Below are 142,528 nucleotides of genomic sequence, written 5' to 3' on the forward strand. Positions count from 1 at the left end.
ATTTTAAGCCTTTTCCTGACTTGGAAGTGTAATTCTGTCTCCCATTGGAGTAGTTCAGGCATCACTGAGTGAACGCTGGGGGTGATGTGCAGGGGAGGTCCTTTCTCTGCCTTGACTTCTGAAAATTGCAGCCTGAGTGACTTATTCTGAGGGCATTTTAATCTTCAGGGTTTTTCTATTTCAGGAAGCAAAGGGAAGCATAAGTGAGAAAAGTAAAACTTTCAAACCCTTAGAAGAAGTATAATATCACTATGGCATTGGGGTAGGTGCAGAGTAGAAATAGCAATTCAGTTTTTTTCCCCTATATAAATTACGAGAATTTTTGAATTTGTTCTCCAGTGCCCTACTTCTAGGTGTCTATTCCTGACTTTTTAATAGATTCCTTCAGCCTGTTTGCTTTCTCTCCCTATGTGCTTAATGCACACGGTCTTATGTGCTATAGCTTTGTTGACTTAAGTCTAAAAGTCGTTAATAAAATACTTTTAAAAAAATTCCTGCTAAAGTAAGTTTCCTACACTGTCCTTCAGAATTGCTTTGCCTCTTCTTGAGTCTTTTCTCCTCACCTGTGTCTTAGGATCGCTCTGTGCTCCTCACCTGTCAGGATCTTTTCCAGAATCCCACTGCATTTTTGCAGAGAAATGACGTTCTTATCCCACTGAGTTCCTATCTATGGAAATAGAACGTCTTGCCCTTTATTTAGGTCTTTATCAAATACCTTTCATTAAAGTGTTATATTTGATTCACAACTAAAATCTCCTTTTTGACTCATTCCACTCAAATGCAAATATTTTTCCTACTCAAGTGAGAACTTCAGTATGCATCTGGATTTCTTCCCTTTTTTGTGGGGGGAGAGGGGGCCATGCTGCACCAGTTCCCCAACCAGGGATCAAACCTGTGCTCTTTCCAATGGAAGCCCAGGGTCCTAACTGGACCACCAAAGGGTCCCCTGAATTTTTTTTCTTACTAATTTGTGATAGGTAGGTAGGTAGGTAGGTAGGTAGACAGATGTAGATATTTATATAGATATGTGAAAGATGATGTATATCACTATTTTTAACTATAAAAAGGAGGAGGGGGTAGCAGAGAATGAGAGAGATAGATAGCGTCACCGACTCAGTGGACATGAATTTGAGCAAACTGAGGGAGACAGTGAAGGACAGAGGAGCCGAGTGAGCTGCAGCTTATGGGGTCACAAAGAGTCAGACCCAACTTAGCAACTGAACAACAACAACAAATGTCTAATTATATAAATGTGTTATAATTTATTTAAGAAAACTCCTCTTGGTAGACTTGTATGTTGTTTAGTATTTGTTGTAGCCAAAAAGTGCTGCAGGGAATATCTGTCTTTATACGTCATTGTGCCCTTGAGAGAATATAGCTATAGGGTGATTTTCACAAAGAGAAATTTCTGGTGAAAGAGTTGTCTTCCACCCTCTGTTGCCCCCTTCTCAGGCCCTCAAGCTTTCGTAGTATCAGGGTCTTTTTCCAGTGAGTCAGCTCTTCATATCAGGTGGCCATAGTATTGGAGCTTCAGCTTTAGTCTTTCCAATGAATATCCAGGGTAGATTTCCTTTAGGATTGAATGGTTTGATCTCCTTGCTGTCAAAGGGACTCTCAAGAGTCTTCTCCATCATGACAGTCTGAAGCAATTCTTTGGTGCTCAGCCTTCTTTATGGTCCAATTCTCACATCCATAGATGACTACTGGAAAAACCATAGCTTTGACTATATAGACCTTTGTGGGCAAAGTGATGTGCATTTAACATTTGTATAAATGATTCCAAAGTACTTTCCAAGAGGTAAAAAATATATATAGTACCACATAGCCCCCAGAGCATACAAATACTTGATCCCTTTAAATTCACAGATCTTACTATCTTTGAGTTTTATCAAACTGTTACATTTGATAATGTCCCATTGTTATTTTAATATACCTTTTCTAAACCATTAATCCTGGTCCTTTTTCATAGTTATATCTATATTTGTAAAGTTTTTATAAGTATTATTATTATTAAAGACATTAGCCAAGAGGAATCTCAACAACATTTTGGGTTTTCTAAAACAACTACTTAAGACATCCAGAGTTAAACCAAGTTCAATGAAGAGGTGACATGCATCAGGATGAATGTCAGGGAACGTACCTGGAAGCAGAAATGAAATAAGATCTGCCAAATTAACCCGAATTTCTGAATGGGTCATTTTAAACAGACAAAAAGAACACAGCTGAAGTCAGTGTGTGACCAATGTCAAAATTAAGACCCACAATGATAAAACTATGGAACCTTAGGGTTGAAAGTCAACTGGGAGGAAATCAGGGCCTCTTTCTCTTTACAGATGGGCCCATTTTTACAAACCCAACAAAAGATGAAATGCTTTACACACTCTTTGGATGAAATGTTCAGTGATTGGCAAACAAGTGACATGGAATAAACATTTATTGAGTGAAAAAGTGAAAGACTGCTAGGATTGCAGTCCAGGTTTAACTCTGAGGCTCTTCCCCTGGTTGCGTGCTATCAGCACTGGATTCTGTTGACATTTTATCCCTTTCAGTCATGCCAACACTGGAGACACTTTGCATTTCCAGCAGTCTCACTTGACTGCTGTTTATGATGGATTCAGAAATAAAGGATTTGCAAAAGAATGCATTTTGTCAATGACACGCAATCCTGGAAAACAACAAAGTCTGTTAAACCACTGCCTGTTTTTCTTCTGGAGGTAAAATAACTTTGATATCTTGGTATTCATTTGCTAGGACTTCATCACAAAGTACCACAAACTGGGTGGCTTAGCACAACAAAAACTTACTGTTTCGTAGTCCTGGAGGCCAGAACTCAGGGCTCAGGGTATTGGCAGATTGGTTCATCCTGAGTTTGTGAGGGCCAATCTGTTCTATTACCTCTTCCCCCGCCTTCTGGTGTTGTCAAAATCCTTGGGCACCTTGGCTTGTAGAAGCATCACTGCCTTAATCTTCTTCATCATCACCCTGATCTTTGCCTTTATCTTCCTCAACACCCCAGTCTTTGCCATCATCTTCATTATCACTCCAATCTCAGTCTTTATCTTCATCATCATCACTTGCATCTTTGCCTTCATCTTCATCCATCACCCCCATCTTTGCCTTCAGTTTCATGTGATATTCTGTGTCTGTCTCAGTGTGGCCAACTGTCCCCCCATGATAAGGACACCAGTCATACTGAATTGTCATTTTAACTTGATTACCTCTGCACAGACAGTTTTTCTGAATGAGGTCACATTCTAAGGTTTTTTTAGGACATCAGCATATCTTTATGGGGAGAATGCAATTCTACACCTGACACTCCAGTGTTAACTTGATTGTCTTTCTAAATCCCAGTCATACTTTCCTGAGAATGCTCATTAGTCTAACACAATGTTTCATTGTAACAAAGGATATTGCATAGACAATTTTTGATCTTTCTTTTCTACATGGCAGTGATTTGTGTTAATGTAAATTGAGATTACATATGAATACTAACATTGGTGCATCTCAAAGTAATGATTTATAAATTCTTAGCATGTATGTGCAGGTCAGCTATCAAGGAGGTTTATCCTGTGGGAACATTCTACTAAGTGGCAATTACTGGGTTTATGTAGCATTTATTCTTCAGAGATAAAAATACTAGAACCTTCAGTGCCTCAGTTTCCTGCACAATCACTACAGGGTTAACAATGCCCAGCTGTGTTCCCCAAGATCACAGAGAAGTCGTGATGACTCGGGGACATTCATCAGCCAGATTCTCATCAGAGGGAAGGTATTTGCACAGAGAGTGTTCATGTCGCAGCGTCTCACCATCACCCTTGCTTGTCCTGGACCCATGGTGTCCCCTCTGAACAAAGAGGTGCTGTATTTAACTGCAGAATCCTCTGTGCTGCGGAGAGGTTTCTGTAGACTTTGCTGACTATTTTCTAGGATGCTGGAAAAGCATCATGTGTTCAGACCAACTGCACCTGTCTATTTAGTGTTCTTTCTTTAGAGCTTAGAAGAAGAGGCCATGGGATTTGAGTCCCTCTGAAGTAGTGGGTGGGCAGGGGATAGGGTTGGGAGGAAAGAGGAAGTTGAGAGAAGGGAGGAAGCCAAAGCCTTGAGAAACTGAGGCCAGACTTGGGTCCTGCCTTCTTCCAAGTGCCCCCGGTTTCCCACCAGCCTGCAGCCACCTACTTGGCCCATACACTCATGCTCTGCCCTCTTGGGGCCAGTCCCTGAGGTTCCAGAAGGCTACCTGTGTAGTCTCTACAGGCACAAATGCAGGTGGGGAGCTTCCCTGAAGTTTACTGGGACATTTTTTTTGTAGTTTTTTAAAAACCTTTTAATTTTATATTGGATAGCACGACACACCTGGATAGCATGTTAAAAAGTAGAGACATTACTTTGCTGACAAGGTCTGTATAGTTAAAGCTATGGTCTTTCCAGTAGTTACATATAGATATGAGAGTTGGATCATAAAGAAAGCTGAGCGCTGAATAATTAATTCTTTTGAACTGTGGTGATGGAGAAGACTCTTGAGAGTCCCATGGACTGCAAGATCAAACCAGTCAATCCTAAAGGAAATCAGTCCTGAATATTCATTGGAAGGACTGGTGCTGAAGCTGAAGCTTCAATAGTTCGGCCTCCTGATGCGAACAGTCAACTCACTGGAAAAGACTCTGATGCTGAGAAAGATTGAGGGCAAGAGGAGAAGGGAATGACAGACGATAAGATCGTTTGATGGCATCACCAACTCAATGGACATGAATTTGAGCAAGCTCTGGAAGATGGTGAAGGATAGGGAAGCCTGGCATGCTGCAGTCCATGGTGTTGCAAACAGTTGGACAATACTGAGCGACTGAAAAACAACAATTTTATATTGGTGCTGATTAACAATGTTGTGATAGGTTTCAGGTGGACAGCAGAGGAACTCAGCCAAACAAATACATGCATCCATTCTGGCTGGGGACATTCTTGTTGGGACCATTCCTAAAAGCGTGACATCATGGAATCCTGACCCTGGAAAGCAGGCGATGCCAGCCTCGGACTCCATCCACGAAGCCACACAACCGGGGGCTAAAGCACCCGACAGGTGAAGCCCTATTCGGTCCACTGCCCTAGAGCTGCTGATGGACGCCTGAGCTGGCAGACTGCCGGCGCCCAAACGTCTGTCCCAAAGACCAGCGTTACCTGTGGCCTGAGGACCAGGCAAGTCACCTGGCTTAGGATAAGTCCGCATCTCCCGCGCACAGCCCTTCTCTCTCCCCGCCCAGGCCCCACCCGCCGTGCGCAGGTCCCGCCCCCTCCCCCGCCAGCCTATCGGAGAGACCGTCGCTCCGCGCGTTGGCCAATTGGGAGGCAGCCGGCTGGTCCCGCCCCGCGGCGTGCGTTGGGTTGCACGGGGTCACGCCGGCGGCGAGCTAGTCAGGCGGCATGTGGCGCGGCGGCTGGAGAGCTCAGAGCGCGCTCCGGAGGCTGAGCAGCGGGTGAGGGGGCGGGCCTGGGGGCCGGGAGCGAGGGGAAGGTGACGCGGGGAGAAGGCGGGGCGGCGGGGCTCCCCCACCAGGGACCCTTCGCGCGGGGCTCCTGCTCTGAAAGCCCGGCCCCCAGCCGGGGCGCCCTTCACAGGCCGCCGTGCGAGGAAGGCAGAGCGGGCCCCGTGGTGACCTTCTTCTTGGAGGGAGGGAGCCCCTGTCCGGTTACCGAGGCTGGGGAGCTGCGGCCAGCGAAAGCGGGGTGAAACCAGCCAGGACCCAGCGCGAACCGGTGGTCGGGCCTCTGAGGCGGAGACCCTGTGAAGTGGGCTGACACGAACGACACGAGGGGGCGGCGGGCAGGGCTCTCGCTGGGTGTTTACTCCTTTCCCCGCGGTTGTGGGCGGGGTCTTGAGCATCTTTGCGGCCTTGAGAGTGGGGCCTCCGGGGTAGAGGGCTGTTCGCTCTGGCGTGTCCGACTCTTCGCGGGCCCTGAACCGCAGCCCGCCGGGCTCCTCTGTCCACGGGGTTCTCCAGGCGAGAACACTGGGGTGGGTTGCCATGCCCTCCTCCAGGGGATCTTTCCGACCCAGGGATCGAACCCGGGTCTTCTGCATTGGCAGGTGGATTCTTCCCTGTCTGAGCCTCCAACTTCGTGTTTAATGAGTGGATTTATGGGAAAAGAATGCATTTAGTTTCAAACCGAATCAGCATCATTCCTTTTGACTTTGTAAAATGTAACTTTTTACTTTTTTTTTTTCCTTTTTTTCCCCATTTATTTTTATTAGTTGGAGGCTGATTACTTTACAATATTGTAGTGGTTTTTGCCATACATTGACATGAATCAGCCATGGATTTACATGTATTCCCTGTCCCGATCCCCCTCCCACCTCCCTCTCCACCCAGTCCCTCTGGGTCTTCCCAGTGCACCAGCCCCGAGCACTTGTCTCGTGCATCCAACCTGGGCTGGTGATCTGTTTCACCCTTGATAATATACAGGTTTTCATGCTGTTCTCTCGAAACATCCCACCCTCGCCTTCTCCCACAGAGTCCAAAAGTCTGTTCTGTACATCTGTAACTTTTTACTTTCTAAAGAAACATAAATTGTTTAGTTTCATGCTGATTCAGAGAATTATTTTATGGTGGAGTTTAGCTGCTGTTTGCCCAGGGTAGGAAACGGGGGTATCTGTCTTTGGGCTGTCTTTAGTGGGTATTTGGATTAAACTCTTCTGTCCCATAATTCTAGAATTGGCTAAATCCAGGACGGAAATGTTGGTTGTTCATAGGATAGACCCATACTATTGCATGATGTTGAATGAGTCAGTGTTTGCAGCGCATACTTTCTATAAAGAATATTTTTGTGAGATTTAACGTTAATGTAGAAAATACTATAAATTGTGTCCCTGTTACCCAGGTTAAGCTTACCCTTTACCCATCTTAACTCTCCCTCTCTCTTAAATGAAATTGCTCTTCTGGTTTACAGAAGTAACTTTGCTTTCCCCTGTATTTTTACCATCTCTGTATAGTCTTGCAGTACGGTGTTACTTGGTTGGATGGCACCTTTTTTGCTTCAGTATCATGTGCCCACATCTTTGATACATGTAGTTGTCGTCCATTCATTCTTAAGGCTAAGTTTATCAACTGAATAGTTCAATTTATCTGTTCTCTGTTACTGGACATTTGGGCTGCTGGGTTTGGGGCCCTTGGGAATGGTGTACACGTTGTTGTGTGTTTGTGCACCAGGGAGTGAGTGCAGGTCACAGGGCACATACGTTGAGGGGAATGAACTGCTCATCTAATAAGGACAGGGCTGTTCTGAAGTCTTCCTTCACTGTGCACACCCAGTGGCCATGTGAGCCCCTGACAACACTAAATTGTTAATTCTCACTAATTTGGCAGGTGGTGGGATGAAACTTTATTGTAGTCTGAGCTCATTGGGATACCATGATCTTGACAAGAGAATTGTATTTTTTCCCCAGAATCAAGGGAATTTGGTGACATGATTGTATTACAGTTACTTATGGACAAGTAGAAATAAAAGGTTTTCAACATTAAGTGTTTGATAGTACGAGGCTTAGGTGAGTTGAGATAAAATTGAAAGGACTTAAATGGAAACTGATTTTCTGAAATGTGTTTAGAAGATACAGGTTTTCATTTTTCTTAGAATTCTTTGTCACATGGCAATGTTTTTGTTATGTTGCTGAATTATGTTAGCCAGTCTTCCAGCAGATCATCTGACTCCTTTCCTTAAATGTAACAGTGCCCACCTCGGAGCCTGGAGGTGGGGGAGCACCAAGGCCTGTGAGCGAGCGCTGCAGTACCGCGTTGGAGAGAGAATCCATGGCTTCACCGTCAGCCAGGTGGGCCTGGGGGGGCCTCCTGTGTCAGCTCAGAGCAGAGATGTGGTGGGTGGGCTTGTTCATCTGTGTCCCCAGCCCTGGCTTCCTTCAGTTTCACAGCAGATGCGCAAAGGAGCAGAGTTTGCAAGTGAAAGGGTTTCCTGACTCTCAGATGAAATCAGACCCCCTAACCCCTTCCCTGAGTGCCTGAGGTCTCACTTCTTTGCAGAGCTTAGGCAGAAAATAAACACAGTTTTGTTTCTGCATTCCTGATGACCTGTGTTAAGAGCCCCACATCTACTCAGGTCAAGTTCCTACCATCAACCAAGTTTGTTCCAAAGTTGGGCAAAATCTTTCTGGTTTTGAGCCATTTGGGTTTCAGGATTATACAAAAGAGATTGTGTGGGCCTATAGGTACTTAGTTTATGTTAAAATATCTTGTTTTGTTTGGCTTAAACTTTTTTTTTCTTTAATGCTGTAATTGACAACGATGTACATGATACAGTTGACTGGATGTTGGTTTCACACTGTACTTTACACTAATAAAAACAGAGGCAGGCAGCTCACAGTCGGAAGGACTCGGGTGTGCAACAGGAAGATGCAGGAGGGTCTGCTGGGCACAAGCAGGGTGGGGATGGATTTGTGGAGAAGTAAAGGACAGCCACCATCTGTCTCCAGGAACAGGGGCAGGGCGTATTCAGGGCAGGGTCTCTGAACCACTTAAAGGAATTCATGGTTGTGGGGCCCCTAAAGAAGTCTCAAGAGACTTGGGATTTCTGTATAGTTCTGGTTAATAATACCTTCTTCAGAGGCATGATTCTTTTCCTGTATGTTTCAAGTTTTGTGGAAACTTAGTTTATAATAAACCATGGTCCTTTTTGAGAAATAATTACTGTGAGAGCCGTTTGTGAGGTAAACTGGTTTTATTTTATTTTTACTTTTAATTAACTTATTTTTGGCTGCACTGGATTTTTGCTGCTGTGTATGGGCTTTCTCCTGCCAATGCAGGTTGGACTTGAGAGACGCCGGTTCCATCCCTGGGTTGGTAAGATCCCCTGGAGGAGGGCGCGGCAACCCACTCCAGTATTCTTGCCTGGAGAATCCCATGGATAGGGAGCCTGGCAGGCTGCAGTTCATGGAGTTGCAAAGAGTTGGACACGACTGAAGGGACTTAGCACACATGCACGGGCATTCTCTAGTTGTGGCGAGCATGGGCTACTCTAGTTGAAATGTGCAGTACTCTTATTTTGGTGGCTTCTCTTGTTGCAGAGGACAGGCTGAGGGTATGAGGGCTTCAGTAGTTGCAGCACTCGGACTCAGTGGTTGTGGCTTCCAGGCTTTAGAGCACAGGCTTTAGTAGTTGTGTCACATGCGTTTAGTTGCCCCGTGGAATCTGAACCAGGGATCGAACCCATGTCCCCTTTCTTGGCAGGCAGGTTCTAAACCACAGGACCACTAGCGAAGTCCAGAGGTAGACTGGCTTTAAATATTAGGTTGGTGCAAACATAATTGCAGTTTGGGACCATGAAATTTAAATCATTATAACTAGGCTCAAATACATCTTTATATATTAAAATGGGAACCATTACAATAAACACATTTTTGCCAACAAGGCGTAAGTTTGTTTATTCCTGTCACATAAAAATCCGTGCTTCAGGATTCATTGAACTCTTGGGAAGCATTTTCTGCATCCTGTTGGTTGTGGAAGCATTTTCCTTGCGAAAGATTTGTCGAGATGCTTGAAGAAGTGGTTATCAGTTGGTGAGAGGTCGGGTGAGTATGATGTAAGAGGCATAACTTTGTAGCCCAGTGTCTTCAACTTTTGAAGCATTGGTTGTGCACCTTGCGGTCGGGCATTGTGACAGGGAAGAATTGGGCTTTCTGTTGACCACTGCCTGCTGCAGGCGTTGCAGTTTTCAGTGTATCTCATTGATTTGCTGAGCTTGCTTCTCCGATGTCATGATTTTGCTGGGATTTAGAAAGCTGTAGTAGGTCAGACGCACAGCAGACCGCCAAACAATGACCATGACCTTTTTTTGGTGCAAGTTTGGCTTTGGGAAGTGCTTTGGAGTTTCTTCTCTATTCAACCACTGAGCTGGTTGTCTTATAAAATCCACTTTTCGTCACATGTCACATTCTGATTGAGAAACGATTCGTCATGTGGACTAAGAGAAGATGACACTTCAAGGATTTTTTTTTGATTTGCAGTCAGCTCATGAGGCACCCACTTATCAAGGTTTTTCACTTTTCTGATTTGCTTCAAGTGCTTAATGACTATAGAATGGTCAACATTGAGTTCTTTGGCAACTTCTTATGTAGTTGTAAAAGGATCAGCTTTGATGATTGCTCTCAGTTGGTCATTGTCAACTTCCAGTGACCGGCCACTATGCTCCTCATCTTCAAGGCTCTCATCTCCTTTGCAAAACTTCTTCAGCCTCCATTGCGCTGTGTACATTCACTGGTGGTTCCTGGGCCAGATGCATTGTTGATGTTGTGAGTGGTCTTGGCTGCTTTACGCCCATTTTGAACTAGAATAAGAAAATCGCTCAGATTTGCTTTTTGTCTAACATCATTTTCATAGTCTAAATATAAAATACACAGTAAGTAATAAGTCATTCGCAAAAAACATGAAGCAAGAAATGCACATTAAAATGATGTATGACATAACCACATTTAAGACTGTGTTCTAAAAAAAAAAAATGTGTTCTAATAACAAGTGGTGAAGTTCGACATTGCAAAACCGCGATTATTTTTGCACCAACCTAATACACTGATCCCATCTGACAGAAGTACAGTTGTGAACTATGAGGTGTAAACAGTTTCATTGCTGTAACTTATGTGGGCATCAGTAGGCCACTTCAAGCACATAGTTTTTGTAGCAGGGCCCCCAGAGCAGGCTGAGGACAGCAGAACTTTCACCTCTGCCCTGCTTGGAAGTTGCACCAGTAAAGACAGGTGCCTGTCACACCCAGTGGTGGTCATGGTGACAAGGTGCTGAGGTTACAGTAGGGCCTTGAAGCAGTTGCTTCAGTACCAAGGACAGTGGAAGTTACTCAGTGCTCACAGACAAGACCTCCCCCAGGGGGTGAGGAAGAGTTCGCTGTTTTTAAATAGTAGAGTAGTTCTTTTCATTTATTTGATTGTCCTGAGTCTGCTTTGCATGGGCTTTCTCTATTTGTGTTGAGCAGAGCTCCTCTTCATTGTGGTGGGTTCCAGGCGAGTCCACTCTCTTCCAGGGCAGCCCGGTGCGACACAAGGAGTCTGACTCCAGGCTCTGTGATCTTGGCAAATTGTCCCACTAACCCCAGGCTCAGTTTTCATCTGTAAGTGGGGTGGGATACCTCCCTCCCGGGGTTGCCTGTGGCACACTCGGGAGATGCTAGCAGACAGTGGGCGCTCAGGAGGGACGGTGGTGCTGTCCTCAGCCCCAGGTCTTGCCTTCCTGGCCTGTGGACTCTGGACTTGGAGGTTCCTGCCAGGTCCTCCAGGTCCCACAGATGCAGCGTCCCCATGCTGCACACCTTTCCAGCCGAGTCGAGTTCCCCCATTTCCTCATTGTTTCAGGTGACACCTGTCCCTGAGCTTTCTCTGACAGCCGTGAAGCTCAGCCATGACGGCACGGGAGCACAGTACTTGCACCTGGCCCGCGAGGATGGAAACAACTTGTTCAGGTGTGTTTGCATCCTGGGCTCACGGTCTGGATGCTCTGCAGGGGCGTCTGCTGCACCTGCAGCGGTTCAGCAGGAATGGAGAGGAGGGGCATCTCCCCCTCGGCTCCCGCAGGTCAGGCGGGGACCCGGCTGGCCGAGGGGCTCTGACCGTGCGGCTATGTCCCCAGTGTGCAGTTCCGCACCACCCCCACCGACAGCAGCGGTGCCCCCCACATCCTGGAGCACACGGTCCTGTGCGGCTCTCAGAGGTACCCCTGCCGAGACCCTTTCTTCAAGATGCTGAACCGGTCGCTGTCCACATTCATGAACGCCTTCACGGGTGAGACACGGGCCCGGCCAGGGCTGCCTGGTCTCAGTTGCGGGGGTGGCAGTTCTGAGGCTGGGGTCGAGTTGCCAATCTCTGTTTGGAGGCTGTTGATGCTTAATCCCTTAGGAAAACCACACTGGGGTTGATTATAAAACCTGGGATTTTAGGGAAAATGCATCTGAATTTTTTCTGGAAAAGGTGACGGCTGTTTTCTTTGGGGAATAATGCTGTAAAGGTCGGTTAGCAGGGCTGGTGTCTGGGTTGTGGCTGCAGGAAGCAGGGGGTATGGGCTGGTGGCAGGCACCCTGTGGATAATCCCAGCCCCCGCCCCCCAGCCGGTGCTACTGTCTCTGTGCCCCTGACAGCGTGGACCTGCTGTGAGGCTGAAACAGACAGTGCTGGCATGAACCTGGGGGAACTGCTGTGTTTAAAACCCTCCTCTTCTTTGTGTCTAGCTAGTGATTACACCCTGTACCCATTTTCCACACAAAACCCCAAGGACTTCCAGAACCTCCTGTCTGTGTATTTGGACGCAGCCTTTTTTCCATGCTTGCGGGAACTGGACTTCTGGTATGTAGAGATTGGTTCATTGATCTTTAGTTCAGCAATAGAGTCACTGTCACCATTTAATCGTCTGTCACTCTTCAGGCAGGAAGGATGGCGACTAGAACATGAGGACCCAAATGACCCCCAGACGCCCTTGGTCTTTAAAGGTGTCGTCTTCAATGAAATGAAGGGAGCATTTGTGAGTGTTTCCCTCTCTTGTGCTGTGTTAAATTATCCTACTGTATAAAATGTTGGAGTAGAAACAGTATTTGCAGATGGCTGGCATCTTGTTATGTCACTTAATATCCTCACTGTGAGAACCTGCATTAGTGTGGACAGTGCGGTGAGCTGGCACTGCTGGGCGATGAGCTAGACGGCAGTTCTCAGGGGAGTGTGGGGACCACGGTGACCTCTGGTCTTTGGGGCTCAGCCAGATGAAAACCGTGTTCCTGACAACCCTGAGACCTTGGTTTTCCGATCTTTCCTGCCCCGGTGTAGGGTGGGTTCACAGATAGAGTGTCTCTCAAGTTACGGTAAAGACAACCACACACAATGAATGTTGTAGGAAGGCAGGTCACAGGGAGTTTTTGTTTCCCGACACTGTACTCTGGAGTTCAAGTGTGCCGTAGCACCATGTCTAAAAAAACAATGTACACATCTTAATTAACATTTCATGGCTGAAAGGAGCATCTGGGTGGGTTCTTGGGGGGTGTCAGCAGGGGGACTCCCAGGACGCGGCTACTTTGTTGAATCGTGTGAACAGTGTGTGTGCTGGTTTTCATATACATGTGTATTTTTACTTGAAGACAGATAACGAGAGGATATTCTCACAGCACCTTCAGAACCGCCTGCTTCCTGACCACACATACTCAGTGGTCTCCGGAGGGGACCCCCTGTGCATCCCTGACCTCACGTGGGAGCAGCTCAGACAGTTCCACGCCATGCACTACCACCCCAGCAACGCCAGGTGATGCTGCCTGGAAAGCCTGGTGCTGGGTTGCTTTCCCCCAGTGTCCTGCTTCTCTTGAGTTGGGTTTGGGAGGTGTCCTTCACGACCACGGGCAGTGGATGGGAGCCTGCTGTGTGTGGACGCGCCCTCAGACCCACAAGGCAAGGCCCCTGGCTGCCATCTCTGCAGCTCAGCCTTAGGCTGATGGTATAAGAGGAGGCTGTGGTTTAGGGCTGACGCAGTCCTGGAGAGGTGCCCCCAGAGAGATAGCTGTGTCATTCAATCTCTGATCAATTGCTATTTCAGGTATGATTGATAATAAAACGCTGACAGTTTGCAAGAACTTTCCTGGTGCCTCAGTGGTAAAGAATCCACCTGCAGGGCGGGAGATGTGGGTTTGTTCCCTGGGTCAGGAAGACCCCCTGAACAAGGAAATGGCAACCCACTCCAGGATGCTTTCTTGGGAAATCCCATGGATAGAGGAGCCTACAGTAGATAGGTGGGCTACAGTCCATGGGGTTGCAAAGAGTCAGACATGACTTAGTGACTAAACAACAGTAGTTTACAAATACTTTAGGCAGTCATGTAAAGCCATTTGCAAAACTATTTTAAGTGTAAAATTTAAAAAATTTAATTATGAAAACTCCTAATCATTCAGGAGAGTGTAGGGAGTAGATCAGTGAACCCTATGTGCTCAGCCTGTAGCTTTGTCCTCTGGGTGTGTACATAGACACGTGTAGACACACATAGACACGTAGACATGTGTAGAAACAGGCAACTAGATATGTATAGGTACAGATATGTATACATGTATAGACATACACGGATACACATAGATGTTTACAAGCATGTTCTCTTACGTGAGATAATACTGTTTTCACATTTAACAGAATAAATGATTGAATAAAACCACCTATGCCTTAACCGAGATTGATTTCCAATTGTCCCTGAGATGTTTGATCAGTCGAGGCCCACAGGCAGCCTTTCCTTGCTGTGTCCCTTAAGCACCCTTTCTGGTGGGACGGTGCCCCCTCATGGACCATAATGACCTCATGAAAATATTTTCATATGTGTATACATTTAAGACCATGTGATCACCAAATGAAATTTAAAAATGTTTTAGTGCTCAAATTGTCCTCACAGTGGCCTCAGGAAGTTCTTTTGACAGTCATTCTTGACATCTTGACATCTTCAGTGACTTCTGATTTCTGCCCTGGCCCCAGAGGCAGGCCTCCTGCTCCAGACCCGTGGTTGTTCCTCCAGTGGTCCTGGGGCTGAACCAGCTGGGTGTGCGGGGACCAGTGTGCACAGCCGGGTTCTCCTCACTGCTGGCTTTGCACTTTCTCAGCTCTCAGATGAAGGCTGGTGGGATCTCTAGGATACTAGCTCCCAGGCCCTTAATCGTAGCTCAGACTGTGTTCTGCTAAAAAGATGAGTTATGCACTATGCTGTTTACCCCAGTGAGTAACGTTTTGTCCTAAAAACATGGGTGATCTGAGATTTGTGACCCAGATTTGATGTTTGTGACATTTTAAATTTTGTTGTTAGTCTTAGATGGATTATTGTGGTGCTGTAGCTTAGATTTTAAGTATTTTAAGGTGTAGTTTATTTGGTTTTTGTAACACATTTATAGTAGATTCAAAATTAAGAGCAGTTTTTGCCCAATTTTATTTAATCCTTTTTATACAATCTGTGCTTTGTTTGAACCACACCTTAAGAAAAGAGCAGAAGTCTCTCTATTCAGTGTTGTGGTTAAACAAGTGTTCCTGTGTGAAGTTGACATCAGTGTGGGGACTGGCGTGTTCTGGCCGTTAGATCCTGCACACCCTCTGGTTCAGTCAAAGCCTGATGTAGACTAAGGTGCTCTCTCAAACTTCAGGTTCTTCACTTACGGTAACTTTCCACTGGAGCAGCATCTGAAGCAAATTCACGAAGAGGCCCTGAGTAAATTTCAGAGAATTGAGCCACGGACGTCAGTGCCAGCCCAGAAGCCCTGGGATGAGCCGGTGAGATCTGGGTCTGAGTCATAGATCAGCAGGCCTGTGAGCATGTGACATGCAGGTGGGGTGCGTGTTCCTAGGGTTTCCAGCGCCGCGGGCCTGCCGTGGGTGTGAGGGTTCTCTGGCTGGAAGAGTAGTGATCCGTGCGTAAGCACAGTTGCCCTGATGAGAAGCACAAGGGATGTCCTGTATGTCGGGTGCCCTTGCCCATCTGCATCCGTTGACGCACACCTGTGCCCTTGCAGAGGGAGTTCCAGATCACGTGCGCCCCGGACTCGCTGACTGAGGGCCCCTCAAGGCAGACGACCATCAGCGTCAGCTTCCTCCTGCCAGAGTGAGTGTGTGAGGTTCACGCCGCCCACCCTGTGTGGACACACCCCTGGGAGCACGTGGGTGGGGGCATTTGGGCCTCAGTGGTATTATTAGATGTGGGGTGTCTTTAACAGCGTCGGGACGGATTGGGTTTAGTATAGGGGTCACAGTGTCTGCACGTGAGAAGAGCCCTGTGAACTCTGACCTTGAGAAGCTTTGCTCACACAAGACTGACCCCAGCGTCCTGGCCTGAGGGGTGTGGGCAGGGAGGGCTCCTGCCACGCTGTCACGGTCTGCTGATGGTGTGAGACCCCCGAGGCCCCACAGTGTAAGAGCTTTGCAAGTCAAGAAATGCTCTTTTGCCCACATAACTATTAAAATAGAGGTTGAAATGTAAGGATTTCTAGTAGAATTTCAGCTGTTTTGGAAAATAAAAGTGTTTATTGTGGTTTTAGTAGTTTTTTTCCCCAGTTATTATAGTTTTTTTTTTCCTAATTTTATTAGTTAGAGGCTAATTATTTTACAGTATTGTAGTGGTTTTTTCCATAGATTGACATTTTAGTAGTTTTGAAAACATTTCCACGGGCCAACCATTTCCCTCTTTCCCACCCTCTTTATAAATCAAGCATCACCGACACGTTTGAAGCCTTCACGCTGAGTCTTCTGTCTTCACTCCTGATAAGTGGCCCCAACGCCCCCTTCTACAAAGCCCTCATTGAATCCGGACTTGGCACCGACTTCTCCCCTGACGTTGGGTGCGTGTCACTGTCAGATCAGATCATTACTCAGCAGTGAGGGGCCTTCTGACACCTAATAGTGTCTGGACACATTTTGGGCTGGTCCCTGCAGGGCAGGGGTTACTGGCCACTCGTGTTGGGGGGGGGGGGTCACTGGTATAGGCAGCTCCGCACCCCGTGGTTAAGGGAGGGCCCCCTTCCTGCCCCAGCTGTGCTTCCAGCACAAGCTCTGGATGTCCCCTGCAGTGGGCAATTGGCAAAAAAAACCCCAACAAGGTAACTCTTCCAAGAGTGGCATGCTGGTGCCTGCTTGAAAAGTCAGGCCCTTAGAAGTCCTTGGAAATCATAGCATTTGGTAAATCTCTCTAGATTTGTTCTGCTCTGGAATTTTAATTGTGGTGGTTTTTGGAAAAACTACAAGGACGTGAGTGTGAGTGTGAGCCATCGTATCTGAGCAGCGGGTACCTGAAGAGCTGCCCTCCTGGCTTCTCCTGGTCGAGTCCTGTAGAGGCTCTGATCTCAGTGAAGCGTCTCCTCAACCAGCGATGGAGGGGCATGCAGATTCTGATGTGTCACTTGCTTTCGTACCAGGTACAATGGCTGCACGCGGGAGGCCTACTTCAGCGTGGGCCTGCAGGGCATCGCAGAGAAGGACATCCAGACGGTCCGGGACATCGTGGACCGGACGCTCGATGATGTCATCGAGTACGTGCAGCATCTGCAAGGCTGGGCTGGGTCCTTGCTCCCAGACACAGGCTCACATCACATGCACTCATGGCAGCTGTTTGAATGTCACCTTTGTGGCCTTGTTGTTCAGACACATGGATTTTTCAGTGTCTGAGTTCTTGATGTTTCTGTAGGAAAGGATTTGAAGAGGATCGCATTGAAGCGTTACTTCATAAAATTGAAATACAGATGAAGCACCAGTCTGTCAGCTTTGGACTCACCCTGACATCTGTGCGTATTTTTAAACTCCTCAGTCTCTCTTTTTTGTTAGTTCGTGGTTTTTTTAAAATTTATTTATTTTTGGCTGTGCTGGGTCTTCATTGCCGTGCAGGCTTTTCTCTAGTTGTGGTGTGCAAGCTTCTCATTGTGGTCGCTTCTCTTGTTGCAGAGCATGGGCTCTAGGTGCGTGGCCTTCAGTAGCTGCAGCGTGTGGCTCAGAATTGTGAGGCTCAGGCTTAGTTGCTTCACGGCATGTGGGATCCTCCCTGATCCGGGATCAAACCTGTGTCTCCTGCATTGGCAGGCAGATTCTTATCCGCTGAGTCACCAGGGAAGCCCAGTTAGTGGTCCTTGAAAATCCAGACTGTTATTCACAGCACCTTTCATTAGAACTGGGGAAGTTATGGTGTTTGGATCTGATATAAAATTACTGTTTAGTTTTGTAATACATTGTTCGTGTTTTTGTTTGCTTCTTTAGCTTTCTGATGTCTTATTTTTTAATAGATTTAGAGAGTGCTTTAAATGGATAGAGATTTATTATGACTTCATAATTACGTTTTTCATAAAGTAGTTTTTAAATCTGTGCTCTCTAATTTGTTAGGGGAAAAAAAATCATGAGTTTAGTTCTTCTAGCCAAAAAATGATTTAATTTTCTTCATGAGCAGTCATCTGTGGTATTTTTAAGTCTAGAAGCTGAGTCCTGATGAAAAGGCAGGCTTGGATGTTTGCTGGGCAGACACAGGGTTTGCAGGTTACTGTGGCTCTTAGTGACTCCCCTACCTGCCCCCCTAATAGTACATTGCTTCCTGCTGGAACCACGACGGGGACCCCATAGAGCTCCTGAAGCTCGGAAGTCAGGTGGCTCAGTTCCGAAAGTGCCTGGAGGAAAATCCAAGGTTTTTGCAAGAAAAAGTAAAACAGTATTTTAAGGTAAGAAAGTTGAGAATTTATGTCTGTAATTTTGAAGTTGAATTTTATAATAATGAAGGGAACATTAGGAATATACTCTGCATTGTATAAGTTGATTTTTGACAGTTGGGAATTTAATTTTTTAATTGTTGATTAAAAATGTAAATGGTCATATTAGCTTTAAAAATTGTGTTTTCCAGATATTCATGCAGGTGGGTTTTTGTGTATGAATGTGTGGGGGGTTGTTTAACGGAGCACCTGCCTGTATTGCTTTGGTGAGGAGGGCGCTTCTTGGCTTGTGGGATATTGGCTTCCTGACCATGGATTGAACCTGGACCCCAGGGGGTCGCCCTGTATATTTGTTCTGTTTTGCTAATAGATTGTATAGATCATGAGAAGAGTGGCCCAAGTGTGTGAATGTTCTGGTTATTTTTACCAAGGACTCTTTGGTGCTCATTAGTCTCCACAGACTTGTGGGCTTTTGTGCTTTGTGTGTGTTCCCTGGTGGACTGTCACTGATGGAGGGGAATGTCATATCCCCCGTTGCCCTGGGTGGATGGAGGTGGGGAGGACTGTCCTGCGGTGATGAGGTCGTGGTCTTGGGCACCCGCACTGGGGGTGGGGCCCATGCTGTGGCCGTTCGTCCTGCATCTCTGATCACAAGCCATTTTGCACACGGTGCTTGATGTGCTGTGGTCCTCCCGTTCTGTTGTGTTGCACTTGAGCTTTCTGTGGGCGTGTGTGTCTAGTGGCTGCAGTAAGTCAAGGGGCCCAGTGTCACCTGAGTCATGTTAGATGTCCTCATGGTTTATAAAATACTGAGTGGAGAGTTTAGTTTTGGTTTGAGAAGTTAGTAGTATGATGAAGACTTGGTAAAAAACTATTTTATTCTGTTATCTTCAACTTAGACTGAAGCCAAAGGTTTATTATGGTATTAAAAGGTGCAGGTGGTTTCTTTGTACAACCAAGGTGTAGAGGCACCATTGAAGGTCGATGCGTTTGTAGTCAAGACATAGGAACTACAGTGACTATGCTCCAGGTGATAAGAGCTTGGCATGTAGACCACATGGTCCCTGCAGAGCAGGTGGCCTCAAGGATTGCTTGTGGCTCCCGGGCTCTGCGTGCACAGCCTCGTGGGGCAAGTTCTGTTGTCATCACCGTGAGAAATGGGAAAATAGAACTGTGGGGCTAAGCGCACCCTGCTGGAGGCCGGCTCAATGCTGGCTTCCATAAGACCGTGTTTTTAATTGACTTTTCTCTTGCTCTGGTTGTTGCAGAATAATCAGCACAAGCTGACTTTATCCATGAAACCAGACGACAAGTATTCCGAGAAGCAGGCACAGATGGAAACAGAAAAACTGCAGCAAAAGGTCACTTCTCTTTCCCCGGAAGACAAGCAGCAGATCTATGAGAAAGGTCAGGTCTGGCAGCTGCCCCACCCTCACCCAGCCCCACTGAGCTTCCAGCACTAAGGAGGCAGCTGGTTTCAGCCAGCAGGTCTCTGCTGGCTGCCTGCAGAGTTCTGTGTTAACCCCAGCAAGACTGACCTTCTCCTTAGAAACTACACTCTGTGATTCTGGGAGAGAGGTGGCTTCGCAGGGTTTATGCATTTATACACTTCACAGACGCCTTCTCCTTACCGAGGCTGCATAGGCCACTGGGTGTGTGCTGCGTGGCAGTCTGCAGCTGACTGCATACGAGTCCTGGGGATGGAGTGCGCTGTGGGCTCAAGGGTGGCAGGTCTCGGGGGGATGCAAGCCTTGCCTTCTTCACAGAGCCCCCGTGGGTGCCTGTGGTGCAGGCGCTGTGAACACAGAAACGGGTCTGTGGTTTCATAAGTGGTAAACCTGCACCGCCTGTAAAGCCCAGCGGTCCTGCTCCTGAGTGTTCACCCAAGGGAAGTGAAAGCGTCTGTCCACACGAGACTTGACATGCCCCACATGTGTCCACACAGAGAGGTAACTGAGGTGTCCACATGGTGGGATTCTGCTCAGCCATAACAAGGCCAGAACACTGGGACATGCAGGGTCCGTGAGTCTCACAGGCCGTGAGGCCAGAGCGGGTCGGGCTGCCTTCTGGGGCGGTGGCACCTGCCGTTGATGGTGGTGTGCTGCTCACGTTGCGCGTTTGTCAGAGCCACTGGGTTCTGTACGACAGTTGCAGGTTGTAGCGTATGACGTTTACATATGTACACAGTACACAGGAATACATACACATCCGCCACCCCCCTCCACCCCCACCCCTGAAAAGTTGGCTGGAATTACACAAAGAATTTATCAGGCATGTCTGCAGGTGGAGTTGACTCTAGCGTGACTTGATCATGCTGAGTTTGAGGTGATTTGATTTTGTAAAGACAGAGTTAATGTCGATGTGTAACCTGTTTAATCTCTGAATTCTTTACATATGCAGAGAGTTACTTTAAGTTCTTCCATAAATTTGTTCTTAATTAAAGTGTAAATGAAGCATAGTTGATTTACAATGTTGTATTAGTTTCTGGTGTACAGCAGAGTGGTTCTGTTTCTTTTTCAGATTCTTTTCCATTGTAGTTTATCACAGACTATTGAATATAGTTCCCTGTGCTATTACAGTAGGTCCTTGTTGGTTATGTACTTTAGTAGTGTGTATATGTTCATTCCAGTCTCCTAACTTATCCCTCCCCACCTCCCTTTGCCCTTTGGTAACCATAAGTTTATTATTTTTTTAAATAATTTTATTTATTTTTGACTGTGCTGGATCTTCGTCGCCGCAAGGGCTTTTCTCCAGTTGCAGCAAGCGGGGGCTGCTCTCTAGTTGTGCTCTGACTTCTCATTGTGGTGGCGTCTCTTGTTGCAGAGCACGGGCTCCGGGGTGCGTGAACTTAGTCGTTGGGGCCCTCAGGCACTGGAGCACAGGCTCAGCTGCTCTGTGGCGTGTGGGATCTTCCCTCATCAGGGATCAAACCCATGTCTTCTGCATTGGCAGGTGGACTCTTTACCACTGAGCCACCAGGAAAGCCGCCTAATTTTTTCTTTTAACTGAGTAACTGACATAACATCATATTAGTTCCAGATATATAACATAATGATTTGATGTATTTATATGTTGTGAGATGATTACCACAGTTCGTCCAGTTAATCTCTATTGTTGCTCAGTCGTTTCCAGCTCTTTGTGAGCCCATAAACTGCGGCACACCAGGCTTCCCTGTCCCTCACCATCTCCCCGAGTTTGCCCAAGTTCGTGTTCATTGAATTGGTGATGCCATCCAACCATCTCCTCATCTTCTGCCTCCTCCTTCTGCCTTCAGTGTTTCCCAGCATCAGGGTCTTTTCCAATGAGTTGGCTCTTCACATCAGGAGGCCAAACTGTTGGAGCTTCAGCTTCAACATCAGTCCTACCAATGAATATTCAGGACTGATTTCCTTTAGGATTGATTGGTTGGATCTCCTTGCAGTCCAAGGGACTCTCAAGAGTCTTCTCCAACACAGTAGTTCAAAGGCATCAATTCTTCAGTGCTCAGCCTTCTTTATGGTTCAACTCTCACATCCATATGTGACTACTGGAAAAACCATAGATTTGACTATATGGACCTTTGTTGGCATAGTGATGTTTTTGCTTTTTAATAACACTGTCTAGGTTTATCATAGCTTTCTTTCCAAGAAGCAATCCTCTTCTGATTTCTTGGCTGCAGTCACCATCCACAGTGATTTTGGAGCCCAGGAAGAGGAAATCTGACACTGTTTCCACCTTTTCCCCTTCTATTTGCCATGAAGTGATGGGACCAGATGCCATGATCTTAGCTTTCTTTAAATACTCAGTTTTAAGGCAGCTTTTTCACTCTACTCTTTCACCCTCAATCAAGAGGCTCTTTAGCTCCTCTTCCCTTTCTGCCATTAGAGTGGTATCATCTGCATATCTGAGGTTGTTGATATTTCTCCGAGCAGTCTTGATTCCAGCTTGTGCCTCATCCATTCTGGCATTAGGCATAATGTATTCTGCATAGAAGTTAAATAAACAGGGTGATGATATACAGCCTTGTCATGCTTGTTTCTCAATTTTGAACCAGTCATTTGTTCCATATAAGGTTCTAACTGTTGCTTCTTGACCTGCATACAGGTTTCTTAGGAGACAGGTTAGGTGGTCTAGTATTCATATCTCTTTAAGAGTTTTCCAGTTTTTTATGACACACACAGTCAAAGGCTGTGGATCGGTGGATGGTGGGAGAAATGGATAAAAGAGGTCAAAGCTACCCCTCAGTGAAACAGAAGTAGATGTTTTTCTGGAATTCCCTTGGTCTCTCTGTGATCCAGCAAATGCTAGCAATTTGATCTGTGGTTCCTCTGCCTTTTCTAAACTAGCTTGAACGTCTGAAAGTTCTCGGTTCATGTAGTGCTAAAGCCTAGCTTGAACGATTTTGAGCATAACTTTACTAGCATGGGAAGTGAGTGCAATTGTCCAGTAGTTGGAACATTCTTCAGTACTACCCTTCTTGGGAACTGGGTTGAAGATTGACCTTTTCGAGTCCTGTGGCCACTGCTGGGTTTTCCAAATTTGCTGTGCAAATTTGTAAGTGAGTGCAGCACTTTTATAAGCATCATCTTTTAGGATTTGAAACAGCTCAACTGGAATTCCATCACCTCCAATAGCTTTGTTCGTAGTGATACTTCCTCAGGCCCACTTGACTTCACATTCCAGGATGTCTGGCTCTGGGTGAGCGATCACACCATCGTGGTTATCTGGGTCATGAAGATCTTCTTTTGTATGGTTCTTCTGTGTTTTATTTCCACCTCTTCTTGATCTCTTCTGCTTCTTCTAGTTCTTTACCGTTTCTGTCCTTTATTGTGGGCACAATAATAGACACACAGTAATCTCTATTATCATACCTAGAATTCTTGTGATGAGAACTTTTAAATTCCCTTAGCAATTTTCAAATCTAAATTCATTATTACTAGCTTCAGTGCCATATATGCCATATATGATGTGCCTGGAACTTACAGCTGCAGGCTTGTAGCTCTGACCCTTTTCATCCGTTTCTCCCACCACCCACCCCTGACAGCCACAGTCTATTCTCTGTTTATATGAGCTTGCTTTTTTGTGTTTTTATTGTTTAGATTCCACGTATCAGTGAGATCATAGATATTTGTCTGACGTACTTCACTGAGTGTAATACTCTCAAGCTTCATCCACATTGTTGCAAATGGAAATTTTTCCTTCTATCTTATGACTGAGTGTGGTATTCTGAGGTGTGTGGTGTGGAGTGGTGTGGTGGTGTGTGTGTGTGTGTGCATTTTGACCCATTCATCATCGGTGGGCATTAAGGTTGTCGTTTCCACATCCTAACTATTATAAATAGTGCTGTGCTGCCATGGACACTGGGGTGTGTGTCTCCTTTGCAGTTAGTGTTTTATTTTCTTCAGATAGATAACCAGGAGCAGGGTTGCTGGGACATATGGTAGTTCTGGTTTTACTACTTTGAGGCGCCACCACACTGTTTCCCGTAGTGGCTGCACCAAGCCCCTTTTCCACACACAGTGCACAAGGGTCCCTTTCCTTCTCAGACTCGCCAGCAGTTGCTGCATCTCTTGTTTGCCCTTCTGACAGCTGTGAGGTGACAGCTCGTGCATTTTGATTTGCATTTCCCTGGTGAGTGGTTTCGGGCACTTTTTCCTGTACCTGTTGGCTATCTTTGTCTTTGGAAAAATGCGTGTTCAGTCCTCAGCCCATTTTTAATTGGATGGTTTTTGCTACTGAGTTCTTTGGATATTTTGGATATCTTACCAGGTAACATTAGATTTGCAAATTCTTTCCTGCTGTGTAGGCAGCCTCTTCATGTTGACAGAGTGTCCTTTGCTGTCAGGTTTTTAGTTTGATGTGGTCCATCCATTTTCCAAGCTGTTTGTGGCACAGAAGGTAATTCCATACCCAAGCACAGAGATGTGTGTTCCCTTAGTTATCAGGTGCCTGGCCTGGCTGTGGGGGTGTCTTGTGTTAAGAAAACTTGTATGTTCCAGCCCATGCCTGCCTGTGAAGGGATGGTGGCCCTGGTTACAGGATCACAGCAGAGTGGTCTGGAGACATAGGAAACAGCCTATTGCATTTACCATTGCATCAGGCCAGTAGTCTTGAGTGTGGACTCAGTGCAAAGAATCTGTGAATCAGGGTCCAGTCTGCAGATAAGCACCAGTGAGAAGTGGGAATGGAAGGTTAGTTTGTTGGAAAAGTCAGTCTTCCAGTTTGGGGCTTGCGTCATGTGTACCGTGTGCAGGGGCATGGCTGGGCCACCGGGGCCTGTGGTGGAGCAGGTGACCGCGGCCTCTGCCCTGTGCTCTCCAGGACAGAGGGCGCAAGGGAGCTTTCTCAGGATGCGAGGACATGTCTGAGGCATAGCAGTTGGGGTGCTTCACTTGACGGGGGAAACGGCCGGGTAGGGGCCTTGAAGGTGTGGGGGCTCCAAGAAGTACGTGGAGCTGGCTCCCTGGGCCTGCGTGGGGCCAGGTGGGGACCCGGTGCTGGAGACTCAGGGTGGGGGTGAGGTGACTCAGGCTGACAGGACTTCACCCTGTGACACCCCCTCCCCATGGGCTGCCTGGTCTGAGCAGGGACTCCAGGAGAGGGTGTCCGTCCGTCCCCCATCACCCCTCCATCACATCAGTGTAAGATCGGGCCCTGAAAGTGTGTTCACCCATTTCTTTATTTGTGAACTTTATGTGATCACACAGCATATTGCCAAGATGAGTGAAAATGAAATACAAGTAAACGAGTACAGAGTTAGTGCACTTCAACCCACAAGCTCAGTCTGTGGTATAAAACGGGGGTGGGAACTGCTTGCACAAACTCCCTTCCCCCGGCAAACCTATCCTCTGAAATCACTGAGGATGAGCTGGGGAGACGACTGCTGCTGGGTGCTTACTGTGCTGCTGTCTCTGGTTCTGGCAACCTCCGACCCCAGCGTTGCGGAGCTCCCTGCACCCAGGGGAGACTACAGAAACTCATGGACAGGAGAGGGACTGAGCAGGGCCTTCTAAGGGCCAGCCTGGATGCTCACTGCCACCGCCCCCCCCCCCATAGGTTTGGAACTACAGGCTCAGCAGAGTCGACCTCCGGACGTGTCGTGTCTGCCGGCGCTCAGGGTGTCGGACATTGAGCCCCACATCCCGGTCACGGAGCTGGAGGTGGTGCAGGCAGGTCAGTGGCGGGTCCTGGTGTTCCTGAGAGGAGAGTCACCAGTGGACATCCTCAGAGGACGTCTGAGCCCATTTCTAGTCCTGGGTCCGGCATTGCTGAGCACCCTGCTTCTGGGTTCCACCATGTATGTTCACATGGCTCTCAAGGACACAGTGTCCTCCGGGTCCCTCCGCCGTCTCCACAGCCCAGTCGGGCAGGGGTCCAGAGGCCCACAGCGCTGGGTGTTGCCTTGTGGGATGCAGGGGGTCGCTGCTGCTCCCTGTTGCTCACTTCCCCTGGACGCAGGGCCCTCGCCTGTGGTGCTGATGCTGCTCCCCGTGGCCGTGACACGACAGCCCCTCCTGCCCGAGCAGGTCTGACCCCAGCGCTGGCCTTCATGGTACCCATGTCTAGTCAGAGTTCTGGCTGTGCACTAGCACCCCTGACTCATGATGTGTCTGTTCTTATTCGCGTGTGAGTGTCAGCAAAGCCCCTCTTCTGGCCCAGGCTTCTGGGAAGCCGGGTCAGCGTCCCCCTCAGGTCTGGTTTATCAGTGAAGTTCATTGAGTCAGTGTCGTGATTCATCATCAGTAGTGCCCAGCTCTGCTGCAGGTCAGGCACTGTGCTCGGGATGTGAAAATGAGAACACAGGGTAGTGCCCGAGGGGTCTGGGGGGTGAGTGGCATGTGGGGTGGGTGTGGTGAGGTTATGTGGGCGTGTGTTGTGGGAGGGGCCACCAGCATCCCCCCATGCCCAGGATTTGAATTCAAGTGGCGGTGCTGGACCGCAGGTGGTCAGACACCCCAAGAGTGTCCCTGCTCTGCGCTTGTTCCTCACAAAGCAACTCAAGACTTCCAGGTTTTGCCATAACAAAAGTATAGCAGGGAAAGTTGTCTGAATGATGTACAGCAAATGAATAGCATTTTTTTGCTAATATAATATAAAATTTAAAACTCCATCCTTGAAAAGCTTTAGTGTTTTAAAAATATTACACGATGGTTACATGGTTAAAACTTTGCTGGTAAGAATATGAAGAAGTACCCTTGTTCCCGCAGCTGGGGACACGCCAGTCCAGTATTGCGCACAGCCCACCAATGGCGTGGTCTACTTCAGAGCCTTCTGCAGCCTCAACGCCCTGCCCGTGGAGCTGCGGCCCTACGTGCCACTCTTCTGCAGCGTCCTCACCAAGTAAGGGGCTGGATGGGGCAGACGCGCGCCTCTAGAGCTCGGCACGTCTTCCCTGGTTACTCGGGGGTGTTCACTGTGTGTCCTGTTTCAGGGCATCAGTGTCACCTGTCATTGAGCGGTTTTATTTTTCAAATCTCTTAGTGTTGTTACAGAAAGGTGGGTGATGTATTTGTTGAGAATTTTCTTTCTGGACATCATACTTTCTTACTATAATGTAGTACATTAAAATACATTTATAAACTGTGAACATAATACACAGCTATCTCAACTAGATTCTTTTTAAGATAATGAAGAGAATAATGCTTCTCATCAGAAGCTTTAAGCTTTAGACGTGACATGTAGGGCTGGGGTCACCTGCAGAACCTGTCCACTGCTCCCTGCCCTTCATTAGTACGGCTCCCGCCGCCTGCCTTCCATGGCAGAGGGTTCCTGGAGAGCCCGGTTGTCACCTTGACTTCAGTTAGTTATTCATTTACTTGGGACAGTTAGTTATTGCACTCAGGGCAGCGATGAGGGTGTTCCCTCCCAAGGTGTCATCCATGTTGAAGTGACTTCTTGAGAGTACAGAGAAGCTTGTTTTTCAGGTCCCCCCACCCCCAAGACTGCCTGTACCTGAGGGGCTACAGAGCTTGGGGTTGGGGAGTCCAGCTGCTGGGCAGGCATTGCTGTGGGAGGGGGGCCCAGTCAGGGAACTCCCTGCCCAGAGGACCCTCCGCCCTGTGACTCCGAGCTCTGCCTGCACAGGCTGGGCTGCGGCAGCCTCGACTACCGGGAGCTGGCCCAGCAGGTGGAGCTGAAGACAGGTGGCCTGGCTGCCGCCCCCCAGGTGCTCCCCGACGACTCACACCTCAACACCTACGAGCAGGTGACTATTTCCTCAGGTGCAGGCTGGTGGGGGTTGGTTTTCCCCGTGTCTTTTTTTCTTTTTCAGAAGGTCAGAATTCTTTCTTCCCTCCTGTTTTAGGGTGTGCTCTTCTCCTCTTTTTGCCTCGATAGAAACCTAGCAGACATGATGCATCTGTGGAGTGAGATACTGAACAAGTAAGTGTTTGCAAAGACATGACCTCAGACATACCAGAGACCCAGTCCTGTGAGCACTTTGCCCTATTGTGATTGGTTGCAGGCCTGGTCCTGTGGTCCCTGGTGGAGTCTCGACACTTTCCTCCCCTGAGAACTTGCCCTCGGCAGGTTTCCCACTGGGGAAGGGGGTGTGGCTGGGTCCCAGGGCTCATCATGGCTTTCTCCTCTGCAGCCCCCGCCTTGAAGAGGAGGAACACTTCCGTGTGCTGGTGAGGATGGCCGCCCAGGAGCTGTCCAATGGGGTCCCTGACTCGGGCCACCTCTATGCGTCCATCAGGGCAGGCAGTACGCTGGCACCTGCAGGGGACCTGCAGGAGACCTTCGGGGGGATGGACCAGGTGAGATTGCTCAGGCTGGCTGGCTCTCCAGGGCTCTTAACAGATTGGCCACCATGAACTGGCCAGGTTTCGCAGGTAGGGGGGCGGAAAATATTCTCTCTCACCTTATTTTCTCAAGCCCACAGCTCCCTGCCCTCGAGCTGGGCAAGTGCGAATCCCACACGTGCACAGAACCACACACACACCCCCATGTCCCTGTGTCTGGACGTCTGGTCAGGCTTTCCTTGTGGGCTCTCTGATTCAGGTGCTGCTGATGAAGAGAATTGCGGAGATGACTGACCTGCAGCCCGTCCTGGGGAAGCTCTTGCGTATCTGGAAACACCTGCTGAGCTGTGACAGCCTGAGGTAGGGCCGCACTGGCCTCCAAGCTGCACTTACCTCCTTGTTGCTGAGTGTGGTGTGGAGAGGCTTTTCAGAGGGAGCGCTTGGGGGCGGCCATAGCTTGCATCCTAGAGCCCAGGTCTTCTCAGTGTTTGTCAGACACTTTTTTATGATAGTGTCTGATTCAGTGGAGGTTGGAGGAACCACAGAGAAATGTTTTCTGAGAGGGTGGAGAACTACCACCACCCTCTGACTACTTAACAGTGCTACTTGAATGAAGGTTTATCCTCCTCTGGACAGTGTGTGTTCTGAGACCATGGTCCTGAAGGCACTATGGGCGGGTCTGTTCTCTGCACCTCCTGTCCTCAGGGACACAGAGCTCTGAGCCGGCAGAGAGCAGGGTCAGGCTTTTCCATACCTGGAAAGCATGCGGTGAAAGAAGACGGCTGTGATGTTTGGCTTTTGGTTTATTCAGCTTTTGTTTGTACATTTACATGTATATGTTTTTACAGTTTGGTAATCTTTTCACAGTAATGGTTCTGTGCACACGCTGTTTTAAACAGATGTTCTGTGAACGCGACTGCCCAGCAGATGTCGCAGGTGGCGGGAGTGTTGGAGGCCTTCCTGAGAAGCCTCAGCCAGAGTGAGAAGCAGCAGAGGCCCGTGTGCCCGCACGTGGTGGAGGTGAGGCTGGGGGCCCGCCCTGCAGCCCAAGAAAAGGGGACTTCTGCTCCCCGAGCTTCACGATGGAAGAACACTCGGGCCGCAGAGCCTATCCTGCCTGGACCCTAAGCGTCCAGGCTGTTTCCAGAATGTACCTGACCTGCTCACGTGCGTTTTGGGGTTTACTCATTCCTCTGGGAAATGTTTCACTTCCAGAAACCTGCACCCAAGGCATCCAGCAGGAGCTGCCCAGTCATAAGGAGGCTGGTGACGGTGAGTCTCTTCCTCTCGCACCCTGCCCACTTTGCCGCATGGCCAGCCTGTCTGAGACCACCAGGTGCTGCCTGTGTGGATGCCTCATGTTCAGTCCACCTCTGTTCAAACATCACTGCTATATCAGGATCACGTCACCTCCCAACCCACCCCCCACCCCCTCACTGATTACCCCAGGAAAGGCAAAGGCGCTTATCCTGGGAAAGTGACCAGATGGGGCCACATGCTCAGGGCCCTGGAAGGGAGTAGAGTGAGGTGACCCAGGGGGTCTGGGTGGGCTGGGATGTGTCACCTCCACCCTGCAGAGGTTGTGTGGGACAAGGTTGCCAGTGCTGTTAGCTGTGGATGGGGTTGCTGCTGCTGCCCAGGGCATCATGGTCAGGGCTCTGGGTCCTCGAGGTTCCTGGCCACACGGTACTGACACAGCCTGGCCTTTGCCCCAGGACCCCACCTTTGAGCCCTGCCAGATGAAGACGCACTTCCTGCTCCCGTTCCCCGTGAACTACGTTGCCGAGTGCATCAGGACCGCCCCGTATGCAGCCCGGGACCACGCCAGGTGCGTGGGGCTGGGCCCTCAGGAGCAGGACTGTGTGTGGCTCTGTTGAGTAGCAAGATGTGGGTTTAGAAACAGATAAGAACCAGTTTCCCTGGGTGTGGGGACTTAACTTCCCATACATCACAGAAATAGAAGTTCCTGAAAAAAGATTTGTGGGTGGGTGGATTCCTTAGCCCCCCTCCCCACCCCCTGTCCCTGCCAGGTAGCAGAGCTGTCTGTGGGCCCCCACCTCTCCCAGGAGCTCAGGCTGACCTTCCACACGTGCCCCCTGCCATAGAGAAGACCCAGGGCAGGGCGGCGCGCTGTCATTGCTCACGGTGGACGTCGTGGGGACGCGGGGGCCTGGCAGACTTTCCCTGTTGGAGCATGTTTTCTAAGGGAGGGTCGCACTCATGGTGGAGGCCATGTACCTAAGACACCCGGGTACTGAGGCAGGGCAGGAGGGAGTAGGCCCGCCCCATCCTTCCCGTCACCCAGGCCTCACCTTGCTCACATTTTTCTTGCCCTCATGGATCACGCTGTTACGTTCATTCCTGCCCTGCTAGCTGTGCTGTTGTTAATGTGCATCTTTTTATCTTTTCAGCCTCAAGATCCTGGCACGGTTGATGACTGCTAAATTCTTACACACGGAAATTCGAGAAAAAGGTGGAGCTTATGGTGGAGGTGCCCGGCTCAGCTATGGTGGGATGTTCACGCTGTACTCGTACAGGTGAATCTGAGCGCGCTACACACAGGGCCAGCTTCAGAAAGACGTTCCCCTGTTCTCACCACACCAGCAGTGGGGACAGACAATCCTGGGAACCCTGGGTCTCCAACAGCTCTGGGGTTGGAGACCAGGGTACGTGGGAGATGACCTGGACACTCTCGGGGCCGGGCTGGGTCCCCAGGGCCATAGCCTCTCCTGCCTGCTCACGTCTCCGTCCTATGGCCCCGCTGCCCCAGGGCAGGACTGCCACCTCCGAAGCAGGGGCTTCCCTCTGCTCCTCACGGGCTGGACGTGGTCATAGTCATGCAGGGGCTATGGGTCTCCAGAGGGTCAGAAACAAGGCGTTTTTCACAGATGCTTTGGGGACCACATGCCTGTGTGAGTGAGGAGCTTGGAGGATTCTGTGTTCAGGGAGGATGCCAGAGATCAGCCTCCACAGGGGCCATTGTTACGTCTGGGGTGTCTGATGTGGGTCTTCTGTTCCCTCTGGCCAGTCCCTGTCTTGGTGGCAGAGGTAGTTAGCAGGGTGACAGGGTGGGTCTCCAGGGACAGCGTTGGTGGCTTGTGCGGCCACTCGTCAGTGTCCAGAGCACTGGGCCGTCTGTACCATGTGAAAACAGCCTCTGATGACCCCAAAGTGTGGACCAGTGCGTCATACTTGGTTGTCCCTTGTTGGTAAACGTCAGTGTCTGACCCCTCTGACCCCTCGGGTCTCTAGGGATCCACGTTCCACGGAAACACTGCAGTCCTTTATAAAGGCCATCGACTGGGCCAAGGCCGGGAGGTTCACCCAGCAAGACATCGACGAGGCAAAGCTCTCGGTCTTCTCTGCCGTGGATGCTCCAGTGGCACCTTCAGATAAAGGTGCGTAGTGTAGCAGACACACCTGGAGCCACGGTGCCTGAACTCATCCTCCCAAAATTGTGCTTCCCCTTTTGCCCAACGTCTCAACTGAGTCAGGAGGAGTGGACATGAGGGGCAGTGCTGAGACCTGTGGTGGAAGCAGGGCGTGAAAGCTGGGAGGGGCTGCGTGTCCCAACAACCACCCCATCCCATCCCCTGTACTCGCTCTCAGGCCTGGACCACTTCCTGTATGGCCTCTCGGACGAGATGAAGCAGATACACCGTGAGCAGCTCTTCGCCGTCGGCCATGAAGACCTGGTCAACGTGAGCAACAGGTGAGTGGGAGCCGGGTGCTTAGTGTCCAGTCCCTGTGACCCCATGGCACCTGAGTGACCGCTCCCCTACTGCCTCCAGGTACCTGGACACCGGGAGAAGCGCACACGGCGTGGCTCTGCTTGGGCCAGACAACGCAAGCATCGCTAAGGACCCGTCGTGGGTCATAAGACAGCGGTGACTAGACAACGTGAGCATCGCCAAGCAGCTGTTGTGGTCATAAGACAGCGGTGACCCTGCCTCCTGATGCTGAGTGCCCTGCTTTCCTCAGCTTTTAAGTTATTTTTTTAACAAAACTCTTGATCATGTGTATATATTATTTATATATCAAATATATATGATCATATATACATGATATCATTTGATATCATTCTTAAAATTTTGCCTAAGGTCTTGTCTGGCAAGTCAAATGAAAACTCTGTCTTGAAGAAGGAAATCGTGTTCACGAAGAAATAACGGAAATCATCACTCACCAAACACCACAGACGCACAGAGTATATATAGTCTGAGACTTTCTGAAGCTTTAAGTGCTGTTTTACCTTACTGTCCTAGTGCATGCCTTTTAAAACTAAAAGGTGACTCTGACCTACCTGTGCGTTAGCCATTATTTTAAATGACTGTTTTCTAAAGTAGTTTTTAGGGACTTTATGGAGAAACGCATGAGGTGTCCCGAGGCTGCCCTCCACTCACTGGCTGCGGGGCAACTGTGTCCAGTCAGGCTCTGCTCCGAAGGGCACTGACTCTCCCCCATCCCCCTCCTCCTCCTCTGGGCACACAGGGCTGGGGCAGGGGCCCCTTCTCTGCAGACTCTGGGGCGCATCCCCCACTCCCCCTTGGGAGCATCACCTTCCCTGGTCCAGGGCCATCTGTGCGCTGGGCATCACCCACGTGTTGCAGGTCAGAGCACTGCCTATTTCCTCCAGTGACTTTGCCTTACCTGTGGTCAGGTCAGATTCCCTAGGAAACACCTGCCTGTTGCTGCCAATAGAACCCTAAGAGCTGCCCGCACACCCCGAGGTTCAACTCCCATGTAAAATAAAGACACTGGGCACGGTGGTTGGAGTTGTAGCAAACATTTAATTCTGCGGGATCCGCAGGTTGTCAAGCAGGAGACAGGACAGCACAGGCGGCCCGTGCACCAGGGCCTGGGGTCAGGCTTCATGTGGACGACGCTCGCGTAAAGTGCTCATAAATAACTGGACCATGACAGCAAGCGGGCAGCAGCTAGATGGCGGCCGGCTCCTCGGGGCCCCGGGGCTGCACAGGCTCCAGCTGGCTGGCGTCTGACACCTCGAAGCTGACCTTGTACTTGGCCAGGATCTTCATGAGGGGCCGCAGCTTCAACCACCACTGCTCCTTGGGGATCCGGTGCCTGCGGGGGGGGCGGGGACCAGGCTGAGCGGGGGTGGGGCCCACCCGGAGGGCCTCCCCCCTGTCCCTGACCTCAGGCGCTTACTCGAAGTCTGTCTGCTTCTTCAGTTCCGCCACGGGCTGGAAGAGCAGTTTTCTCTTGCTGATTCCCAGCACACACACAGAGTCGTCACTTAAAAATTTTTTTCCTATGAAAGGTAGAAAGACGATGTAAGAAAACGAGAGATGAGGTCTAGGTATTGGCACAAATAACCAAGGTCTGGAGAGCAGGGGGCACGGAGAGCTGTAGGCACTGCAGGGAAGAGGGTCAATTGTGTATTTTCTTGCCCAGATTCAAACAAAAGCAGGTCTGTAAATACGGAAGACATGCAGCCTTCAGCTCTGCCTACAGCAGAAGCGCAGCCAGGACACAGGCAGAGGTTTATCAAACATCCAAGATCAGGACTCTGAGAAGCGCTCTCCCCAGGGAACCCCCAGGCTTATCGGCTGCTAGAACAAGCCTGTCCTCTGCACAGAGGGGAACAGGGGGGATGCAGCCTATGGGTGTTGGGGGTACATGCCAAGGAGGCAAGGTGAATGTAACATGAGCAAATCAGCTAAAGAAAATTCAAGGGACCATCCATCTCATTCAATGCAAAAGTGTGTCCTAGCTGTCACAGCTGAAACAATCCTTAGCGAACATCAGAGCATCCAGTATCCACCAAAGACCGTCAGCAAATAAGTTGGAGAAAGACTTCACTTAAATATTAGTGAGATTCTGAGTCATGAAGCACAGAAGTGTTCCCTGTGTTATCCAGGAGACAAGACAGGAGTTCTGTCACTACGTCTGTTGGGGTTTCTCTGGAGGAAACTCATCCACAAAAAGTCAAGGAAAAAAAAAGATTTGCATACAGATGCTGTGTGTGTAAAAACCAAGAAAAGATGCATCCATGCAGATGCTGTGTGTGAGAAAACCAAGATAAGACACATCCATGCAGATGCTGTGAGAAAACCAAGAAAAGATGCATTTATGCATAATTACTACAATTTACATCAGTGTATAAAAATAAGTTGTATTTCTGTATGCCAGCAGTAAGAAATTATAATACTCTACAGTAATATATTTTTAAAATCACTAAGGAATAAACTTATAGTCAATAGCTTTATAAAAAATAATGCTTTAGTAACAAAGGGTTTAAATATATGGAGATTAAATTGTTCATGAATTAGAAGATAAATATTTTTAAAAAGTCAGTTCTTCCAAATTATTTGTTACTTATGTCATTTTTTATTTACATGTAATCCCCACCTCCAAAACTCCAACAAAACTGATAGACACAAAGAGTCAAGAATAGCTGAAGCTGGAAGAAAGCCCAGGTAGGACTACCTGGTGAGAGTAATCGTCAAGCTGGAATATTGGCAAGATTGCTAACTGCCAAAAAAGAACCAAACAATCCAGAAACAGTCCCTTAAGTTTCTGGGTTCCTGTTCTTGGATGGAGATTAATTGTACTGCATATTGAGGGGAATGGATTTTTCAGTGGCCAACACCCAAGTAATTATTCACATGGAAAAAAATTAGACCTTACATGTTATACCAGTTCAAGTGGGCTAAAAACCAAATGTGAAAGGTGAATATTTTAGTAACAAAAAGCTCAAACCTTCAAGGACAAAGTTAAAAGAACTGACTACATTGCTAAATTAAGAGCTCTTCATTAAAAGATAACCTTAACAGAAAATGACAGGGTTTGCCAAATGGGAGATACATGTTTGCAACCTGTGACTCATAGAATATAAAACATCGGCCCTTCTCCAACATACAATATCAAAAATTCTTAAAATGTTTTTAAATTCTAGGAAATAACACAACCCAAACAATCAGATGACATGAAGCAGTAACAGAATAAACAAGAGTGCTGGACCAGCAGGAAGGGCCTGGCATCTCCCTGCTGACCTGGAGGATTAGCCTCCGGCAGCCACAGGGGGACCGGACATCCACCATTACAGCAAAAGCTCAGAGGTGACACGGATGGGTGACCCCATGGAGGGTGGGGTCCCACCAGTGAGCATGTGGTGGGCGAGACTGTTCTGGAGAACTGGCCTAGCTGGGCCTGGGCAGTGACTGTGACCCCGGGGCCACTCGCTCAGGGCCAGGTGGGTCCCAGGCCATATCAGAGACCAGCTCCCCTCGTGTAAACCACAAAACCAGAGCCTTTGAAGGTTTAATCCTGCAAAGTCAGACCCTGAAGGAAGGATTGCAAGGCTGCTGCCCCGGGGAGGGGCTCAGAGGTGGAGGGAGGACCCACCGGGGAGGAAGCCAGCCAGGAGCCTCTCCATCCCTTGCCATCTTCCCCAAAAAGAGAGGCCACAAAGGAATAATGGAAGGTGCCAAGCGTTTTAGGTAAAAGCCAACTCGCTGTCAGCACAGCAGAGAAACAGGGAAGGTCACAGTGGGTCTGGGGCCCTCAGAGCAGGCAGTTTCTTCCTACATGAGCGGAGCGCCTCCTGCAGTAATTAGCATTCCGTTTCCTTAAGTACATTTATTCCTAGTTATAACCTGAGTCACAGGCAGCAGCCGCAGAAGTCACGTGCAGCCCAAGGCCAGATGGACACGGGGCAGAAACACGCCCGCACAGAGCACGGCCCTCCCAACCCACACCGCCAGCCACCAGTCGGTACCTTTCCCTGCAGACTCCCTCAGCTTCGAGCTGATCCACTGCATGGCTCTGGCGGAAATTTTGGTTCCAAAGTTTCTGTCAAACGGAGAAGGCGCCCCACCCTGTGGGTGGTCAGAGTTACATGAGAGTTAGACACCAGCACCTTCCTGGCTGTTAGCTTTTAAAATGGAACAGAAGTTACAATGACTAACAAAATTCACATCCTATTTCTAAGAAACTATAGTTTGTAAATACGAGTTTGGGGGTCTGTTTCTATCTCCTTGTATGTGGCTGGGACCCAACAAACCATAAGAAACCCTGTCACTCCTGCAGCCAAAACCCCCTGGTCAGGTGTCGCTGCTTCGGGAGGAGGCGGCTTTTAATCAACTAGACCCCTTATGTCAGCATCTTCATCAGGACCCCTTCAGCTTGTCTTGGGGAGGCCGTGGGGAAGAGTCACAGTTCTCTTAAGAAGCTGGTCCACTCTCTGGGCTCACTTTCTGGGCTCGCTTTCAGAAAGACCTACACACGCCCACCATACACACCATCGTGTAACTTCAGGATAGTCAGTGAGTTTATGGACCCTGAACTACAAGCTCCTGAGACAGGGACTGAGACGTGATGGGCAGGCCTGCTGTCAGGGGGACCAGGTCCCGTGACTCCACTCCCACCGCCTGCACTGTCTGGGGTGTGCTGACGTGCATACCCCAAGATTCTGTCCAAATCGCTCTGATTTCACGCAGGTCTTGAAGAATTGCCATGTCTGACACTCCAGTTTAAATGGGTATGAAGGCCTGATACTGAATCAAACTACTGAAAAAAAGTTAAGACCAACCTAGACAGCGTATTAAAAAGCAGAGACATTACTTTGCCAACAAAGGTCCATCTAGTCAAAGCTATGATTCTTCCAGTTGTCATGTATGGATGTGACAGCTGAACTCTAAAGAAAGCAGAGTGCCGAAGAATTGATGCTTTTGAACTGTGGTGCTGGAGAAGACTCTCGAGAGTCCCTTGTACTGCAAGGAGCTCCAACCAGTCCATCCTAAAGGAAATCAGTCCTGAATATTCATTGGAAGGTCTGATGCTGAAGCTGAAGCTCCAATACTTTGGCCACCTGATGTGAAGAACTGACTCATTGGAAAAGACCTTGATGCTGGGAAAGATTGAAGGCAGGAGGAGAAGAGGACGACAGAGGATGAGATGGTTGGATGGCATCACCGACTCAATGGACATGTGTTTGAGTAAGCTCCAGGAGTTAGTGATGGACTGGGAGGCCTGGCGTACTGCAGTCCATGGGGTGGCAAAGAGTCAGACATGACTGAGCGACTGAATTGACTGACTGAATCAAGTACTTAATTTGAACACATCTTTTCACTTAACTGGTGTCACTATGTATATGGAAGTGGACGGTTTTCTGACAAAGCCTATCTGCTCAACTGTCAGAACACAAAGTGTTCCTGAGGCTGATGATCGCCGGTATAATGACATAGTTCAGATGCTGATTTTAATCACTGTGGAACTGACTTAGGAATACACTTCCTTTTTACAAAACGGCTAACACAGGCCATCCAAGTGAGAAAAGGGGTGTGGCCATGCCCTGCCCACAGCCCACCTGCTGCATGTGGCCCAGCACATTCTTCCTGCAGTCAAACACGCCTTTGCCCTCCTCGGAGTAGAGCTGGTAGATGAAGTCGGTGGTGTAGTTCTCGCTGCAGTTCTCATTCCTGCAACACACAAGCCCAGGGTCGTCCTGCTCCAGCAACCATGCCACCCTCGCTCCTTATCACTGTGGCGGAATCATGACAGAAACCACTGAAAGAATCTTAGAAACTGACAACCAAGCAAAACTGGATCTCTAAAAATGGCCCTTGAGTCACTTAAACGCCAGCTAGTCTGAACGCAGAGCAGAGCGAGCCCGTGTGGAGGAGGAGTAGCCGCGTTCAGGGGCCACGGGCCGTTACCTGAGCACGAGCCCCCTCTGGATGCTGGTCTTCATCTTCTCCGTCAGGTGCTCCACGTTGGACTAGGAAAGTCAGGACACTGTGATTAGTCACCTGCTGTGTGCCGGGTACTGCCCCAAGTGTGGCCGGCGTGGCTGCTCTGAGCTGACCTCGTGGCAGAGGGGACAGTGGACAGTGACGTGTCAGTTAGTGACACCCACCGGGGACAGCGGCCCACGGAGACCGCAGCTGCGGCGAGGGGAGGGGGTCATGGCATCAGTGCACCGCTCGGTGTCCAGAGGTGACTGAGAGGTGAGCCGTCCCATGGACACGTCACTGTGTGCTCACCTAAGGCTGCTCCCCACGCCCCTGGCCAACACCTGCCCCTGCTATCTCAGAGGAACACGGCTGTCACCCGGCTTTACACAGAGACTCCTGACCCTGCCTAACAGGCACGTTCAGGCACGAGAATTTTCTAAGGAAGAACACAGCTTGAGAGAGGATGTGTGCAAGAAAAAGGGAGCGAGGACACACGAGCATAGGTTCCAAAGGAAGCCGGCTGCAGAAGAGCAGGCAGACTGAGTTTCCTGTTCTGATTATGGGGGCGACACTTCCCTCAGCTGCGTCTTGGCCGGGGCAAGCCTCCCCAGGGACACTGGGCAGCCCTCCCCACATTGTCCTCCCCGTGTCCTGGGCCACAGGGGACCAGGGGCTCCTCCGGGCGGGGGTCTGTCCTCCAGTGCTGCACAGTTTCCCCAGCTCAGACACACAGGGACCCCGAGCTCTGGCTGCCTGCACACCCGAGGCCTGGATGTGGTGGCCATGAGCCAGCAAGGCCCCAGGCTCCTAGCACGTCCATGTCCCCGCAGGTGCAGGGCCTCCAGGGAGGGCGTTAACTGCTTCCCAGGTGAGCGTGTAAGAGACAGTTACAAGCTTGGGGTACAAGCAGCAGGTACCCCGGAACCTGTTCCAGGGGTTGCCCTGTCCCCACCCATGGAGCTCACAGTGCCTCCCTGGTGTCTGCGACATAGGGGGGTGGGGTTTCCTGAGACCCCTGGACCTGTCGGGCAGTGACCCCTGGGGCCCTGCGTCCACTCACCTGCAGGTCCCGGATGTCAAAGGGCTCCTCGAAGATATAGGCAGCATCTGCGCCAGCCGCCAGTCCCCCCATGTTGGCCAGGTAGCCGCAGAAGCCGCCCATGGTCTCGATGATGAACACGCGCCGCTTGGTCCCACTGGCTGACTGCTTGATGCGGTCACATGTCTGCACAAGGGGACACAGTCAGGAGACGCGGACACTGCCCCGCGGCCGGCCCTGACCTCGGGCGGTGTGCTGAGCCCTGGGCCCTGGCCTCTCAGGGCTCGTCAGCAGGCATGTCCCTGCTCTGTTTTCTCCTGAAACGCTCCGGGACACATGGGGGGAAGAAGGCTTTGTGCACCCAAGTGTACCACCACCAGCAGAGAGACCTTTGCTCGAAGACTTTGCTTTAAATGTGGACAAGCACTGTGATGACAGAGGGGCCCCATTCCGTCACCCCTGATGACCCCTCCAGAGTCTGTGATGGATCACCACCCTCCCCCCAAACAGACTGATCTCATCCAAACCCAGAGTGCACTTCAGCAGCTGGGAAGCTCCAAGTTCTCTAGAAGCCCAGACAGGAAAAGAAACCACGTCAATGCGCCCATCTTGTCCTGGTGCTCAGGCCTGGGGATGCCTGGCTGGGTGGGGAGACCCACAGGGCTGCGGTGTCCACGGGTGCTTCATGCGGCATTTGAGCACTAAGACCTGCCTGCCTGGCCTCTGTCTCAGGAATTCAGGGTGGGGGATGCACAAGCCCCCTGGGCTGCAGGTCTCGTGGGCTCCCCTTCTGACCCAGAACAGCAGCTATCCCCACCAGCTGGCAAAGCCCCTCCTGTGAGGCCCACGCACCCAAGTCTCGGCCCCACCCGGACGTGCCTGCTGGCCTCGACAGCAGAGGTCCTGGTGACAGCCTCTCTGTCTAAGCATCAGTTCAGAACCTGTGCTCAACTGCCGTTTACTGGGGCTCTGTGCCCAGCTGAGACAGGAACCCTCCAGCACAGGGGGCTCTGCATCTGGTCCCCGCTGGGGGAGGACATGGGTCCCACTGTGCACAGCACAGGCCAGGCGGCAGGGTGCTGATGGGCAAGGGTCAGTGCCGATGGGTGCCAGGTGGGCAGGGATCAGAGATGCTGGTCTCTCGGAGCCTGGGTGACACCGGCCTGCTGAGGCCCCACTCGGATGGGGCTGGAAGGGACTGTGGGGGAAGCCCCACAGGAAGGGCGTCTCCTCCCCACCTCCCTGACGCGGGCTCCACTGGACTTTCATACCCCCAGCACCGGGTCCCTCTGCCCACCCCCTTGCTCTGCGTTCTGTCTCCTCCAACACCACACTGCTGCTGGTCACCTGGGTGCACCTCGGGGCTTTTGTCCTGGTAGGCAGGAGCAGGCTCACCGAGAGCCCCCCAGGGGAACAGCCCACCGAGAGTTGGCACAGGTGGGCTCCCCGAGACAGGCCTCGCGGAAACTGTGCTAACCTGAGCTGATGAGAAACAGGGCTCATTCACCCTGGAACATCCAACAGGTCCCCGTTCCGGTTCTTCTTGAGTGGGAAAGACAGACCCTGTGGGACCCCTGACGGGTCGTCTCCTTGAGCAAACGTGAAGATCTTACCTCCACAATCACGTTCAGGCACGTGTCACAGCCTATGCTCAGGTCTGTGCCTGGGACGTTGTTGCTAATGGTGGCAGGCACCATACAAACGGGGATGCAAAACTCAGGGTGGCTGTCGCGTTTCTTCGACAGCTCCAGCAAGCTCCGGAAAGCCTGAGCGGAGCGGGGGCAGGTCAGCAGGGAACCCACATCCATGACGGCCAATGGGGAGGAAGCTGCAGGGGAGAGACCTGGGGGGGCTCGAGGTGCAGGGGGAGACCACCAGGGGGGACTCTGGGTGCAGGGGAGACCAGCAGTGGGGACTCTGGGTGCAGGGGGAGACCAGCAGGGGGACTCGGGGTGCAGGGGAGACCAGCACTGGGGGACTCGGGGTGCAGGGGAGACCAGCAGGGGGACTTGAGGTGAACGGGGAGACCAGCAGTGGGGGACTCGGGTGCAGGGGGAGACCAGCAGGGGGACTCGGGGTGCAGGGGACCAGCAGGGGGACTCAGGGTGCAGGGGAGACCAGCAGTGGGGGACTCGGGGTGCAGGGGAGACCAGCAGGGGGACTCGGGGTGCAGGGGGAGACCAGCACTGGGGGACTCGGGTGCAGGGGAGACCAGCAGGGGGGACTCGGGTGCAGGGGAGACCAGCAGGGGGACTCGGGGTGCAGGGGGAGACCAGCACTGGGGGACTCGGGGTGCAGGGGACCAGCAGGGGGTACTCGGGGTGCAGGGGGAGACCAGCACTGGGGGACTCGGGGTGCAGGGGACCAGCAGGGGGGGCTTGGGGTGCAGGGGAGACCAGCAGGGGGACTCGGGGTGCAGGGGAGACCAGTACTGGGGGACTTGGGGTAGAGGGGGAGACCAGCAGGGGGGACTCGGGTGCAGGGGGAGACCACCAGGGGGGATTCGGGGTGCAGGGGGAAACCAGCAGGGGGTATTCGGGGTGCAGGGGAGACCAGAAGGGGGACTCGGGTGCAGGGGAGACCAGCAGGGGCGACTTGGGGTGCAGGGGAGACCAGCAGGCGGGACTCAAGGTGCAGGCGGAGACCAGTAGGGGGGACTCGGGGTGCAGGGGAGACCAGCAGGGGTACTTGGGGTGCAGGGGAGACTAGCACTGGGGGACTTGGGGTGCCGGGGGAGACCAGCAGGGGGGACTCAGGGTGCAGGGGACCAGCAGGGGGACTCGGGGTGCCAGGGAGACCAGCAGGGGGGACTCGGGGTGCAGGGGAGACCAGCAGGGGGGACTCGGGGTGCAGGGGAGACCAGCAGGGGGGACTCGGGTGCAGGCCCAGAGCACACAGGCTTGGGCAGGTGGGCAGCAGAGCAGGGCTAAGGCGGCGCAGGGTTAGTGGTGGACGAGCAGCCAGGCCTTTCTGGCATCAGGAGGAGATGTGGGCGGCCACTTGGTGGGACCTTAGGGGCCAGGCTGCCGGGACACCTCGGAGAGGTAGTGGGGAGGCGGACGCCCACAGAGCCCCCTCCGCCCCGGCTGTGTGACCCTCACAGAGAGCCCAGGGCGGGATTCGGGATCCCCGGGAAACCGTTGGGCTCCGATGTCAGAAAAGCGGGCTGCTCTCAAGCACACGACCAGGGCCCAGACCTCCCACCTCCGCGTTAGTGCAAGTAGCTTGTTAGTGTCCCAGTCCACCACCCACCCCTGAGGCCACAGTGCCCCATGGCCATGCTCACAGAACCCAGCCTCTGCCCCATCTTTATTGCTCCCACTTGGAGCCATTTCCAATGCCTTGTGAGGGGAAATTCCCGGCAGGATGATCCGGGCTTTCCGGAAAGCGTGGCTCTCTGCTGGCCCTGCCACTTCCATCCCCAGACTCCCAGACAGGATGGGTTCTGGGGGCTATGGCCCTAGGAGGTGTGGATGGTGGGCCCACACTGGGTGAGTCCAGGGAGCGGCCATGAAGAAGTTCAGGGGGTTGCTCACCAGCCCTGTGCCCCACCACCGTCCTCAACCACCCCCCACGCAGTCCAGCCCAGATCCCCACGGGGAATCTCCCCAGCCCCCATGCAGCTCAGGGCCACCGTGGGGCTGCCTGGATGCCTGCTGGATGGAGGGGTGGTGAGCCCTGTGGTTAGACGGGCTCCCAGGCTGTCTGCACCCCGCAGGATGCTTTCGGTGGGGGGCACCCAGCACAGGAGGTGGGCAGGACGCTGACACCTTGAAATCTGATGGCGGTTCTCCACCTGTACATTCTTCCCACCCTCTCTCTGACCCCCATCACTCCCTGCTTTTCCTCTGATCTCTGGAAAATGAGACGGACACTCAGAGCCAGAACTCTACCTAGGACATAAGCCCAGGGTCCTGGGGGCAATGCTGGGTGAGCCAGCCGCCTGGGCAGCATTGAGCTCATGTCAGCTGTGGCTCTGAAGGGGACCAGTGTGTGGCCCAGAGGAGGAGACACAGCCCCTGCTTTGGTTTCGGACTCTCTGAACTCGAGCCCTGAGGACCAGTGCTACCCCCAGGACCCTGGGACCTCGTGATGGAGTAAGTCCCCTGGGATCTGTTTCCAGGAACGCATCCATAAGCTCAGCACACAGACTGATGAGGAGGGGACGTGAGGACAAGGGTTAAGTGTCCAGAGGATGTGCCACCTGACGACACCAGGCCACCTCAGGGTTCACCCCCTCGGCCCCCTGGGATATTCCAGCTGAGGACCCCAGGCTGTGGGGTCATCCTGACATCACGGGGTCAGCAGCATCCAGGCTGATACTCACCAGACACCATGCCCCACCTCCCCACCCCCTGCCGCCCAGTTCTGACGGCCAGGGTGCCCCCAAATATCGCAGACTTTGGGGACAAAGTCACCACCAGACCACCCTGGCCTGTGAGTGGAAGAGTGCGGCTGGGACAGGAGGTGCCTGGGGCTGTCCCTGAGGCCAGGAGGTGGCAATGCCACCATCCAGACCCCAGATCCCGGGCCACAGAGGCCTGTCCTGAGAGCACGGCGGACCAGACAGACGAACAGACGCTGAGCTGGCTCTGGAAGCCCAAGAGCCTCCTGCTTCCCAGGGTGGCTCAGGAACAATGACCCTCGGGCCAGCACGGTCCTGCCTGCTGCCCCTTTCTTGAATGTGCCTGGCCCAGCCGAGGGCCAACCAAACCCAGGCCTCCTGAGAGACTGAACTGCACTGTGGCTCAACACACACAAGCTGAGGAGCCAGTTGGCCTCCCATCCCCCAGCTCCAGGACCCACTGATCAGGCCCAGCACAGGGTCATCCCAACCACCGCCTGACCACTGGGCACGAACTTAGCAGCAGAGCAGCAACCCCAATTTGTGGGGCGGCCCTGGCCCATCACCAACAGTGACCCCGGCTCCGAGAAGCTCCAGTAAAGAAAAGCCTGAGTGTTAAGGGCCATGTAATAAATCTCAAAACCCCTTGAAGGGAAGCAGGACCACGTGGAATTTCCCCAGATCTGTCCTAGTTTTCAGATTTTCAACAACCCACGTGTAGGGACTCTCTATCACTTGGAAAAGTAACTCTTCATAGCAGAGGAGCCTTGGATGAATAAGTGGGAGCACCCTGTCCTGCTGAGAGTGTGTGGAAGGTCACAGGGGACACACACCGATCCTGGTCAGGACCCACCAACGACCGCCCCCGGAGCTCCTGCCACCCCCGGGGTCTCATCAGGCGACAATCAGGACATGAACTCCGGCTGCTTCTACTGCAAGCGTGGCGAGAGCACTCAGACCCAGCTACGCGGGAGCAGTAATGACACACGACCTTTCAACTCAGACCTTGAGCAGCGAGCGGTCAGAGGCTGAGTTAGTCCCACGGCAGCAGAAGCACAGACGGCATCCCCGGGGGCACAAGGGGCGGGCACACGGGTGAGGAGGTCCAGCACGCGGACACCGGCCAAGGCCACGCCGGAAGGCTTTTTAGTACAGAAACTGCAGAAAGTTGAAGAGGTTCAGGAAAGCAAGGAACCAGCACCAAGCACTGCTTACCGCATACATCCTACTTTAAAAGCTTTTCTTTTATCTACCGGCACTGGAGACAGATTTGATGCCCATTGGTTTAAGGGAAAAAAGCTAGAAACACAGCCATGAGGCCTGTGTCTCCCAAGGAAAATAAAACCTGAGAATTTACCAGAAAATTCTAGACACTGAATTGGAAAAAAAAAAAAAGCTATGCATTCTGATCCTCACTGATCTTCAAACACCCAAGCGATTTCCCAAGTATGATTTAAATTTATGATAGTTAAAATGTATTTCTATGCTTTCTATGGACTTTAGGGGGATAAAAAAACATTCAGGTACCATCGGTATTCTTTTACATATGGTTTATCATCCCCAGTCCACAAACAGGAGAAGGAGGACAATTATTTGAAAGGATCCAGGTCAGTGAATGAACTCACAAAATCATCAGTCCAGCTCCTACCCTCAAACATCAAAGCACAGGCCCCTGGACCCAGGTTTCATCACAATAACACAATAACGTGTTATGGGCTTGGGGGAAATTTAGCTCAGCCAAAAAACAAAGGGGGTGGGTTTAATCAAATATCCACATCACTGTGACTCAAAACTAGCTGAACTACCGATGATGTTACCCTGGCTGCAGCGAAGGGAAACAGAGGTGAAAATCTTTGGGGGCCGAATTGTAGACTGTCAGGCTTTTTTTTTTTTTCTCTCTTTTTTGGCCGTGTCAGCATGCAGAACCATAGTTCCCCAATCAGGGATCAAACCTGCACCCACTGCCTCGGGAGCGTGGAGTCTTAGCCACTGGGCCGCCAGCAACATCCCTTTATTTTAAAAAAGAAAAACTTTTCAGCAGACCCCGGGACCAGCCTGTCTCGAGCACACGGTACATAAAAGTGGGCCAGCGCCCGGGTTAGTTCCACAGCCCCTGCCCTGCTGCCCACACTCACATCAGTGATGGTGTTGAGGGCGGTATCCGCCCCGATGCTGAAGTCGGAGCCGGGCACGTTGTTGGAGACGGTGGCAGGGACCATGACCATGGGGACACAGAACTCCTCGTGCTTCTCCCGGGCGGCCAACAGCTCCAGCAGCCCCAGGTAGGCCTGCAGGTGAGTGTGTGAGGTGGGGGGCGGGTGGGTGGTGGGTGGCCATGCATTGCTATCCGGGCGTCGGCCCAGGGCAAGACTAAGCTGCTCACGGGTGAGCGTCTGACTGTTTGAGGTTCTCATGTTTTCTTTAAAGGAAATGTCAAGGTCATCATAAGGCTGATTTTAAAAATGAAGGTAGACAATCCAACAGGTAGTTAAAAGATCTGGCCCCATAACTGCCTTCCTCTCTGAGTAACCAATGGGGTGCCAACTCGTGAGAGAGGGTCATCTCCACAGACCCAGCAGACGTGAGGACTCACTGAGCAGACAGCCCAGCCACGGGGTCGGGTGGGTGAGTGGCCCCGAGTCCTGCATCACCAGTGTTCAGTGGCATCTGGGCCCGTGGCTCCATGGCCCCCGGTCCCGACAAGGAGCCAAGGGCAGGGTGCTCACGGGACCCGGCGTGGGGTCCCCTCTCAAACCCGCAGCGCCGGCCAGCAGGGGAGCAGACGTACCTCGAATCCACCAATGATCAAGAGTGCGTTGATGCTGTGGGTTCGCATCTGCGCCGCGATGTCTTCCAGGTACTTCCCAGGGAGGGTGCTGGGGAGGTTCAAGGGGGCGAGCTCAGGCAGGACCCCCTCTGCGCCCCACCTTCTGAGGCCAAGCAGCATGGCACTCAGGGGCAGGGGGCGCCCTGGCTGGGGGACAGCGTGGCTGGGGAGCCACCCATGGTGGGCGCAGTCAGGAGTCAGGTCTCAAAAGAGGGTCTTATGGGAAGAAACTTTGCTGCTGCCTCACAGCTGGACCTCAGAAACCCCCACTGCCTGGTTAGGGACATGGTGAACCATGGAAGCTATCAAACGTTCACAGTGGTAATCATCTGGATGGAAACATCCAGTTTTCGAGTCACGTACAGAGTACACACAACTCATCCAGAGTAATCTCACTCAAAGTCACCTGCATGCACACATGCTCACCTTGTTCTGTTCCACCCTCTGTCCACACACGGCCGCAAGTGGAGGAGGCAAAGGATACTCGGCCATCGTGAGAGCCCGCCCGGCACCCACCCCAACCTTTCTGCTGTGGCCCCTGGGCATCATGGCTTCACTTGGGGTGGGCTTCGCTCGGGGAAGGTGTACAGAGGTCATAGGGCTGGGCGCTCACAGCACATGAGTGGATGTAGAGTCGACTAGAGGGTCCCCCAGCGTCTAAGGATCGTGAAAACATGCTGCCAGCCACTCCTCCAGCCCCGCCACCCCCAGAGCAGCCCCTGGGATGGGGGCGCTCATGAAACAGACGAGTTGGGGTATCACAGTCGGTCTGAAGAGGCCCAGGAGGCAGCCAGGGGGCCCCATGCCCTGCGTGGAGCTCTGCTGTCAGAACACCATCCCCGAGGGCGCTGGGGGAACAGGACCACAAGAACTCTGGACACCTAGGTCAGCTCCACAGAGCGCTGGTGGCAGGGTACCCAGCTTCAGAGCAGGGTAGAGACGGATGATTCTCTTGGATGACAGGCTACCACTTGTGTGGAATCCAACACCCCTTAGAGCCCAGGTACCCACTACTGTCCTTCCACATAACATGGGACATGCAGTGATGACTGCGCCCAGAGATGAGAGAGCAAACAGCCTCGTGTTAAATCAGCACCTTGGCGGGAACACCTCTGGGCCTCACTGTGCCCACAACAGGAGCAGCCACAGTTCAGAAACCTATGGTTTTGTGTGGAGCCCCTCGGGTCCTCCCTCGGGCAGTGGGGACCTGGTGGCTGGGCTCCCTGGACACTGAGCCATATCCAGCTCCTCTGCAGAGTGCAGTCACCACAGCTTATGCACCCACGTCTGCACTGCCCCACGCGGGATGAGGGCTTTCTGCCACCACTGGCTTCTACCGACGAGGGAAATAAGGGACCAGCGGGGAAGCCCTCCCAGGTCCTCTTCTTGGTGTCTCTTCAAGGCCACGTCTCATTTGCTCCCCACACCTGGCCTGGGTCCCTCCCAGAGTGTGGCCCGGACGCGAGCTGGTGCCAATCCCTTCCCTCCCGGATCCCAGACAGGACATGAATGACGCACAGTTCCTCTCCCCGGGATGCGGCACCCTGCTCCCTGAGAGCAGGTCAGTATCAAGACGGAAGAAGTACCGTTTTGTCCCAAGGATGGAGCCGCCTTGGCCCGTCCAGCCTCCGACATCTCCCCAGCCAATTTCCTTTATCTAAGGCGCAAACACAGAGAAGCAACTGAAGTGAACAAAAAAAGGGAAGGAGAAGGCTTTACAAACAGCTCAAAGTTTGCACCTCTGACAGGCGGCATGTCTGTAAGAATTTGCGGAACATGAAGAACACCTCCCCACTACCTCACGTGCACCTGCTCCCCTTCCCACCTAATGTCCTGGTTCTGGGACCCCAGAGACGCAGTCCCCACTGCCTCTGAGAAATCCAGAACCTGCCTTTCACTGAAGCCCTTCCCCGCGGGCACCCCCAGGACCCACCTGGCCTTTGGCGAAGCCCTCGAATCCATCATACACGGCGAACATCTTGTGCCCCTCGGAGATGCCCACGCGCACGGCAGCGCGCACGGCTGCATTCATGCCGGCGGCGGGCGCACCCACGTTCACGACGCCCACATTGCAGTTGCTCTGCAAGTCGGGGGCCGGGGCGGGGGGGTGCGGGTCACTGGCTAGGCGCACCCCCCAACCCCCTGGCACCGCTGCATCCCGAGTGCATGTGCAAGTGATGGGCTGGCGCGGGGACCCCGGGGCTGCAAGGTCTGGCTGGGCGGGGGTGGGAATGACGCACTGGAGCAGCAAGGGGTGGCCTCCGCAAAGCGGGAACCGAGCCGGGCAGGACGCGGGCCTCGTCCGAGGCAAAGGAGAGGATCAGGGTGGTGGGGGGTGGGTGCGGGGGGCAAGGTCTCCTACGTTTGGGATCTCGGAGTCCGGCAACTTGATGGCCAACCGCTTGTAGGTGTTGAGGTTGCTCTCAAAGCTCCTGGAATAAAAGGCCAGAGTCAGACCACAGGCTAGAGAGCAGGACAGAGTAGATGGGCTCTCCAGGGGAGAAGGGGCCCCAGACGATGCCTGTGCGGGGCAGGGGTGACTGTGGTTCCAGCTTCGTGTCTGGAGAGGAGCCCCAGGCTGTCCCAGTGACTGGGATGGACGCTGTGTGAAGGGCTGAGGGTGTTGCGTCCAGGACACAGCTAGTTTCTTTCCTGGAGTGCTAGCAGCCACATGTCAGGCTCTCTCTCATCTCAGCTTCTGAATGACCCCCACCTCACCATAAAACAAACACATTTCCCTCTAATTAGTCACCCAGACCATCCACCAGCAGAAGCAGTGCCTCCTGTCTCATTTCTGGCTTCTTATGTTGAGACAGAAGCAACGCGACCTGGGCATATGCTGAGAAACAGAGGCTTCGGGGAAACAGTTTTCAGAATAGTCACCTTCCTCGGAGTTGCACGGCGTCCTTAAATCTCCTCTCATCCATTGCCTTTTGTACCTCCTGGGTCTGTAAGGAAGAAAGAATGTGTCAGGACTCAGCGTGTCCCCGGATCTGGGCTGGGGACACAGAACCAGCTGGGCCCTTCCATCCCGGGTTTGTTCGGGTCCGACCTTGCAGCCAGCAGCTGGGGTCAGCGAGCCCACACCACCTGGCCACCACCCAGCCTGCTTCATAGAAAAGGATTAGAGGCACTGCCAGGGTAAGTAGGTCCTGAGATCTCAGGGATCCTGCCCCCTGAGAGCAAGGCCAGGAGGTGAGTCTTCCAGGCCAGACTCTGAATGACCCCCTTTGACTCTGGTGAGGAAAGAGCCAACAGAAACCACCTCACTCCCCAGGGAGCAGGGGCAGAGGGACAGGGTTGGAGGCAGGTGGTCTTGGAGCCAGAGCACTTGGGGTCCAGCAGCAATTCCCCCTTTCAGCCCTGGGATCCCAGGCAAGTCACCCCTCTCTCTGAACTTCAGTTTCCTCAGCCGTGTGGTGGTGACTACACTCCCAGCCCTTAGGAAGAGACCCAGTGAGCAGCAGCTGGTCAGGGAGGGGCCGGCTGTGGCCTTGCGACCATCAGGCTGAGATACCATGATGCATGGTCGTTCGAGGACAAGCCAGTGGTACCAGCCGCCACTGTCTCCAAACTGACAGAGACTGGACAGAAGAAGTGAATGTGCTCACGGTAAACCACTGCATGTTGTTCCATGTTCTGTTCTTCTGAGCCACAGCCTCACACTCCACACATGACACATGCACACACATGCATGACAGGTGCACACACTCATACAGCATACATGACATGTGCACACTCATACACACAGGCATGACGTGTATACATGCATGCACACACATGCATGACATGCACACAAACACATGCACTCATACACATGCATGATGTGCACACTCATACATACATATGCATGACGTGTACACAGACGTGTGTGCACGCACATTCCCACATGCACATGTGCACATGTCATGTGCACACTCATACACACAGGCATAGCGCATGTCCACAGACACATGCAGGACATATGTACACAAGCATGCACATACATACATGACACATGCACGCACACACGTGCACTCATACACATACATGGCATGTGCACACTCACACACACATACATGACATGTACACAGACACAAATGTGCACAAACATCCCCATGTGCACACACATGCATGGCATATGCACACACACATGCACATACATGCATGGCACATGCACACACTGACACATTGCACACACACTCACAGGCACACATGAATGATACATACTCAGACACAGATGCACACACGTGCACACACACAGGATTCACTTACTGCCACAGGCTTATGGAAAGTACGTTTCTAAGGTTTCTTTCAACAAGTCCCTTGACTTAATCACCTCTCTGTACACATTATAAAATACACACACCTCAGAGCCACTGAGAAGACCAAATAAATTGACAGTCATGAAGAGACTTTGAAAAATAAATGGTAAGTTTCTAATGCAACTCCACGGCTGCCTCACCTAGTGGACAGTTCACTGGGAAATGGGCCTGAGGAGGTGCTGCACATCGGGGTGTCACCTGAGGGAGGCCCCCCCCTACGTATCACATCACAGATGTGAGGGTCTCAGGGATGGGAGGGCAGGAGGGGCTGATCCTGGAGAGGCTGGATGGTGTCCCTCCTGCCCTGTGAAGACCCTGGTCCCTGCAGGGCTGTCTCCAGCCTCCCAGGAAGCACACGAGCGCCCAGAAGATGCCCTCCCATAGGATAGGCTAGACTTGCTGTGGAGGTGGCGCAGCGTGCTCATGTCACAGTACCAAGATGGGAGCCGACACCCCCATTCTGCCATTCATCCCCTCAGGATGGGGGTTCCTCGGGAAGATCATTCACTCCTGTGGTGAACCCAGCCCGTGCCCACACTCACCATCTGTACGCACTCCATCAGTGGCAGCCTCACCGCCTGGTTCCCGCTCAGTGACACCACACAAGCTGGGGTCTCGGGGCTGGCCTCCAGGAGGGCAACCACGGCCTCCACCCCCATGCGGCTGGCCTAGAAATGGCATTACGACGGTCAGAGCCAGCCCTCCGCCCACCTGCAGCCCAGCTTGCTGCCCTGGGCAGAGGCCTGCCTGGTCCAGACAAGACCAGCTGCATCCTCAGCATCCCCCTCGCTTCTCCTGCCCTGAGTCTCTGTTAGTCACTTAGTCCTTCCCCCTTACTTCTAACCCCTCTCCAACAAAGAGCTCAATTCCAGTTAGAACCAGCCAGAGGGGCTGGGGGCTCAGAGGCATGCAAAGCAGGAAACAGAGACTGCACTCTGGGTCTCTGTGGTCCCTGGGTCCATTTCTAGAAACCTGCACAAGAAAACTGCCTTTCCACCTTCTGGGTGTTGTCCCCCATGTTTGATGGGGTCTCCCAGTGGGTAGCTGGGGGCCAAGGAACCCTCCTGGTGAGCAGGTCTCCCAGGGACTTCAGGGAAAAGTCACTCAGCACTGTGGGCAGAGATGCCTTCACTGATGGTTCCTCCCAATCTTCGTAGCAACCTGGTCCCTTTGCGATCCCAGAAGCTTTCCTTGCCTTGGGACATGCCTGGCCAGCTCCAGCCTCACTCACCAGAATCCGGTCAAAGGCTGACGGCGTCCCTCCTCTCTGCACGTGTCCAAGGATGGTCACTCGCGTGTCATAGCCCAGCTGTGTGACCACGAGCTGAGGGGAAACAGGACACGGCTGGGCACGTCATCTCATCCAGGACAGGGGGCTGGGGACCGGGGAAGGGCTCCACCCTTTATGCACATCTATGTGCAAGAATGTCCTGGTTTCTAAATTTTACTTCCTCAACATTCAACAGCTTGCCAAAATCTTTTTTTTTTTTTAAAGAGAATGCTTTAACTGCAGGTAAAACCATTGTCTCTCCTACTTTGCCAGTGAACATAACTAAAACAGGTTTTTAAAGATACTGTTTCTAAAGCTTGTATTTAAAAGCATGGATACTTTATAAAAATGTAAACTTTTCCATGAATCACCTTAAATTTGTAAGGTTGTATTTGAAAAGCACAACACAGTAACTCCAGGCATCACCTCAGGCCAGGGTCATGAAAACCCAGCCGGGTGGCCAGGCCAGGTCTCCTGTCCCCTGTGGCCCTCATTTACTCTATAAAAATGTCAGGGCTGGGGCATGGGACTGCTACGGTCCGCCCCCCACCCTCTCCCCGGCCCTCATACTCCACAGTCCAATCTCAACTTCAGTTAGGTGGGAAAGAAGATCTTTGCTCTGATCGTACTCATTACTTCCGTAAATAACAGCAGACAACTGTCACAGATCTCTTGATATTTTAATCACCAGGTGAATAGCTGGTCAGGGGCACAGAAAAGGCCAAGATGCCAACTGGCAAAGCCATGCTGATAACATGTCTTCCCTGATGGGCAGCTTCTACCAGAGCCCGTGGGCGTCTCCCCAGCGCTACGTCCAGAACCTGCCTGGTTACCTGGGTGACCGAGAGCCCAGGCAATCCCTCCCAGGCCGGACAAGCCAGCGCCGGATGAGCAGCCCCGCAGCCACAGGAGCATGGGGCTGGCCCCCCACAGGGTGGAACAGCAGCCACTAAGGCCAGCAGAGCACTTCCTCCATGAGTAAGGCTCAGCTGATGCTCCAGCAGGAGAGAGGATGGCTGTGCTGACCCCCCGGAACCTGGAACCTTCTAACCCCGTCCAATCTCATGTCCTCTGTGTCTGTCAGGAGAGCCTGGGGACTTCAGGTATATTCCCAACAGTATTCCAGAGGCACGGGCTCCCTAGAAGTCAGGAGCTGTGAGATCCTCATGCCAGTGAAGCCACGGTCATCATGAAGGTGGTATTTTCAACCATCAAGAAGAACAGGAAACCTAACAGCACCCGGCTCCAAACCTCACCCTGCCCGAGTGTTGGAACCGCCCACTGTCAGGCAGGTACGGCGTGGAGCACACCCACCTCCTTGATCTGCTCCGAGGTGATAGGCTTGTTCTGGGTGTCGATGGCCCCTTCGGCCACAATGATGATGTTCAACCTTTTCTTCCGGGCACGGTTCTAGGAGATGGAAGAAGAAACCCTCTGATGCTTAAACCACTCTAAATGGGGGCCTCTGCCCAACTGACTGGGCTCTCCAGGAACACATGGTCACCCGGTTTCATCAGCAGCACTTCCTAAGGATACGAGCAGGTCCAGGCGCCCAGGGTGAACAGGCGGGACAGGCCTGCAGACACGGGAGGTCAAAAGCTCCCAGTGTCTCTGACCCGGACCCCTAGATGGTGATGAGCCCCGAGGCTGGGCTCCCAGGTCTTTCCTGCAGACGAGGCCTGCCGGCTACCCCACAAGACAGAGCTTCCTGTCATCTCCCTGGGAACCGGGCCCCAGCCTGGTCTTCACGAAGCAGAGAACCGCCCACGTCTCCAGGCCAGAAGCAAGGGACAGTGAGCTCACGGGTTACTTCAGTGCTCACGGTCACGCTGGGACCTGTGCAGCTGACTCCAGCCTCAAAGGGCTGATTCCTCCCAGCTGTACATGCATGCGTGCTAAGCTGCTCAGTCGTATCCAACTCTGTGACCCCATGGGCTAGAGCCTGCCAGGCTCCTCTGTCCATGGGATTCTCCAGGCAAGAATTCTGAAGTAGGTAGCTTATCCCTCCTCCAGGGGATCTTCCCAGCCAATACTATAATTCAAGAGCCAATGCAGACTTTAGAGTATTGCAAAAAATGTATCTTCGGATTGTAGCCTCCCCTTCTGCAGGGGATCTTCCCCACCTAGGGATCAACTTCCCAGCCAAGGGATGGCTTTACCAAGTCTCTTACACAGGTTTTTGAGTCAAAGTGTATTGGATTAGTTGCTGGAAATGCGCTCTTGGAACCCATCACCTTGAAGGCGAAGGCCATGTCTCATGGATCGTGGGTCCTGGTTGCATGCAGTGCTTATGTGCTTGCTGAATACAATGATAACTGGCCTCTGCCATAGGTTTCCATTTTTTGCCTACAGAACAGTAGTGAGATGGTCATGAAAATAAGAGGAGGGAAAGTCCACACATTGGGGTAGAGTTTCTATCCTGAAAGCCCCCTTGTTTTCTGCAACGCCTCGCAGAGGAAATCTGTCTGACACCAGGGATGGGATACGCATGTTGACAAGGACAGAATACGCATGTTGACAGTGATTCATGGTGTGAAACGAGCACAGTCCACAGATAAAAGAAAGGAAAGGCCTGAGCCAAACCCACAGCAAGGCCAGCTCCCTCTGGGGAGCGAGCTGCCGGGGCCTGGCCTGCAGAGAGCTGGGGGACTTAACTCACAGGCCCTTTTTCTGAGGGGACAGCAGCACCGTGTTCCCCAGACCCTGGCTCTCACGTGGCTTCCTCAAAGGATGGCTGAGCACCCGCTTGGCATGAGTGGCTCAAAAGCTCAGCTGCTTCTCCTTCACCTGTCTCTGCCACAGCGGGAGGTGGGTGGACAGGACACCCCCAGGTCACAGCCACAAGCCCGAAGCCACTCTGAGCAGAGATCCTCCAAGGGCTGAAAGCTCCGTCGACACGGAACATGCCCACGGCCACCACGCCACAGGCCAGACGGCGCGACCAGAGGCCGGCAGCCACAGGGGACAGAAGGCAAGTTACCTCTGAGAGCTTGACGCACATGTTTTCCTGCCAGCCTTCCTCCGGTGGGGACTCGGGAAGGAAGACCCAGTCGGCCCCGCAGGCCAGGGCGCTCACCAGGGCCAGGTACCTGCGGGCAGAGAGCGGGGATTTCACAAGGGGGTGGGACCGGGCGCCCCTGCCCAGGAGAGCCCCACAGATGGGACATGCCCCTCCCAGGATGCTCACGCTGGGGTGTGGGGCTCCCTGGGGACCTCCCCACCCCGACTGCAACCGTGTGACCATACCCGCAGTGTCTCCCCATCACCTCCAGGACGAAGGTCCGCTGGTGGCTGGAGAGAGACAGAGAAGCGTCCACTTAGCACAGCCGGGCAGACGGCAGGGCCCCAGCTGTCCCCCTCAGACGACCCACTCTGCACACAAGCAAACACTATGGCGAGTGTGTTTCAGGCTCTTCTGAGTGAAGGGGCTGCAGCAGTGAGCGCCCTGGTTGTGTCCTCGTGCCAGGCACGCTCACGCCACCAGGACATGCATATATGCTCTTCCCAGGATGAGGGCTCCACTGGGCAGAGTCAGACTTCTTCAGCCAGAACCACATCAGCTCGGGAGACGAGAGCAACAGAGTCAGGTCTGCACCCAGGACCACGGCCTTTCCACGAACGGGAAACTAACTGCCACCAGTAACCCTGGGACCCAAGCGGGGGTCAAGGTTTGTCTCTAGCCACGGTTCCCCGGGCGTGGCCCCAAGACGGTGGCAAGTGCCGGTCCACGACAGAGACACGTGTTCCACTGTCTCTCTCACTTGACTTTGGTGAAGGTGCTTTGGAAGCCTGAGGGAGCCAGGGAGGGTGTGATGGGAAAGGTTCAGCTCTGAGCCTACAACCCGGAACGTGGGGTCACTCCTTATCCATTGGCGGGAACCCCAGGTGAGGAAGGTGCAGGGCGGGGGCTCGCCCAGCTCTGACCAGGGCTGTGCAAACCCGGGGCTCTACGGTCCGCCACTCCTGCAGGGGAGCTTTGTGCAGGACTTGACGTAATGATGATTTATTTTTTTCATTTTTCTAAATTCTCTGCAATAAACGAGTTTCTTTTACAATCAGAAAGCAGTGACTCTTAAAATTGAAAATAAAGAGTAAACCACGAAAACCACTGATGGCACCAATATAAAACTGTTTCTAATATCAAGCGACAAGGCTTGTGGAACTTTCCAGAGCTGGCACTGAGGTCTACACAGCCCCCTCCTGCTGGTCCCCACGTCCCCCACCTCTGAGCGGTTGTCATGATGGCGTCCACCACCTCGATGATGCGGTGTAGGGCTGAGTCCGTGCCGATGGTCATGTCGGTGCCACAGAAATCGTTGTCGATGGAGCCCACCATCCCTACCACGTTGAGGTGCCCGTGCTTCTGCACCTGCTCTGTGGTGATCTTGCCTGTGTGGGGACAAGCCGCAGGCCCGGGATGACTTGGGGAAGTGCGTGCTCCTACACGCATCTCCCACCCACCGCGTCAAGTCCACGGGACCTAACCCTGCGTGCTGACAGACGTAAAAGCCAGATGGAGGTGGAGGGACACAGCGGGGAGCAGTCTCCTGACACACAGACAGGAGCACCAACCCAGGAACAGAAGCTGGAGGAGGGAAGAAGCGCACACAGAGACGGGTGGAAAAGATGCGACTTCTGTCTGACGTCTGTCTGAATATGGCGGGTCACCATGCCAGACCGTCCTCAAGGATATGGTACAACTGGTACCCTGACTCCTGACAGGCCTGAGGGGCCCCATTATTTGGTAGATGTACTTGGCGCTCTCAGGAAAGACCACCAGGGTTGGTAGAGCTGCTTAAATGGGACCACAAAGGTCAAGGTCAAGGTCAAGGCAGGGGCAGCGATGTTCCCCCCACCCAAGTCACCTCCATGCCCACCTGCCTCACAGCAGACATGGTGCAGAAGCATCACGAGGCCCTTGGTGCCGGCCTGAGAGCCACCCTCCATTCCCCAGACAGACTTCACGGAACATGTGGGTTGTCACTTTAGTTCAAGCTTACACCTTTCACAAGGTTGCTATTATTTACTTCAGTTGGCTTCCTCTGGTCATATTTTAAATTAAATTGGAATTATATAAAAACACATTTAAAAGATAAAAATCACAGGATATACAGGATTCTCGAAAATCCTTTCCTACACAGCTTCGGAAGGGATAAAGGACCAAGTCTTGTACCACGGCTGGAGGGACCCCAAGGGAGCTGGCGGGGGCAGCCGCAGGCATGTGACGGCTGGTGTGAGCGGGGCCACACTCATGGCCAGGTGGCTTCATCTTGAGCCCCTGACCCTCCTCTCTAAAGTGGGGATTGGCACAGAAGCTCTGGATGGTTGTCCCAAGCAGGCACAAAACCACCAGGGTCAAAGTGGAGCCATGCCTGGCACGTAGGATGTTGGAATAAACGTTATTCTTATAATCACTTTTGTTATTATCTGAGCCACAAATCTGAGTCCTGAGGTGGCGGCTTTGAGGTCTGCAGCACCGCCAGCAACAAACACCTGTGGTGTTCATGGGGCAGGATATCAGTGGTGGGAGCACTCTGACGGGGAGGGGTGGGCAGCAGAGACGCACCGTCTCGGGCCAGCTCTCCCAGCAGCCCGCTCCACTCTGTCTGGAAGATGTGGGCCCCGGTGAGGCTGCCGTCCCCGCCAATCACACACAGGCTGGTGATGCCCAGCTGAACCAAGTTACACGCGGCCTTCAGGCGGCCTTCCCGAGAACGGAAGTCCTTGCAGCGGGCACTGCCGATGATGGTCCCTCCCTGGAAGAGAAAAAAACCTGTTTATCTGTCTCTTCCCAACTGCACAGACCCCTGAACACGTGCGTGCTGGGAATAAACACAGGACTTGGCGTAGATTTCTCGCCGTTCGTCTTTTCAGTTGATCAACCGTGGAAATTTGGAGTCTTTCCATTTTTAGCTCCAAACTGGAATTCAATGGCTAAACGCAGGCCCACTCCCACGGCGGACACAGTAGGGCAGGAAAACAAGGACACAGCCATCAGCTAAACGCATGGAGCAGAGAGAAGTCCACAAGAGGATGACAGCCATCCCATGGGGAGGGGGACCCCGCACACTCTCTGAGCCTAAGGCGGGCCAGGGCCGGTCACAAGCCACGGCCAGAGAAACCCCGTGTCCAGCAGCCCCAGGTAACACGGCTCCCCTTCTTAGTCGGGCTCACCACAAGTGCCAGCGAAATAGAAATCTGAGTTCTGGCCATTCCCCACAGGAGCAACCAGAAAATTACTGCTTAGGGACACAATATCCAGAAGAAAGGACTGCTTGGCTCTAAATAATACCTGCCCTCAAAAAAATCCAGGGGTAACTTATCAAAAATAATTAAAAACAGGGCAAACTGTCAAAAAAATATGAGCTACATACAGTTTACAATGTTAAAACACATGAGGAATGGCTCAATATGGCAAATTATCAGAGATGAGAAGATAAAAATGACAATGAGGTATCAGCTCAGAGAAATGGAAAAGGACACTATCAAAAATCCACAGAAGTACACTGTGGGGGTAAGAACAGTGGACCCTTTAATGATGCTGGTGGATGTAGCTGGTGCCAGCAATATGGAAGTGCATTTAGAAGGCATTAATATAAACAAACAGCTACCCTGTGATCTGGCTGTTCCACTCATAAGAGCATATGAGGAGAAAACCAGACTCGGGAGAAAACCATGCACCCAGGCAGGCACGGGAGCAGTTTTACAACAGCAAAGACATGGGAATAAATAAACTGTGCCCAGATGAATGGATAAAAGCAAGTGATATATGTACACAATGGAATATGACTCAGCCATGAAAAAGAACAAAAGCATGCCATTTGCAGGAGGATGTACAGTCTCAGGATAATCATACTAAGTGAAGTAAGAATCAGAAAGACAAAACTCCAAGATACCACGACCTAGTGGAATCTAAAAATGGTGACAAATGAACTCCTTCAGAAAGCAGAACCAGCCTCACAGACTTAGATACCTATGGTTATCAAGAGGGAATGGTGGTGGGCAGGGAGAAACTAGCAGGTTGAGGTTATTTGATAAATAATGGTGTGTATATATTAATAAAAAAACCCAACTGGATAGCGCAGGAACCCTAAAAAACACTCAGTAATAACTGATATGGGAAGAGAACGAGAAAAACATATATATATATATATATGACTAAGTGCAAGTGAATCAAGTGGCTGTACACCTAAAAAACAAAACCACACAACATGGTAAATCACCTATATACTCCCATTCAAAACAAACAGTAAAAGAAGAAAGAAATGCTGGCTCTGTCCCCCTTGGGCCTTGGTGACCAGGGCTAGGGTCACACCCCTGGAGCTGGAACACTTGGGCCCCCAGGCCAGACCGTCCTGGGCCGAGGGAGCAGGAGGACGTGCCGGCCCACGAGCCCTCCCTGATGGACCCTCTGCACGAGCCAGTCTTGGATGTGGGGGGCGGTCCCTCCTGCAGAGTCCAGGCCTCCTGCCCCCACGGGAAGGGGCGGCCTCAGGGCTGCAGGAGCTCTGGACAGTCACCTGGGCTCCATGGCTCTGCTGGTGGGGTTCCCACCTCCAGCCTCCTTCCTGAGAGCCCCCTCACCCACGGATGACAGCACCCTCCCCAGACTGCTGCTGCAGGAATGCGGAGGTGTTCAGTTGACAAAGGGTAAGGGGGAGAAGTCAGGAGACACAAGCCCTGGGTGTTTCCTCTGACACGTCCACTCTAAGGGACGACCAGGAACAGGACTTTCCCTAAGGTCCGCTTCCCGAGAAACCAGAGCTGGGCATGGAGAAATGCTGCCGCCTTGTGACCGCTGTTTGTAACAACACCTTGAAAATAGGCGTTGCTGGCGTCTTCATGATCAAGAGTCATTGGGGCTGGAAATGAGACCTTTGCTTAATATATTTCCTGGAGAAAATCATCAGAAAAGATCACAACAGGGCCAGCTTCCAATAAGCCAATAAGCTGTTGCTGCTAAATCGCTTCAGTTGTGTCCGACTCTGTGCGACCCCATAGATGGTAGCCCACCAGGCTCCCCCGTCCCTGGGATTCTCCAGGGAAGAACACTGGAGTGGGTTGCCATTTCCTTCTCCTGGAGAAGGAGAAGAAAGCCAGTGATACTTACCCAAATAAAAAGAGCATGGTAAGATACTCCACATCACTGATTATTAGAGAAATGCAAATGAAAACTACTGAGGTACCATTCACACCTTTCAGGACTGCCATCATCAAAAAGATCTACAGAGAATAAATGTTGCAGAGGGCCTGGGGGATGGGGGTCTGCCTACACTCTTGGTGGGGTGTAAGCAGGTGCAGCCACTATGGAGAGCATTGTGGACATTTCTGAAGAAATGAGAAACAGAGTTCCCGTGTGATATGGCAATCCCGCACCTAGGTGTATTTGGAGAAAAAACAATAATTCACAAAGAGACACACACCCGATTTTCATTGCGGCAACCTAAATATCCATCTACAGAGGAATGGATAAAGATGTGGTACATAAATACAATGGAATATAGTCAGCCATAAGAAGCAATGAAATAATGTGATTTGCAGACAAGTGGATGGACCGAGAGATTGCATTACAGGGTGAGGTCAGGAAGAGAAAAACACATACAGTATTGCTTATACAAGGAATCTAGAAAAATGATACAGATGAACTTATTTGCAAGGCAAAAATAGTAAGAGGTGTGCTGAACAAACATGATTACGGTGAGGGAGAGGGAGATCAACTGGGAGTTGACCCATATACACTACTGATACCATGTTTAAAATAACTGCTAAGAACCTCCCGTATAACACAGAGAACTCTACTCAGGTGGCCTGAATGGGAAGGAAACCCAAAAAACAGGGCGTCCATGCATACATATTGGAACTGATTCACTTTGCACAGCAGAAACACAACATTGTAGAACAACTGTATGCCAATAAAAATTCTAAAAAACTCAAGACAAGTCACAGATTAATATTAACACATACATTTCAAAAGATCAAACCGCAAGTAAAACACTTTTCATGAAGTCCATTCTTTCCACGTAATCTCCTTATTTCTTAATTGACTTGGAGCCTTCACTGAGCTGCATTGTTCCTGGAATTTATTGGGCATGACATATTCGGGCAGGCTTCTTCTCAACTCTATGTAAGAGCTGTTTCGCCTGCAGTTCTAATTACCTCATCGTTGCACATGCCAAGGAAGTCAGCCCTGAGTCAGGGGAGATGCTGTGTCCCCGCTAAAGCCACAGCCCTCGGAGGCTGCTGGTCAGGGGCCTTCCCAGGCCACAGTCACTGATGCCAAACGGTGCCCCAAACCCAACAGGCAAAGAGACTCACCACTAAACATGCAGCACCAACAAACCAAAACTGTCTCAACACTGATCTGCTCTAAAAAAGAAAAGATCCCCCACAAGTACCACTAGCCATCAATCACAACTTGTTCTTGCAAGAATAATTCCTCAGTGTGCAAAGCTTTTTTTAAAAAAAATTAAATGGAAACTTAAGAATGTATTCTTTCCATGATGCCAGGCAGCACATTCACCTGTTTTAGGTGCTCCTGGAATACAAGCAGGAAAGGTTTCAGACCAGAGAGAACTCAAAGAACCGAGCCAGACAAGCGCAGCACATACCACTTGCAGGATGCTGGAGACGCTCTCCCAGTCGGCTTCCACAATGTTGCTGCCGCCATCCACCATGCCCTGGTAGCCCTGAGGAGGGAAGGACAGCATTACGAACAGGTTCAACCGAGTTGATACATTAACTGACCCATGTGTGATGTAAAACAGAAACACCAGGGACAATGGAGCCGAATTTCTACGAGCCCGAAGCTCAGGAGCCAGCGTGACACGAGTTATAGGGATGGTGCTAATGCTCTTCCCAGGCGCAGAACTGTGAGAGAGCCCCTCAAATGTCATCTCCAGTAACGAGAATGTCTGCCCAGACTAATCCAGGGTGCTGCAGAGACAGAAGCATTCTGCCTGTGGTCCACTGGCTCCGGAGAGATTGAAAAGGGATGGAATGACCCCAGCACCATTGGTGATTCCACACAAACTTGCTGAGAACACTGGTGTCAACCACACCAAGTACAGGAACACATCCACTCGGTAACCTGGGAGGGCCTCCCATCCGCCGGGTGACCCGCAACTCTCCAGGCACAAACAGGGTCTGAAGGCATAGCTGATGCCACCCACCCCCATCCGCCTCACCTTGGGGCTGGTGCCGGCTCACGACCCCGAGCAAGACCCTGAGCGGGTCTGGACAGCCATGAACATTTGGCCGGAAGACCAGAGACAGTGACCTTTCAACTCTAAACGCAGCCCATTTTCCCCACAGAATATATAAGATCAACAATGACGAAATGTTCACTTGCATCTCTGTCTACGTGACTCACTTTGCAGGGCATTTTACCCCTGAAAAGATAAAGGTATTGGCTGTTTAGGAAAGTTTATAACAATTATTGTTGTGGATTTCTATCCCCTGGAGAAGGGAATGGCAATCCACTCTAATATTTGTGCCTGGAGAATTCCACGGACAGAGGAGCCTGTGGGCCACAGTCCATGGGGTTGCAAAGAGTTGGACACGACTGAGCGACTAACACTTTCATTTCACTAGAGACAGTATAATTACATACATTATATATAGCACATTATATATCAATATTGTACATAAATACATATACACCTGCACATATGTGTCTAGTCTAGGGTTACACACATGACGATGCTTCCTCAGCCTCAGGACAGGCTGGGACAGGGGTACCCACAGCCCTGCCTTCACGCTGAAGAAGTGGCATTTACTCCAGACACATCTCGGGTCAACTCCAAGGATCACTTTTATCTTTTTGTCCCTATCTCCCTTCTTTCTTTCTGGAAACCACAGAGGGTGCACATTTTTAGCCTGCTCCATTGAAAGCCCTGAGCCCAGTGCAGCTGTCACCCTGGAAGGCGAAGGTGATAAGCTTGAGTGTGATGCGATCCAGGCCTCCTCGAGGAGAGGGAGTGCTTATCAGAGGTGCTATTTCAGTTGTATCCTGGTATGTCAGCTACCTGAGGCAGGCGCTGCCCTGCAGGGCACCCTGCTGCTCCAGGAATGGACGAAAAACCAGGCCCTCTCCCCTTCTAAGGGACTCCAGGGAGCTTGTTTCCACAGAATATTAAAAACAGAGGACAGACTGGCAGCTAGCAGATGGTGGATCATAGACAGCAGGTGATGGGAAAGCTAGGTAGGAGGTAATTGATACGTGATGGATGAGAGAGGTTGGTAAAAGGCTATGGTTTGGTTTTTCCAGTAGTCATGTACGGATGTGAGAGCTGGACCATAAAGAAGGCTGAGCACTGAAGAACTGATGCTTTCTAACTGGTGCTGGAGAAGACTCTTGAGAGTCCCTTGGACTGCAAGGAGATCTAACCAGTCAATCCTAAAGGAAATCAGTCCTGAATATTCATTGGAAGGACTGATGCTGAAGCTGAAGCTCCAACACTTTGGTGGTGTACTGCTGAAAACTGCCCTGTTGGGAGCTGATGATTTCTGAGAATTTAAATACGGATTTAATTTAAAAAAAAAAAAAAAAAATCTGCAAATCCTTCCGCTCCTAGAGTAAGAACATGGAAAACTGTTCTACAGACCATAACACTTATTCTGAGACGTAAGATGTTCTCCAGAAAGGGTTTGGTTATTTTGTGCAGCCTAGATACACACAATAAAGAAAGTGACTAAGGAATAGGGGATGAGCTTGCCAGTGCTGCTCTCCAAACCTCTCATTGCGCCCATGGGCTGGGCCATAGGAAGTGACTCACCCTGTTAACTGCAAACTTGTTAGGCCCGTGGAACATCTGAAGAAGAACTACCTAATGTGGTTTTAAATTATCCTTTGCTAACATGGAAGATGTTACTGAGACAGAAAGACTAGTTTTACACAGATGTTACTGTAATTTATCAGTTCTGATGAGCTTTTTCAAGTCTCCTTACAAGGTTGAATACTTATTCCAACGTAACCAAAGCCCAAAATATTTTCTAAAATTCTCTTTTGGAATCTGCCTTTCTGAGCCAGTTCTATGACTCACACAAGAAAAACAAACCATAAAACCTTTGAAGCTCGCTTAGTTTTGGACCAAAAGTAACACCATATCGTTGGTGCTGGTCATGATGATCCAGGAGACCCTCAGCTGTCTGATCCAGTCCAACACCAGTCATGTCCGAGGCTCTGAAGCCACCTTAACTCCCTGTCAGATCAGTTTGAACAAAACAGGCACAGTCTCCCAGCTGGTTATGGAGAAGATGGTGCCACACATAGGGGTATTTTTAAGCATCTGTTAAATCTGTTCTAATAGTGCAAGAGCTGATCACCTGGGTGGTTTTCTCTTAAATCTCATGAGTGCTATATAAAGACCCAGAGTGAAATTCCAATCTTGGGCTATGACAAAGTTGGCTTTTAAAAAAATTATTTTTTGGTCATGCCTGTATGCTTGTCAGGTTTTGGTTCTCTGACCAGGGCTTGAACCTGTGTCCCCTGCAGTGGAAGTGCAGAGTCCTACCCACTGGACTGCTAGGGAAGTCCCTAAAAATGTCTTTTTAATTTATCTTATTTTCTGGAAGGTATAATTTCTTTGGTGTGGGAATGGTATCACTTGTGTTTGCATAAGCCCAAACTCAAATTTTAGACATTTACTATATAGAGTCCTTTGTGTATCGATTGCACCTTAATAAAACTTAAAAAAAAAGATATTTGCAATAATTATACAAATTGAAGACAAAGATGAAAGTGAAGGAAAGTTACTGGTATTTTAACTCTACCTGGTGGCAATTTGGCCTTCATTTTTCTGACTACTCTTAAAGAGAAGACATCTAATAGTCTCTTCTACTTATAGTCCACTGAATTAGCTGACTTCTTTTATACAGAAGATTAGAGACCAATTCTGCACTGAAGCCAGGTAAGATGCTCTGCTCCGTTCAGGCTAGGCTATTTCTTTTCTAAAATAAAAGTGTCGCATGGGTCCTCATGTCTTCTAAACTTGGCAGTGCTTTTCCTAAATCCTGGATTCTTTGGGGAGCAACACGGTTTGAATGGCAAGCCTTTCAAGGACCAGAGGAAACAACTGCTAAAAAGCTTACCGGTCTTCAGAAGTATTTCCTAGATACTGTAACCACATACATTCAGTGGCTTCTCCAGGGGTCCCAAGCAAACACGCATGTTTGTTTCCCACAGAATAAAGTTTTCCCAAGTCAATTCATTGTTAATAAAGCTTCTCGTGTATTGCATTTGAGAGCCAGCACACAGGTCGGCTCTGAACTGCTCAAGGGCCAGCAAGTCCATGGTGCTGGACCAGCTGTGGGTACCGGAGAGGCAGGTGGGCACAGCTCTCCACATGGACGGCTTTTGAGGTGTAGGAATGATGGTTCTATTCATCCACAGGAGAGTCAGTGCCGAACCTGAGACCACACATTCACTCCCCACACCCAGGCCCAGGGCCTGCGAGGCCCAACCAGGTCCTAAAGGCACGGACACTCCAGTCCAGAGGACCAGCCGTCACTCCTGCTTGCTGACTTCATGGCTTCAGGGAAAACGCCCTTGGCTTTGTCCTCAGTGAGATGTGATCAACTCCAAAATTCTCAGCAGCTTGGAACACGACAGTCACGGCACAGCCCTGCACTTTGCGCTTTTGAAACCTGATAATAAACTGACGTGATTTATTGAGCCCTCTGGTGTTATTAGATTTCTAAGCCAAAGCTCATAATACACAGTTCCTGGTAAACCAAAAGTCATAGCAAGATAAAGCCAGCCTTCTTAGCTCAGTGACTTATGTGATTAATTAGTGATATCAGCGGGTGGGGCGGAGGCAGGGGGGAGACATGATCATTTTTGCAACTTGAGCACCAAAATGAGAGTTAGCCCTCAATGGTCTGAGGCCGTGGGAGTGATGCCGACAGCGTGGGGGTCAAGCCAGGTCACACACGAAGGATTCTGCTCGAGCCTGGTGGGGAGCAGCGTGTGGTTACAGAGGTGCCCCTCATGGCTCAGAAGAATCTGCCTGCCGATGCAGAACACTTGAGTTCAATCCCTGGATCGGGAAGATCCCCTGGAGGAGGGCATGGCTACCCACTCCAGTATTCTTGCCTGGAGAGTCCCATAGACAGAGGAGCCTGGTGGGCTACAGTCCATGGGGTCGCAAAGAGTCAGACACGACCGACCGACTAACACTTTCATGCTCAGGGCTGTGATGGGTCACTACTACAGGTGGGCACAAGTCAGCCTCCTGCCAAGAAGGTTTCCCGCTGCGTCCCCCAGGTCACCGGCCTGCTGTGAATTAACTTACGGAGCTGGACCGGTTGACCTGGCGTGGGGCACGTTGGCCGAAGGGCCAGGCAGCACTGCCTCCCTCTCAGCCACCCGGCAAAGCTTCTGCCTACCTCCCAGCACCACTGGGGCTGTTTTTAGTTAGTGGTTAAAGAGTTCTGTCTTTAAGGAAGTTAAAATGCAGAAACAGGAAGTGTAAAAATCTCAAGGAGATGCGACAATGGGACTCTGGTCATCTCCTGGGCCTTCACGGAACTGTTGAGGGGGCAGGCAGAGGCAGTGACCATGGGTGAGAGAAAAGGATCAGCATGTCCCCAAAGCAGACCTAACCTGCTCTCTGTGCGGGCGGCGGCGTCACCATCTGCCGTGCCCACACGGCCTGGGGCCACAGGACACCTGCGCAGCCACCTGTGTCCCCCTCCCTCCAGCTTCGAATCCCCTTTGGGGTGAGCCCCCCACTACAGAGCAGAGCCTGGGCTTCTGGGCAGGTCAGCCCGCTCTGTCCCCCGGGGAAAGTGAGCTTTGTCGCTGTTTGGTCACAACATGACAATTGTAACTTGAAAAACTGTGAAAGTGGACAGTTCATCATATCCAAGAAGAAAATAAAGTGTCAAATGGAGGTGAGGAAGGGAGACAGGGCTCCACTAAAGCTTGTTCATGTTCCTACAACATCCGGCTGGAATGCTCAGGTCCCAGGTGAGTGCAGGTCAGACTCCAAGTTGGTCTGAGGGGCCCCAAGCTCCGGTGAGAAGGCCATTCACTGGACCTCCTCTGACGGCCGATGAGACAAGAACATTAACTCCTGGTCTGGCTCCGATGTCACTGTTCTTTTATAGTTCAAAGTCCTGACTCACCTAAAGCACTTAGAATGTATTGTCTGTAATAATAAGATCAGCCGCTTAAAGTGAAGCTCCACTTCCAGCTTGTCTTCAATGTGTGAAGGATGATGGGTGAACCCTGATATTCACAAATGCTGGGCTTGAGCAGGGCAAGCTGCTAAGAGTTCCTTTAAAGAGGAAGACTTTTGCGTTAGTCATAGTTAAAGAGATATAACCAGAATGGTGACTTTTTTTAATCTTCGGTAAAGTGTTAGTCCCTCAGTCATGTCTGACTCCTTGTGACCTTGTGGATTATAGCCCTCCAGGCTCCTCTGCCCATCTCCTCTGGGACTCTCCAGGCAAGAATACAGGAGGGGATAGCCATTTCCTTTCTCAGGGGATCTTCCTGACCCAGGGATTGAACCAGGGTCTCCTGAATTGCAGGCTGATTCTTTACCATCTGAGCCACCAGGAAATCTTTGGGAAAAGTGAAAGTCACTCAGTCATGTCCTACTCTTTGCAACACCATGGATTATAGAGTCCATGGAATTCTCCAGGCCAGAATACTGCAGTGAGTAGCCTTTCCCTTCTCCAGGGGATCTTCCCAACCCAGGGATCGAACCCAGGTCTCCTGCATTGCATTTGGATTCTTTACCAGCTGAGCCACAAGGGAAGCCCAAGAATACTGGAGTGGGTAGCCTATCCCTTCTCCAGCAGGTCTTCCCGACCCAGGAATTGAACCAGGGTCTCCTGCGTTGCAGGCAAATTCTTAACCAACTAAGCTTATCAGGGAAGCCATCTTCAAGAAAATGAGCATCTCGTTTTGAGCTCGTATATTAAATGAAACACAACTAGACCATTTCCACAGCCAAAACCAGAGCAGCAGGCAACATACGGACTCTCCCCACTCCACTTCTTATCCACCTAGATCTGGGACGGTCTACCCTGAGCAAAAGGCATGTGATGCACTTGCCCTCACTGCCTCCAAGAAGCTGAAGGCACCTGTATGCTTCTAAGGAAAAGTCCTATCTTAAGACGGAAAAAACACAAACAAATCTACAGCGGGCTAGGTGGAGAGAATGGGTTAATCCACACCCCGCCCCATCCCTCCCGGAAGGCGCCCAAGGGCTGGCATGCACCACACGTAGACTCGTCCCAGATTTACAACAAGCCCGGTGTCAGCCAGACAGAACACGTCTGTGCCAGACCCTCAGCAGAAATACCAGTGTTTTCTGATCAATACACTTCCCACATGCTTTTTGTCCAAGAAAAAGCCAAAGCACCTTCATTTCAATAATTGTTCCAGACCTGTTTAAACTGTTTTGATGTTGGCAACCTTCAAAGTTCCAGCTAAACTTAGAAACTCAACTAGGGATGAAAAAATGTGTTGGGTAAGTTACCAAATGATGCTTTAAAAAACAAACTCATTCTCTAAATTTGAGCCCCACTGGGTATAGGACGGTGGTCCCCAACCAGGAGACAACTGCTGACTTCTGGAGACATTTCTGGTTGTCACTACTATGGACTGGGGGTGGTCCTGGCTTCTGGGGGGCTGAGGCAGGGATGCTCTAACCACCATACACAGCCCAGCTATGCTCCCCACACCTGGATCCTGCAGGTGCCAACAGTGCTACAGCCAGAAGGAGGCATGTCTGTCAGGATGTGACCCAGAGACATGGATGTCCACAGTCCTGAGATGGTCCACGGGGAGGCTAGTCATCCAAGCCCCCGATTCTGCACCTGGCCACAACCAGCAGAGTCAGCAGCACCTGGAACATGATGACCCCTGCCTGGTTTATGCTGTAAGTCCTTCCAAGCACAGGTGATAGACGAGGAAATGGGTCCAGAAGGTGAGCATGTGGATCTCCCGTCACTCAGCTACAGACGTGGGCCCTCAACCGCTCCCCCTGGCCTGCAGGTCAGAGACGTGCGGGACTCAGAAGTTGAGGTTTTCAGCAGCAGCACGAATGTCCAGGTCACCTGGCACCGTGGACAGCGTGAACAGGCCTCACCTGCATCCTGGGACAGTCATGCTAGGCGGTGGGCACTGTCACAGGCAGCCCCATCAAGGACTGCTGCCCAAATGAACTCAGGCAAACCTGGGAGATTTTTGGATTTCAGAATTACAGGTGCAGGGTCCTCATACCTGCAGTGAGGGATGACTGAATTCAGGGGGATGGTACTGATACCATTCATGCCCAGGCCCTGGATCAAGGCCGAATGAGAACTCCCATCTCAAGTGGGCCCTGAGGGGAAGCTGACCCCAAAGACTCCCTTCCACAGTGGTGGAAAGAACAGGCCCCATTCACCAGAATCGCTCTCCTTTTGGGGTGGGGGAGGGGTGTCGTGACAAGCACGGCATCACCTCCAAAGAGGTCATTTCGGTTCAACTGCACACTCCTATTTCTATTTCTTTTTCCTTCCAGGATGTAAGACCCTCAAGTTCTGGTCATTCGTCGCGCCGACTTCGAAAGGTGGCACTCAGCTAGACACCGAGATGCCCATAAAGTGATTATTGTGAGAATCAAAGTCACCGGTGCAGCTCTGCCCGGGGTTCTCTCTGATTTCTTCCTGACCGAGGAACTGCAGAATGCCCTGTTCCTGTGAAGGGGGTCTGTTCAGACTCAGGAGGCCTTGTGGCCCTCCCAAGGGAGGGCGGGACACCGAGCTCCTGGGGGCCCACCACGCCCCCGCGCCCCCTCACCCCCACCCAGAGAGGTAATGAAGAGCTCGGCCCAATGGCGTCAGCAGGAGGACCCCGTTACTCATGAGGAACTCGGCTTCTGGCTGTTGAGACTCCTCCAGAGAGACCCAACACATTCTTTGAAGGAAGCCCGGGTGTGTGGAGGCTTGGGACACCTGATGTGCCTCAATTCCTTCATTAAGCAAAGTGCAAAGTCTGGTGGGTGAACATCTGGATACACCAAAATATCCCCGGAATACAGATGCAGCCGCAGAACACGGTGCCAATTAGAAACAAACACACAAAAAAAACCCTCAGCCTGAGAAGGGCGACTTCAAGTTGACCAGTTACAGTGTGGGTTCCAGGATCCACAGACACCCTCTCCTCACCATCCCACAGTCACACCAGACCCAGGTGCGGCCCCTGGCTGAAGGCAGGGCGTCACTGGCCCTCAGCATCCTGCGGATGCGGGATGTTGAGCAGCGACCCTGGCTCAGGAGATGCCCCTCATCCTAGGAGGACCCAAAACCATCTCCAAGGCAACAAAGCCTGAGGGTGAGACACACCCCCATCACTGCTTTGCTGTGCATGCCAGCTCCTGTCCCAGCCCCGCCAGTGACTGAGAAGTGACACAGAGGAAGTGTACCGCCCACAACCCCTCAGGTTCTTCAATGAAGTAACTCAACTGACTTCCCTCACCTCTCAGCAAGGCGGTCTTAAAGGTCCCAGGAGGGACAGAACTGCACCCCCACCACCACCCCCACAAAGAGGGGAAACAAGGAGGGCAGCTGGCCAGGCAATCAAAGCCTTCCTGGGGAACATGCTGGAACCGGAAGCTGGAGGACTGTTCATCTCCAGTGAGTCTGAAACATTACTACGCGTAACAGAAAAGCCAGATCTGAGAGGGCTGCACCCCTAGGACACCTTTAACCCAGGTATTCATGCATCAGGAACTCCTATCAGCCCAGGCTGCAGGGCACACACTCTAAGTTCTAAGGCACACAACCCCGCCCCAAGGCAAAATAAAACAAAAGGGCAGTGGGAGGGAGCCGGAACAAAGGAACACTTTGGTAGGACCCATAAGAGAACCATCCCTTTGAACCTGGCCAGATGCTGTCTCTTGGGATCACAGAAATGATGCAAAGTATAGAGCAGCTTCAAATATTAATCTAGGGCTTGCTGTGTTAGGAAAGCTGAAAAATGGGTGGGGATCTATATGTATTTTGGTGGCATAAGAAATGCGGTAAGTGATGAGACATCAGGTTGATGGAATTTTACAGACATAGAAAATTGTTACACATAGTGGCAGATAAAACATACAGTACACAAAATATATTTGCAATGATGTAATAATGTAAATATTTCCTTCCAGTCTTTAACATATATAATACTAGGAGAAATCAGTATAAAATGCTAACAGTGATTTGGGAAGAATTAAGCAATTTTAAAAAACCATTCTCTAATTTTCATTTTTAGAAAGCTTTATTATATTTTATGAATTTAAAAACTAATGATGTTATTTTTTCTAATAGTTGTTGAAATAAACCATGTGGTCGAAGCTACACGGGTGCCTTCCCGACAAACACAACTTACTTCTAAGCTGCTCCTACTGCTGCTGCTGCTAAGTCGCTCCAGCCGTGTCTGACTCTAGCGACCCCATGGACTACAGCCCACCAGGTTCCTCCGTCCATGGGATTTTCCAGGCAAGAGCACTGGAGTGGATTGCCATTGCCTTCTCCGACTTCTAAGCTTCCAGGACCTCAAAAGCAGGATAATCAACCATCCCTGCTGTTTGCTTTCAGGTGCTCCATTTTGCAGTTAAGGTATAAACAGACACTAGGGAGGTAGCCTGGGTTTTTCATCTATGATGAAAAGTTCAAAGAGGCTGCTCTCTCCCATTTACCTTAATGTTTATTCACATTCAGGCTGCATTTTCAGTGAATATATCTATAGGGATGGGAAGTACAAATAAATACGACCAGCTTGAGATCCTTAGTCTACTAAGTTGATGTCAAAATGGCATTTTGAGCCCTGTTTCATTTATTTATTAGGAGCCCTGCTCCCTAAGACAAATCTCACAGATGGGCATCTAGACCAGGGGGTGTGACCCCAGCGTCCCCAGGAGGCTCTCCTGGTACCTGGGCTCCCCTGCTGGTACCCTGTGTGCCCGTCACCCCTTGCCTGGGGTCGGCAGCCCCGGGCAGGCATGAGGCCCGCAGAGAAAGTGGGAAGAGACGTGACACTGACCTCATAGATGAAGTACACCTTGGCGCCCACATATATCCCCATGCGCACGACGGCCCGGACAGCAGCGTTCATGCCTGCAGAGGAAGGCACAGTAGTTACTGATGAGGCCCTAGTTAACTAACCGTGACGGTGGGAAAACCATGCACCCTCTTGGAAGCCTCGTCCTGTGAACAGCGGTCCCGACGTGAAGCCCCCAGGACTAGTGCAGGGAGCGGGGGACAGGAGTACAGAGACTAGTGAGTCACAGGCTGGACCGCAGGAAGCATCACAACTGAGCCAGGAAGTTTGTTTAGAATTTCTCTGCAAACACACTCGGGACACACATGACCTCAATCTGGTATGAATCTGCAGGTGATTCCATGCAATTGCAGAACAACAGACAGGAGAGATGCTTTCTTATAGGTAGCCAAATTCAAAGAAAACGAGACTGAAGAGGCCCATTGGTCTGGGGAGGAGATGAAACACTGTCACCCACTGCTAATGTTAAAGAATAAAATTTTAATCACAAATTTAACACAAATCACACAATCCTATTAAAAGGAAAAAAAGTGAAGCCACTCAGTCATGTCCAACTCTTTGGTACCCCGTGGACTGTAGCTAACTAGGCTCCTCCATCCATGGGATTCTCCAGGCAAGAATACTGGAGTGGGTTGCCATTTCCTTCTCCAGGGAATCTTCCCGACCCAGGGATCAAATCCAGGTCTCCCACATTGCAAGCAGACGCTTTAACCAATGAACCAAAGCTCAAGTTAAACCATATACTATAAGTAATACCTAATCAAGATAAAATCTAGGCCGTTTTCCATATTTCCCCAGAACCTTAAAGGAAATTAAAAGTACAAAGTATCCTTGCATAAAACTGCTACACCCCATTTGGATGGCATCATCAACTCAATGGACATGAGTTTGAGCAAACTACAGGAGATAGTGAAGGACAGGAAGTCTGGTGTGTTGCAGTCCATGGGGTCACAAACAGTCAGACATGACTTAGCAACTGAACAACAAAACCACATTCTGTTTTCCACTGAAGCCCCGTTTCTGGGCAGCCATCTGTGAAATGGACCATAATCTAGACCTACATGAACAGGACAGGATTTTGTGTCTCCTCACCCCAGGTGATGAGTGAAGCCATCAGGAGGATAGTGAGAAGGGAGGACCATTCCTCTCTGAAAGGAGGGAGCCCTGAAAGGGAGTCTCGGAAAACTCATAGCCCCTGGGCCCCCAAAGGTCTCAATCTATATCCTTCGTAAATTTAAATTTCAGGGACAAACATCCAGACTAAAGGTGTTGGAGAAGGTGGACCATAAAGTAAATGGTGCTATAGGTAAACAAAGCAACAAATGAAGGCACCTGGGATCCCAGGAATACACTCCACAGACAAGGAGACTAAGTTTGTATATATTTGGAGGGTAAACTGGCTCAGAAGATGATTACAAACTTTCAAATTTCTTTGAACCAAGTCTGGAAATGTGGGTTAAGACTGCTGCCTCTGAAAGGTGACAATTTTTAAAGGTTACCAGGTTTGTGGAGCTGAAAAAGCTGGAAATAAATCCATGTTAAACAAATAAATGCATGTTAAACAAATAAATCCACATTAAATAAATAAATGCACGCTAAACGTGGCTGTCCCACTGCTCCCAGATGGGCGCTCACACCCGCCCATCTCACCACAGCCTCGGGCCTCGACCCCACGGACAAACGCGCCTCCTTGTGCCCTCCCCACAGACCCTGTGATTCCAGAACTTCATTCTGTGGCCCTGGAATCGAGAGCCTGACCGCCAAACACTGGGGCCCCACCAGCCCTTCATTACCAGGATGCCAGCACGAATGACACGGACTCCTGCCCGCCCCCCACTGCTGTCACTTCTGAAGACTTCTTGATGCTGGTGGCGGGTGTTCTAAAGGCAGGAATGAAGAGGACATAGGAGATTTTAAAACATGCAAGTGGGGAAGACGGGGCAGCAGGAATGGCAAGTAGCAGACTGTCAGAGGCGACTCTAGGGGACCCCCATGTGAAATAACAAGCTGTGATGACCCCCACCCGAGAGGCCTGACCACCTTCATGCTAGCCCCACGGCCTGAGTTCCTCCCCTGCCCCGTGGGGCTGACCCGGACTCACCTGGGAACCCAACCTGTCCCCTCGGGGCTGGTCCCCTCAGCCTGCAGCAGGCCCCGTGAGGCAGGGTCTGGGGAGGGTCCTAAGCACCCATTTCTAGCAAGATCCTGGGAGAGGAAGTCCTGGCATCTGAGAGGCATCAGAGAGCCCAGCCCCCAGGGCTTTTATTCGAGGGCAGTTAGAGTAATCTGCTGCAAGGCAGACTTTTCCCAGCAGCCCCGGGGGCCCCTTCTGACTGGGCCCTGAGCGGAGCCATCCTGCTTGGGGCTCAGTGATGACCAGGGCTGAGTGCTCTGCACACCTGGGCGGATGTGCCCACAAAGCCCTGGGGACCTGGTCCTCCTGGGAGCCCAGAGTCAGCCCGAGTGAATAAATTAATAGCCGAGGGAACAAAACGAGTAAAAGGCAAAGCTGGCGTGTAAGCCCGACTCTTCCCCTTATTGTAACTTAAAAACCATTATACTAATAACTGCCTCGAGAAGGAAGGAAACTTAGAGGGAAAAACGCCCAGTGGGCCCAGTTTCTTGTGTAAATGTTTGTGGAGAGGCTGCCTGTCCGCTTGAACTTGGGGCCCACAGGGCAGAGCTGCTGCCTGGCACTGGCCCCGCAGGTGGGTGCCTTCCAGAAAGTGCCCAGAGGACAGAAACAGAGGGCAACAGGAAAGGCCAGTTTCCACCAGCCGTCTCTGTGACACACGAGTGGGGTCCAGGCTGGGTTTGGTGTCTGAGGTCTCCTGGGTAAGCAGCCCCAGGTTCCAGGGCACTCCAACAGCTGTTTTTAGTAAACCTTCAGACACAGTCAGTTTCCTTCCTTTTCCTTTTGGTTTTGTTTTGGCAGCCAGGCCCCATAATTCAAACAACCTCCATAACTGTTTCCATGGGAACCATCATCCTGCTACCAAGAAAGTGCCTTAGTCTTTGGAGAGTAACCTCTTGTCTCTCACAAAAATTAGAACCCTGGTCCACAGGGAATGATCGGACTTGTTACGGGAACCAAAAATAAACCTTGAAAAACCCAGGGAGCAGAGGAAATGTGAGCAAATTAGGTGTGATAGAAAGAAGGGACTGTTAGACTGTCTTCCTGCCGTGACGTATCCTCAAGTAGCTTCTTACTAAAAGCATGGTGCATGTAAGACAGTCATTAAGATAACTTCTTCCTTCTGACTGGGGAGGCCAGCAACCTCTAAGAGAGGCTTCTAAGATTCTGTTCTGATAAAATTTAAACTTCGAGTAATTTGTAAGAAACGAGGATTGTGTTGCTTCTAATAAAACAATTGGGGCTGTTTTATTTTCCCATGGTCTGAAAAGCCTAATAAACATCCTTGCTTAGCCCTTCTGGACCATGTTGAGCTGCTTCCCCTGCATATTTCTCAGGGCCCACAACAACTCCCTGACTAATTTCAACATTTAAATTCTGTTTTGAAAAATAAGATCCAGCGCTTAATCTTACTGGCTTCTCCCTGATACCACGGGGTTTTCACCTTTGTACCAAAGGGAGGACGTCAGCACAGGTCAGAAAACAAACTTAAAACACAGTTTATCTTGCTCTTACTACTGCAGCTCTCCACAAAGCTTCCCTGTTTTAGTGATTCAGGTGTGGGAAGGACAAACAGTCCACAGGAGAAGGTGTCCCTGTGACCAATTACCAACCTCACCTTCTGAGCACCCTGCCGTGTCCAATCACCGAGCCCTGTGTCAGACACCAGTGAGACAAATCCCTGAGGGGTGTCGACTGTCTGTCCATCCAGGACACATGGATGGGCGTGTTCTCTCTGCCGGCACTGCTGGGCAATCCACTGACACAATCATGGACCTGGTAGCCTAGTGGGCTTCCCCCGTGGCTCAGCAGTAAAGAATCCACTACAATGCAGGAGCTGCAGGAGACACTGGTGCGATCCCTGGGTCAGGAAGATCCCCTGGAGGAGGGCATGGCAACCCACTTGACTGGAGAATCCCATGGACAAAGGAACCTGGCGGGCTACAGTCCATGGAGTCACAAAGAGTCAGACACGACTGAAGTGACTTAGCACACACGCACTCACGCACGCACATGGTGGCCTAGTGGTTAGGATCCCAAGCTTTCACTGTGCAGGACCTGGGTTCAATCCCAGGTTGAACTGAGATCCCGCAAGCCACGTAGCAAGGCACCAAAAAAAAAAAAGTGCATTTGATTAGTGAAGGCTTAATTAATCAAAATGACTTCATGAGAAAAGACAGCCAGAAGACAGACAGATTAGTCACCTCCATCTTGCAGAAGGAAGGAGTCCATTCTAGGTGAGGTTCCAGGAGGGAGATTCGGCAAACATCTGGGTACCTGCCAGGTGCCTCCAGTACTGCCCTGGGCGCCAGAAACACCCTGGTGAATGGACACACATCCTGGGCCACCGCTTCCCACTGTAGCCACGTGGCCCATCCAGTTCATCTCAGAGCTCACTCACTCGTGTGTGAAACATGTTAGTTACTGCATGGAAGCATTGGTGGCTACTGCTAAGCAAATGATCACTAAATGTTACTCTTCCTTTTTTTTAATTGGAGTAGAGTTGATTTATAGTATTTTGTTTCAGGGGCACAGCAAAGTGATTCAGTTACACATATACATATATCCACTCCTTTTCAGACTCTCTTTCCTTATAGATTATTACAGAATATTGAGTAAAGTTCCCTGTGCTATAAAGCAGGTTCTTGTTGGTCATCTTTTTTATATATAGTAGTGTGTGTATGTTAATCCCAAACTCCTAATTTATTACCCACCCCCCTCGTTTCCCCTTTGGGCACCATAAATTTGTTTTTGAAATCTGTGGGTCTGTTTCTGTTTTGTAAATAAGCTCATTTGTGTATTTTTTAAAAAATTAGATTCCACACGAGTAATATTGTGTATTTGTCTTTCTCTGTCTGACTTGTTCAGTCACAAAGCCGTGCTTAGCATGATAATCTCTAGGTCCATCTGTTGCGCTGCAAATGGCATTATTTTGTTCTTTTTTTTATGGCTAACCCTTCCTATTAGTAGAAAGGCTTATACAGACTCCATCTACATATGCTGTTGTTCAGTCGCTGATCCTTTCCAACTCTTTTCCACCCCATGGACTGCAGCACGCAGGCTTCCCTGTCCTTCACTGTCTCAGAGTTTGCTCACACTCAAACTTTGTCCATTGAGTCGGTGATGCCATCCAACCATCTCATCTTGCTGCTCTCTTCTCCTCCTGCCCTCAATCTTTCCCAGCATCAGGGTCTTTTCCAATGAATCAGCTCTTTGCATCAGGTGGTCAAACTCTTTGCATCAGGTGGTCAAAGTACTGGAGCTTCAGCTTCAGCATCAGTCCTTCCAATAAATATTCAGGGTTGATTTCCATCAGCTTTCTGTAAACACTAGCTTACTTTGCTATAGGTCAAAGAGGACTCAGTTTTTCTGTTCAGTCTACTCTGTAGGTCCATTTCTCTGAACTTTCATCTGTACTGGGCCCTCCAGAAACCCTCAATTTGAGTCTAAAGCAAGGAGTCATTTTCGGCATATGACACAGTCTTGCTTCGGGGGTGGGTACCTTGTTATGGTAAGTCTGTGCACTGACCTGAACCTTATTGTAGGTTAAAGTGAAAACCAGCTGAAATTTGCAGACATACCTTGTGACAATGGAAGCAACCCAAAGAATGAAAATAATAATTAGCCTTAGAAATAGTCTTCCTCTGTGGCCAGGGCTGGGGGAGTCAGGAATATAGCTGGAGGATTTTCGTTTTGTTCAACAATCATATAATATAAATTCCATTGGAAATAAGTGCTTCATCACTTTAGTCTCAGGTGTGACATCAATGTAGCCACCCTGATGATCTCATTGTACAAATGCATTTTATTTTCTATTTGCAAAGCTACTTAAAAATCATCTGTATAATCTATGTAATATCTTTCTCTTTTGACTGGTAAGTAGGGCAGTTTGTCTCATGTTTAAGTTATCTATCTGAAATTTTAGGTTATTTCCTTTAGATGATTGCAGTTTACTTCATTAATTTCATAAGGAAATCATTAAGACATTTTATACCAATTAAGTAGTTTATATATTTTTAGTAAGAGAAATTTCACAGTGATCCTGTCTTTCAATGTACTTTGTTAAAGCACAGTCTTAAACTCCATTTGAGTCTTTTAAAAGTTTTAAGTTCTTTTGTTTCTAATTTGAGGGAAAATTTTTTTAAAACACTTCTTTCTAATTTGAGGGAAAATGTTTTTACTTGTGGCAAATTAATTACTTCTTCATAGTCTGCAAAACACAAAGAAAAATGCCACTTGCCTTACTAATGAAAAGTTTGGTGTCATGAAAAAAAAAAATCACCTGTATAATTTTGAGCAAACTTGGCTTCTGAGTATTAATTAGATGTTACAGCCTTAAGAGCAGGGCTTACCGGAAAACATTTGGGATTGAGATTGAACTTGGCTTAAATCCTGCCAAGGGCCACCTAAGAGCCTGTCACCTTAACAAGGTTACTCCTTTCCCCACCTCCAAAACCAAGACAGTAATCAGTCCTGGAGACGAAAACCACAAAGCTCCCAGGACATGAACTGTGCACAGGAACCAGCAGCTATAGCCTTCTCCACATGGAATTTTATCTTTGTTTCACATCTGAGTAGAAAACTATGCTGAAATTAAGACTTGTGGTTATTCACCTTTGTCTTTAGCTGTGAGCAAACCTCTCTTGTCTTAGGGAAAATCAAGCATAGGTATCATACACTCAACACAAAATGGCAGAGCACGGGGGAGCAACATCATCTCTAGGAATCACCTCCTCAAGGAGCTTAAGTCTGCTGCTGCAGACCGGCCCCCTGGTGCACATAGCGAGGCGAGCTTTCTCAGAAAGAAACGCATGCCCCTGTTCAGTCAGGTCGGAGATAGGATCGAACAGGAAGTGGCACTTGGCATGAAGTCCAAGAAGAAACAGACAACAGTCTCAGCTCTGCCCCAAGGAAGATGCCCAAACACTGGGCCACCGGGAGGCTCTCCAGCAGGGACCACCCAGAGGAACCGTTCCAGGCATCAGGACAACTCCCATCAACCTGACCATACACCAACCAAGCCATCTGACATTATCATATAATTTTGATTCTCAAAGTATCCTTTTCCACTGAGAAGAAGAGGTATGGACTTACTGACCTCTATTATTCACAACTGCTCACAGGTGACAGAGATAAGTAGCAGGTAAGTAGCAGAGAAAATGCTGATTCTGTCTATTGCATCATCACCTCAATTGCCTTTACACCAGTTACCCGGTAGCTGAGCAAATTTATGGAAAAGGACTCAAGTGAATGACCTACATTTTTTTTTTTTTGAACAGACACAGCACCTTAATTCTAAATGACTTTGCAACTCTGACCTTGAAAGCTGGAGGATTAAGAGACCAGTTCCTTTTTCTGTGCCAGCATTTTAATCTTTTTCCAAGCCCACAGTAAGAGTCACTCAGTATGCTTCCTAACTTGGGTAGCCTACGTCTGGGGACGCAGGTGCTTTTTGAAGCCCGTTGATCGGGAAGCCCCTCTTAGCCCAGCAGCGACCCGGCCGGGACCCCATTCAGCACAGCTGGTAAGTAACGTGGGCTATGTCATCAATTTCACTATGCCATTTCACCCGAAGATACAGTCTTTGCTGTATCACGTTTTCTGTCTTCACTGGGGCCACTTTACTAGAATACCAAATTAGACCAGCCTGCTCGGGCTCAGCCGGCTTGTGGGGCGGGGGCGGTGACAGATGCAGCGCGCACCACCTTCAACAGGACAGGGAGGGGCTCTCCAGGGACCCAGGGTCCCCTGGCCTCCTGCCGGCCGCGCGCGGGGTGTCCGGGGTCCGGGGCGCACGGGCTGCGACGGGCCCGACATCACGTACGCGCGGGGCAGGCGGGGCTGCGGCCACAGCTCCCCACCTGCAGCCCCCCCTCCCTCCCCGCCCCTCTCAAGGACGATGGGAAGGTCACCAGCAGCGTGCGCGGAGGTGAGGGCGCGGGCCAGCCGCTTAAGCATCCCTGCACCGCGTGTGGTGAGATGAGGTGAGAAAGAGGCATGGGGCCTTTCAGCTCATCAGGATAGGAGGAAGGGGGTAAAAGAAACCCCAGAAGCTGGCGCGGGAGGCGTCTCTAGCCTGCAGTCCTCCAGGTTCCGAGCGCATGGGCAGCGCCCCGCTTTCTAGCGGTTGGCTCGCCCCACCCGGGAATCTACGAGGATCAGGAATCCCCAGGCCCCCAAGTGCGCCCGGTGCTAGGGGCGCGGCCGTGTCATCCCCGCTTCGGCTGTCCGCTGGCCCCAACCTTGGGGCCCCATTTCCCCCAAGACCAGCTTCCAGGCTCGCGGGTGGAGGGCGGCGCCCAAGTCCGCGCTCCCGGCGCTGGCGACACCCCGGAGTCCCCGCTTCCTGGTCCTTCCCATCCAGGGGAGGCTGGCGGGGAGGGCCTAGTGACCCGCTTCGGTTTTCGGTTTGGTGACGAGCCGGAAGGAGACAGGAGTTGAGGACGGCGGAAAACCGTTTTTAAAATCTCCCAGCGGAAACGCGAGGCGGTGCCGGGCGGCCCGGCTACCCGGGCGGGGACCCTGTGCGTTCGCCGCCGCACGCCGCGGGACAGCAGCGGTGACCCCGCCCGCGCCGCGCGGGGGTAGCGGGGTTGCAGACCCGTCGCGGGGACGCAGCGGTCTTCCCCGCGACCCCAGGTGTGGGGAGTCGGGGACGGAGCCGGGGCGGCAGTAGCGGCATCGGAAGTGGCCGCGCTGTAGCCAAGCCTTGGAGGGGCGTCCGGCTTCATCCGGCCTCGCGGAAGAGGAGGGACCTCCGAACGAGGTCCAGGCGACCCCATCGCCAGTTGTAATTTAGGAAATAAACGTGGAGATGGAAAACTGACCTTCCGGGTAAGGGACACCTGCTCCCTCCGCGCGGGTCCCGCAGTGACTCCTTCCGAGGCCGCACCGGCTCCCGCCCCGGGAAGGCACCTCCGAGGTTCCCAGGCGCCGGGCTTCTTCCCACCGTCACTTACCCCTGGTACCCCTCTCCTTACTCTTCTCGGGCCCCCCATCCCTTCTTCCTGGCATCTCATCCTTTCTCTGGGGTCCCTTCTCCCCGGCACTCCCATCCTTTCTCTCCGGCACCCCCACATCCCTTCTCATTGGTCCCCTCCCTGCGCCCCCCGCCCGGGACCGGGGACCCGGTGGCGCACCTTGGGCATCCCCGCCGCTGGTCAGCACGCCGATGGCCTTGCCAGCTCCGGAGAGTTGCTCCAGGAACTTTCGGAGGGAGCCCTTGGGGGTCGGGGGGCTGTCGTGGTCGTCCATCGTGAACAGGCCGGAGACCGCGCTCTGGAGGGCGCTCGGTAGGCACTGCACCCCGCCCGCGCCGCCGCCAAGGGAACCGCCGGCCACGCCCGCGCGGCGCGCGCCAATGGGCGGCCTGGGGCTGGCGCGGGGACGCGGGGGCGGTGGCGCGGGCGGGGCTGGGGGCGCCTGATTGAGGGGAGCTCCGGGGGCTGCGGAGCCTGGCGGGCAGGAAGGACCCCTCCGGGGCTAGCCACAAGGTTCGGGGGCGCGGTATGCATCGCAGATAGCAGGAGCTTTACGAGCCGGAAGCGCCTTGGAGGGAGGGGACACCCACCAGGTGGGAGGGGACACCCAGCGGGTGGGAGGGGACAGCCCGGAGGTGGGAGGGGACAGCCCCGCAGGTGGGCGGAGCATCCCTGGTAGGCCGCGGGGAGGGCACCGCCGGAGAGTTGGCCGCGGATGGGCGGACGGGGAGCGGGTGTCCCGGCAACGGGAGGGTGCGGGGGCAAGGCGGAACTATAGGTGGGCGGGGTCACCGTGGTCGCGGGAACGCGGCAGGTGGGAGAGAGCATCCCGCTAGGGGAGCCCAGGAGGCCGGGTGGAGGTGCGGGGCGACACACGTGGGCCGCCGGGTCGCTGGCGGTTGGGGGATCCGAACCGTCGCCGAGGCGCGCGCCCGTTCCCGCAGGGACTTCGTTCGGAGGTCCCTCCGGGTTCCTGCCCGGGCGGCTCTCGGGGCCTGGGCGCCCCAACCTTTCCTCCGGCCTGCGAATCGTCGAGTCGGTGGGCGTCGCCTGCGGGCGAGGACGAAGTGCCGGCTTCGTCTCCACCCACCGGGGCTTTGGCAGCACGACGAGGAGGCGGACTGGGGTCGTGGAGGACACGCGGGGACTCTGGCGACCGCTGGCGCTGGGCTGGGCGCTGGAAGGGAAGGGGCGGGGGAAGGGCAGGAAGGTCCTGGCGAGGCGATAAGACCCTGGAAGCCGCGGTGTCCGGGGTCGCCGGCCGAGGCGCTAGTGTCTGGTCCGCTGGGTGATGGATGAACAGGGAGCTTGGTCCCGGTCTGTTCCTGCCGCGGGTGCAGATGGATGCGCAGTCTTTCGGAGCGCACAGCGCTGAGCTTGGGGTACGGTCACCCCCAGAAAAAAGAGTTCCATAAGCGGCTGCATCATCAGTCCCTTGTGGGGACAGCACAGTATCCCCTTACTACTTGCGTAGCAAATGTGCGTCGAGTGGACACAGGGAAAAGAGGTTAAGTCAAGGCCGTCCCGTCCACCTGTAGCAGCCTGACAGTGGTTTAGTCCTGGCTGCCCTGGACAGAGCGGTGTGTGCGCGCACTTCTATCTGGCACTTGCCTTGTCCTCCTGCCCTTTCTCTGAGCATCACAATTGTTTTTGTGCAGAAAAGATACAAATACCTGCCATGGACAAGGCCAGAGGTCTGATATCTACCCTGGAGTAGAAGTGATGGAGCAACTTCTAAACCCACCAACCACCCCACCCCGCCGTGGTCATTTGAATCACCTGGCCTGGTTTTTCCCGCTCCACCAGAATCGCAGAAGCCCTGTTTCTGGGAATGCTGCCTGGAAAGACGTATTTTCAACAGGTTGCAGCACATTCTGATGATTGCAGAGTCTGAGCGCACCTGCTCCACAGAGTGAAACTGAGCAGCGATGCTGAGAAGATACTGGGCATCGGGAGGCTGCCCTTCACTGTCCTGGCCGGGAGAGTGGAGCCAGGTTCCCATTTCTCCAGCCAGAGGTGTCCCCAGTCCAGGATTTGGCCTCCAGAATCATCCATCCCTTTCTGCAGCATTCTGCACTTTGCATTTTAGCCCCAAAGTCTTCATCTTCTTATAAAATTGGCATTTTTGTAATTTAGAGGATTGGCCATTTGTCATCGAGTGTCTGTAATATATTGAGTTGGCCAGTTTGTAAGATGGTATGGAAAAACCTGAATGAACTTTTTGGCCAACCTAATAAAAAATAATAGGTACAAACTAAGAGTCCAAACAATGGGTTAAATACATTTTAATGCAAATATACACGTGGCCTTCTATTGCTGGTATGATTATGAAGACAAACCTCCATTTACACGGAAGTGTATTTAGGATATGTTAATAAATGAAGGAGAGTCAGAAATACCACTAAACTGTGTGAATGTGTGCACACACATGCATATGTAAATTTAGATATTTTCCTTTCTTCTGCTTATTATGGTACTTCCCACACTGTGCAGAACCCCTCTGCCAATGCAGGAGACATAAGAGACTCTAGTTCCATCCCTGGGTTGGGAAGATGGCACCCTCTCCAGTATTTTTGCCTGAAGAATCCCACAGACAGGAGTCTGGTGGGCTACAGTCCACAAGGTTGCAAAGAATCAAACACGACTGAAGCGACCTAGCATGCACAGAGTGTGGAAAGATACAGCCATCTTTCACTTCTTTTTCTTTTGCAGTGTGTTTATTTTAGTATTTCTTCAGCTGGTGGTGGGTTTTTTTTGTTTGTTTGTTTGGCCTTAGAAGAGGCTTCTCTGATACAAAAGGGAGAATCACATGCCATGTTGAGGTCACATCTTACCTCCAGTGTGTTGGTTCTCCACTGCTTACCCCGAGCAGAATTACCCCGAGCTTCTGTGGCTTATATGACCACTTATATCACAGGTTTACCATCCTAGAAAGGGCGTGCAGGCGGGTTTTACTGGGCCCTCTGCTCGGGGTCTCAAAGGCTGCAGAGGTGTCGCTGGGGTCCCGATTCTCCTCTGATCCCTCATCTTAGCAACTCCCTTCTGTCCCAGCCCCTGAGCCAATTTCGAGCTAATCTACAACCACAGCTCCACCACCATCTGCTGTTTTCCTGGTGCCTCATCTTCTTGCTCTTTCTTCCCTAGACTTGGGAAAGTCCAAGATTAAATGAACCGGCCTGCTAAACAAGGAAATACTGCCTTCAGCCCCTGTCCCTCCCCCACCCTACAGTTGTTTTTCAGTGTCCTTGTCCAAACTTAAAAATAATTCTGCTTTATGTCCGGCAGATAAATTTAAATTATATATGAAACAGTTGGATGCTTTCCAAGACCTTGACGCAGAACCATGTTGTCCTGGACCAATTAGAGTCAATATCCAGACACTGGGGGAAAAAAAAATGGAAGGAAAGCCAGACTCATTATTTCTGCAGAGTATGTGGCCATTAAGAGTTTAACCCCTCCGGGAAATGTCACTGGTGATGTGAACCGGCCCCTCTCAGAGAACAACTATTTCCTTCTCCGTGCGATGTTGAAAGCTGGTTCACGGCAACTTCCTCATACTTCCAACACTTTTCCTGCAAAAGGAGAGCACAGGTGCTGATAAGATGGAATAAACTGATCTTCGTAATTGCTGAGTTACTTCAGGAAACGGAGGAAAGGAGAGATGGATGGTTCTTTTGAAAAATGAGTTACATAGGGATTTCCCAGTTAGGAAAGGAAATTATGATTCTGGCAGTGTTGCCATGTGATGGTTAATTTTATGTGTTAACTTGGCCGGATCATCGGTGCCCAGATAGTTGGCAAAACATTGTGTCTGGATGTGACTGTGAAGTCTTTCCAATGAGATTAACATTTGAATCTTTCCAGTGAGATTAACATTTGAATCAGTGAACTGAGCGAAGCATCCCTTCTCCATGTGGGGGTGGGGGGGCCTCAGCCAGCCCATGAGAGTCTGAGTAAAGGTGAGCTTGTGGTCTTTCTCTCTCCCTAGATGTTATCAGATGTATCAATATACATGTCCTGCTGGTTCTGCTTCACTGGAGAATCCTGGCAAGTCAGCTTAAATACATTCGTTCTGTGTTTTAGTTGTGAAATGCTGTTGTCCACACACAGGCCTGTGTCCCCAGCGGCATTTTACATGTTCAAGTTTGTAATAACGGATCTTAAAGCGCCCTTCCTCCCACATCAGAACTGAAGCGGTTCATGGCCAGCAGTCAAGAGCAAACATGCCGAAAAACCCAAAACCACAGCTCTGAACTATAGTGCTTTTTCAGGTTGCAGACGGGCCCACATGGACCACGCGTGTGTGAGTAGCAGTGCTGGCTTGTAGCAGGGGTTTTGGGGTTTTTTGGCAAATAAAACGTCTGAGATTCCCATATAAACTACACACCTCTTTCTCCACCCAGACATACGCACCTATACACACAACCCCTGTATGTTGCATACAGTTTAGGGAACTCCCGAGCCTGGTGACTCGGGTGGACAGAGGGCAGAGGATGGAGTCTGGCCCCAGGTCTCAGGAGCAGAAAGTTGAGTCCTGAGCGGCCTCCCTCTGGCTGCTCCCTGTTCAGCCTTGGGACCCCATCTGATCTCAAAGCCTAAGCCAAACCCAGGCCAGGTGGGGTCTGAGAGTCAGTTCCTGGGGTCTCAGTCCTGCATCTGGGGGAGTCTCCCTGCACCCCCCACCCCGCGATGCTGTTTGGAAAGCATCATTCAGAGCACCAGCTCTCCTTCCACTGATGATGTAGTCCTGTGATCCTGCCTGGGGCAGACTATTCTTGAGTCTATAAAACATTTTTACCAGAATGGGCCATCCATTTAGGGCCATATTTTGGCAAATGAGGCACCTCTGCAGCAGACGGGGCTGATCATTTCTCACCTGACTTGTTCTGCGTCCCTTCTGCCCTGCGGTCAGCTTCTCTGTTCCTTCCTCCGCTCCAGGGCCTGGTGGGGAGCTTGTCACCGGAGCTGCGCTCCAGGTCGTGGAGGGAGCTTGCCCCTTCCCTCTGTCCAGGTCACCAGGGGGCAGAGAACAGAGCCCAGCCCTCAAGACTCCCCCACTCCAGCCTTCAACCCCGGAGCCCATTGGAAGGACCGTTTCTGGGGTCATTGAGTCATCAGGGGCAGAGTTTGCACTGTGAAGACAAAGGAAGCTGAGAGATGCGGGCGGAGAGACGGAGACACACACAGGAGAGACTTATACAGAAAGGCAGAGAGAGAAAGCAAAAACACAACATTCCTTATATTTGCTTGTGACAACCACCAAAAATGTTTAAAGTTGCCGCTGTTCCCTCAGGTTCCCCAGTTCCACCTCTGAAACTTCTGAATGTCATCAACTGTCAGTCCAAACAACCAGCGAATAAAACAGCTTGTGCAACCAATTACTCGACTTTTTCTTGATATTTTTCTGAACTCTATGGTGCTATTTCCTAACACCACCTCCTAATGCCCTCTGTAAATTGGATTTTCTTGGTTGTGATTTCATATGAGTTAACAGAGAACACAAGTAACAATGGTGAATGTAAATGAAGAGAAGATGAAGCCCTTCCGGAATGTTACGTTCTTAGAACTGATTTCTGTCCTCCCAGGCTTCTCCTCACGGAGAGTGTTGGGGCTCCTTTCCTCACAGTTACAATAAGGACCTTAGCATTTAGACTTGCTTTGTGGCAGATAAAATGCCAGATAATAAGCATGAATTTCAAGGTTTCTCCTTGGATCCAAATGGTCCGTTTTTCAAATTTTTATTACACTGGTTTGATGCCTTTTATGTCCTATGTCCCAGAGATTCTGGAAGGAAGAAACTTTGGGACCTCTGGTTAATCCCATGCAATCTGTTCCATGCCCTTTAGCATATTCTGACTCGGAATTATTGACTCACAGGACTTGAGGCCCCTCAAGGATACTCCTTGCCCTGCCAAGTTCTGAGGGGCTAAGAATACCTGCCAGCTCACAGGTTAGACCCAGTAGGAAGGGCAGAAAACAGCCTGAAGGTGGATTCCCTTAGCAAAGAAGGCAAAATTTTTCTAGTCACTAGAAACATGAAGATAGTTCATCTAGCTGTGGGGGGTTGCTGAGGACTCGGTTTTAATTTTTTTTTAAACTCACTCAGCTGTGTCCGACTTTTTGCAACCCTATGGACTATACAGTCCATGAAATTCTCCAGGCCAGAAACTGCAGTGTGTACCTTTCTCTTCTCCAGGGGATCTTCCCTACTCAGGGATCAGGGGTCGAACCCAGGTTTTCCACATTGTGGGCGGATTCTTTACCAGCTGAGCCACAAGGGAAACCCAAGAATCCTGGAGTGGGTAGCCTATCCCTTCTTCAGCGGATCTTCCCAACCCAGGAATCGAACCAGGATCTCCTGCATTGCAGGTTGCTGAGGACTTGGTTAAGTACCAATATTCAAAATAGCATCTTCTGGGAGGAAGGGACAGTTAGGTAGGGCGTCTAGGGAGAGCATGTACACCCTGCCATTTTTAGAATAGATAACCAACAAGGGCCTACTGTGTAGCACAGGGAACTCTGCTCAATGTCACATGGCAGCCTGGTGGGAACGGGGAGAACGGATGCGTGTATATGTATAGCTGAGTCCCCTTGCTGTTCACTTGAAACTATCACAACAGTCTTTATTAATTGGCTGTACCCCAGTACAAAATAAAAAGTTAAAAGAATCCCAAAACAGCGTCTTCAACAAGCCAGCACTCACGGAACAGACGTGAAGGGCAGGGTCCTCCGGGCTCGGTGTATCAAGAGCCTCAGATCCTCCCAGGAAGGAGATAGTGGGGATCCCAGCTCTCACTTCCGGGCCTGAGGGCCCCACGCCCAGGCTGGTGGGGAGTGAGCCTCACCTGACCCGGCCTCCCAGGCTGGAACACACTCACTTCCTGAGGTTCCCTCACCGGAGCTGCACACAGAAACCTTTGTTCCTGCGGCTGTCGCTTCTGGGGCAGGAGGTGCCCCGCTTCAGTCTCCCACTCTGCCTCCAAGATTCCGACCTCAGTGGAGGGTACAGAAACTTGTTTTTTAAAACTTATTCTCAGATTTTTTTTTTTTTAAGTCAGACAACTAGAAAAAAAAGGAAACATCTAAAGTAAGGTGAGTCAGATGCAAGTGGGAATTTCAGGTGATGAAATATGCACGTGGATAAGCACACCATGCTTGGGACATGTTGGGCAGTGAGCTTCCCCGATTGACGAGAACCACGGAAACAAAATAAATGTAAACAGCAGGGAAATGCTAGGATTCTCTGTCAGCTCCTACTTTTTGATAAATGCCTTTTACAGACTTATTTTTATTTTTATTTTTAATTGGAGGATAATTGCTTTACAATGTTGTGTTGGTTTCTGCCATAGAACAGTGTATAGACTTTCTTCTAGAGAATAGGAGTCATAGAAGTAAGACAACAGGAACTCTTGTGAGCAGTGTGGGCTTTCCCAGGTGGGCAGGAGAATTAGGAGCCTGTTTGGAAATGAAATGAGTACGAAGGATGATGGATTACCTGAGCAGAATTTTCTACCAAAATATGAAATGGAAAGGGGCAGGTCGGGTGGCAATTTATCACTTCCCCCCAGAGACCCTGGCCAATTGTCCAGACCACCCCACCCCCACCCTCCACACCCCATCCCCTCCCCACCACCAGCATTCTGGGGAGAGGCTGGTGCAGCTGGTGCTGAAGCTCTTTTTCTAGAACATTCCACCCTCGGGCTGTTCTTGATCCACTCTTCGCTCTCCATTTTGAAAGCGAGGTCCTGTGATGGAAGCTTGTTTTTGTATCTTGTTAGCTCTGTCCTGGTGACGTTCCAGGAATGACTCTAATGTTAGCAAGGGGGCCCTCAGATCTCTTTTCCTGAGACAGGCTCCTGGAAGTCTTCCCTGGAGGAGGCTGGTTCTAGGCTGTGTTTATGAGTTTCTGAGAGCTCCTTCAGGTTCACTGTTTCCTGACTCCTGTCTCTTCAGTGCTGTGTAAGCGTGTGCAGACACACGTACACGCGCGTGCACACACACACCCCCCAGGAGGGTCGACAAGCTTCCTGAGTCCCCAGCTTTCAGGGGCGGAAGCTGGGGGAGCTGTCGCCCCTTGTTCTTTCTCCAGCCACGTGCCAGCCTGTTTTCTGGGATTGGGGGACCTTGTTCAAGGGCTTGGCCTCAGGCCTCTACCTGGGCCTTGGCCTCCTCCGCCTCCTGCTGGCCTGCAGTGTCTGTGTTGCTGGGTTTCTGCTGCCGCCTCTGGGTCTGCAGCTCAGGAAGAGGACCATGCTGAGCCGTAGTGAGTTTGGGAGTCCAGCCGGGGCCCTGGGGCTTCAAGCCAGCTACCAGAAGGGTGATGTAACCTGTGATTGGGGGACAGGTAAGGGCTGGGGGCACTCTAGCCAGACAGAGGCCACGGGAAGGAAGGATGTGAGTGCAGACAAAGCCAGTGAGGTTTGTGTGGGTGCTGTGCTGGGGGGTGGCCCGAAGGGGTGTCGGGGAGCTGGGGGAAAGGCAGCCAGCAAGTTAGGGGGGGCAGATGGGGGAAGGCAAACGGAGAGTGGCTGGCAGCTGGGCAGGTGCTGGCCCTGGAGGGACCCCGAGCATCTAGACTGCAGGGAGCTGCCCCTGGGTTCCCTTGGAGACAGGAAGGACTGTCCTTGTGCTAGGCTGGGTGCCCTGGAGTCAGGGCTTCTTGGCAAGGCTGAAACTGTCCCCACACCCCCTCTGCTGGTCACCCTTGGGGCCAGGACAGACCTGGGCTGTCAGGTCTGCAGTACTGGGCATGAGATGCTGAAATTAATACACCGCATCCTCCTTCCAGACCTTGGGGTTCCTGTACTCTTTTCAGGGCAGATAGTACTCTTTTCACTCAGTGAGGGCCTGTGACTTTCCACCAAAAAACACATCAGAGTGAAATGCAGAGTGCTGCCAAGGAGGCTGTCTGCAGCTTCCTCCCAGCCCCCCTCCCCAGGGGACCCTGACTTCCTTGTACCAGGGCCAAACCCCGAGCTGTGAGCCAGCACCCTGGACCCCTTCAGAGGAGTCCATCTGGGGTGGGGTTGGCAGATTCCAGGGCCAGGGTGGGCTGGAGGAGAGCGCTTAGACAGGCAGGGCTGCAGTCTCTGGTCACAACTCCTGGTTACTCAGGCCTCTCTTAGGCAGTGAGGAGGGGCTGCAGGTGGCAGGGCTAGGCGTCAGGGGTGGGGAGGGGGGATGGTGGAATCAACTTGAGGGAGGCAGCGGGAGCGAGGGTGGTGGCGACCAGAATATTTCCTTTAATGCAAAGGACAGACATGTGAACGCCCCGCCTTTAGTAAGAGTAGCTGCTACTTTGTGAAACCCTTCCAGAGGTGTGTTGGTCAGGTGAGACGCCTATCTTGGCATGACTCATGGTTTGCAAACGTGGCTTTGCTGTAGCACAAGCAGAAATGCAGTTTTCCTCTCCTGAGAACAAGGGAAGTAAAGGGAACAGTGAACAGGCCAGAGAAGAAACGTGAGCGGGCTTGAAAGAGTTAATCGCTCCTACTTTTGCTTTAACTGTTGCTGATCTGCAGTGTCCGTTAGGAGGAGCCAACCTAGCTCCCCCTAATACTATGTAAATAACATTCTGTCCTGGTATTTGCTCTCCCGAACTCTCCCAGCAAATCACCCCTAGTAGCTGTCTGTGTTGCAGAAAGAAGATAACCCCCCAGAGACAAATGGGCCCAATTACTGGCTGCCTGACGCTGTGAAAAATGCAAGAGCTTCTTTACTTTGAGCCTTATCATTTACCGTAAGACCGTGAGACCCCGGTTCCCCTAGGTGGGGGGAGGGCACAGTTCTTGAGGTGCTAGCTTGCCCCTCTTCCAGCCTAGGATTAAAGCCATGTTTCTATTTCCTCCAGACCCTGTCTCCATATGTTTTATTCCGGCAGCGGTGGGTAGAGAAAGCCAAGATTTTGGCGGTCGTAGTTTGAGCGCGTTCTGGGTCAGTGGGTCAGTGGATTTGTTAAAAAGATAATTTGAACGCCAGGCACAGTGCAGGTCTTCTCTTTCTCCCTCCCCACACGCCCTTATCTCCCACTCCGAGTCTTATTCCTCCCTGAAGGCTGGGGCCAGGCCCCAAAGGGCCACTTAGTAGGACAAGGAGCAGGACAACAGGACAGCCATGTCGACAGGGGAAATGCCCCTTCATCCTCACAGCCTCCACCCAGCCTAGGGACAGGGAGTTTGAGGACGGGGATGAAGTGCTCAATGTCCCAGGGACCTGGTCCCCACGTATGCTGGACTTGGACCATCCTTCCCGAGTGTGAGCTGAGCTCCGTGTGCATTTCCACCTTTACTGTTGAGAATAACGGGAATCTAGACATGCCATCTTTGCTCCGTTCCCTAGCTCACGTTGGAATTCAGAGAATATATATGTACCTGAAAAGCAATTTCAAACAAGCTTTGTGTAAGTGTTACCATGCTGGAATACTGAGAAGGTAAAATCCTGACCAAACAGATGGGATTTCATTGGCAAGAGTCCTTCTCCTCCTCCAGCTCAGCCTGTCTGGGAACCCTGAGATCTAAACTTAGCCAAAACTGTTCACTGAAGTCAGAGAAACTGTGTGTGTGTGTGTGCCCGTGTGATGTAATGCAATACTACATTCTTCTTCAGATTTGTCTCAAGATATTAAAAACAACCCTTTAGGATTTGTCTCCATCTCTCTTCACTGCCTCTGCACCCCTGCTCAAAGCATAGTCTGTGCCCCAGGAATCCACACCCCGGGGCCTGATAGAGATGCAGGTTCTAAGCCCTCATTCTCCAAGTGATTTTATGCATCTTAAAATGTAAGAGGCACTCTCTGCAGCCAGCAGAACCCGGCGCCGGTGGACGCGCCCGCGGAGCACGGCGTCTACCCCTTCCCGTTCAGCAAGTGACGGCGGTAAGAGGCGCACGGGCCGCCAGCCGCCGAGGTGGACTGTTCTCACGCTGTCACTGCCCCTCCCGCCCTCTCTGGCTTACGCCTCTTTTAGGGTCTCTCCCCGCCTTTGTGGAATATAAAAGAATTCTGGGAGGTGCTGATGCTCCAGACTCCAGAGGGCTGACCGGGAATACGGCGCTCCGGGGGCCCAGCTGAGGACGGACACGGCGGGCGGTTTGCTCGGGCCCGGGCCCGGGAAGAGAAAGCCCTGCTGCCCCGCCCTCCGCTCTTCCGTCCGCCGGTGGAGCCTGGGGAGGGGGCGGCCCCGGTTGTGTGCGCTGCAGCCGAGGACGTCAAGAACCTTTTTTCCTTTGTGAAGAAAGTTTGCTGTTTCGCTTTTAACTGCAATATACTCTTATCCTACGCCAAAGAGACTGGTGCCTGGGACTTCTCATCTTTGTGAAAAACTATTTTTGATGTGTTGGACTTACTTGGGAAGGCTTTTCTTTTTATATAAAACAATTTATTTCCAAAAAAAAAAAGATGTGGTGCTAGCACATTGATGGGGTCCTGCGTGGGCCCTTCTTTCTGAATTTAGCAATGGACCTTTTTTGTGGGGAGGTGTGTGAAAGAATACACAGACTTTGAATGTTTTGTTTTATAAAGCTCTTAGATCATGCATCCCATCTCCTTCACATACATTTTATGCTTTCTTTTTCTCATCCAGATTGTTCTTTTTCTCTTTTCCATACAGCAGAACCTGCTTGCTTTAACCTCTTTACAGCTTTTAATTTTGTGAATTTCTTTTTTGGAAGAGACTTCCTATGGAATTTGGAGGGGCGGGGCTAGGAACAGTAGAACCCTAGGTAGGCAGTGGAAGCGGCTTTTCCTGCCTCTGCCCTTCCGGAAGCAGAGCCTTGACCTCGGCTGACCAAGGAGACAGTTCCACAGCCTTTGGAAGCCATCTTTGATCCACAGTGGGATGAAGACTAGGTTTTCCCTGGCAAGTTCCAGAGGAACAGACCTACTGACTTGTAATTCTTCTCACTGCTGAGGCCAGCACCACACCCTCTGAGAAGGCGTCTTCCCCAGCTACAGCGTTTCAGGAACACCTGCTTTTCTGCTTCCCTGAAGATCTTTTCTGCCCTGGGTCTCAGGGCTCCCGTCTTCCCTGTCGCATGTCGTTGCCATGCTCAGAGCCCTTGCATTGGTGACCTTGCTGAATCCACTTAGGTTCCTTCCCCACTGGGGACCATCAGCTGCTTCGCCTTTGGACCAGTGACTCTCGGAGAGGTGCTTTTGTCCCCTGGAGGCCGTTTTCACGGCCGTGTCTGGGCGTGAGGCTGTGTGCTGCCATCCACGGGGTGCTGCCGCCCATCCTGCAGCGCCCAGGGGAGACCTGGCTTCCTACCAGAGAATCCGCTGACTCAGGATGTCAGTAGTGCCTGGCAAGGAGACCTCGATGAAGGCGGTGTCAAGCCCGCCTGTGTACCAGAGGACTTGGTCAACTCCCAGCCCTGGACACAGTGCCTTTGGACCCCCAGGCAGCTAGTTGAGGCAGAGAACTGAGGTTCTTGAATTTTCCTCAGGCGCTGACCTTTGGCACCTCTGTGTATACAGCAAGGGCTGCCCCGAACACGGGCACACACACATTGAGGGGATGAGGCGGGGACTGGTCTCTGTGCGCTAGGCGGGGTGGGAAAGGACAGAGTCCTTTGTAACTGTCCAGAGCATTTGGGCCCCTTTCCCAGGGAATCAGGATGTCAAACATAGTTTTCCTTGTGGAAGGGCAGCAGGGAGCTAGGAGAGAAAAGAGCAATACATCCCATCTCCGTATTCCCGAGCTCAGGAGCCCTTCAGCAAGGCTCTGTTTTGCTCTTCAGCCCCATCCCCTTCCGCAAGACCTGACCGCGCGCCTGCAGGCGGGGCGGAGGAAGCCTTTGCCTTGCACCTCCTCTTCCCAGTCACTCCCTTCTGCGCGGAAAGGAGAGTGCCGCCCCCCTTCTCTTGCAGGCCAGGTGCGTTTCCCCCAGACAACCGCCCGATGACGGAATGGAGGACGGGGAGAAGCTGTGATGTCAGTTGTGCAGAGCCTGGGCCCAGCTTTCCCTTCCCTTCACCCGTCCCAGGGTGGAGAGTTCCGATGCTCCCGTCCCGGGTGTCCCCTTGTGCATCCCGAGGGTGCGGCGTGGAGGTAGCGGACGGTAGGTAGGGATGGTGGGTGACAGGGGAAATAGCAAAGACAAAATGGCCACAGTTTTCTCACGGGTACGTCCCACCTCAGGAAGGGTTTATCTGATTTCAAACAGCCCCAAGTCCAGTAACCTTCCGGGAGGGTTTGCCTGGGCAGGCAGTTCTTGTTCCTGAGTCTCTAGGCCTTAGTCAGGAAAGTACAACATAGATCTCGTCAGGGGCCTTGAAGAAAAAGAAAAAAGTCTAGACTCCTGTTCATTTAATTAATAGTAGTTTGGGGGAACCTTGCTTTGCTAGGAGGTTTAGTGAAATGATTCCCTGGTGGCTCAGAGGTTAAAGCATCTGCCGGCAATGCGGGAGACCCAGGTTCGATCCCCGGGTCGAGAAGATCCCCTGGAGAAGGAAATGCCAACCCAGTCCAGTACCCTTGCCTAGAAAATTCCATGGATGGAGGAACCTGGTAGGCTACAGTCCATGGGGTTGCAGAGTTGGACACAACTGAGCGACTTCATTAGAGAAATGAGGGCCTTTCCTGTGTAGAAGCTGTTGTTGACATTACTGCTGCCCCTTCCCTGCCTCTCAGAATTCTTGGTTCTACTTTCTCTATTTAAATGTTTAAATGGCTTTTACTTTGCATTGTTTTGCTTTAAAATTGTGAAGTTACCTTGTGGGCTTCCCTGGTGGCTCAGAGGTTAAAATTGTGAAGTTACAAAAAAAAAAAAAAAAAAAAAATGTAAGAGGCGCTCTCATCACTAAGCTTTTATTTATTTATTTTTTGTGTGTGCGTGCTCAGTCATGCCCGACTCTTTGCAATCCTATGGACTGTTGCCCACCAGGTTCCTCTGTCCATGGGATTCTCCAGGCAAGGATACTGGAGTGGGTTGTCATGCCCTTCTCCAGGGGAGCTACCCAACCCAAGGATTGAACCCGTATCTCTTTGGTCTACTGCACCTGCAGGCAGGTTCTTTGCCACTGTGCCACCTGGGAAGCCCCCCAGTCTTACAGAAGACCCCCAAGCTTTGGATGCCCGCCATTCCCCACAGTGTTCTCTGTCTTTATCCTGCTCTTCCTGGAACACGAGCCTCTGACATCTCCTCACCCTCCTCGCCACATGATGACCCCAGAGCGCTGGATGCAGAGACCTTAGCCACCCTTCCTACCTCATACTGATTCCCTGAGTAAAACATTAGGAGAACACGTGAATTCTACTTACTAAATTTCAAGCAGCCACCATGCGCTACACTAGGTCCCCAGAATGTATTCTTCTTACTGCTGTGCATCAGTTATATCTCGATAAAAGTTTAGAAGAGAATGAATAATTCCCGTAAAGAATAGACTTGAAATCGATGTACTTCCCAGGATTTTTTCCCCCATGTAGTCAGGGATTGATAGATTCCCATTAGATCACATGGCCTTTCTCCATTCAATAAAAAGGCTTTCTTAGACGTCGTGTAGATTTGAAATAAATTTATTCTTTTTTTTTAGGACACCAAAATTTACAGAAGTACCTCTGAGCTCAGTATTTCAAATGACTCTACCTTCAAATTTGAATGTTGTAATGCTTTATCATAAATGTTTAAGGCTTAAATAGAACAAAGTATGTTTGATTTTTTTGCCATTCTGTTAGCACTCTCTTTTTTTTCTTTCTTAAGCCTTATTGAGGCATAACTGTAGCACAGCAAATTGTACTTATTGATACTATGTACTGATGAGTTCTGATCTGTGTGCAGCAAGAACTCAGTGGGGTGTGCATCACCCCAAGACTTTTCCTGAGCCCTCTCTCCTTCCCCCCTCCCCCCGCCAACCCAACAGAAAGAGTGGCCTTCTCTTGTTTACATTTCCTAAAATTTTATACAAATGAAGTAATGCGCTATGCACACTATTTTTGCTGACTTTTCTTACTGAGCATTCTGATTTTGAGATTCAACCACGTCTTAGCATGTATTGAAAATTCTCCTTTTTATTACTGAGCAATTTTCCATTGTATGGGCATCACTTGTTGATAGGTGTTGGGTTGTTTCCAGGTTTTGGTTAGCACAAATAAAGCTACCATAGGCACTGGTGTACAAGCCTCTGTGTAGAAGTTTGCTATCATTTCTTTTGGGTCATTACCAGGGAGGGGAATGACTGAGTGATGTGGACATGCCTGTTTAATTTTAAAATAGGCTACCAAATTGTTTGCCAAACTGTTGTACTACAGACCCTACTTGGACATAGTAAGATGTTAAATAATGAGCTTCATGGTACTAAGGGAAAAGAGTAATTGTTAGAAAGATAACAAAGAAGGATGGTTCACGGTGGCCGCACAGTCCCCAGAATGGCAGAAGTTATCTCCACCTCATGAACAAGCAGAATTTCTTCCCCCGAAACTGACTGCTTCTACTTCTCTATGAAAACTAGGAAATGTGCCTTTACATGCCAGATCCATAGACGGCCCCTGGGACCAACTTACACTTTTTTTCTTTTCTTACTTGTTCCTGGAGCTTCTCTCAGTGGGAAGGAACCATTGGAGGAGATCCCAGCTCTGCTGGGCTGCTGGGCACGGACTTGCTGGACTCTCCCCTCTTTCTGGTTCAAATTCCGCAGCACTCTTCCCTCTGACACTGGGAAGTTCACTGACCTTCACCGTGGCCCCTTCCTCATTAGTTAATCTGCTCATCACAGGACAGAATCACCAGATGGACAGCTAGAGAGACACAGGCAATCTCCTCAGGGTTTTAGATTATGTTATTGCCATACAAAGGGAGCTGAAGCTTATTTAGCATATGATGTGTGTGAGACACTGGTTTCAGCAATGCGTGTGTATGATTTTATTTAACCCTCATCACCATCTTATAAAGCAGGGCTCTCAGGACCCATATTTCATCACTGTGGAAACTGAAGGTCAGAGCTGCTCCCAACTTTCAGGTGGCCACACAGCGGTTCAGGAGCCAGAATTAGAGTCCACGCGGCCTGATAGCAGACCTGGGCCTCGCCGGCCAGGCGTCCCCCAGCCTCCATCCTGCCCAGGCCCCTCCTCCTGGACGCTGGTTACTGGGCCACAGGAGTCTAGCTGCAATTCTAGAAAAGTCCTTCCCCACTATTTGGTTTCTGATGAAGAAAGCTTTAAAATTAATTTGAAAGTTATTTGTATTTGAACAGACGGTATTTGATCACCAGTCCTTCCCTCGTAGCTCGGTGGTAAAAAATCCTCCTGCCAAGCAGGAGATGTGGGTTCAATCCCTGGATTAGGAATTTCCCCTGGAGAAGGAAATGGCAGCCCACTCCAGTATTCTTGCCTGGAGAATCCCATGGACAAAGGACCCTGGTGGGCTGCAGTCCAAAGAGTTGGACATGTCTTTGCAACTAAACAATGACAACAGCAAGTTGGATAACCGTCTTTTATTCATGATCCATCTTTACTTCTTTTATTGTTATGAGACAGTGATAGAAAATGAAATTTTAAAAAAAAATGAAATTTTTTATTCTCCAGTATTTGATATTTTTGTGGCTTCTGATGCACTGACCTTTGGTATGAATCTACATGAATGTTCTTGAGTCTAAGAGATTCTAGACCATCCCATTATAGGGACACTTAATGGCAACCCACTCCAGTATTCTTGCCTGGGAAATCCCATGGACAGAGGAGCCTGGTGGGCTATAGTCTTTGGGTTTGCAAAGAGTCAGACACGACTGAAGTGTCTAAGCATGCATGCATGCATACTGTCCTGAACTGCCAGTTTGTTCTGTGTTCCTCCTCCAGTACCTCCCTGGCTGTGGGCTTGTATTCTGTTTCCATTTGCTTTTCACTAAAATCCCTGGAAGTCTTGTTCCCCAAGGCTCTGAAATGATGCAGTCCTTACAGGCGTTGGTTCAGACACTTATGCTTCCTTAGTGTGTTAAACAAGCCTTTTTTTCCTGATGCGTTGACATCTGGGGCCTTAGGGTCCTGGAGGACCTGACCACTACTCCTGGCCCGGCCAGGGGGTAGCTGTTCCTAGACACTTTGAAGGACTTGTCTGAGGGTGTGACTTTTTGTATGCAAACCAATCAAGTCAGAGCCCACCCTGCAGACCGCCTCTTTCTTGAGCTTTTACATGCCTGATCTCTCTCCCCCTGCCTTAATTATGGGGCCAGGCACCTGACAACCAGCCTCTTCTCCCCTGAACCCACAGAAATTATTCAAAGTACCAATCCTAAATCTACTTGCCCTTCCACTGCGGGCTCTTACCCACGCACCCCTACTCCCTCTGCCTCCCCAGTCCTCACTCCTGGCCCCTCTGTGGCCAGCCCCCAGAGCCCTGCATGGTGTGGCAGGGGCCCCCTCCTCTTGGAGCCATGAGGAGCAAACCATCTTGTCAAGGGCAATGTCTCCTGACCTGCTGGCCCCACCATCCCTGAATAATAATAAAACCTGCATTTTAAAACACTTCTCCAGAAATTATCTTTCTTCCCAAGGGAAATATGTGCAAACGAGCCTAGAGAGAAGTGAGGGATATGTTCTGTATGATGTGAAAATATGGATTCTGTGTTATATTCAAACAGAAACAGTTTAGGCTAAAGCTATGGAATTCTGTATCTTACGCTCCAACAGATTTGCTTTGAGGAGGAAATGGCTCCTTATTGCTTCAGTGTTTATAAGATAATGTATCTGTACAAAATATTTTCCCTTAGCAGCATATAATGTACATAGCCATGCATTTATTATAGTAAATGCAGAGCATTAGTCACTTGTAAATGTAGACAAACAGTATTTTATTTCAGATTCTTAAATTTCAAATTTGCTGAAAAATCTCCCTGACTCAGAAGTCAACTGCTTTTCAGCACAGATGGTGTTGTCCTGTTTAAAAAAAGTAGTTATTCATCATGGTTAGGTTGCAGCTCTCTTTTGTAATGCTGAAGCAATAATGTTGCATGGGGTCCTCTAGTGAATGATTCTCATTATACATCTGGTCAGCAAAAATGTAAATATAATCATCAAGTCTCAGATGCTTTATAATTGTGTTTAACCCACATGACATTGAGCTCGAAATAAACAACAATGTTTTTGAATAGTATTGGTGTGTGTGTGAGAGAGAGAGAGAGAGAAAGACTCTAGTGTTAGTCCTACACGTAGGACTCGTCATGTGTGTGTGTTCTGTTACTCAGTCATGCCCGACTCTTTGCGACCCCATGGACTGTAGCCCACCAGGCTCCTCTGCCCATGGATTTCCCAGGCAAGAATACTGGAGTGGTTGCCATTTCCTTCTCCAGGGGATCTTCCCACACCAGGGATTGAACCCACATCTCTTGGCATTTCCTGCATTGGCATGCAGTTTTTAATCACTGTACCACTTGGGAAGCCAGGGCATGTCACTGTGCTACTCAAACAAAGGACTCATTCTCAATCCCTTTTCTAAGTAAAAAGTGGTTTCCTAATAAAATGAGCTTAAAACCCCACCCCCGTTGCCATAGCGGAAAGAGGAAAACAAATCCTCCTACAGGGAGAGAAGACACACTCGGATGAGAGCTGCATCATTCCTGTAAGCCGTGAGCCAAGTCTGCCAGAACGTGCCAGAGAGAAGCACAGTTTAACATAAATCAACTGAATACACAAACTGTACCTTGGACAAGTTTATAGGCACAGACTACACTTTGGAATAGAAGCCTTGGAAGGGGAAGTAGACATCTCAGTGTAATGGGGTCTGAGAATTAAGTGGGATCCAGGTACTTGACCAGGAGAGAATGTTCCTGAATAATGGAAGATAAAGGTGATCATCAATTATTGAGAAGTTGTGAGTGATTAGAACTAAAGTCCCTTTCATGTCTCTATGTTCATATACCACTGAGTATTATGAATAATTTGCTGCTTTTTGTTTCAGGAACTTCCACTTAAAATAAACTGCTCTAGATGTCCTGGGTTGACACTGGCTGTTGGCAATGAAGAATCTGGTGCTAAGGAATGTTAGAACATGTGCTAACAATCCCCCTGCACAGAATCTGGGCTTCAGGACGGTGGTTTCAGATTGATACTGTTGTGTTATATAAATATACTGTGTTTTTCTTCTTTTTTTTTTTTTAAAGAAAACTTTCTATTTTGTATTGGGGTATAGCCAATTAACAATGTTGTGATAGTTTCAGGTGAACATGAAGGGACTCAGCCATACATACGCATGTATCTGTTCTCTCCCAAACTCCCCTCCCATCCAGGCTGCCACATAACACCAAGCAGGGTTCCCTGCAGTACACGGCAGGCCCGTGTTGGTTACCCATTTAAAATACAGCAGTGTGTACACGCTGCATCATTACTCAGCCCTAAGTGTTTCTCTGGGCCTAATGAAGGCAGTATTTGCCTCGGAGAGACATGAATTAATTACGGCTCTGAGTCCTCTGAGCAGTCTCTTTTAAGATGATGCTGAGTCATGATGAATGCCTCTTGGAGCTGAGCTCTCCCTCTGGACGTGAAGTTCCCATGTTTATAGAAAAATTGATTCATTAAATATTAAAATGGGAAGAGGGGAAAGATTCCTAAAAGAAAGACTTGACTTAAAACTACACACAGAGAACACCCCAAGGCTTAGGAACAATTAGTCTAGTGGTTATAGGAGTGATTGGGTTCTGATGTGATCATTGAAAACATTGGGAATTTTGTGATTTATGGATTTCAAGTTTTTAACTATTTCAGATGGGGAAGCTGAGAATGTCCATACTGAAAGATCTCGTTCTCAGCTTCACCTCTTTTAGTCACAGTGACCGAATGGAATTCCGATTTATACACAAAGGACTGGTTTTCGTAATCCTTGGAGGAAAGGGTCATTTTGACTCACTTGTTGCCTCCGGGTTCCTCAAACTCTCTTATCAAAACAAACAAAGCTATTTTAAAATTATCCAGTAATAAAGAGGAACTTACAACTACAACTCTTTGCTGTGTCTTATTTTTTTCTACTCTGTGGAAAAAGAATTAATGCCTCATACATTTGATCTTGAGATCTTTGAGATTTTTTTTTCCTAAGTACCTGTTCTACTTATTTGACCCAGGACAGTATTTCTACACTTAAAAGTGTCTTCACAAGGGCTCCACGTTGTGCTGGTGTTGCTGTCCCCTATCTTGGCTTTCTTTGCCCACTGAAGCGAAACAAAAAAATTATGGAAACAGAGTTCGGAGGAAAGAAAAAGGTGGTTTTAATACTCAGCCGACAGAGGGGAGACAAGCAGCAAGCTCATGCCTCAACTGCCCCCTCTTCCCCCCTTCACCCCTCACCCCTTACCGTGAGGAGTCTGGGGGATTATATAAGATGAGGGCTCACAGTCAGGGGGAGGGGATGAGGAAGAAAGGTGTAAGGACCTTATATTCTTCTCTTGTGTTGTTTCAAAAAAAAATGATCATGGGCATTGATGTCAGGTAACCCCAGTAATTGGGTCCATTACACTGCTTCCCTCTTTCTGTAATGCAAATAGAGAAGAACTACCACTGGTGGTCTTTGAAGAGAGCTATAAAGGTGAGCACCAGATACAGGATGTAATTAACATAGAGCTAAAGGACGGTAGCAAGCTTAGTTACAGACAACAGATGAGGATCAGTTAAAGTAAAACATAGGAGTGATCAGGCCTGCTCACTGTCCTCTTTATTTTCTTTGCTTTCAGGAAAGAAAGACTCATTCCTCTTTTTTCCTTTTCACTGCAACCGTGTGAGACACGGGCTGCATCCATCATTGAGGTAGACAACAAACTCATGGGTTTAGTCTTTGGCAAACTTTCTTCCCCATCCCATGTTGGTTATGCTTATAAATCACAGCCAACAAATACTGTGCAGATACTAATATGATACAAGTCAGATTAGCATTGCCCCCATTGGGGAGCTTTTGTTGAAGAAGCTCAGCACAGCAGGGCTGGGTCTGTCATAGGCTGTCAACTTGAGTATGTCTTTGGCAATGGGTGAATCAAGCTGAACAGTTTCCCAGTGATCCTGGGGCTCGGCGCCAAGTGCTAACCAAGCCCTTTAGGCATGTCTGATGAGGATGGTCACCATCCTCATAACCTTGCGAGCAACGTCCTGTTCATTCCCGTTAACCGGGCAAGGGTACTGACTGACATCTGTGACCTTGCTCAAGACCACTGCCGGGACGGGCGGGTGTGGGGAGTGTGGCCCGAGCACCAGCCGCTGCTCTCGAGGCCCTCCTCACACAGTGACGCACCTTTAAATATAACAATAATTCACAGATAACGAACTTGGGCTTTGGAGTCAGACTTTGGTTGGCATCTAGCTGAGCCGCTTGCTAGCAAGGTGAGCTTTGGCTCAGTGTCTTCTTATCTATGAAGCAAGAATAAGCCAACCCACTGGGCTACTGACGTAATTAGAGATAGGGCACTAACCAGCCAGCCTGGCACTTGGGCTTTTGTAGTCTTTTAGAAGGAGCTATTAATAACAATTGATTAAATATTAACAGCAAGACATAAAAGCATAGAGAAAAGTACAGCTAATAACAAAGAATTCTGGAAACCACCTCTGTGCACACAAATAATTAAACCACAAAATCTCCATTCTTCCAGTCCACCAGCCTCTGTGTGTTACAGAGGCAGCATCACTGGGCACCAGGCCTCTCAGATGTGGGTGAGCAGGAGTGGTACCATATTGATGGTCTCTTCTTCCTCCCCAGATACATCCTTTTTTTTTTTTTTTTAAGTTCAGTCCCTTTACTTTTTAATTTATGTATATATTTATTTATTTCTGGTTACACTGGGTCTTCGTTGCTGCACATGGGCAGAGAACAGGGTCTCCTTTCTAGTTGCAGTGCACAGGCTTCTTCTTGCAGAGGCTTTTTTTTTTGCTGTGGAGCACGTGTCTAGGCATGCAGGCTTCAGTAGCTGCAGCACATGGGCTGTGGTGCACAGGTTTAGTTGCTCCGTGGCACGTGGGATCTTCCTGGACCAGGGATTGAACCTGCGGCCTCTGCATTGGCAGGTAGATGTTCACCCACTGTACCATGAGGGAAGTCCCATATTCTTGATCAGGTTCAAAGTACATTCCAAGGTATTTGTGGAATAACACACTATTGATGCAGAAAATTTATCTTTTCACAGGTTCAAAGGAAAGTACACTGCATCTTGAGTCCTAGAAGTTAACATAAGTCTAATAACTCCCCCCTTAACCTCCATTTTTTCCCTCCTGAACTACATTCACATCTATGCAGCATTTTTGGTGTTATATTTTATATTCTACTTTGTAACATGTACATGTCATATTTGATACTAGTTTTTAAGTTGCTTTCCAAGGTCAGGGCCATTGCAAACCTGATTTTCTACTGTCACCCAGCACAGAGTTTTAGGTACTAATGGTTTATCAGTTGTGTCTTAAGCTTTTTGGTACAAACCACAAGATGTGCGCTCAGTAATTTGAATTGTTCCTCTGAACTATTCAGTAAGGTAAGTGTCCTTGTTTCTTCTAAAACTTAAAGTTGATGGTTAAGACGCCAAGGGAGTCAAAGCAGTAGATTATGTTTTAAGTCAAGAAGCAGTTCTTTCATGTCTATAAAGAATCGATACCATTATCCCTTCTGTAAGCAATCCCTTAGGTTTTAAATTATTTAAATGTTGGTGTTCTGGGTCACTGTTGTTCACTGGTATTATCTGATGTTCTAATGTGACAGTGAAGCCCGTTAAACCTTACGTGTCTGGATTAATGGCAAGCATGTGAAGGGAGTTCTTTTTGGATCGACTCTAACAATTTACCATTTTTATACTTTAAATGTAATACAGTGGCAATGTAGAGCCAACTAACATCTGATAGCAAGAACAAAATCTTTGTTTCCTTTATTGCAATTATTTTTGACCCCGGCCCCTCCTGGGTCCTTGTGGGGGGTGGAATGGTGTAGTTTGGACATGGGGAGCTCGTAACTGGGGTCATAGATGCTCCTTCGAGAAGCCACTGCTCTGAGGAGTGTCACATTCACTCTGCATTTTGTTTCCAGTGCCTGGTAGGTGGAAGTTTCCAGGATGCCTTTGGCCATATCCCCAGTCCTGGCGGACTGATATAAAAGGAAACTTGTCTTTGCATCTTCAGTAAATCTGTTCCTGGGAAGAGAGATTTGGAAGCAACCGGATCCCTCTTAAGTTTCTTCTTGAGATTGTTTAACCGAGTCACACACACATACAAAATAGGTCATGCAGTAAATCATGCTCTTTATCAGATGAAACCAGAAATGTTAGGCTCTAATCACAAAAAAGAGTGAACTTTGGTTTTGAAAATAGAGAAGCTGTCCTTTGATTTCATTCAATGCTCACAGCAGATCCTAAATCAATACAGCACTGCTTTTCTTTGAAACATTTCTGTCATCATCTCAGTCATCATAAAAGCCAGCTCCCACGGGTCTTCTGTCTTGTACTTGCAGGTACTTGGCTAAGAACTGGACCCTACAACAGATCACACTGATTTCCTCATTTTGCAGAAGGTGAAATCATGGCACAGAGAGGTTATGTAACAAGACTCTAGGCTGCACAGCTAGAAGAACTGCATCTGGGGTTCAGATCTGGCCCCGGATTGGTCATGTCAACTGCAGTACAATATTGCCTCTCAGGCGGGAGTCAGGCAGGTAAACACAGGTATTACAGGTACTGTGACATCGCAGCTGGTGGAGCTGGGACTGTGTCCAGTCTACTCCCAGCCCGAGGTCACTCCAGCACTTGCTGTGGTTGGAGGTCCCCACCAGGTTTTCTCCAAGGTGCTCATAGTCCTCTCTCTGGTCTAGTTTTTTGCCCAGATGATTGTGGGAATCTATTTAACTCCTCACTGGTCTCAGGTGAGTGAGTGAGCATGCTACCTCTGGAGGAGGGCATGACCACCCACTCTAGGATTCTTGCTTGGAGAACCCCATGGACAGAGGAACCTCAGTTTCCTATTTGCTAGTGTAACAAATGACCACAAACTCAGTGGCTCAAAACAGCACACAAGGATTTCCTGGTGGTCCAGTGGCTAAAACTCTGCACTTCCAATGCAGGGGGCCTGATCCCTGGTCAGGGAACTAGATCCCACATGCCACAACTAAGACCCGGCACAGCCAAATAAATAAAAATAAACAAATATTAAAAAACCCAAACAGCACACATTTCAGTCTTGCAGTTCTGGGATTAGACATCCAGAGTGGGTCTCTTGGGGCTAAAACCAAGGGCTTGGCAGGGCTGGTTCCTGCTGAAAGTCCTGGAGAACCTGGTCCTTCCTGTTCCCCTCCGCTCTGGCCCCCTCTCTCTCCAAAGCCGGGATGTAGCCCCTGCTCTCTGGTTTCTCTCCCATGAGGGCCCCTGTGGTCACACTGCTTCTCAGGACAACCTCGCCTTCTCACCACCCTTAATACGATCATGCTGATGCAGTCCTTTCTGACATTAGGTTCTCGCTCACAGGCTCCAGGGATCAGGGCAGGGGTGTAACTCTGCTCTTTGTAAGGTGTGTAGGAGTGAGTGTGCTGAGTCGCTTCAGGCATGTCTGACTCTGTGCGACCCCATGGACTGCAGCGCACCAGGCTCCTCTGTCCGTGGGATTCTCCAAGCAAGAATCCTGGAGTGGGCTGCCACGCCTTCCTCCAGGAGATCTTCCCGACCTAGGAATCGAACCTGCATCTCATGTCTTCTGCACTGGCAGGCGTGTTCTTTACCACAGCACCACCTGGGAAGCCCATGTAGGTAACTTAGGTCCACACAAATTCTACAAGGCTCTGAAAGGTTGGTTCATACCCAATTTCCTTGCTTTTTTTTTTTTTTTTGCTTTACGTTTTTGACTTTAAGTTCTTACTTTCCTCTCCTGCTAGAGCAGCTGATGGAGAATGAAAGAAATTTAAAAAGTAAATATTCAAGTGAGATATATTAATAGCTGAGCTTGGGTGTCTTTGCACCCAAGATATGCACCCAGAGGAATAGCCTGGCCAGCTCTGGGCAGCCCCACCCCATAGAGGGGCAGGATATTACGTTCTCTCATTTCCAGGTTCTACACAGGTGAGATGCGGGTTTACTGTGTGGATTCTGTGGCTGAGGTGAGTCATGTGAGCAGTGCCCCCTCGCTCCCAGCCCTGCCTGCACCCCACCTGCTCCATCAGTGATGCCGCACGGAGAACGAGCGCTAAGTCAGATGGGCATCCTTGCCTTGCGCTGGGGGAGCATCTCCTTCAGTCCTGGACTCACACAGCTTCTCACTGCACTCAGGAACAGAACTGAGTTTCTCTCCTGTCTCCTCCCACTCGACTGGAATGAGGGGCCAGGGCTGTCTTCTCTTCCTCATTCTGCCTTCCTGAGTCTATGGAAAATTACATTAGAAGTGGGTGGGGTGGGGGGAGACACATTTCCGAGATGGAAAAACAACTATGTTCACACTTTGGAGGATGTGGCTTTGGGTGGTTCTCAACCCTGAGTCTTTCTTTCCTTTCAAACGCCTGCCTCCTTGTTTCCTTGTGGTCATTCAGTCCATCTAAGAAAACCAGAGGCCACAGAAATAGATGAATAAATAAAGACAACTCAGCGTGTCCATGTTTGTATGGCTATTGCTTTTACATTCCATTTTCCCCTTCTTGCAGGTGATTTCTCTCATGGAACTGTTCTCTTAGCTGGCTATGATGGTTTATTCCATGTGTCACATTTTCTGTGACAGATGGAATAAATGTGCCCCAGAAACGTGCTCAAACACTGTTCTTGATGTTTCTATGAAACTGTTTATGGGTGAGGGTATTGTTGAAATGGTCAGACCCTGAGTAAAGCAGGTGCCCCCCACCCAAATGTGGTGGGCCTTATCCAATCAGTTGAAGGCCTGGATAGAGCAGTGACTGAGCTCCCTGGACCAAGAGGGAATTGTCCAGCAGACATCCTTGAGCTCCAGCTGTCCTGGCCTCCAGTGCCCTGGCCTCCCCTATCCTGAGGGGATTTACCAAGTCTCCACAATCACATGAGCCAATGTCTTGAAATAAATTTCTCTCTATATATATCTATATCTATATCTATATATATATATATATATATATTTTTTATTCTGTTGGTTCTCTTTGGTTCTGTTTCTCTGGAAAACCCTGGCCTTTTTCTCAAACATTTAACCTGCTTTTGAAGACAGGACGGGGTGGCCGTTCCTGAGCTGGGAGGGGCAGGAATGACAAGCGCAGCGTCAGTACTGGGCTCTGCACTGTGATGAGGTGGGGCTGGGGCAGAGGACCTCCTTCCAGGTGGCCAGGCTCCGTGCCCACCCTGTCGCTTCCCACCTGGGTAGGTGTGTGTGGCTCGTGTGACAGACTCCATGAAGCGGCATGAGCTGTCTCCAGCATGGTGCCATGGTCTGCTGGGTAGACGCACCGTGATGAGGATAATTAGGAAGAAATCAGCCAGGTTTTGCTCTAGAAAGTGTGCTAGAATTCCTTTGTGAATTGTGAACTCCTTCCTCACAATTCCTTTGTGAGGAATCAGGAGAGACCTCTGTAGAAATGTCCCTGTCTTGACTGTATTGCAAAAAGGAGCATTTCTGGTCACAAAAAAATTGTTTAATACGTTTGACCTTATACACAGGGAATTAAGCATTTAATGGACTGAATGTTACATTACCTCATGTGAACTTGCTTGAGGTTTCATAATTCTCCCTGGATAAAGGTAAGCTTTCATAATTCACAGCTGAAATTTTTTTTGGAGACATTTTTATTTTATTAAAATTTTATTTATTTAATTTTGAGCCATGCTGTGCAGTATGTGGGATCTTGCCTTTCCAACCAGCGATCCAATCCATACCCCCTGCAGTGGGAGCACAGAGTCCTAACCACCAGACTCCCAGGGAATCCCCTTAGAGACATCTTTAAATAAAAATCTTTCATGAGTGAATATTTGGAATGTTACCATAGGGTCTCGATGTATGTTAAGAGATTAACATTACTAACTCAACGCAAAAAGTAAATCCAAATAAAAAATGGGAGAAGGAGCTGATGGCATTTCTCTAAAAAAGATACACAAGTGGCCAACAAGGCCATGAGGAGATGCTGGACATCGCTAATCACTGGGGAAATGCAAATCGAACCCACATTGAGATACCACTTAAACGTGTCAGAATGGCTATTACCAAAAACAAAAAGAAAAAAACAAAAAAAGCTTACAACAGAAAATAACAAGTGTGAAGATGTGGAGATTGGAACAGTCATACTCTTCTGGTGGGCATGAAAACAGTACAGCCACCATAAAAACAGAATGATAGCTTCTCAAAAATTAAATATACAATTACTATATGATCCAGCAAGTCCACTTATGGGTATTTATCCAAAACAATGTTAAGCAGAGACTCAAGCAGGTATTTGCACACCCATGTTCATAGCATTACTCACAATAGCTAAAACATGGTACTGGTGGTGCTTTAGTGGCTAAGCTGTGTCCAACTCTTCCAATCCCATGGACTGTAGCCCATCAGGCTCCTCTGTCCATGGGATTTCCCAAACAAGAATACTGCAGTGGGTTGCCATTCCCTTCTCCAGCGGATCTTTCCAACCCAGGGATTGAACTCGAGTCTCTTGTGTCTCCTGCATTGTAGGCAGATTCTTTACTGACTGAGCCACAAGGGAAGCCTGCTAAAACATGGAAGCCACCCAATGTCTACTAGCAGATGAATAGAGAAGCAAAACTGGATAGACACACACAGTGGAATATTATTCGGCTTTGAAAAAGAAGGAAATTCTGACACATGTTACAATACAGATGGAGACTTTATGTTAAGTGAAAAAAGCAAGTCACAAAAAGACAAATACCATATGAATCCATGAGGAATCACTACATAACGTCCCTAGAGGAATCAAGTAATAGAGACAGAAAGTAGCGTGGTAGGGGCCAGGGTCTGGGGATAAGGGGAAACATGTAGTTGTTGAATAATAGGGATAGACTTTCAGTTTGGGAAGCTGAGAAAGTTCTAGTGATGACGGTGGTGATGGTTTACAACAATGTGAATTAACTTAATGCCACTGAGTGCACACTTAAAATTGATTAAAATGATAAAGTTTATGTTATGTATATTTTACCAAGATAATAAAGACATTATTTCTTTCAATGTTAGCCTCCTTGTCCTGATGTTGTATTTTTTTCTTTAAGACTCTGACAACATCATACTTTTAGTTCCTGAAAGCAGTTTCTTCATAAATTGACTATATAGGACAATTTACCAATGTGTTAATCATCTCTGCTAAAAATACAGCTGTGCACTGGAAACGTTTTCCAGGAAGTCTAAGAATCCTAGATCGAAGTTGCCTTTTATGGCCCCTGAGAAATAATGGCCTTGCTCACAGTTTCAGGGAGGCAGCATTGAGCGCTTAGCCCTGTGTGCATGGCCTTAGGGTTTCGAACCGTGAGTCCTGGCTGCTACGCTGCCCACATGACCCTAGACATGAGGGCACAAGCCTCCCTAATTTACTCTCATGTAGCCTCGGAAGTCTAAAATCAATTTTTGGTGAATAAATTACTGAATGTCCTTTCCACGTCACTTCTGGGTGGATTAATCTTGGAGACATTAAATTCTTTCTTTTGGATACTGAATCCGTGTTCTGGGTCCTCACTGATATCCATGTTCAGATACTGAATCTGTGTTCTGATATGGTTCTGGGCTATATGCTGGGGCCTGGTGACTCCAGCCTCACCCCAGAGGGCTGGCATTTTAGCCTTTGAGGCTCCAGGTGGAGCCTTGATCTTGGAGTCTGGCCTCCAAAGCTGAAGTCTACGTCGGTAGTTTGTAAGCCTCCCAGTCTGTGTTCTGTCACAGCAGGCTGCGCGGAACCCAGGCATTGCCACGTCTTCCACCGCCCAACCTCCCTCAGCCTGTTGGTAAGAGGGACGAACACTAGAGTCTGCTCCTTTGGGAGCCTCTCACTCCATCAAATGAGGTTGATTTCCAACAGCACCTGCCCTGTGCAACCCTGGACACACCTGAGCTCCCTTTGGGTCCCCAGCTCCGTGCACTGTGACCTCTTGTATCTATGTAGATCAAACTCTGTAGCATTGGTGGTTATAACTGGTTCATATGATCCACGCTGACTTTTGAAAGTCTCACACTAATGCAAACCAGTAGTCATGTATGGATGTGAGAACTGGACCATAAAGAAAGCTGAGTCGAAGAATTGATGCTTTTGAACTGTGGTGTTGGAAAAGACTCTTGAGAGTTGCTTGGACTGCAAGGAGTCCATCCTAAAGGAAATCAGTCCTGAATATCCATTGGAAGGACTGATGCTGAAGCTGAAACTCCAATACTCTGGCCACCTGATATGACGAACTGACTCATTGGAAAAGACCCTGTTGCTGGGAAAGATCGAAGGTGGGAGAAGAAGGGGATGACAGAGGATGAGATGGTTGGATGGCATCACTGACTCGGTGGACATGAGTTTGAGTAAGCTCTGGGAGTTGGTGATGGACAGGGAAGCCTGGCGTGCTGCAGGCCATGGGGTTGCAAAGAGTCGGACCTGACTGAGCAACCAAAACTGAACTGAGCTGAGTGCAAACCTTGCCCTTTCATGCTAGAAGGCAGGCAGCTCTGGAGGCAAACTATGACCCCTTCAATCCTTTTATTCTAAGTCACTCCTATAGCACAAGGAATCACGTGCTGCGGTGAAGGCCTCCTCATGTCCAGTGTTGTTGTATAAATAATACACCTTGGGCACTTTTGCTTGTGTCACCCTGAGGTTTCCTGGATGTGCAGACTTGCACGAGACCTCCAGAAGGAGCACGATGCTGGACCACGCATGCACGTACAGCCTGGTCCCATTGATCCCGTCCTCCGCAGGAGGATGTCCACAGCTCAGCCTCTGACCCCACCAGCTGTGTCCAGCATGAAGGGTTAATCAGGAAAAGGCAAATGAATGAGGGACAGACTAGGGCAGGTTCCTGTGCTGACAGCATCCCTCTGGCCGGCACAAACCAGGAGCACCAGCAACAGATTGTTCTTTTCTCCAAGGAAGCAAAAGAGACCAACACCATGAATTGTCATGGAAATGCAGACCTTTCCCTCCTGGGAGCAGTGGTTGATGCTGCCCCAGGTGGAGAACAACAGACCCAGTGCCCACTGCTGGGAATTGCAGGGTTTGGCTGAGTCACCAGATCTCTTTTGACCTGTTACCACCCCTTGACCTGATCCAGTGAGACTGTGGCTCCCCTCATCCTGAACCTGGGTACCCTGGTCTGGCCGGGTCTCAGCTAGTTCGGTCCATCATGGCCCTGAGGGTCCCCCAACCCTGGCTGCGTGACCCGCGGGACATATGTGCTGTGTGGAGTGAGTCCTGCTGAGAGCTAAGCAGGCAGGCCATCCCCTCCCACATGTCAGCAGGGCTCCCAGGCTTGGCACCCACAGCCCACTGGCCTCACACAGCCACACGGGAGGGTGCAGACAGAGCCCAGACTGAGCAGGTCAGGGCCTCGCTGGGAGCAGGGCACAGAGCAGGGCTGAGAGTACCACAGGACCGAAACCCAGGCTGGGTCACCCTCTCAAGTTTCTTACTCCATCTGGGACTCAGTTTAGTTACCAGTTAGGAAGAAACCCCCTTCCACAGGCAGGATGCTGAGCTGGGCAGCCCTCGACCTGCCCTGTCTTCATAACCCTGAACGGCATCTTTCTGACCGCCCCTCGTTCACAACCACTTGCTCTCTCGGTCCAAGTGTAACTATTTGTCTTCCAAATTTTACTTATTTATTTATTTTTGATAGATAAAAATTTTTGCCTATTTAAGGTGTATCATGTGGTGATTTGACACATGTACATTGTGAAATGATTGCCACAATCGAGCTACAACACACATTAACAACACATCCATCACCTTCCATAATTATGTTTTTATCTTCTTTTTGTAGTGAGAACACTTAAAATCCACTATTCTACTCGTTTAGCAAACTTCATGTATACAGTACACTACTGCTAACATACTATTGACCATGGGATTTTTATAGAAACCAAAACCTGTGAGCTAATACGTCTCCTATCAATAGTGTGTTAACTAGTCTCAACTGTGGTTAGACCCCAGGGCTTATGAACCCGATGATGGAAGTGTGTACTCTTTGACCACCACCCCCCTGACCCCCAGCCCCAGCCTCTGGAGACCACCCCTCCACTCTCTACTCTTGGAGTTTGATGGGTTTTTTTAAGATCCCACAGGCTAAACCACACTCTCTGAAAGGTGATTATCTGCTTAAAAAAGAGAAGAATACAAAATAAGGATATCATGTGTCAGAAAACCTATACAAACAAGGGGCTGGGATCAAATGGACTCCTGGACTCTGGAGGACACACTTGGGTCTGCGCCAGGACCGTCTGGCAGGAGGGTGGCTCTTTCCTTGCCCACGTGGGTTCTCCTGGCATCTCCTCTGGAAAGCTTCAAGCCTTTCCTGAGGGACACAGGGCAGGCTGGGGACTCAAATCCACATGGTTAGTAGCACTGATTTCCTGGGATTGCCTGTGACCCTCTGTGTCCCATAGATGGCGGGGAGCTGCTTGACGCTGACCCTCAGAGAAATGACGTAGCACCCAGGTAACTCCCGGAAAACTGGAGAAGCACGAACCCTGCAGTGCCAGAGAGCAGAAGCTTCACCGTGAGAGGGCAAGGTGGGGGGAGCAAAGCCTGGATGGAGTGAATGACACCGAGCCAGGCCCAGCAGAGCTCCTGACACAAGGCCTCTGTGTTTCCCCTTTCTGTGGTTACAGGGAACAGCCTTCATTTAGCCTCCATGACATTCCCTGAGTCCCAGTAGGGAGATGCAAGCAGTTGTTAACTAGGGAAAGGAGGGGAGGTGAGACCAGGGAGAAGCAGTCAAGAGCAGCCTTGGGGCAGGGTCCTGGTTTCCCATCAATGGATACATACAACCACGTCTTTGAGCTCTTTGCTCAAGACTGAAAACCCTCTAGGTGGGAGAACTTAACTATTAATGATAGTATGGCTGCCCACCAGCAGGGAGACCCCAGATCAGCTGACCTGAAGGTTGACGAGGCTGACCCCTACTTACCTCACCATTCACCCATCAGAAGAATGTCCGTGGACTGGCCATGCCCTCTTTAAACGATTACTATAAAACTTCTTGCTATCTTCCCGAGTTGGGATATTTGGTTTTGGGGGCCAGAGCCCACTGTGTCTCCCTGTGCCTGGCAAAGCAGTAAAGCTATCCTTTCCTACTTCACCCAAAACTCTGTCCCTGAGATTTGATTTGGCACCAGTGCACAGATAAGCCGAGCTTTCAGCATCATGACCGCAGGGAGTTGGGGGTGTGTGCTGCCGGGTGAGCACAGGGCAGAAGGAGGGCAGGGTGAGCTGGGAATGACCGTCACGGTCCCTGCCCAGATCTCAGGTGGCCCGGGGATCATGTCCCCGGCTGCCAAGGGGGCTAGAAACCGTCCCGCCTCAGAGGCTGTTCCGAGGATTAGGTGAGTTCATATTTGCAGAGGGCTTAAAACAGTGGCTGGCAAGCAGTATACACAATAGAAAGGTTTACTCAATGCAGAAAATAATGAAAATCAATGACCTGTATATTGAAAATCCCAAGGAATCCACTAAAAATTGTGAGAAGTAATAAATGGGTTCAGCCAGGTTGCAGGATAGAAGATCAATATTTAAAAATCAATTGTGTTTCTATATGAACTTGCAATGAACATCCTCAAAAATGAAATTATGGAAACGACTCCACTCACAATAGCCTGAAAAAGAATAAAATATTAGGAATAAATTTAACAAAAGATGTACAAGGCAGGTGCTTTGAAAACTACCAACGTTGAAAGAAACTCAAGAAAATCTAAGTAGAGTCATACCTCATTTTATCCAGCTTTGCTTCTGAAGGTTTGTGACGCAAACTGAAGGTTTGTGTCAGCTCTGCATCCAGCAAGTCTAACGGCAGCATTTTCCCAACAGCATTTGCTCACTTCATGTTTCTGTGTCGCATTTTGGTGGTTCTCACAATGTTTCAACTGTTTTTGTTATTATTACATTTGCTATGGGTTCTGTGATCTGTGGTCTTTGATGTTACTCCTATGACTTGCTGAAGTCTCAGATGATGGTTAGCATTTTTTGAGTAATAGCATATTATTTAAGGCATGTGTGTTATTTTTTTGACATAATGCTATTGTACACTTAATAGAGTACAGTATAAACTAGACTTTTATATGCACTAGGAAGCCCCAAATTTTTTATGACTTACTTTACTGGGCTTCCCTGATGACTCAGATGGTAAAGAAACTACTTATAATGCAGGAGACCTGGGTTCATTCCCTGGGTCAGAAAGATCCCCTGGAGAAGCGCATGGCAACACTCCAGTATTCTTGCCTGGAGGACTCCATGGACAGAGGAGTCTGGTGGGCTGCAGTCCATGGTATCGAAAAGAGTCAGGTAAGACCAAGCAGCTAACACTTTCACTTTCATCATGCTTTCAAGAAACAGTCAATGGATGGAAATATAATTTTCATATTTTTATGAAGCTTCAGTACTCTCCCAAATGATCTACAGATTCAATGCAATCCCTATCAGAACCCCAGCTCTCTGCCCTGTAGAAATTGACAGGCTGATGCTAAAATTTATATGAAAATTGCGAAGGACCCAGAATAGCCAAAAGAATCCTGAAGAAGATCAAATTTAGGGGATTCACATTTTCCGACTTTGAAACATACTTAAAAGCAATGGTGACCGAGCACTATAGTGTTGATGCGAGGGTTGATCAGTGGAACAGAACTGAGGTTCTCAAAGCGGATTCTCACATACATAGCGAGCTGATTTTTGCAAACATGACACTGACTCAGTTCTTCAGCTTGGGAAAACAGAACTATTGGGGTCTGCAGTGAACACAGGGAGAAAGATGGGGACCGATTCAAGTCCAGACGACCAGAGTCCCAGTCTGACCACTTCCAGTTTTCATGAGAAATTGGGATTTTAAAAAATGTGGCAGAACAACTATTCTCCAATAATTTTTTTTTAATGTGAAATCTCTAGGCAACATTTTACTGATAAGTAGATAAAAATGTAAGCTTTCAGAAGAGTGTTCTGTACCACTATTTTTATTTTAACAGAACAGAGAAGAGAGGGCAGAACCACTCAAAAGATTTAACAAATAAAACTCACAGCATACAAAGGAGCCTCTCTTTGGCAAATGATAAAACAACAAGTCTATCAGAACAGACTCTAAAGAGCTTCTCATGATTTTCAATGAATTTCAGGAATGGAAACCTGTTTTGGGATAGAAACAGCTCTGTTCTGTGCTAGAATCAACATTTACAAGCCACATTGGACCCTGGAGAGCCTCACGCTTTTGAGGAAAATTCAGGACTGGCCCCCTCCTATCTCTGAAATGCACCTGCCAGATGTAGGAAATAGTCCCCCACAACCCCACAAGGCAGCGTGTTTGACTCGGAGGCCCACGCGCTTCAGATGGCACTCGTGGATGCATTCTGTGTAAGCACTCATCCTGGCAGCTACAAGACTGGTGGTCCTGGGCAAACCTGAGGGTTTTCTTAAATGTAATTTCTAGAATGAGATCACACTCCCCAGACTATGTCTGATTTCTTCTGGGAAATCAGCAAGCTAGTGGAAGGGAGCACCTGACCACGTTCTCTTAGCACATGGGAAAGTGAGAGAGGGCTACTCTTCCAAACAGAGATGTGTTTGGGTGACCTGCATACAGATGGGCTAATTAAAATTATATTGAGGGTCTCATTTTTAAGTTTTATATTGTCATTCAGTACATATTATGTTTTCCTCACAGTCCATATGTCCCATATATGTTCACTGAAATGAAAACTATTAAAACACTTACCCTCTGTACAGATACACATTTCTCAGTGACATGGTTTGTCTGTCTGCTTCTGTTCCAAATTCTCTTTTTCTTTCTGACTCCCTCAGATGTATATCAAGGCATATTAAGTTTTCTTGGCTCAGTGGTAAAGAATCTGCTTACCAATGCAGGAGGTGTAGGAGACACAGGTTCGATCTCTCGGTTGGTAAGATTGCCTGGAGAAGGGCATGGCAACCACTCCAGTATTCTTGCCAGGAGAATTCCATGGACAGAGAAGCCTGGTGCAAAGAGTCAGATATGACTGAATGGTTGAGCTCACATGCACATGTTAAGATTAAACAATTTGGCAATGGAATTCTAAAGAAATATGATACTCTGTCTAAAAATCCTCTGATATTGATGATAAGTTTAGACATTTTCTTTTTTTAAGATATATTCTTAAGACTTGAAATCACATAGTTTTTAAATAAAACATTACACATAGTCTATTCTTTAGGTTATGTACATAGCATTTAGAGTCAGCAAGCTAATTCAATATATAAATATATTCAAGATATTTTAATATAGCATCTGCTGTCCTCTGTAATACAGGTTGAAATCTTCAGTATTTTATTTATAAAGTATGATATAAAGTATCATGATGAGAAGTGTTATTGTGTTCTGACTTAGTTTTGTGTGCAATCGATTGATTTCTTGGTTGCGTAAAACACACATAGCCTGTTCCCATCTGAAATGCGGCAGAAAGGAAATTAGGAAGGATGAGGAGGCTGTGTCACTGTATTAGTAAAGGCTCTTTATTGAGCATCACTGAAATGCAATGTGAACTTGGTCGATGAGCACACGGTAGTGGTTGATTATTTTTTTTGACTCCCACCCGGAAGCCCAGGGTGGCTCTGATGCAGCTCAGCTGATCCGGGCTGATGCTATCAGAGCTCCTGCCCCTTCCGTCTCCAGATTCTGCCTCATCCTTAGGTGGGTGGGCTTCACTTCGTGGGAAAGATAGGGAACGGGAAAGGTAGTGATCCCAAAGGGAAACAACTGTCCTCGAATTGTGCATGTCTCAGAATGATGGGGCCTGCAACAGCGGCCCCCTGCTCTGTGTCCCGGTGAGTCATGGAAGAATCTGAAGTTAGTCATGCTGGGGATCTTCCTGCAGAGAGAAAACCTGAGCTCCATTTAACCAACTGTGTGTCTTTCTGATAAAAAGGGATTTACCCTTGAAAGTTAAGGTGAACTTTACAGGAGAGGATAAATGACACCGGACAAGGAAGGAGAAAATAAAATCACAGGAGAGTGAGGACCGGCAGGGAAAATAGAGGAAAGGCAACACTGTGACCAGGAAGACACAGGAACACAAGGCTTCCAGGAATGGCTGACACTCCCCATGGGCAGACAGAGAAGAGTCTGCTTCACGACTGAGGGCTGGAGACAGAGGCAAGGGGGTCTGGAGGTGATTCACATTACAAGGTCCACTGGGCTCCTCCTCTTCTGTTACCCTTTCCCTATTTCAGTTCCTTTTTGGAGAACACGAGAAGTCTTTAAACACTGGAAACCAGCTCTTTGTCAACATTTAAAGAGAAAGTTTCATCTTGGCAAAGACTTAAAAACCTGTAATAATGTGTTTTCTGTTTCCTGAATTCAGTTACCATTAAGGCCTGGCAAGAATGAGTGATAATGTAGAGATTTCATGATCAAGGTCATTTTATTTTTAATTGTCACTACTGGTCTTATTTTTTATTATTGTGACATGACTCGATTTTACAGAGAGGTGGGAAAAGTGAAAGTAAAAAAGTCTCTCAGTCAAGTCTGACTCTTTGTGACCCCATGGACTGTATAGTCCATGGAATTCCAGGGAAGTGGGTAGCCCTTCCCTTCTCCGGGGGATCTTACCAACCCAGGGATCGAACCCAGGTCTCCCGCATCGCAGGCAGATTCTTTACCAACTGAACTTTCAGGGAAGCCCCACAGGGAGGTGAGAACAGTGCAAATTAAATACTAGATGTGAAACCAGTCAGAGGAGAGAAAAGAGAAAGTGGACATTTAGAGAAGGGCTCAATTTTCCAACATTAGGGGCTCTGAGATCTTCTTACTCCAAGAAGGGGCTGAGGTGGGAGGCCGGGGTCTGGGAGGAGGAAGGGGCAGGAGAAACAGACCAACAGGAGGTGGATGCAGGTTTATTGTGAGTGGCTCGCAGGCTGTCATAGAGGCTGGGCAGGCCCTGAGCTGACTAGACCTGCCCTGACCCGCCATCTGCGAGCTGGGGGCCCAGGAAGGGCAGTGGGTGGTGTGGCAAAAGGCCTGGAGCCAGAACACAGGAAAAGTCACCAGGAGACCAGCCTCCTCACCTAGCAGGCCACCTGCAAAGGGAAGAGCCTGCACCCCCAAAGGGAAGGCCAGGACTTCATAGATGTCCTGGGCCAGGGCCCCTCCTCCTGATGAAAAGACAATCAGCGGAAAGGAATTCCTTCATCCCACACCTAAGTCCCATCGCAAGCATTGCCTCGGGCTGGTGGCCTGACAGCAGATGTAGTGAGATGACACAGCAACAAGTAATAAAGGATTAAAATCTCCCATCCTTATTCCCAAGTTGATTTAAAAAATAACAAGAGCTATTATTTATATAATGACAGGGCAAAACCTGAAGTTCACTAAATGTGTCTCAGAGTCCTTTTTCAACTGGATGCTCAAATGCTTGAAAACAGTCTTCAACCTAAAAATGTGTAGACATAGGGTGATTAAGCTAAGGACCTTGTGAAGATATAACCTCGTGCAGACCAAAAGCCCGTGGAATGATTGGTACTGAGAACTGGCAAAAGCTGGTTTTTTTGTGGCTTCTGCCTCTGGAAATTCAGGAAATCTATCATCTTTGTTTTTTTCTAAAGCAGAGGTTCAATATTTTGTGGATTCCCTTGATACTCTGACAAGTTCAGTGGACATGAGACACAATGAGTAACAATGCTATTTCTATCTCGAAAAAGAAAGCATTCATCTAATGGGCTACCCATTACTCAGCAAGAGGTTCAGGGTTATTAACATTATTATTCATAACATTATTATTCAAATGGCCATTTCCTGAACATTCACCCCGGGTAAGGTCACAGGAAATTGTAGGTTAACATGACTATAATAGCCAGGTTCCCATTAGGCCCTTTGAACTGCAGGGTTGGCGGAGGGGTGAGGCAGTACCAATAGACCCTGGGGGACCTTGTCTTCTCAGATTCTGCCTATGTGATGGGGTGCACTCATCAGGGGCTTCCCTGGTGGCGCAGTGGTAAAGAACCGCCTGCCAATGCAGGAGACATAGGAGACGTGGGTTTGATCCCTGAGTTGGGAAGATCCCTGGAGGAGGGCGTGTCAACCCACTCAAGTATTCTTACTGGAAAATCCCATGGGTAGAGGAGCCTGGTGGGCTACGGTCCATGGGGTTGCAAAGAGGCGGAACACGACTGAAGCAACTTAGCACAGACGCACCAACCAGGGCTCAAGCTCCGCTGACCGATGCTCACGGCTCGCTGGGCACCCATGGATGCTGCCTTGACCAATGTATTCATTACTACTTGGTCCCAAGTTGTAGTCTTCTGTTTTGATATCATTTCAAAATTTAGCTAAGGATTAGATAATCCACAATTTCATGATTTTACTAAATATTAGATAAGGCCTAGTTTCTAAATAGTAGAAAATGCCATCATCTCACTAAATAGTAGGTAAACCCATGAAAGATGAGATCAGAAAGAATGGGTGAGACGTCTTCTCTCCAGGAAGCTTTGCTTGAATATATTTTAAAAAAGAGTAACTAAAACACAAGGTTGAATCTGATGCATGGAGATGACCGTGTATGACTGAGAAATTTTTAAAAATCTGGAAGGATTCTGCATTCAAGGATCTTTGTGATAATTTGTTTTGAGGAGTTTCAGAAGCAACGGGGAGTCTTTGATTTAGGAAAGGAGCAGAACCTGGCCTGGTTGTCCAGGGGCTGGACTCCGAGCACAGGATGGAGGAAGAATCCACTTCTGTGCAGGTCAAGCGGAAGGGTCTGAGTTTATGACTTTCGAATCTTTTTCAGAGCATGATGACTGCATTCTGCCTTTCGGTCACGAGAGGGAAGCACCGGACTGAACTAAGCCTCAGGTCTTCAGCAAGAGGGAAAACAGCAAACACAAAACCGAAAGCTTCTCTGTGATCCTGTCCTTTTCTGATTCCTTCCATTTTTTTTCTCCCTTTTCCCCCTCTTCCTTCCTCCTTGCCTACATCTCTCTGGTGCATCATCTTCCCTCATCTTGGCAATCTTCCTACATGTTCCCAAGAGAATTCCTGCTTTGTGCATCCAGGGAACAAAGAGATTCAGGGAACAAGCCCACTTTCACCATGATGGACCCAAATTACGTATTCTAATCGCAGTGACTGGTTTTGGTTCCTGAATACCTGAATACCATTTGAAACATTTAATACGTTGATCAAAAATAATTCTTAGGAGCTTTGCTTCCTTTCCACGTTTCTTGTATTCTTTGTTCTGCCAGAAAATGCTTCCCTCTGAGGTCATCAGGATGCACAGGCAACATAGAATCACATCCCAGGCAACAGCACGGCCTCGGAGACGTTGGAGGGAGGGGTTGTGGCCACCAGTGTGTGGGGGCATCGCCCTAGAGGTGGCCTGGGCCCCCTGTGTGCCCACTGAGGGGGTCAAGGGGCTGCAGGTTCCACCTGGCTCCTACTCTGTGACCGTAAGCAGGGTATTTATTTCTCTAAGGGTCAATTAAAAAATATTAAAATGAGGTTAGTAATAGTACTCATTTCATAGACTTTTGAGGACTGTACGATCATGGATTTAACATCTAGGGTCTGCTCTATGCTGTTATGATTTTTTTAGATCTTACTATTTGTTGTGGTGTAGCTGATGTACAGTATTATATGTATCAGGTGTATACCACAGTGATTCCCAATTTTTAAAGGTTACACTCTAAAGTCATCATGACATGTTGGTTGTATTCCCTGTGCTGTATAATAGATCCTTGTAACTTATTTGTTTTAAACATAGTAGTTTGTAACCCCTACCTTTATCTTGTCCTTCTCTACTGGAAACTACTAGTATGTTCTCCATATCTGTGAGTCTGTTTTTATTTTATTGTATTCACTAGATTATTGTTGTTGTTATTAATACTATGAATTTCAGCTTTTTAAAAACCTCTATTTCTTGTTAAAAGCAGATTGGAATTATTGCACTAATAATCCTTCAGCTCCTCCCAAACTCCTAAATGATGAAAACTACAACTCACTTCATCTGTAGGAGGTCATCCAGTCAAGACATGTAGGAACACAAAATGTCTCTTTAAACATGGTTATATTTGACTTAATGCCCACAGCCTTGCTCTCTTTTCAAAACCATCTTAATCACCAAAAAAATAATGTTGTAGCATCGAGTATGTTTTGTAACAAAATTCTATTTAGAATTCTATTTAGAGCATCCAATTTCTAGAACCTGGTTAAGCCAGATATCCAGAGTCTTTGCTGTCCAGCAGGGCAGCTCCTGGCCACATAAAATCCCGGGAGGCTTGGAATGTGGCCTATCCACCGTGTGGTGGAACACACACTGGATTTGAGGACTCTGTGTCACGAAAAGAGTGTGATGACCTCATCAACATCATTTTTGTATCAATGGCTTGTTGAATTAAAACTCTAGCTATATCAGGCCACATAAAATCAGTTCAGTTCAGTTCAGACACTCAATCGTGTCTGACTCTTTTTGACCCCATGGACTGCAGCACACCAGGCCTCCCTGTCCATCACCAACTCCTGGAGTTTACCCAAACTAAAATACCCACATAAAATATGTTATCAAAATTACTTTCATTGTTTTCTTTTACCTTTGCAAAGTGCTTTAGACAATTAAAAATTCCCAATGTGCTTGCTTGTATTTCTAGTCGAAAGCATTCTCTTAAGGAATTCTGCATTTGTTACAGTATTTTCAAAAAGACAAATGAATGGGGGATAAATTGAGAACACAGTCTCAATTTAACACAGTTAAAAAGGTACTTAAAAGAGGTCCCCCAGTAATTCACAGAGCAGCTTTCTCATTTCCCATTTCTGCCAGTTTTTTGACCTCCGAATCATTTATCTTTATTGAAATGTGACAAAGCCTTTTTCCTTTTCTTTTCTGCTTTCTTGGGAAGCCCAAGTCTTAATGTGAATTATCAGTAAATCCATCAAACGTGAACAGAAGTGAGTCCCGGGTCCTACCTGCAAGGCTGCTCTTTCTGAACTCACTGCCACCGGGTGATGGGTGCTCAGGTTGTGGACACCCAGCTGCTTGTCATATTAATGGCCCGCTTGCTCCAGGCTTCGCTCATTCAGCTCCATCTCACTGAAAGATTCAGACATTTACTCCTTAAATAAATACGTTGCCTCTCACGACACATCTTTTTCTCCCCTTAAAATGTCAGGAAAAGTACATATTTCATAAAAACTCACCCTCATGTAAGAAAGTCACCCCCCACCATACACAGTGTGATGAAATCAGCAGTGAGAGATGGCATGGTACTAATTTTTGTCCTGCTGCACAGATTATATCCTAACTGGGTTTACTACCAAGCTATTTATTAAGGATCACAGGCTGCCACGAGGCCAGGAGCCGGTTGTTTCCAGTGGCCACACGGTCCCCACGTCCCCCTGATGCTGGTTACTCTCCTCCTCATTACGTTCCAGCCAGGCTGGACTTTCTAAGATTTCAGGAAGCTTTTTATGACACGCAGGGAAGGAAAGGCATCATTTATAACACGTGCTAGTTGCTTGTCTTTTATTTATACACCGTTTTGCTCTAAAGGCTTTTATTTCCATGCAGGTGGTGGATCCTCAATTCTATTTCCACAAATTCGCTGCTTCCACCTGTCTTCCTATTTTTTTTTCATGACTGCCATGTTTCCATAATAAATAACAAGAGAGAATTAATTTTGTTTTTGGCTGTGGGTGTAAGCAAAACCTACAAACACACTCTCAGACTGGGTCTGTGCTACATCCACTCATATGTGGTCAATCAGCCCCGGAGGCCTGTTAACTGCTGATTATTGTATTATTAACTAAACCTAAACCTGTATTAGCTCTAATGAGGACTCAAATACTGGAATGACTGTGCCATCCCACAGGTTCTTCAGTTGTGGGATGCGATTGGATCTAAAAAAGAGACGATTCTTTTTTTTATCCTTTTCATTTTAATTGCAATATTGGTGATGTTACTTCAGTTACTTGGAGCAAACATTCCTTTTATTTTTTTTAGATTTGAACTAAATTTTACTTTAATTAGTAATACTATATTACATGTTAATTTCTTGTTTTTTTTTAAACATATTTATTTGTATTCCAGAATTGGATTAGAAATTTCAAGGCTCATTCAAATTTTTTTTTACTCACAAAGATATAAATTTTCTAGACTTCTAGCAGTAATCCTAGATGTCAAAATACATTGAACTATATCACAATTTTGAGTGATTATAAATTAGAAACCTAACATTCTATTCATACTAAGTCAAACAAGTGGAATTAAAATGTCACAATTTTTTTAGCTATTTAAAAATGCATAAGCTTTCTAAAATATATATGTTATATTATACATGCTATTTATATATATATGTATACAAATGCTTTCCTACTACAAGCAAGACAATTCTTGTTTTCAAACAGTCGGAGCTCCTAGGACAGAAGATGGCCAGGGGTGCTCTTAGGGCCAAAGAAAGGCCCTGGGGTTCCAATCTGAGGCCCCCACCTTCCCCCTCCCCCATATCCCTGTGACCTCAAGTGTTACTCAGCTTTTCTGAGCCTTTGTCTCCTCATATATAAAGGAGGTAATAGCACTGATTATGGGGCAGGGTGGTTGCGAGGGTTGATGCAGAGATCCTGGAAAACCATGTTGTAAATGAAACAGCAGGATGCAATGTCACCTTCCTTTAATTATTTTCACCGACAAATAATTAAGGTCTCAAATCCTCCAGGCTTTGGCTTTGTGGAAAGACATCAACACTGTTAATCCAGGAACGAATGAGAGGGGGTGGCCAAGTGCCTGGACCGGTAAACAGACCCTGATATTTCTCTCTCCAGCCCCCAGGAAGGCGTGGCTTTGACATATTTCAGAAATACCATCTGAGAGCTCCAGGATCAGCGAAGTCCTGATTCGATGGCTGTGCTAGTCAGCATCCAGATGGCCATGTGGCTGAGTGTGGTCCTTGACCCCAGAAGTCCTCCACCACCAAGGTTTGATCATGGTGACCTGGTGGAGGAGAGGGTGGGGAAGCCAGGGGAAACTGGGACCTGGGACGGGGTCCCAGTGGCCCCGGGTGGGAGGTGGCAGGAAGTCTGCTTCCCACTCTGTAAGGGCTGGGCGTGCAGTCTGGGCAGACTCAGACTTCCTCCACCTCTTCCTCTCAAACTCTCTTCCGACGGCAGGGACTTGCACATCCTTTTTCCTTCTCAGATAAACACACAAGTTCTTCCAGTTTAAAGCAATTCACAGTCACATTGGAAAAAAAAAGACTGTCTCATTTGATTCTGAATGAAGTTTAATAGCCTTGATCAATAATTTGCTATAGATTTTTTAATAGACTTTACTTTTTAGGATGAGGTGGTTGGATGGCATCACCAACTCCATGGACATGAGTTTGAGTAAGCTCCGGGAGCTGGTGATGGACAGGGAAGCCTGGCATGCTGCAGTCCACGGGGTCACCGAGTCAGACATGACTTAGCGACTGAGCAACAACCACGATAATTTCTTAGAGCTGATTGGATTCACAGCAAAACTGAGCAGAAGCAGGAGAGGTTTCCAACTACCCCTTCTCCTTACTTTCTTCCCCACAATCAAATCCCCATCAGGTGGTCCATGTGCTACAACTGATGAACCTACATGGACGCGTCATCATCAGAGTCCATATTGACATCTAGGATCATTCTTGGTGTTGTACATTCTATGGGATTGGACCAATGTTTAGTGACATGTATTCATCATTATAGTGTCACACAGGGTGTTTTTACCACCACAAAAATCCGCTATGCTCCATCTAGTCATCCCTCAATAATTTGCTCTCAATTTTGAGCCTAAACTTTATATCTCAGTTTGACATTTTTCTTGTTAAAACCCAAAGGGGATTCAGCGCAGCGAGTTTGCTGTGATAATTATTATCGGCACATGGATCGAAGCTCTGCATTTACATTTCCTAACATTTTATTTGAATATGACTTTTTTTGGAAGAAGTCAGCAGCACACTGGCAGCAACCGTGTTCTGGCGACATGTCTCCTGCGATGCCGTGCCGTCTGTCAGTCGGTTGGTGGAAGTTAAGAGGTAATTTCCAGGCACAGTGAGTGATGTAATTTGATACTGTATTAAATTCTACATTTGAGAAAAAACAGAAGTGTCATGAAGCCACAAGTGACATCTGGAGGTGCTGAAGAAACCAGCATGTAAACGTACACTTGCAGGTCCCACAGGCCTGCAGAGAAGGTGGGGGTGTCTCATCTCCACTCCTTCTGGGAACTGCTGTCCCCCACCCCTTATCCCATCCTGCAACCTCCCCTCCCTCAGCCCAAGTGCTACCCTGGGTCTTTAGATTAGAAGAGATGGTACATAAACAATCAGCACTTCCATCGTCTGGGAGACTTGTTTCTAGCTGGCTTTTGATTGTGTTCTCGTCTTCACCTTGCTCAGCAGCACCTTTCAGACAAAGCTCCAGATCTCCCTGTTATCCTTGAGCACTGCCCCCTCTTTTTTCTCCATGTCTTCAAATGAATTAAAAGTTCTGATTTATTTCCAGGGCTTTAAAAAAAAATAAAAACTCCCCGAAAACACGATTTATTTGCAGTGATGACAGGCAATTAGCAAAGCATTTAGATTTATTATGAACACTAGTGAAACCGGTGTTTTGTTTTTCTTTGGTTTCTTAAACACTCACCTACAGGTAATGGGCTGAGATGGAGCCTTTCTCACGGGCCGGTTCTGGGTCCAGTGGGTGGCCTTTGCCTCCCTGCAATGTCTCAGAGGGACTCACCCGCCTTCTTACGTCAGCTTTCTTTCTCTACTTCTTTTTTGGGGTTCACGTGTTCCTCCTGAAACTTCCTCCAGGTATAAAGTTGATTCCAACAATAGTTACCATGTTGGTCTCAGCACTGGGTCGGGTGTAGCAGTGGCTTGAGTCTCACTGAATAAGGCTTCGTGAGGATGCTTAGATGGTAGAATTCTCTCCCTTCCGGAGGCAGGGAGGCAGATGCTCAGCCTGAGGAGGTGAGGGAAGGGTCTCCAGACCTGGTGACCTGTGGCTGAGACCTTGTCCCTCCAGAGAAACCCTTTCTCTGTTTCCTGCCAAAAAAATAAACTTCCTCAGGCTCCCTTCCAGGATCTGGCCCTCCTAGTTTATACCTCCTCCCAAGCCCTCTTTACCATCTTCCATTCCCAGACCACCCAGGACCAAAACCATTCTCTCTACTCTGAGATCTTTCCTGCAATTGCTGTCCCAACCCGGATAGCCAATTTTGGCATCAACATTTAGAAAAAAACCCATCCTTACTTTTCCCAAATCATCGTCTCTTGAGTTAAAAATTCTCCAATGTCCTTTCAAAACTAGTTTTTTTCCCTTATGGAGTCTAGTTTATACACCCCCATATCTAATATCTAATACACATATATGCACAAGTATATGTGTAACACACATATGAAAATGAACAAGTGTAATCATATCTTTAGAATATTAATGCCATTTTGTTTCCTGTACAGCACCATTGACAAGAAATGTTACTAACTAAGCTCCAATACTTTGGCCACCTGATGCGAAGAACTGACTCATTTGAAAAGCCCCTGATGCTCGGAAAGACTGAAGGCAGGAGAAGGGGACAATGGAGCATGAGACGGTTGGATGGCATCACTGACTCAATGAACATGAGTTTGAGAAAGCTCTGGGAGCTGGTGATGGACAGGGAAGCTTGGTGTGCTGCAATTCATGGGGTCACAAAGAGTCAGACACGACTGAACAACTGAACTGAACTGAATATTAACATAGTGTGCTATGTATTGGGCTTCCCCTCGACAGCTCAGCCAGCAATGCAGGAGATGTAAAAGATATGGGTTCAGTCCCTGGGTCAGAAAGAGCCCCTGGAGGAGGCCATGGCAACTCACTCCAGTACTTCTGCCTGGAAAATCTCATGGACAGAGGAGCCTGGCGGGCTATAGTTCACAGGGCTACAAAGAGTCAGACACTACTGAATGACTCAGCAGTGGCATATTATGTATTATAGTATACTATTAATAGCTATGTTATAATATTGACATTATTATTAGCATTGTATCACTAATAACTATACTATTGTAATAACTATATTTTTAGCAGCACCCATATCATCATTAACTATGTTATTATAACAAATACATTGCACTGTGGTGAATAGGTACTAGGCTTGTTATTGGCAGCTGTAACCACAGCAGCAGGACTGTCCCGAGCACCTCCTGTGATGAGCAAGATACTCAGCCTTTGAGTGGTCCCTGTGGCCCTTTAAAACCCCCAGTCACTGAGGAGGATGTAAGGGGCCAATCCTGCACCTCACAGCAGCCCCTACCCCCTGCTGCTGCTGCTGCTAAGTCGTTTCAGTCGTGTCTGACTCTGTGCATCCCCACAGACAGCTACCCACCAGGCTCCCCTGTCCCTGGGATTGTCCAGGCAAGAACACTGGAGTGGGTTGCCATTTCCTTCTCCAATGCATGAAAGTGAAAAGTGAAAGTGAAGTCGCTCAGTTGTGTCAGACTCTTATCGACCCCATGGACTGCAGCCTACCAGGCTCCTCTGTTCATGGGATTTTCCAGGCAAGAGTACTGGAGTGGGTTCCCATTGCCTTCTCTGACCCCCTACTCAAGAGCAGTCTCCAGGATCCTAATACACGTGGAGCCTTTCCCTGCCTTTGTCACAGAAGGTGTCTTTCTTTTCACAGGTACAACACATTATATAAGTGATCTATTAAAATCCCTGGGAATGTGCTATATCAAAGTCATCAAACTTTCCCAAAAACTTGAAAAGACAATTTCTTTCCTTACATTTTTAAAAAAATTACAGTGTATTTAGCAACAAGGACCTACTATATAGTACAGGGAACTATATTCAAAATTTCGTGATAACCTATAATGGATAAGAGTCTGAAAAAGAAGATATATATTCTGAATCACGTTGCTGCACACCTGAAACTAAGACTTAATTCCTGGTGTTTGACCCCTACCTTCCTCCAAAGATGTTGAACATTTCTATCCCTTCCAGTATTTGGGCATCTAAGTAACAGCTACCAAACTGCCTCTGATCTTAAGATAAAGAATACAAACTCTTTAATCAGTGTGTTCCTGTATTCTGGCCTGGAGAATCCCCATGGACAGAGGAGCCTGGTGAGCTACAGTCTTTGGTGTCACAAAAAGTTGGACACAACTAAGTGACTCACTTTCACTTTCACATTTTGTTAAATTAGTCCTAGGTATTTGGTGGTAGAGAAGGGAAATTACAAATGCAGTCATGAAAGCGTGGCACCCATGCAGACGGTGTACACTGTGGACAGTCATGTGTTGTTATGGTTTTACAAAGGATTTTAAGAAGAATCTTTAACGGCATTATAAAATGTGGAGCCTATGAAATTAAGTGAGAAGGAGCAGACTACACTGATGAGGAGCACAATCTCAAATACTTTACATTAGGAAGGCATATTTTTTTTAAAAAAGGGCTAGAAAGTATGAAGATGGTAACAGCTACTCACAGCTTGTACCTCTGGGTCTTGGGATTTTATTAATATATCTCTATTTTTTATCTTTTCTTCTATACTTTAGTGCATTTTCAAAAATGTCCACAGTGGGCACATGTTTCTTTTGTAATTTAAAAAGAGGTGGTTTTAGACTTAGTAAGACTGCATAGATGGTTTAGGAACGTTTTCACCACATGCATTGTATCAGGAGGCATGATCTAGAAGGGACGTGCCCTCAATTAAAGCCGTTTTATGTCGGTGTTTGGGCTGATTGCCTCACAAAGCTCTGCAGATCTGGTTGCGGCCTTATCAGAAAATCTCCACTCTCTCTTGTCAATTCTGGCTGAAAACTATTGTTAGGAAAGACATTTGCAGGGAGTTTTGTTTTTTTTTTTCTGGAGGTGTTTTTTTTCCTGACCATTAATTTTCCACTTGCCTCGCATTTTCCTTCGACTTCAGGAAATTTGGTTTTTATTGTCCTCCTAGGAGGCCTGAGGGCACAGGGCGTTCATACACCAGCTTTTTCCCCCCAAAGACTCTTATTTAAATTTCGATTATGACCACATGAAAAATTTGTTGGGAAAAGTAATCAGTAGGGGCCATATGTTAGAGTTTCAAAAATCACCCTAATTTCCATTTAACTCACATCATAAAAATCACCCTCCCATTCAATCAGACTATTATAAGGTGTTTTAGATGAGTGATGTGGTGGCTCGGGCGCAGGCGAGCTAATAGCGGGGCCTTGATCTGCAGAAGAGCCATTAATCTCTGTCTTCACAGACTCCAGTCTCACACATGTGCACACACACACACACACACACACACACACACACACTGATGGAAGCAAAACCGTAAAAAGAAAGCTCTTAAGAGTACATAAAAGTGGGAGTAGGACTTTACATTTTATTTTTATTTGCTGAAAACTGATGGCTGGGAGCTGAGGCACTCCTGTGATTCCCAGTCCAGATCCCATTTCAGCCTCCTGTCTGTCCTGCCCTGGGCTCTGGACCACTTGCACCCCAGGTGGACCAGCCCTAGCCCAGGAGGAACCAGAGCTGGGGGAGGGAGCACAGGGTCCTCACTCATATGTCCCGTAACTATAGACCTGCACCTGTTCTGATGCTCCTCCTCCTAATGTGTCCTTACCTTTAACCCCTAACTCTGTGTGACACACCAGCCACCTACAGGAATGCTGCCTTGCTAGCAGGGTGGTGATGAGAGGCAGTCCATTTAGCACGCCTGACGATTCAGGCCTCATTCCATGTCCTAGGACTGAATGACCCGTATATGGTGTTTCTGTGTTTTTAAAAGGGCAGCTCGTGACCCAACAGTTCTTTTTGGAAAGAGGTCAGCTGAAGCTAAAGCTCCAATACTCTGGCCACCTGATGTGAAGAACTGACTCATTGGAAAAGACCCAGATGCTGGGAAAGATTGAAGGCTGGAGGAGAAGGGGAAGACAGAGTTTGAGATGGCTGGATGGCATCGCCGACTCAATGGACAAGAATTTGAGCAAACTCCGGGAGATAGTGAAGGACAGGGAAGCTTGGCGTGCTGCAGTCTATGAGTTTGCAATGAGTTGGACATGACTGAGGGACTGAACAACAACGGCAGCACCAGTGGGTTTGCTTAAAAACCCAGGTTGCTCTCCATCTTGCTGTTAGGCTAGGGGTGCTTGGGCCTCCGTGTCTGCTGGGTGTGCAGGCCTCTGCTCATCAGACCAATGATGCTCACTCGGGGAGAGAGCTCTGGTTTCCCCCACGCATGTTGTCAGGATGGTGATCAAGGCATGGCCTGCCTGCTTCACTCGTTGGTCCTCGAACAGGCACCAGGAGAGCAAGTGAAGTGGTCTGTTCGTTGCCGGAGGCTACAAATGACATACACATATTCTCGGACAACTCAACAACATCCCTAGGTGGGCGCTGAATCTGTTTTGCCTGTTGTGGAAATTGGCCTGATGAAAAATGATCGCATTTTGAAAATCCATCTGACAGGAGGAATGTGTTCCAAAGGAAAGAGCTGATTTTTCTCAGTTTCATTTTCTGACTCTGCTGGTTAAACGTTCTTCACTGACTCCGTGCAGCTGGCATCAGCCTGGTTGAGGTGTCTGCATTACCTGCCGGAAGGGAATTTCTGACCGCTTTAAAAAGGAATTTGCTAGAAGTTTTCAATAGGTATTTGCCAGAAGTTTTCAATAGGAATTCTCTAGAAGTTTGAAATCAGACTGTGCCAGGAGTTATAACACAAGGCCCTCTTTTCAGCGGTTTGGCATTCATTTCCATTAACAAATAAAGCCCCCAGAGCATAGAGGGAGCCCCGTCCCACAGGAGAGGCTGAGTCCTGAGACTGGGGAGCTGGCCTGGTGGGCAGAGCCCACCGTGAATAGGACACTGGCCTGGATCAGCACTGGAGCGATCAATTCTGAGCTCTTCCCCAACTGCAGTGATGTTACCAGCAATCACTACTCCCCACACAAACAAGACAGGCACTGCAGGTCCATGTCCAGACATGGCGACAGATCAAAGAGTCACCAGCTAGGTGTGGAGGGTGGAGAAGGGTGGGGCGGAGGTGGGGGGGAAAGGGCTGTGTCTCCCAGGGTCTTTGGTGTCACCTCCTCAGTTGGAATATCATTGCAGTTTCCTCTGCTTGGACAGGCTCTAGCTAGAGTTTTCATTTTCCTTCCAGATGCAATGATGCCATACAAAGAACACTTACATCTAGACAACCACCTAACTGGTAAACTTTGGCTTCGGTCAAACACAGGGATATGTGTATACATATATTTCCACTGTGGGGTTTTTACTGAGTTGGAGACTGCTTGGGAAATCTTCTGTTCACTAAGACAGAAAGACAAAACTGTTTCATTTCCTTTCATGAGAAACCCTACTGAGTTCTAAAGTGAAAATTTATTACTGAGAAGAGACTTTGATTTTAAAGAAAAATATCTCTTCTTTTTATTTCTTTTTAGAGTATTAGAAAACATTAAAAAAACCCCACATATATGAATGAGAGGTTTGGGGAAAATATGAGCATCCCTAACTGCAAACCTCATTTGTACACATGCTACTTAGAAACATTAAAATAAATTTCATGCTTACAGCTCCATGTGAAACTTTAGTACTGTGACTTCCCTTTCAGATTGCCAAAATGATGGTGTGTTCAGGGAAAGGGCCAAGTGTTCCAGGATTTGCATATAGTGCTGCTTTTTTATTCTTGGAGTTCTGAATAAAACACAAATGAAGATGAACAAATATCCCTGGAACATCTTTCAGCCAAAATAGCCAGTTGCTCATGAGCCCACCATTAACACACTTCAAAACCCTCCACGTGTGTTCTGTGGCCACCTAATGTTTTACTAATATTTAGAGATATTCTCACAGTGGGAATTTGCAAATGCTCTCCCTCCAACTTGGGCAAACTGTATTAACATAATTCCAAATCCGATTGCTTTTATGTGGTGAGAGATAGAAAACAGGCTTGCTATTTCCAGTCATAAATTTCAGATAGAAAAAAAGAACAGTGAGAGGATCCATGAAGATATTGATAAAAAGCACTAGTTTAGCAAATACATTTATGCTCAGTGTGGATCCTCTAACCACAGGGTCCAAATAACAGTTCAAATCACCTTCTGAAAATGTGTTATGTGAATTTACAAGGATACCCAAAGCAGAGAGGAGGGTGTAATGCAGCTTCACAGACCATCACGGAATCTCAACACATTTCTAGGTTTTGCTACATGCATGCGTGCTAAGTTGCTCAGTCATGTCTGACTCCTTGTGACCCCACGGACTGTAGTCCCCCCAGGTTTCTCTGTCCATGGAATTCTCCAGGCATGAATATTGGAGTGAGTTGCCATGCCCTCCTTCAGGGGATCTTCCCCACCCAGGCATTGAGCCTGCATCTTTTATGTCTCCTGCATTGGCAGATGGGTTCTTTACTGTTAGCACCACTTGGGAAGCCTTTTTGCCATATTTGCTTCATTTATCTGTTTTCTTCCTTATGGGATTATTTTAACGAGATTCTGGTGGAAGATCATTACAACACCTCCTGCTTTACTCTGCATCTTTAAACAATATGGACATTCTCTGCTAATGCTATTACACACTTAACACAATTAAGGATGCTTCTTGTTGTTATTTAATGCCCAAGACACAATCCAGTTTCCTCCATTGTCCCAGCAGTATCCTTTTGCACTGGACCTCTTTGATCAGGATATGACCCAGCCCATGTATCCACCAGAGTTCTCTGAATCCAGAATTGTACCTGCTCAGTTCTGCCTTTTCCTCCCTGCTGCTGGCCTGAAGAAAGCCCCAGTGGTGGTTAATTTCATGTATAAACTTGGCTGGGCTATGGGGGACCCAGATAGTTGGTCAAATATTATTCTAGTCTGTGAGGGAGATTTTTTAGGCTTTTATTCAATTTTATTGTTTTCTTTTTCTTCAGTAGACTCAAATATTTGCTTTTCTATTTAGCTTATTAAGAATATTCTAAGATAAATTATACTTCTGGATATTTAGTCCCACTAAATTATTTGCCAGCTTCATATCTGTACAATGTCTACTGAATTGCCAAATCACTCTCATTTGGTTCTATCTCTGTTAATGCTATAAGAGCAAAAGGACAACAGATAGCAGGACTATTAACTAAAACTCTAAACTAATTGTTAGCTCCACACTTACCAATGCAAATGACTCTTGACATGTACTAAAATCAAGACACTATTGTGAAGGTGCTTTTAGGATTAGACTAACATTTAAATCTAAACTGGGTAGGCCTCATCTAATCAGCTGAAGGCCTGAGTGGATGAAAAAGATAGGCCTTCCTGGGCTTCCCTCAGATGGTAAGGAATCCACCTGCAATGCAGGAGACCTGGGTTCGATGCCTGGGTTGGGAAGATCCCTTGGATAATGGAATGGCAACCCACTCCAGTATTCTTGCCTGGAGAATCCCATGGGCAGAGGAACCTGGCCAGCTACAATCCATGTGGTCACAAAGAGTTGAATGCGACTAAGTGCCAAACACTTTCGCTTTCTGGAACAAAAGGACACTGCCAGCAGGTGGCCTTCAGATGTGAGCTGCAGCGTGGCTCTTCCCTGGTTCTCCAGCCAGCTTACCCTGCAGGTTTCAGAAGTCCTAGCCCTCTTAATCACATGGGCCAATCTCTTAACATGCATCTCTCTCCTAGAGAGGTGCATCCTCTGGGTTCTGTCTTTCTGGAGAGCCTTGGTGCACCTGCAGTCTGGATGTGTCTTCTTGCTTCCTTGCTGTGCCCTTTGATGGCTCCTGTGTCCCCACACTTCCCAGCAGTGGGAGTTTGCTTGAGGGCTGCCAGCCATGGGTAGCTATCTGAATTTAAATGAACTAAAGGTAGATACCATTAAGAATTCTGTTCTTCAGCCACATTTCAAGTGCTTTAACACACAGTCCAGTGACTGCTCCACGGGCACACAGACGTGGGCCATTTCCCTCTCTGTAGAGATCGCCATTGGATGGTGCTTCGTAGCATTTTGGGCATATTCAGGTCCAACATTTTAACAAGAGTATTTCATAGATGGTGCATGAACTGGCCTTTAATGCTTCCTTTTTTTTTTGAACAATAAGATTTTTAAAAAATTTAAATTTATTTTTGGCTGTATGGAGTGTTCGTTGCTACACATGAACTTTACTTGTGGAGAGTGGGGCTATTCTCTAGCTGTGGTGCACGGGCTTCTCATTGCAGGGGCTTCTCTTGTGGAGCAGGAGCCCTTGGGTGCTTGACCTTCAGTAGCTGGGGCTCCTGGACCCTCAGGCGCAGGCTCAGTAGTTGCAGCGCACAGGATTAGCTGCTCTGCGACATGTGGGATCTTCCCAGATCAGGGATCAAACCCGTATCTCCTGCGTTGGCAGGCGGATTCTTAACCACTGGACCCCTTTAATACTTCTTATTTTCTTTCTCCTTCTCATCATTTCCCAAAGTAATGCACTGATTTTGCCCAGAAGTGGACACCTCTCCTTAACTTCCAACTCAGTGGGACACCATAGATACTAGCCCTGCATAGATAGCCTTTTAACTATAATGTAAAACTCTTCCCAGTGCCATCTTTCCTAAGGGCTTGCTTGTGACAGGTGTTCTCAAAAGAGACAGAAAAGCAGACACACAGACACATGAAGAAAAGCCATGTGAAGGCAGAGGCAGAAATAGAGGGATTTATCTGTAAGCCAAAAGATGTCTGGAGCTGCCAGAAGCTGAAAGAGGCAGCAAGAAGCCTCCCCAAGAGCCTCTAGAAGCAGCCAGCGCTGCGGACAGTGGGATTTAGGGCTTCTGGTTTGTGGACCTGTGACAGCATCAGTGTCTGGTGTTATAAGCTACTACTGGTCTGTGTAGTTTGTTACAGCAGCCCTAGGGAACTAATACAGTGGTGTAAATTAATGCTCCTTCCAGTCCTTGCCCCAGCAAGACCTCTCCAGGTCACTGAGCACTTTTCCCCTTCATTATTTCGAATAAAGAATTGTATTCGAGGAATGTCCCAGGAAACACTCTCTTCTACTTGGGGGGCAGTGGGGGAAGGGTCATGGGGTATGAAATTACACCATTAGATATTCATTCCTTAGGATGTAAAAGTACATCACTTACATTTAGGCGGGATAATAGGTTAAGTCTGAAATATTTAGGGAGAGTTGGATTAGAATAAGCTGTATTCATCAAGAAGAGAAACTTACATCATGTGGGAGTTATACATTTTTTTAAAGATTAACTTTTCCCCCAAATAATAAGGTAGGTGAAAATATATTGAAAATTAAGAACACTAAGACTCACATCATTAATTTAATTTACATATTTTATTTATACCCAAACCAGAATTTATTATAGCTTCCCTTGTTGGTGTGAATCTCATAAACAGAGGAGCCTGGCAGGCTTCAGTCCATGGGGTCGCAAGAGTCAGACACAACTTAGCAACTAAACCACCACCATCACTTGGTGTTTATGAAAGCAAAGCCATCAATAATACTTCCAAAATCGACTTCTTTTCGGACCTCATTTTCAGTGAGTCATGTGAATAACACCAAATGAGACTTTGAAAGTATGTTTGATGAACTGAAAACTTTAGTAAAAGACATGAATATTCTTCCTGCATTTGGAAATAAATGCAAAGGAAAGAAATTGGAAATGTATGATTCATCAGATGAGGGCATCAATTATAATAGGAAACGTGGTTATCAAATCGAAATTTGGGAGATTATAAAATGTCCTCATTTCACATTGAAATGGAGAAATGCAAAATTAAACCAATTATCTTCAGATTTTGAATTTTTAACTATAAGTAAGTTGTTCTGCTTGAATACATTTGATTTTCAAAAAGCAGACACTGTCTCACCTCTGAACATCTTGACAGGCTAAATCCTGGACAGATTTCATCAGAAATCATTGGTTTTCAGCAGCCTGCCTCGCCAATAATTTGTAATATAAAACCAGCATCATGCTTGGATCTTCTAAAACTCATTTGTGAATCCTGGCCAGTAAAATCTGATCTAAATTTGGAAGAGGTATTCAGAAAAAAAAAAAATTTTTTTTTCACAAAACGAGTCACGGTGGAACCCTAACTCAAGAAATGGTAAAAGAAGTTTAATAAATGAAAGTCAGCTTAAGGAAATGTGGAATTATTACGTGGTCCAGAGAAATTGGCAACAAGGCAATTCTCTCAATTGAGAATGAGAGAAGCAAAGAAGCAGATTTTGAAAATATGATTGATGCATTTGCTTCCATTCGTGTGTGCTAGTTGCTCAGTTGTGTCTGACTCTTTGTGACCCTATGGACTGTAGCCAGCCAGGCACCTCTTTCATGGACTTTTCCAGGCAAGAAAACTGAAATGAGTTGCCTTCCCTTCTATAGGAGATCTTCCTGACCCAGGGATTGAACCTGGGCCTCCTGCATTGGCAGCCCTCCATTCATGGAAGGAAGGTAAAAAATTCTACTACATTATTTTCTTATGTAAATGAAACATTTAAACTTCACATAATGCTGTGAGATTTAACACACCCACTTTACAATTTTTCAATAGCTTTCAATTACCTTAAGGTTCTGGAAAAAAATTAAGCACTGAAAAAAATTCCTGACAACACACATACACATGCGCGTGCACACACACACACTCACACACTTACACACGGGGGCTCATGTTTTGTTGCTCCAGCTTTAGTTTGGCTCAGAACAGCACTGTCAGATCCTGTTTTTACTTACAGTTTTGATTTTTTTTTTATTCATCATGGACATTTTTGCTTGAATTTTGAAATATTTTAAAAACATTGCATGAAATGTTACCCATCCTGATGACCCAGGTCTTGGGGCACCCATGAGAGAGCCTCATCCCACGGGGCCAGGGGCTGCAGGGGAGGGGAGTGGAGGTCCCTTTCTGTCCTCTATCATCAGGGCCCTGAAGATTGAGAGAGGCTCCTGCTCGTGGCTCCCCCATTTCCTCCCTTGCCCAGAGCTGAAACTGAAATTGAACCCCAAGTTAATACCATTTCCAAGTGTTCAGGATCATGGGAACTTGCTCTCTGCTTCTAAAACCCAAAATGCCATCTATTTTATGTGGGGCATAGAGCTTCCATAGGGGACCCAGCTATTTCTTCTTCATATGATTACATTATCATGAACAGGATATAAAGTAAACATAACTTACAAATTCTTTAGCTTTCTAATGAGTTTGAGTGGGAAACATAGCTACTTTCAGGGCTTTAGTTCAGTGACACTCTGCTTAAGTAAGCTGGTGCTCTGTTAGTGAAAAACAATCAGGACACAGTTTCTTTGAGTTTTTCTGGAGCAGGCCAGCACAGCACAGGCAGGGGACTTAGATTTAAGGGTCAAATGTGCATGTAGCACATGACTACCTGACTCTGTGTCTTGCTATCTGCATTGTTGGGCTTGTTGACAGACACTGAGCCGAAGTTCCTGGAATCTGGTTTAGGACACTGGCTTCCTTTTGCTCCTGGGATCCATCAGTCATTTTCTGTAACAGGGAACGTGGAGCCCCGTGGGTGAGAAACAGGCCTGATCTCATCTGAATGCACAAATAAGGTGACACTGGGAGGAATCCCTGGGACAGATAGGGGCGCGTTTGAGAAGCAGCCTCTCCCAAAATAGGTTATGCTCACAGAGACGATCTCAAAAGCACTGTCTGCAGATCTTGCCCTTCACAAACGTGCTAAGTATTTATAACCAAATCTCAGCGCAGCGTCAGAGACATGGGATTAGCTGTGTGTCCTCATTAGATGGAGGCTCCTCTTTTCTCAATGTAGGTTGTGAAGCTCCTTCTGAAACGACTCTGGCCATTCTTCCCCAAGTGAACTTTGTTGTCATTGTTAGAATTTTAATGAGCGTCTGGCCTTGTTTCTCATTGTCTGGAAGGAAATGTGGGAAACCAATGAGGGAGGGTTCATGCTGTTACCCTGGCTTTTTAAAAAAAGATGATTTTTTTTCTATAGCCATTTGCTTTCTTCTTAGAAGGGCAGAAAGATTCTGACTAATAAATGATCTGGTCCAGCATGGCTGAGCTGCTCACATCATGCATCTAGCTGACAGTTCCTCTCATTCTTGTGTGTGTGCTCAGCTGCTTCAGTTGTGTCCAACTCTTTGTGACCCTATGGACTGGAGCCCTCCAGGCTCCTCTGTCCATGGCATTCTCCAGGCAAGAATACTTGAGTGGGTTGCCATGCCCTCTTTTAGGGGAGCTTCTTCTCTTATGACTCCTCCATTACAAGCAGATTCTTTACCACTAGCACCACCTGGGAAGCCCTTCTTTCATTCTTACTTAGGAGATATTTGTGGCTTCTAATAGTTTGCAATGTCACCTTCATGTATATTTACTTGATCCTCACAGAAACCCTACGAGGCAGACAAATGACACTGTGGCAGCTTTGACAAAAGCCCGAAGGTATTAACTTGTCTGCTCCAGCTTATACAGGTCATAGACTGTATGGACTGAAGCTTCGTGTCCCACCCGTCCCTTCCCCTACCACCTCAGTTCATATACTGAAGCCCTAATCCTGTGGCTGTATCTGGAGTTGAGGCCTCTAAGGTTAAATGAAGTCACAAGGGTGGGGCTTCAGCCCAATAAGGTTAGTGTCCTTGTGAGAGGAGATACTGATAGCTGGTCTTCTCTCTCATCCTTCTGAAGACTCAGCAAAGAGGAGGCCAGGTACACCAGGAAGAGTGATCTTATCAGGAGCCAGCCCTGCCAACACCAGCCTCAGACTTCTGTTGTTTGAGCCCCCAGACTGTGGCATCTTGTTACGGCAGCCCCAGATGCCTGAGATACACACCAACACAGCTAGTACACTGTCGCCTAATCCCATACACACCACGTACACAATACTGCTATTTAGTATGTTTCTGTGGAAACAGAAGCATAGGATGACATATACTTTAAAAAAAAATTAAATATTTATTTTTATTTATTTGCCATGCCAGGTCTTGTTGTGGCATGTGGGATCTTTAGTTGCAGCATGTGGGATCTAGTTTCCTAAGCAGGAATGGAATCCAAGTCCCCTGCATTGGGAGCATGGAGTCTTAGCCACTGGACTGCCAGCAAAGTCCCCAGGATGACATGTATTTAATCTTGTAAAACTTGCAAAATCCTACCCAAGTCACCCACATAATCAGGTGGATTGTCTGTATGTAATCTAATTTCTCTTTTGGTGACTCCCATAGGTGTGTGGAGCACAGGGTTCTTGACCCATGTTGGGCTCCAGGTGACTCACTCTCAACGCCTGATGAAGCATGTGGACTTGGTTAAGGACTGTCTTCACACCTCACCTGTGCAATTGTTGCCATCAAGTTAGTGATGCTCGGCTGCTGTGGGTGGCTGGTGCTTGAACAGTGCCTGGCCAGCAAGTGCACACCAAATTACTAGGCTTGACCCAGAGCTTCTTGGGTGTGGCTGGGTGCTCTGTCACCTGATGGAGGTTCCTCCAGGACCCTGTGACCCGGGGGAAAGTTCATTGCTAAGGCTGCCTGCTGACCTTACTTTTTCTGGTGGGGTATAGAGTCCTCCCTGAAAAGGATCTGGAGGGCAAATCTTCATGGCAACCACATGGGAAACACGGTGCTGTTGCCTAGGCCCCTGGTGTCTCCTCCACCCACTACAGCTCCCACCTGGGTGGGTCTTTGTGTGCAGGACACAATCAGAACCAACACCAATGGTCACTGACCTTCCTCCCAGCCTGGGCCCACCATTATCGGGTGCTAGTTTGTGATGGGAGGTGCTGGCCAGTGGCCCATGATGCTACTCCTCCTTCTGGCATCTTGTTTGCCTGGTGGTGGCTCCTGAAAGTACTGAAGTTTCCTGAAAGTACTGGTGGTTCCTGAAGGTGGTGCCAACTGGGCACAAATGCCATAGTGCCCCAAAGTTACTGCCTCTGCAACAGACCAAAAGGAAGATTGGACTTCGGTGTCCTCAACAGCAGAGGAGGTGGGGAGGACTGAGAACTTATTATTGATCTTTTGACTAGTATGTTCATAAATGAACTTAATTTTCACAAAGGACAAGGATTGTAATTAATATTTGCTGAGGATCAACCACCCACACTTTGTTTCAGATCTGTGGTAGGATCTCATTTAATCCTTTTTATTCTCCACATCAAACTGAGATGAGACCGCCCAGGTGAACAAGGCAGGAGGTGACAGAGCAGGGTTGGAATACAGGTCTGCCGGGTGTGGACACTTGGGGTCTCCATCACACCCTGTCATGCAGCAGGCAGCAGTTCCTAGAGAGTCTGTGTTGCTGGGTGTATGAGATGCTTTTCTGGTGGGTCCTTCTTTCTGTCATGTCAGGACTCACTCCGTCTGCTGAGCTGTGGGGACTTCCTGCTTCTTGATCCATGGGGCTGGCGTGGTTTTCCTTTCAAAATGTGCAAAAGGTTGGTCCTTTGTCATTTCCTTTCACTCCTTGCTTCTTTGATGCCTGACGGTAGGTGCAATCAGACTCACAATTAGACAGTGATTCACATTATGTAAAAGACTCATCATGCCGATTGATGCCGCGTGGGCATGATTGCCGAATCCTGCCGTCTACCTGGCTCGGTTGCAATCACTTTTAGGCGAAGGCCCTTCCGAGGTGTCATTATGGGTAATCTGACGAGACGTATGCGTGTCTGTGCACATGTGGATTTGTGAGGGAGTTTAAATTCCTTCCCTCACTGATACCTGTGTAGAATTGCCTGTCTGCCTGCTGCCTTGACTTGATTTGAGAGTTTTAGCCAATTTTAATACATGGCTCTGGGACACATAAGATTGGTCCATGGTCCTAAAGACCAGCTTATCCCAGAAAAGCATTGCTGGCGCTGACTCCTCACTCCACACCCCGCCCCCTACCCCATCCTCAGAGCTCCTGCCAGGATGTCTCCTCCCACTGGGCTCAGTCTCCGCTGATGAGGCAGAAAGTCTTGGTCTGGTAGCTGCACAAATGGCTTTATAACTTGCTGTTAAAAGTACACAGGGCCAGCGGTCATGCACAGATTCCAACACCAGAGCGAGACTGTCATTTCAGCTACTAGAATGTGCTGCTGCATTTGGTATAAATCTAGCAGCTGTGCTTCAGAACTTGAGGCTGTGTTCTTTCTTTATTTCCTTCTCACCTCCTTTCTTTCTCTCTCTTTCTCATCCCTCCTCCCTCCCTTTCTTCTTTTCTTTATTTTCTTCATATGAATTACAGCTTGAGTGTCTTCATTTCCGAGGAGAGGTCTGTTTTTGCTGCTTTAGCAAAAGTATTATATGCTCAACTGAATGAACAAAGAAATTATTTTCATCAGAGAAAAGAAACCCTGTCTTGTGTGTTCTGAGATTTGATTTAGTGAGATATTTTCAGCTGAAATAGATTTCAGTCTTAGAATCAAATGAAAATTCAGCTATATAAATATAAATATACATGGAGTTTTCCTCTCTTTTCTCCTCCTAAGATTTCAATGCTAAAATGGCTTTGCATTTCTGTATGTCTGGTCGGGAAAGATGACTTTCGTAAAAATGCTGTGTTTCTAAGCGAGACACAGAGGGCTGGGTCCCCAGGGTGGGAGATCCTCCTGGAGCAAAACGGAGGGCCCGTTCTAAAAAGACAAAATGTGGCTTTGCTTCCTCTCAGTGAGCTTATGGGTCCCAAGTGCGGAGTTAACGCAAATGAACAATTTAGCTTTCTTCTGGAATATGAATCTTACTAATTGTGGGTGTGAAATTAAGCCTGAGCTCTGAGCCATTGGGTGCAGGAGGGAGAAAGCAGAAGCGTTCAGAAACCGAGGCAGAAACTCAAGCCAGAACCCATCTTCAGGTCAGGGAGGCCATGCCAGGAAGACGGACTTGCTGAAGGGAGGTGGACTTGTGTGATGTGTAAACCTCAGGGCTTTCTTTCCTCACTGGGGAGAAGAGCTAGTAAGAGCTGGGTTCAGCTCAGATATCTGGAACATCAGGCCACTCACTGTTTAATGTGGCTTTCATCTGTCTGTGTGTCCATCTGAAAAATAATGGCTACACATCTATTGCATGGTGGGCACGGAGCCAGGTCCTGGGCGATACTGGTGAGCTGGTTTGTTGTTCCTCTGCTTCACAGGATCACAGCCCAGTGGGAGACGTGTGCTAGACAAACAACACATATGTTAAGTTTTTGGATTGTTACCTTAGTCCATTCTGCCTGCTATGACAGAAAACCGTAGTTGGGGGAGCCAATAAACAAAAGACATCTATTCTCTCTCAGTCCTGGAGGCTGAGATCGAGGTGTGGGCAGGGCTGGGTCCACAAGAGGCCTCCTGTGTCCACAAACCAGAGGGCTAGGTAGCTGCAGGTGGCTTGAATGCTCCTCTAGTCGAACCTTCCGTTCACGGAAGAGGAGACCAGCTTGGAGACTAACCTGCTCTTCGCTCCACAGGAGCCATGGCAGAGTGAGACCTGACCCGGGTAGCCTGCAAGGGCACCTCACCCCTCCTTGGGATGGGGGTTCCAGCCTCAGTTCTCCGTCTCCCCCGCCCCGGCCCCATCCCTCCAAAGGCTCTCCCAGCAGTGCTCCTCGGCAGCAGTCACAAGGCCACTCCAGGTGCCCTGGAAGTGCGGCTCCCAGCTCTCGCTGTGGTCGATGACTCCCTTCCGCGGTTCCGGGAAGTCAGATGGAAATGTGGTTCAAGCTCCCCGGGCATCCGAGGGCTGTTTACACACCACAGAACATTCGCTCGCTGTTTGACTTTGATGGATGCAAATTTATTCTAAATGAGCTCGGCGTTCATTAGCATGGAAACATATGTTGTCGGTGTGGCACATGGGGTGCAGCGCCGGCTCCCACAGTTGGTCCCCACCAGACCTCGCCCATTGCCTGGCCTGCTTTGCCCCCGGCTAAAGCTCCAGATGTTGTTTTTCTTGCAGTGCAAAGTCTGCATTTCAGCTACAGGGTCATTTTCCTTCACAAGAGAAACAGACGAATCCGTGGAAAGAACTCGGGTTTACAGGCTGATCTACTGAAGAGAGCCTCCTGGAGTGTCGCCTGCTTGGCCATCTGCATCAACTTG

General features: G+C 49.0%; 2 protein-coding genes and 1 long non-coding RNA gene across 9 annotated transcripts; 2 read left to right on the forward strand and 1 right to left on the reverse strand.

Annotated features, from left to right (window-relative positions):
- Positions 1–5,379: 5,379 nt before the first annotated feature.
- On the forward strand, positions 5,380–32,668 carry PITRM1 (pitrilysin metallopeptidase 1). 3 transcript variants are annotated; one of them, XM_020885857.2, is made up of 27 exons: positions 5,380–5,468; positions 7,717–7,816; positions 11,360–11,466; positions 11,634–11,785; positions 12,229–12,343; positions 12,422–12,518; positions 13,126–13,286; positions 15,148–15,274; positions 15,514–15,602; positions 16,207–16,335; positions 16,909–17,022; positions 17,178–17,274; positions 18,058–18,192; positions 19,449–19,587; positions 25,216–25,332; positions 26,367–26,499; positions 27,244–27,364; positions 27,464–27,540; positions 27,752–27,917; positions 28,162–28,262; positions 28,802–28,922; positions 29,118–29,174; positions 29,618–29,730; positions 30,314–30,439; positions 31,155–31,300; positions 31,512–31,614; positions 31,694–32,668. In XM_020885857.2, exons 1-27 carry the CDS (start codon positions 5,416–5,418, stop codon positions 31,791–31,793), a joined length of 3,096 nt encoding a protein of 1,031 aa, XP_020741516.2. In that variant the 5' UTR covers positions 5,380–5,415; the 3' UTR covers positions 31,794–32,668. The 3 variants fall into 3 exon arrangements, with proteins under 3 accessions (XP_020741516.2, XP_020741515.2, XP_070328371.1); XM_020885856.2 differs by lacking the exon at positions 7,717–7,816 and having other exon boundaries at positions 5,405–5,468; XM_070472270.1 differs by lacking the exons at positions 7,717–7,816; positions 11,360–11,466; positions 11,634–11,785; ... (1 more) ...; positions 12,422–12,518; positions 13,126–13,286 and having other exon boundaries at positions 5,448–5,468.
- A 1-nt stretch (position 32,669) lies between these two features.
- On the reverse strand, positions 32,670–80,808 carry PFKP (phosphofructokinase, platelet). Of its 5 annotated transcripts, none has more exons than XM_020885858.2 (23): positions 80,694–80,808; positions 71,403–71,476; positions 60,991–61,068; positions 56,949–57,138; positions 55,606–55,771; positions 54,629–54,673; positions 54,363–54,471; positions 52,697–52,792; positions 51,344–51,436; positions 50,655–50,780; positions 48,692–48,756; positions 48,171–48,240; positions 47,742–47,888; positions 47,395–47,465; positions 45,770–45,857; positions 45,117–45,269; positions 40,250–40,402; positions 38,658–38,822; positions 37,580–37,641; positions 37,231–37,342; positions 35,641–35,740; positions 33,069–33,171; positions 32,670–32,984 (listed from the first exon to the last, which is right to left on the reverse strand). In XM_020885858.2, the coding sequence occupies exons 1-23, from the start codon at positions 80,806–80,808 to the stop codon at positions 32,837–32,839; spliced, it is 2,529 nt and encodes an 842-aa protein (XP_020741517.2). In that variant the 3' UTR covers positions 32,670–32,836. The 5 variants fall into 5 exon arrangements, with proteins under 5 accessions (XP_020741517.2, XP_070328372.1, XP_070328374.1 ...); XM_070472271.1 differs by lacking the exon at positions 80,694–80,808 and adding an exon at positions 80,382–80,488; XM_070472273.1 differs by lacking the exon at positions 45,117–45,269.
- A 229-nt stretch (positions 80,809–81,037) lies between these two features.
- Positions 81,038–82,930, forward strand: LOC110132472 (uncharacterized). Its single transcript, XR_002312483.2, has 2 exons — positions 81,038–81,127; positions 82,193–82,930. It is a non-coding gene; the product is annotated as an uncharacterized lncRNA (long non-coding RNA).
- Positions 82,931–142,528: the final 59,598 nt, after the last annotated feature.

This window comes from Odocoileus virginianus, chromosome 9 (genome assembly GCF_023699985.2).
Source record: "Odocoileus virginianus isolate 20LAN1187 ecotype Illinois chromosome 9, Ovbor_1.2, whole genome shotgun sequence".
In the NCBI taxonomy this organism is placed as follows: domain Eukaryota; kingdom Metazoa; phylum Chordata; class Mammalia; order Artiodactyla; family Cervidae; genus Odocoileus; species Odocoileus virginianus.

Coding starts and splice junctions, on each gene's coding strand:
- PITRM1 (XM_020885857.2), top strand. CDS start 5,416: ATGTGGCGCGGCGGCTGGAGAGCTCAGAGCGCGCTCCGGAGGCTGAGC. Junction 12,519..13,125: donor ATGAAATGAAGGGAGCATTT/GTGAGTGTTTCC, acceptor TTTTACTTGAAG/ACAGATAACGAGAGGATATT. Junction 27,541..27,751: donor TGGAGTGAGATACTGAACAA/GTAAGTGTTTGC, acceptor TCTCCTCTGCAG/CCCCCGCCTTGAAGAGGAGG.
- PFKP (XM_020885858.2), bottom strand. CDS start 80,808: ATGGACGACCACGACAGCCCCCCGACCCCCAAGGGCTCCCTCCGAAAG. Junction 57,139..60,990: donor TCTCCAGCATCCTGCAAGTG/GTATGTGCTGCG, acceptor TTTCTCTTCCAG/GGAGGGACCATCATCGGCAG. Junction 45,858..47,394: donor TCCATCCTTGGGACAAAACG/GTACTTCTTCCG, acceptor GAACCTCCCCAG/CACCCTCCCTGGGAAGTACC.